Source organism: Podarcis tiliguerta (assembly GCF_965153285.1).
Source record: "Podarcis tiliguerta genome assembly, chromosome: 2".
Lineage (NCBI taxonomy): Eukaryota > Metazoa > Chordata > Lepidosauria > Squamata > Lacertidae > Podarcis > Podarcis tiliguerta.
The window spans coordinates 85,490,180-85,633,393 of NC_139535.1; the positions used below are offsets into that span (position 1 = coordinate 85,490,180).

Sequence of the window (143,214 nt, forward strand, 5' to 3'; positions counted from 1 at the left end):
CTATCGTTCTTTGAACTTGTTTTTCACTGATTCATAAAGCCTTCACTATTACACAGGCAAGGAAAAGAAATGTTGGAGATGTGTTTAGATAAGGATCACTGCCCTGGTAATTGAATTTCTCTAAAATCATTCATTTTCTGCCATCTTTTCACCCTTGCAGCCCTTATTCCCAACATGATCTCCAGAAGAACTGGGCAAGTTGTGCTAGTCAATAACATCCAAGGGAAAGTAGGAGTGCCTTTTCGTGGAGCCTGTAAGTTTACAGATTGAGAAAATAACCATTTGTTGCAACGGTGCTGAAGCACTGCCCTGTGGGCCTGATCCAGCAAGCTGAGCCTTTCCAAATGGCCCATCAGTTCCCCTAATTTTCAGGGGAATTATCAGTTCCCCTAATAACCTAATTTTCAGGTGGCGGCAGCAGCACTGTCCGTGGGGGGGGGGAATAAGTTCAGAACACCATCAGAGACTGAACAGTTTTAATCCTCATCATAGTGCTGGGCTAGACAGAGATATTTCACGCTCTCTGTCCAGCCCAGTACCATGATGAAGAATCAAATTACCTACTCTTTGCTCATCAGATAATTGATCTGATAAACAGAAAGGGGCAATTTTAAAAGAAGTTTCAAGCTCTCCACTCAGCCCAGCACTGTGCAAATTCCTCACTGACCACACATCAGTTCAATTAACTGATGAACAAGGAGTTTAATTCTTGTTACATGGACTGTTAAATATGTTACTATCGGGCTTCCAGCTGACCACTAACCCTGAGAGTTTTTAACCCATTGAGAAAAGCAGGTGCCAAATCTGCCCGGTGCCATTCCATTTCTCCATATTTTTCAGAAGTAAGAAACTGACATGAGGATCCCACCCATAAGCCCAACGACAACTCTGAGTATTTTAGCAAAAACTGTCCTTTCAGTCAACACAATTTGCTTCTTCTTTGGGTTTCTGGAAGAGTTGAAAAGCCAATATTTAAAATAAAAGGCTCACTGTGAAACTGGATCTGTGCTATTGTTTGGTGCTGAAATGATCAGGAACTGGGTTTCTAGGAACTCAAGTTTCTGTATATTAGAACTGAGAGGATAATATACTGTGGGGAGCGGGGTTAGATAGTTTATTTGTTTATTATATGACGTCATCTCTTGTTTTCCTCCTAGATGCTGCTTCCAAGCATGCTGCTCTGGGCTTCTTTGATTGCCTGAGGGCAGAACTGCAGGAATTTGGTGTTTGCGTCAGTACTGTGACTCCAAGTTTCATACGTGCATCCCATGTTCAACCACAGGCTAGCAACTGGGAAGCCTCCGTGTGGAAATGTAAGATTAACTGAAGTTGGGGTGGGGATGGGGGAGCCGGAATGAAAGCTGGAAGAAGAGAAGAGTGGAGCAGGCCAGTGTGGTGGGAACCTGGCATGAGATGCAATATGAATTGCATACTAGTAGTGGGTGAAATGGGGCATGGAGGGAGTTTAGACAAATTTAGGGGAATACATACATATCCACATTTCAACAAAGGGGACTGAGGCATGCATCTTCTTGCTGTCAACTGAGGAGGAGGAGTATTATTCCAGTAGAAGTCTTGAACTGGTTTAAGCGTGCAAGTAGATACAGTGGTGCCCCGCAAGACAAATGCCTCGGAAGACGAAAAACTCGCAAGACGAAAGAGTTTTCCATTTTCTGAGTTGCTTCGCAAGACGGATTTCCCTATGGGCTTGCTTCGCAAGACGAAACGTCTTGCGCCTTTTTTTTTTTTTAACCGCCAATGCATTCCTATGGGAAACCATCAATACACATTGGTGCTTCGCAAGACGAAAAAACTCATAGAACAAAAAAACTCGCAGAACTAATTTCGTCTTGCGGGGCACCACTGTAAATAGGAACTGCTCCAGCGGGAAGGTAAATGGCTTTTCTGTGTGCTGCTCTGGTTCACCAGAAACGGTTTAGTCATGCTGGCCACATGACCCGGAAGCTGTACGCCGGCTCCCTTGGCCAATAAAGTGAGATGAGCACCGCAACCCCAGAATCGGTCATGACTGGATCTAATGGTCAGGAGTCCCTTTACCTTTATCATCTAACTCTGATGCAACAGTGGTATGAGATGGTTTGTGGTCTGCATCTAGGAAATCATTTCTGAGCCCACCTCAGGGATGTGCTTGCTGTGATCTGAAATAATAGGTAAATAATTTCAGAGCAGGGTCAGTGTGTCTTGTTTTACCACTTGAAGAGAAACATTGTTTCCCTCTTTCAGTCTTTTTCAGAAAACTGGCCAATGGTGTCCACCCTGTGGAGGTAGCGGATGAAATTCTCCGGACAGTGAGCAGGAAGAAGCAAGAAGTGTTCATGGCAAATCCCATTGCAAAGGCAGCTGTTTACATTCGCACGTTCTTCCCAGAGTTGTTTTTTGCTGTTGTGGCCGCTGGAGTGAAAGACAAACAGAAAATAGAAGATGAAAAATGATTTGTATCCTGCTCATCTAAGTTGGCCGTAGGGTTGCCAGAAGCCCTCTATTATATGGGCTGATCCATTGGGAAGCTAAAAGCAGGGATGTTAGCAGAAGATCATACAACTCAAAAATGAAACAATGAAATGTTTCTGGTTTGAGGATTTGGAGGCAGTGGAGTTGGGAATGGTAGTCTTTTCAACTACTATTAAAGGTGCACTCCTGGGCTCTGGAACTACAATCCCCAGGGTGCTTTGTGAGCCTTCGGAAACACCAGAAACACCTGGGAATTGCAGTTACACAAGAAAGTTAATAAAATGGAGGAAGAGGCTATGCTCTGCATGTTGGCTCTTGTAGTCAGAGAGGAGTCGTGGAAGTAGGGAAGCCTAAATAGACACAAACAGAGAAAATGAGGAGGTTCAGGCACCAGGGGTAACTGGAGAAATAGTTGGGGTGAGTTTATGTGTTTGTTAACAAAGTGTTGAGCTGGTAGGAAGCAAACTTGATTTAGTGAAGAGGAAATCCTCGGGAAGCAAAAGTGAAATGCCTTGCCAATATTTGCACAAGAATTATCCCTCTTCCAACTTCAAAACCCCAAGATTATTTCAATAGCTTCAAGTAGGGTTGATTCTGATAACTTGTAACTGTAAAGAATCATGGAAACACTGGGTTTGCAGGGAAGCATTCTGTGTTTTGAAATCGAGAAATCTGTACATCTCCAGGTTTTAGGGCAACCGGATGATTTTTGAAGCCCCAAATAGGGATGACGGAGAATTCAATTTTGTTTGCAATTTAATGAGAAACTACCTAATTTGTAGGGACGCGGGTGGCGCTGTGGGTTAAACCACAGAGCCTAGGACTTGCTGATCAGAAGGTCAGTGGTTCGAATCCCCGTGATGGGGTGAGCTCCCATTGCTCAGTCCCCGCTCCTGCCAACCTAGCAGTTTGAAAGCATGTCAAAGTGCAAGTAGAGAAATAGGTACCGCTCCGGCGGGAAGGTAAACGGTGTTTCCATGCACTGCTCTGGTTCATCAGAAGCGGCTTCGTCATGCTGGCCACATGACCCGCAAGCTGTACGCTGGCTCCCTCAGCCAATAAAGTGAGATGAGCGCCATAACCCCAGAGTCGGTCACGACTGGACCTAAGGGTCAGGGGTCCCTTTATCTTTACCTTTACCGAATTTGTAAGGATAAAATGGGAAGGGGGAGAACCATTTACACAACCTTGAGCTCCTTGGAGGAAAGGTGGGATACTAATGTAATAATCACTTAAATGGATAGTAAATATTTAAAAATGAGCATAGCAAGGTCAAAAACATGTTAGCTCATGTTTTGTGTTAGCCTGTGATGCATTTAAAAAGATGAGACTTTTCGTAAAGTTCAGCTGTAGCAGAGCTGGGGTAATTATTAGAGGACAATGTTGGAAGGAAAAACGAGAGGCGGTCAGTTACAAGCATGGTTGCACTTGCACTGATTATGGGCTTAGATCTGTATATGTAATATCTCCTGCAGTACACACTGTGCTACATCCTGGCCCTAGCCCTGCCTGCACTGCAGGAAAGCATGTTTCTAATGCCAGCAGAGCAAACACTATTTGTATAGTTGCAAGAGCAATGTCTGCACAGGGGGATAATATCATTGCATTTGTATTGGTTGTAGCGGTTGTAGTGTGTGGAGGTTTTTAGATTGTTTGAGCAACAGGCATGCCTCACGTACTGCTTGAAGGAAACTGAGGTGAATGCATCCATTCTGAAAACATAGTGTGTGCATGTGAATGAGGGGAGGGGGCCGAACTGAAAAATGGCTGCTGTTAGGCTTGCATTTGCTGTAGAACTTTCAGCTGTTGGGGCCCAAACAGTGCACATAATGGAGGTGTGCTTGTCTCCTCTTCCCTGTCCCAGTGTAGGGATGGGAGACAAGCCCTGCAAGGCCTTCCCTGACTCCACTGCCTCTTCCTTTATTTCTTCTTGGCCCACCAGCTTAAATTTATAGCACATGTGCTCCCTTCAAGAAGAGAATCCACTTCCTCAAAACACCTTCGTAGGTGTACACAACAGGAAAAACATATGACAAATACAATTAGGAATATTTGAAAAGGATGTGTATTTGCATTTCCCAGATTTCTAGGTTTCAGATCAAGCAACCCTACCCAGAAGTGATATAAATAAAGTCCTTCTTTCAACTTTGTTCATTGATTTCTTGTCTACCTTTCGCTAAAGGTTGGAAATAATGATTACTAAAAAAAAAAAAAGCTATAGCGGTGACAAAATATTAGGATTAAATTCCAAAATGGAGCCATCCTTTCATGAGATTTGCATTCCAGTGCTACACAATCAGAGGGAGAAGTTGCCAGCATGAGACCCAGATGAGACAAAGACAAAGAAAGAAAGAGGGAGGTTGCTGGGGTGTGGTGCTGCCCAGTGTGGGTCCATTGCTCAATCACTGTTTCTGCTTTCCTCCTAACTGCAGGGTGAAATATGTTTGGGTAACCACTTGTTTGGACCTTTCCAATAGGTCATTTGAATCCTTCCTCGTTTTTTGTGACCTAGCACTCTGACATCCTTTAGGAAATGAACCTCAGAGTGAATAAGAAAGGCCCTGGAGCAGTAAGAGGCACTATGGCTTCAGCAGACGAGGTGGCCGAGTGGTGAAGGCGATGGACTAGAAATCCATTGTGCTCTGCACGCGTGGGTTCAAATCCCACCCTCGTCGGCTCCCACCCTCGTCGGCCTTTTGCCCTCCCATAGCAGATTCCTGGAGAATATAGCTGGCACAGTACAGAGGCGTCAGATCCTACCCCATGCTCTACACTACAGTTCTGTGCCATGCAAATTCCATCCATCATCCTTTATTTCAACTTGCTATCTGATGCCATGCCGTGGGGGTGGGGAATTACTGGCATGGGGTCCAGATGAAATAGATGAAGAGAGCGGGGGCCTGGAAGAAACCTGGGGAAATGGGTCTTGGCTGCCCATTTTCCTCCTCATTGTGAGGTGAAATGTCCTTTAAACTCTCCCAAGAGGGCTGGTTGTTGTGTGGAGTTCAGTGACAAAAAGGATGAAAATGGAATGAAACAGAGAAGATCAGCATGGCCCCTGCCAAAGGATGATACTGAACTTTGTGAAGTGTTCCATTTCCACACATTTTATCTTTCCATGAAGCTGTTTTGCCACGTGAGACAAAGCTGTTGGGTGAAGGGGGGGCTGAGAAAGCTGCTTCATGGTTTCTGCCTAAGCTGCCCATTAGGTGCTCATGAGGTCTGGAGTTTGTCTCTCCTGGGGCTCCATGATGTTAGGGAAAGGTGACCCTTTAGAAATTCCATAAACTTTGGGGGGAGAAAATGTTCCACAGCTTGGCCTATCCTATCACAAGTTTTGTGATGGAAAACACAACCACTCTATCATCCTTCAGGTAATGAACAAGCAGGGGCTGACTGGAATACAAAAGCCCTATAAGAGTGACAGGTCCTGCCACTATTACAGGTGAGGTGGCCGAGTGGTGATGGCTATGGACTAGAAATACATTGTGTTCTGTATGTGTGGGTTCAAATCCCATCCTTATTGGCCTTTTGGCCTCACACAGCAGAGTCCTGGGGAAGAACATGGCTGGCCCCCAGCCTCATGCACTACAATTTTGTGCCATGCAAATCCACCACCCCCATGACAGGAGCGGGTGTAGGAACGGGTCAACAATAAATCACATAGAATAAGTGATGTTAACTCTTTATTAGAAGAAAAAAGGGGCCGTGGACTGGCTGGACACAGAAGAGTGCTGGGAGGCACCAGCTGGAGAATCCCCAAGAGAAGAAGGCAGAGAGAAGCAGATGTCGGAAGCTGAAGAGGTAACAAGGTTTAGTGAGCAGGAAGAGTCTGTGGCAGAGAGCAGTCCAGAATCAGAGGCTGGAGAGGAGGGGGGCAAGAGGCAGTGAGGCAGTTATGGGGACTGAAGTTCCCCAATTCCCACAGTTCCCTAAGTCTGTTCCTCCCCTGGACCCACAATACTGAAGGCACAACTCCCTGTTGACATTAGTTGTGCTTCAGGCACAAGGCAAACCACTATTAGTGTTCTCCCTGATTATCTCAGTGATTGCCTTGGGCACAAAATATTAGGTGGTTCCTGTGCAAGGATGACAAAGAATATCCATATTTCTTTGAAGTCTCATTACAACGCATGATGAGGTGGCCGAGAGGTGAAGGCGATGGACTTGAAATCCATTGTGCTCTGCACGCGTGGGTTCGAATCCCACCCTCATCGGTCTTTTGGCTCTATAGAATGGGGGGGGGGCTTAGCCATCGGAGCACTGACACCTCCACTGCTGCTCTGTGCAGTGCACCTCTCCCCCATCATCCTTTGCTGTAACTTGTATTCCAATGTTATACTATCAAAGGAAGGAATTACTGGCATGTGGTCCAAATGAAACAAAGACAATGGAAGAAGGGATCTAACAGGAGCCTAGAGATGGGCCCATAGTTGCTATCTACTTTCTTTTTGTTAGATGAAATACCCTTGAGTAACCTCTCATTTATGCCCTTCCTAGAGGGCTGCTTTTCGTGCTCACTTTGGTAATATACAGGAGTTGGAATGATACAGAGATTAACATGGCCTTGCACAAGGAAATCCATGAAACGTACCTTGTCGACCTTTTGGTTTCACATAAGAGCACATGTGCATGTATAACCATTCTTTGAAATCTCACTGCAGGGTTGGACAAACCTGCTGAGCCCTTTTTCATGACTGCTGTCATAAAGTGTTGTTCTGCTGCATTGGATTTGAGTCCCCTGGGGCTCCTTACTGTTAGAGGAGAGTGGGTTGACGAATCTTTAGAATTTTCCTCAATCTGAATTTTTTTTAAAAAAAAAAAAATTCCCCAAGATACTTCCCCTTACGACCCTTCTGTCTTGTGACGGAGGAAGCAAATGTCCCAACATCGTTTATGAAATGTACAAACAACTGCAGAGCATCCAGGAAAGACCAGAAAGGAGTAAGAGGACTTGCTGCTATGGTCACCTGTTGTCTAAGGCGGCCAAGTGGTGAAGGCAATCAGCTAGAAATCCTTTGCGCTCTCTCTGATTGCATAGGTTCAAATTCTACCCTCATGGTGTTTTGCTGCTGACGAGGGAGGGCTCATAGTCTTCATGTTTGGGACTCCTGGTCCAGCATGGCCTGTTTGGAAGTCATGAAAAGCATGGACGAGGTGGCCGAAAGGTGAAGGCGATGGACTTGAAATCCATTGTGCTGTGCACGTGTGGGTTCGAATCCCACCCTTGTCGGTCTTTTGGCGTCACATAGTAGATTTTTGTTGGTTATGTGTGGGGAAGGGGAGGGAGAGATTTGGGAGAGGTCAGGGTGTAGGTTGTCTATGGTTGTTGTTCCCTTTCCTCATAAAAAGGTGAAATTTCTTTTGGTGATTGCCCTACCCAAGAAGGCTTGTTCTTGGGCGGACTTCAGTGACACTAAAACTGAAAGAACACACAGAAAATGAGCATGGTCCCTGCACAAGTACAGAGAAAGTTGTGCACCACTCCGTCATCTGCTGCTCCCCATTTCTGCAAGTCCTAGCCCAAAACGTCCTATTTGAAACTCATGAAAAGCTGCTGGTGTGGATGAGATGGCCGAGAGGTAAAGGTGATGGACTAGAAATCCATTGTGCTCTGCACGCATGGGTTCGAATCCCTCCCTCGTCGGATTTTTGGTCTTATATAACAGATTCCTAAGGGACAGCTCCCGAACCCCTTCACAGCTGCAAAGAGGTCCTGCCATTGGACAGACAGAGGTGGCTGTGAGGTGAATGCCAAGGACTAGAAATCCATTATGCTCTGAGCAAGTTGGTTCAAATCCCAACCTTGTGTTTTTACTGGCAAGGAGGAAGGACTAATTGTCTGTTGCCCCTTCTTTCTGGAAGCCCCTGCCCAACATGGCCTATTAGGGAGTTGTGAAAAGCCACCAGTGTGGACAAGGTGGCCGAGAGGTGAAGGCGATGGACTCGAAATCCATTGTGCTGTGCACGCATGGGTTCGAATCCCATCCTTGTCGACCTTTTGGTTTCACATAAGAGATTCCCGGGTAAGAACTTGACTGGCACATCATGGAGGCCTTGTCCGTGGTCCTGCACTGTACTCCTCTGTGCTGTGCATGCCCCCCTCCATCATCCATCAGAGGAAGGAGTTACAAGGCCCAGATGAAATAAAGATGCAGTCAAGAGCCTGGTATGAGACCGGGGCAGTCCCCCTCCACAGTGCCTATTTCCCATTCCTTCTCACAGAAAGGGGAAAATATTTGGGTAGTTGCTTATTTAAACTCTTCCAAGGAGCCTTGTTTCTTATATTAAAGGTAAAGGGACCCCTGACCATTAGGTCCAGTTGTGGATGACTCTGGGGTTGCGGCGCTCATCTCGCTTTACTGGCCGAGGGAACCGGCGTACAACTTCTGGGTCATGTGGCCAGCATGAATTATATTAATTAATATTTATATTATTTATTATATTAATTATATTATATTATATTATATACAAATTTGTGAAGTGTTTCATATATTTAAAAACTTATTTTGCTGCTTTGCTGCTAACTGGGAAACATTAGCTGAGGGATAACGAGCTTATTCAGAGAGCTTATTTGTGCCTGGAACCTCTCTGGTGTGTCTCAGGTCTTGAATAGAGTCCTCTAGGGCTCTTTGCTGCCAGAAAGCAGGATGTTGTTCCTTAAAATCTGTCCCATTCTGGGAAAGTGTTTCACAAATTGATCTATCACAGATAGACCATACACTGTCCTGCTTTGTTATGTGCTCCAAAATCCTTTAGGAAACACAAATACCACCACAGGTAATGGGCTCAATTCGATCCCGATATCTTGGCTGGCTGTGGTTATGATGTAGATGAGCAATGAAGGCAAGGGATTGGAAATACACTGGACTCCGCACAGTGGGTTCCAGTTTCACCCGTTTGTGTTTTTACTACTGAGAAGGGACTACGAGTCATCTGCTGCTGCTCCACATGTCTGGAACTCCTGTCCAGCATGGACTGTTTGGGAAGCATGAAAAGATGCTCTTGGTGTGGCCAAGAGGAGAATGTGATGGAACTGAAATCCGTTGTGTTCTGCATGTGTGGGTTTTGAATCCCACCTGTTGCCTTTTTGGCTTCATGCGAGAGTTGTGGGGAGGAACTTGGCCTGCACAGCACAGAGGCTTCTTCTCATCAGAGTGGCCATCTTTTCTGTACCTTTGCTATGGATTTGTATTCTGATGCTATGTAATCATGAGGCCCACATGAAGCAAAGATGAAGGCAAGGGGCAACTGATGCCCTATCCATGGTTGCTATTTGCCTTTCTCCTCACCGTAATGGAAATATCTTTGGTCACCCACCCATATAAACCTTCCCAAGAGAGCTTCATTTTGTTTCTGTGTATGCAGAAACAGGAGCGTGCCAATTCGGGGGGGGGGGGGAGCAACACAATTCCCCTCCCCTTATAAATTAGATGGTTGAAATAAATTACAGGAAGGGTTGCTGTGTGGAAGGACTGTGACCTCAGGGACACTCAAAGCAAATTCCTGTCCTTAGCACCTGCTCAGAGGACACCCTGTTCTTTAGTTTTAGGTGTTTGCACCTAGAGCCAGATGGTGGCTCTTGGGGGTTCCAGGAAAATGCAACTCAGGTCCTGCGACCCTGAAGCCTGCCCTCCCCTCCCCCGTTCAGTTTTCCTGTTTTGGGGACGCCAGTTGCAAAGGAGGGTAGGATTTGTCTTCTGGAATTCTTTGAAACTCCCCTCTTTTGCGACATGGAGCAGTCTTCCTTGTAAGTAAGGTTAAAAAAAAAGAAGTAAAGGACCCCTGGACAGTTAAGTCCAGTCAAAGGCGACTATGGGGTTGCAGCGCTCATCTCGCTTTGCAGGCCGAGGGAGTCAGCGTTTGTCCAGACAGCTTTCCGGGTCAAGTGCCAGCATGACTAAACTGCTTCTGAAGCAACGTGACAGTAGCCAGAGCGCACAGAAACGCCGTTTACCTTCCCACCGCAGCAGTATGTACCTATTTACCATATTTTTCCGTGTATAATTCCCTACATTTTTGAAGTTTAAAATAAGGGGTCATCTTATATACAGATAGTGCATAGTGCATTTTCTTAATTTTGGGTTTTAAAAAATAGGGGTCGTCTTATACACAAAAAAATACATTATCTACTTAACTGCTAGGTTGGCAGGAGCTGGGACAGAGCAACAGGCGTTCACCCCATGGCGGGGATTCGAACCACAGACTTTCTGACCAGAGTCACAATGGGCTATGACCTTCGCTTCCGATGGGCGTTAAAGGAGGCTGGCATATAATTAAGAAGGCCTAGATGCACGAAGAGCTTTTGCAGTACTAAATATGTAATGTCGAGAGTCTCATGCAAGGAGGCTGCTCATTTTTTTCCTGCAGCACACAAAGGGGAGGGAGAGAAAGCCTCTCTCTCTCTGGATGTGTTCCCCCTCTTTTCTATACAGTCTTTTCCTTAATAATCTGCAGTTGCTCGATGTGGCCCATTTAGGAATTCAAGCCTGCCAGTCCCGTTTGGGCGGGAAGATTCCGCCGGCTCCTCCCTCAGCGCGAGGTCTCCTTCGCCTCAAAATGGCCGCTGCTCTAATAAGCCCGTTTCAAAGACGGCGGCGTCCGCTCCTGGTTCAGCTCCCTGACGGAGCTCCGGACTGGGAAGGTTGCCTGAAAGGTCGCCCCTTTCCGGCAAAACGCAAATTTCAAAGAAGTTTTTCTCCTCTCCCAGCGAAACGAGGCGCTCCTCTTATTTTACACCCCACCTCCCCTTATCCAAATAACGGCGCCTTTTTCTGCCCAACTGTAGGGCTTTCTTCGTAAGCGCGAAGGATCTGTCAGCCGAGCGCTCCCTCCAGCGCCCAACCTTCGTATTTATTATATATATATAACGATAAGGGGCTACGCAGAATCGATATATATTATCTCGATTCTGTGTAACCCCTTATCTGGGCAGGAAGCCCAGTGGAAACACCGTGAGGAGGCTGACTTCTGGGGAGACGGTGGGTTAAGTGGATAAGAGATAAATGGACGCTAAACTGCTAATGTGGTTTTTTCGGGGGGGGGGGCATAAATCAATACTATTCACCGCCGCTGCGGGTTTAAAATGATCCAAGTTATTCTGGTACTGGAGCTTTGTCCCCCCTTACAGTAAGTAAGATTTATTCCTTCAAATCTTTTCGAAAGAGCAAAACAACTCCTTTGGTTAAGAGAGGGTCTTGGTAGGCTAGTGTGAATAAGTATTGAACGAGCGCCAATTCGGGACGACTGGTTCCATGGTGTAATGGTTAGCACTCTGGACTCTGAATCCAGCGATCCGAGTTCAAATCTCGGTGGAACCTGCGGGTCTCCAAGTTTTTTTGCGTCGGCGGTGGGTGGAAGAGACTCAAAGGTTTCTTAAATAAATAAAAAATATGGAAAACATTGGGGGGGGGAGGGGGAACGAGGAAGGAAGGGGAATGCGCCATTATTTTCTCTTTATGTTGAGGTTTATGCTTTTACATAATAGTAACGTTTTGCTGGGGGTGAGAGGCTTAAAACGTCTATAATTTCAGAATGTATGATTATCCTTTATATATATGTGTATGATATATATGTATGATTTCCATTATATATATATATATATATATATATATATATATATATATATATAGAGTTTTTTGTCGTGCAACGTATGAAAAGGTGGTGTTGGCTAATCGGAAGCTTGTCGGTCTTACAAAAGGGCATTTAAGAGCTATCGGATGACATCTCCACAGTCGTCCCCCTCATACAATAATATATATAATAATTATGAAGCGGAAATCTATACGCATTAATGTGAACCTAAGAGAACTTTGGGAACGTGCTAGTAGAGAACTTTTCAGCCAGCAGGGCTGCCGTGTGGTTCTATGGTGTAATGGTTAGCACTCTGGACTTTGAATCCAGCGATCCGAGTTCAAATCTCGGTAGAACCTGTGTGTGTCCCAGGTGACATTTTAGAGACGATTAGCTTTTTTATATATTTTTTAAATCCCCCCTCCCCTTATTCCCCCCCTCTTTGCTTCTCTATTGAAAAAATAACATTTGGAGTGGTTGAAAGGTGCAGTTTGTTTTGAGGAATGGGGGTGGGGGGAACCACGTTGTTCTGGTAGGATTTAAAAGAGCTGATCGCTGATTAAATGCGCTTTCCCTTGCCTTGAGTAAAAATAAAATATACAAAAATCTACGCTGTCGGACAGAAAATGAGTGTCTCCAGGGAGCAAACTGCCCGCCCCGTATTTCGTCAGGAGTGCATGGATGGGTAGAAGCAGAAAGATGGACTCCTGAGGGAAAACAAAATTAATGCCTGTGCGAAACCATTCCTCTTTTTTGCTTCCTGCCCAATCAATCCGAAGAGGCGTAGTTTCCTTTCACAGGACGCTTCTCTGTAGTATATAAGGAGAAACATCCGTCTTGCTGATTCCTGATCCTTTTAGTTTCATATTTATTTCCTCACCTCAAAGGCCACGTGGTGAAATGGGACGAGCAAAAGCTATGCAGGAGTCTCTTTCTCTGTTTAATAATCCGAATTATCGGCCTAATAATCCTCAAATGGGTAAGACCATAGAGTTGTAAGGAACCTTAAGTGTCATCTAGTCCAATCCTGTGCAATGCAGGAACCACAGCTAACCACAGATGTGGGCAGGGAGTGGATTTGTGTGTCTCTGGATGGGGTTGCGCTCCCTCTGAGGTAGCAGGTACTTGATCTGGGAGTTTAAAACATGAAATCCTGCTCCACTACACAGTCGATTGGTGGGGATTTTAGTTTTTAGCTTTTTAAACAAAGGTCACATGCATTGTGCTGGGTCAAACCTATATCTTGACATGCTCTTGGCCGCTATTAGAGTCTTCAATGCCAGCAGGGCTCTTATAATGTTGATCCACATAAGGCAGTAGAGTGAGATGGAGGAAGAGTGCTGCATCCTCTGAGTGTCTCACTTGTATTCAAAAGTTATAAGAATTGTCTCCAAAGGAGGTGGCAACATTAGCACTAGCCTAATTGGCCGGACTGGTGTCTTTTAGTACAATTTAGCCCTTTCAAATGAGTTAGCTGTGGTGCCCTCCAGAAAATGTTGGACTACAGTTCCCATCATCCTTGATCATTGGCTATAGTGGCTGGGGCTGATGGGAGTTTGAGTCCAACATTTTCTGGTGGGCACTCTGCTACCCCTGTGCGAGGGGGAAAGTGGCTTACAATGGAATGCTAGACACATTTGCTGAATTAGATGGTACTTAGTACTCCCAGGTCCAGAGCTGGAGCCTTAGTACCTTTGTAAGTGAAAGCTCTTAAGCATGGGTAGGCAAACTAAGGCCCGGGGGCCGGATGCGGCTTAATTGCCTTCTAAATCCGGCCTGTGGATGGTCTGGGAATTGGCGTGTTTTTACATGAGTAGAATGTGCCCTCTTATTTAAAATGCATCTCTGGGTTATTTGTGGGGCATATGAATTCGTTCATAGTCCGGCTCAGACAAGGTCTGAGGGACAGTTTGCTGACCCCTGCTCTTAAGCGACGATGAGCTGAGGAATGAGGCAGCCTAGATGTAACAAGCGATGGGTTGGTCCCACCATTAGTAGCCTTGCACAGGCAGCAAATTTTGGGGCACCATGAAAGAGAGCAAACTCTGAACCATGGATGCTGAAAGAAGCCTGACTGAAAACACTAGAACTTACTTTTGAATAATCACTGCTAGGCTTGAAGGAAGGTGAGGACAGGTGACCTCACCTAGGCTCGAAGTCACCCCCCACCAAAGCAGGCTCAAAGCGTCTCAAAGCTTTTCAAAATCATTTTCTCAGCAGCTAAGCATCAGAAACATTCCCCTCTGCTGTAACAAAGGTAGAGAACAGTCCATTGTTTCTCAGGCCTTTCTCATGCCTTCTGGCCTTGCTAAAGAACCATATTGCAACTTGCTTTCTGTCTGGGAACCATGCCAGAACAAGAGATTGAAACATATCTGAACACTCTGAAACCCCTTTCCTGGGAAGGGTGCCAAGAGTCCACAATAGTCCCAAGACAGCTTTCTGTACATGCTCAGGAACCTCAACATGGGGCAGGACTCCTGAGGGAGGAGAAAGGAGGAGGGAACTAGAAAAATCATGTGCTTGTGCACATGATTGTGAACGCGTGCATGCTTTTTGTGACCTATCACACTTGCTCCTTCTACCAGTTCATGGATGGTAGAAATAAAACCTTTTTCTCCGAAACTATTCCTTGAGTGTCTGTTGACTCCCACTTCCCTTTCCCAGGGGCAATATTTTTCCCACCCGAGGGCAAAGCCTCATAAGGCTACAGGATCAGACTACTTGTTATAGAAGTACGTCTGTCTCTGGTATTCAACAATAAATATTGCCTCACCTACTACTGTGTTCTGCAGGAGAGAGCCTCCAGAAAGCACCTCATCGGGAGGGGTGTTATTTCATTCCATGTAGGAATCTAGCATTTAGTGTGCCAGCATTTACTTTTTGGGACTAACTTCTGTTACCCATCAGACACAGGCTGCCTCTTTGGCCTTTTAACATCTTATTGAACACCTTCCTCCTTCAACAAGCCTTTCAGGTGGAGGGTGTTTTTTATCACAGTTTGTATTTGCACAGGATTTGAAATTGTTTTTATATATGAAATAGCTTTGATTTTAAATATGATTCTACATAAGTTTTTATTGTTGAAGTTTTAGTGTTAAATTGTTTCAATATGTTTCACAGGAAGCAACTCACAAATGGAAATAAACAAACAAATGCAATAAGCATACTTAATATAAAATACTGTTGCATTTCATTTTATTTCAGCCATTCAAATTCATACTCTATTAGATTATTGAATATTGTCCAGGTACAATCATGTTGAAAAGGCAGAGATCAATGCAAATATATTATGTTAAAATTTTACAATATCCTTTGGTTCTGAGGTCCTATCAGAAAATTTCTGTAACATTTATTGTTCCCCTTTTAAAGATCCCAAGTGGATAAATACATAGTCTAGATAGTCTCCATACTAAACTTCTAGAATAGGATGCATGTACCATCATTCAGAGCATATTATTCACTTTATACCAGGCCTCATTCCTAACCTCGTAATAAATTCCTATAAATCCTATTGATTTTCATGGATGCATGTTTCCCAGGAAGTAAATCCCATTAAGTTCAGGGAGATTTACCTTGTGAGTAAAAGGCCTGCAGTCAACACCCACCATAATGGGCAGACACCTTACCTGCTCGCTTCAGTACCCATTGTTATTTGACCACCCTCTTCGTACACAGGAAGCTGCCTTATACGGAGTCAGATCATTGGGACATCTAGCTGACGTCTGTGTACAGTGACTGGTAACAGCTCTCCAGGATTTCAGACAGGGGTCTCTGCATGCAAAGTTCACCACTGAGCTATTGCTGTACCCACTGCTCTACCACCGAGCTACAGCTGTGGCACTGCTCTGGTGCTATGCTTGTGGCTTACCCAGTGATAATGGGGCAGCAGTAATGTAGCCCCATGCATGAAGGAGAAGAGGGCAGTTTCTCTACCCTCCTGGACTTACACAGCAGTGGTGTTACAATGGGCTGGGGAGCTGAGTAGCCCACTTGCCTAATGCACAAAGGCAATTCTGCAGTCCTGCTGTTATCAGGGGGTCAAAGTGGAGTGGGACCCTGGACAGACTGAGCAAAGTCCCTCTAAATCTGGAATGGGTTTGTCAAGTGAGCATGCCTAGGATTGGCGTTTACAATGACAGCATATTTTAGGGCATCATAGACACCAAAACATCTAGACTGAGTTTTAATCTCTTTGATATCTAAGAAAACCTCCTCTTTTTAAAAAAAGCTCATGTACACGAGCTCATCCACATACTCTTCACATTCTGTGTGTCCAGAAAGGAACTGTACCAAAACAACATTCAAATGAGAAGCAAATCACTATGGCTGGATTTCCACAGTGGCTGTAACAGGATGCGAAACAGCAAGCAGTAGCTACAAGATGGGAAGCATATTAAGTTACTACAATCACGGGACAACTACTTTCCAAAAAAACACCAGATTATACCTACTTGTGACTGTTGAGCGTTCAGCGCTTCCATAAACACCCTGTCACAATGAATTGCATCTGTAGCTGGCAAGTGCGAGCCTTCTGCAGTACATTGCAATCACGTAATCAAGTACCTGGTAGTACTATAAAAGCTCTTTGTCAGCTCCATGAGACTGTAGATAACTGAAACTAGTGGCATGGTCCTTCTACTTTTAGGTCATCCCCACAGTGTGTGGAGAGAAGGCCAACTAAAGCTTCTACTATCTGCCAAGGGGCTGTCAAATTAGAGCTTCGAGCCTGAAGTTCCTGAAGAATCCTTCTCATTGTTTGCTCTCCACACAGGGCCATGTTCTGTGTTATCAGCACAAAGGCCACACCAAATGGTTTAAATGGCGAGAAGTGACAAAGTATTTGTTGTTGTTTTTCAAAATACCTATCCAATTGTGTTCCACTATAAAAGTAGGAGAGTGCATTTTTGTAAATTAGAATCTTTTACCACCTTGTTCCTGTGACTATTGATCATCATGGGTACCACTGCCAGAGTGTAGAGTTTTAAGCAGTTACAACAGGTTGCTTGGGAACATAGGTGGAACTTTTCTCTAACCATTACATACACACTTGGAAGCTTCCATTTTGGCACAGAAAATTAGCTTCTTTCCTAAAGGGGAGGCAACACAGGGCTTGTAAAAGTAAATTCAAAACCTATACCAAGTAGCACGATATTTCTCAAGGTCTATCACATATACACAATGCTCACAAACAACTGAAAACCTATACAGTGGTACCTCTAGTTGCGGACTTAATCTGTTTTGGGGTGCCGTTTCGCACCTGAAAAAGTCCACAACTAGAGCGCCTCTTCTGTGCATGTGCGATCGAATGCTTCTGTGCATGTGCAGGCAGTGAACCTGGAAGTAAAGACTTCCGGGTTTGCCGTGTTCGTAAGCTGAAAGTCCGTAAGAAGAGTGGAAGGCAACACAAGGTATGACTGTGTACAAAACTGCAGGGAAAATATTTTTTTAAAAAAGATAAAGGATTTTAACACAAGATATCCTCCATGTGTATCTACAAATAAAAACTATACAGTGGACTTGTAAGGCTAGAACTGTGCTCAACACGTTTTGAGGGCATCCTAATGAATGAAGCAAAATTAATTTACATTGTCAGCATAATTTGAAGACACTGGAGGCTGTTCTTATGCCTCACTACAGGAATTTGGGCATTGTGCATACATCCACATGGAAGCTTCTCTTGCGTCTGTTCAGCCAGCATGGCAGACCACAACTGGGTATGTAGAAAATATCCCTAGAAAGGCCACTATCTATCCCCCTCCAGGATACCCTCATGATGAAACTGAAGAGCTAGTTGTGCATTCTGCATGCCCACCCTGATACCACAATAGGCAGAAATATTTGTGTGTGTGTGTGTGTGTGTGTGTGTGTGTGTGTAGAGATACTAAAGGGAACAAACTGCAATAAAGCATCTGATGCCCTGAGAATGTGCCATGTGGACGCACCTTTTCTATTTTAATGCAGTAGCACACCCAGGATCTCTCAGCCATTCTGAGCGCCTTTCCTAGCACAGAGGTAGGTTTCAAGAAGTGTTTTACTTCTGCACCAGTTTTAAGCTTCAATTTATTCTTTTTATACAGACACAACTGTAAGATGATTGAGATATATACAATCTTATTTTATGTATGTATTCAAATCCATGCACACGGAACACAGATTACTGCAAAAGGAGATGAGACCCAAATGTCCAAATCATAGGACTGCCCCATGTCAGATATTGAGTCCATTTATCATGACAACATATCTCACACCTCTCTACTAGTCAGCTTCTCCCAGGCTCAAGGATTTCATTGCCTTTCCTGGGAGGCAGGCTGAGAATTCAGACAGACACTTTGAGAGGAGTGAAGCACCAATGTCCTCTAATCAGAGGTTTATATTTTTATCATGCACAGATCAGAGCCTTAAGGTCTCATCTTGCTTGTGTGGGTTTTTTGCATGATGGTCATTAAAGATTTGCATTTCTCGGTAAAAATTACAACAAAGCATACCCGTATTTTTGTGTGTCAGGATTGTAAAACTAAACAAAGGAGGAGCTATGGAAGAAGCCAAAGCTATAGCAAAAACTTTTAAGAGACGGGTGGGGGGGACAATCATTGTTGAAATATTTGATAAAATAAAAGAAATAATGGAAGTACAGACAAAGACCTCATCTTTTGTTTTGTTTTTGAACAGTGCAACCAAGTGGGATAATCTTGCAGGAAGAAAGGAAATTGTATCCCAGAGCAGGATAAGGATAATGTTTAGAATTACAGTTTTGTGGCATGATCTGTCAAGTACTGCTGGTGTACAGCCTCCATATATTTCAGTGATCATGCATTGGTCTCCCCCATTTATTCAAACAAAGGCTGTACTTTGGCAGTGCTTGGTAGTTCTGTAGTTACTTACAGCACAGTTCTATGCATGTCTGCTAGGAAGTAAGTCACACTGAGTTCAATGAGAATCCCAAATAAGGGCAGCCTTAGTCACTCATCAAGAAATCTCATGGGTGTAATCCGATTAGTCTTGACAGATATCAGGGTCTGACCTAAGCAGAATCTGCCAATGAGTGGGTTTAATACCAGTGTAAGAAGTTGCTGAAACATCCTTGCCTTAGGTGTCACATAGGACTTTGCTATTAGGCAGGCTTGAGTGCCAAAAAGTATATTAACTTCCTGGACTGGACTTGGCTGCCTTTGTGTCTGAATAACTTAATCTCTAGTTCCACTGGATTAGACTTGCTCACCTCTGCAACTTTGGCCCAGTGATCCTATATGAACCTGCTGCCTTACCTTTTGACCACCTGGATTGATAATTTCCCCCATGACTGCTACCATCTTCTGCCACCCATGTGCCTTGCTCTTTCTAGATGACCAGGATCCCTATTTTATCTCCAAAGCAGACCAGAAATATCCACAGAAGCAAGGCAATTAAACGAGAGAACAGGAAGCGGTTTCTACTTTTTCAAAGGAATCACACAAGATGACATTAAAGCTGATAAAAAGGAAATTAATTACTGGAATGGGCAAAGTTTCTTTCTTTGTGTCACCCAGTCTGACTGGCATCAAAGTAGTAAATGTGAACAGAGGTGATGCGGTAGGAAATGGCATCACTGGTTAGTTTGTTTTGTCATATTTTGGTAGCATATGATGTTTGGTAATGATAAAAAGCCTTAGAGAAACTGTAAACCTAACACAACACCTTTCTGAGAGCAGTAAAATCCATGGCACTAGATTCTTGGCATAAAGATTTGCGTACTAAGAGTCAGGATCAAAGCACATTGCAACATGCCCTGATTCTGGTAAATTTATTCTATACCGATGTACCTCTGTTGGGAGTTTAGAGACTCGCTGTGCCTCTTAAAAGGTCCTCAGACGCACACACAGACAGTATCAGGCTCCGATTAAATAAAGACATTCCAAATATACACAGACTCAAGCAACAATTGAACTCTACACAATTCCGGTGGAGAACAAAGGCAGTTCCAGTTCTTTGTAATGTTCACATATTTAAGCAGTACCTCCGTCTCCAGTTGCATAGAATAGTTGCCGGCGCTCTATGTACAACAAACCTACTGCAAGTCTTGTCCTTTGATTGGTCACCATTTGATATCCAAATTGTTGGCAGGTGGCTTTTCCGTGCTGTATTTTGTATGTAATGATTCCTGGACCTTCATGGAGTCCATCCCATCCAGCCATTCCTGGTAGAGCTTCTGTACCTGCCTATTGGTTTCAGGAAGTCGGACAGGAACTGCGGCGTAGACATCTTCCATCTGCCTGAGCAGGGCTTTGTCTGGTTTTCCGTCTTCAGTCTGAGCCTGACCCTTTCCATTTAAGCACCCTGAGAGTGGAAGGCCAAAGCCAGGAGAGAGAATTGGCTTGCTTAGGTAGAGAAACACATCGGCCTGGATCAGACAACAGCTGTCTCTGGTCTGGAATGGTGGGGAGCAAGAGGGTGCCTTCCTTGGCCATGCATTAGGTGTACCTGCACTTCTGACATCCCTGAATGTCCACATGAGGGTGTCATGTTCAAAGGGGGTTTGCACACAAGATCCAATGTGCACAGTCTCAGGTTGTGCTGTCTAGCCCAAATAAAATTCAGGAATCGACCATATGATCCGAGCCCATGTATATTGGACTTTATGCACATAGGCCTTTATTTGAACATGACACTCTTGGATGGGTGTCTAATGATGTCGCAGACGAGGCAGCTGTAGTGGGTGGATGGAGAAGGAAGGCAGGGTCTCACTTCCCATCATGTCTACAAACCAGCAACAGACATTGTTCATTCCAGCCTTTTATACCTTTAGCACACTTCTTGGAGAAACTAGGCTTTACTGATTTAATAATGACAATGGATTCCCTAAAACAGTTTCCTCTCTCCTCTCCTCTTTTCCATCTCTTCCCATTTACCATATTTACTTGAACCTAATGCGCAACTCATCGTTTTCAGAACCTTGAAACCAAAAAAGTATTTGCTGGCGAATGTAAATGTGCCATCGAATCTAATGCGCACCTCAATTTTCGCAATGTAATTTGGCCAAAAAAGGTGAGCATTAGATTCAAGTAAATATGGTATTTATTATAAATTTATTTATTTATTCAATACATTTCTGTACCACCCTTCACAATAAATAACCCTCAGGACTGTTCACACACTTAAACTTATTGTTATAATGATAAAATCCTACAAAACACAATGTAAGAAGTCCAGTATTAAAATCATGCCAAACCAGCTGCAGCATGTCATTTCCCATTACAAATGGGGAACACTGATCAACCACCTTTCTACATTTTCCAACACCAAAACCCAGTGGAAATTTAGTACTGGAGTATATCAGACGCTGTTCTTTTATTGCTTTGCCGTATATGAGGCCACCACACAACGCTGTATCCACTTAGTGGCACTGCACACAGCAGCCCAAACGCTGAGTAAAATAGAATTCTAGGTATTTTAAAAAAATGAACAACTACAAAACATGTAGCAAAGGAATAATAATATACGTGAATAGCAAAATCTGGTGCTCAGTTAAGACTGCTCTGTAGCCAAACCAGGGCTACTGAGAAATGAGAGGGGGTGGGGAGTCCAAAGTTTGCCCAAAAATATTTAGGGGGGAGGAAACCCTAGGGGGGGGGGCAAAAGAAATCTGCAGAGTCCATCCAGGACTGAGCATGCTCAGTGACTATAGAATATTAAGAATTGGAGAGGGGGACATTGGAGTATCTTGAGAAAGGGTTCAGCTGGCTGACTGGACAGGAACACTCCACACTGCAACGCTTTGTTACAGGTCCCAGCTGAAGATATAATGCAGCGTTTTGACTTTGAGCAGGGTCTTTGAAAAACCTGCAATCCATCCAAAACCAACAAAGGACAGAAGCTAGAACCTTAACCTGTCTATTGTACACCTGCCGGGATGGGGGGGGGGTTAATCTCTTAAGATTTGTTGTTACCTCCAGGACAGGCCAAAACTTCTATGAAGTGGTAGGAGCACTTCCCCTTTTTCAGCTTCAGGACCATATTCTGAATGTTTCGAAAGCCATACGCAGCTGCAAAGCGTAGCACCGTCTCACCATCCTTTTCCAATGTGACCTCCTGGAAGTCTTTGTTTCTGAAAAGACACACAGAGAAGATGCTCAAAGCTACAGTCTGCAGCATTAGTTTGTGGGATGACTGGAAATTTTTGGCTGGCTCTTCCACACAGAGAGGGGGGTCGCCGCAGGTACGTGGATGAAAAGGGTAGACTTCGCAGAGCTGCGTCTGACCCTGATGGTCAGGAATACTTTTTATCTGGGGGAAAGGCCCCCTTTTTCCAGCCTGGAACATAGCCACGATTGGACTGCAGTGCCCTTGATAACAGGGTTGCCCACTGAATGCTGACACCATTGATTAATTCAGATGTGCAACTTACTTTAACGCTTTGTATACGACATCCTTCACTTCAGTATCGAAGAGCTCCTTGGCAGCATATTTAAATATGTGCTCCAGGTAACCATCAGACGTCCTTCCATCATGACGGATTAACTCGGCCTCCTTTACCCCATCAAACCTCATAAAATAAGGGAGGAAAGCAAGAAGGTGAGGAGCAGGCTCACCTTGAAGAAATGGAGATCCCGCAACAGAGCTTAATGGGTGTATATCTGTGCTATACCAGCCAAGAACTAAAACCATTTAAGTATATTACTAAACCACAGAGAGGGAATAGAATTGCTGCAGCACTGTAGGTGGGGAGCCCAAATGACAGGGGGTGGTTGGCAGTGGGAGACAGAGTCACCCAAGTCAACATGACCAGGGCCACAAAAAACCCTGGAGCTGGCTCTGTGGATACACAGCCTTTTTACAATAACAGGCTGTAGAAAACCACTTTGCCATGTGTCCTTCTTCCAAGATCACAAAATTATAGCCTGTCAAAAAAAGTGGTCATGATTTTATATATGCATATATATATTTAACCTAATGTAAAGATGTTTTCAGCAAAACAAAAGCATCTCACAAATGCTACTTACAGGGTATCAAAGGCCACCTCAGCTATTTCTCTCAAAGATACTTTGCTCTGCTCCATTATCTGGAAGACTTCACCTGTAGAGGGGAAATTAAGTTGATGCTTAAGACCACAAAGATGCAACCAGGAGTGTGGGGGAGAATGAGTTTTCTAGAGGCAGTAAATGTGACACTCCAGACATTCTAGATCTGCTCTGATATATTAGCTAAGGACATAAGAAGAATTCAACTGGATCTGACCAAAAGCCCATTTAGTCCAGCATCTCGTTTTCTACAAAGACCTACCACATTTTTTCCACAACAGGGGCATTCCTCCCCATACTTGCCCTGGTCCCTCTCAGCTCCTTCCCAAAACACCCTGCCCCAGCTGTGGAGGTGGCCCTGTTGCTATGTTTGGTTTTAATTTCATTGCCTCTGTAAAAAAAAAGAGGGGGGAAAATTGAATAAAATAGCAACAGGAGCATGTTGGATGGAAGATGCCTACCTGACGTCAAAACACAATCAACATCTTGAGAATTGTACAGAGGGGTTTGGAAATCCTCTCGCAAGGCTTCTAGCTTCTTGTCATAGCAAGGTGCCACAATTATGTGGAAAATTTTATCAGGGGACAGATTCTGATGGATGAAGAAAACAAACATATTGAAAGAAAAGGGAAAAGCATTTAGGGACACATTGGGTTAAAAATACCTTTCCAGGATGCTATTCACACAGTTTGGACATATTAGATTGGAACTTTGTGTGCCTTCACAGAGTACTGTTTCCTCATACAGCTGTTACTCAGCTGCTGTAGGAGTACCCCAACTGTCTTTTCTCTCAACCAGCATATCTGTAATGGAGAAATCACATGCTCCCATTAATAAAACAATTTATCAGTGGGAAAATGCAATTCTACCTCCTCGCTAACTTATCTGAGATTCTTGCCATAACCATGTTTCAACTGGTTAAGGAGGTATTCACAGGCACCTATAGCTGGGCTGTGTGAATGTACAGTGGTATGTCACAAGTTGATTGTTGACTTCTTAGTACAGAATTTGGGCCATCTTCGTATAGATATTTGGTTTTTGTATCTGTGGCCTCAATGATGTAACTGATGAGGATTATTAACACACTCTCCTTTTCCTTATTTTGTAGGTTAACCAAAGGTTATTCTATCTTTTTCTTTGAAGTGCAACGTTGCCTTTTAGAAAAAAGCAGAATCAAGCAAATATCCCATGCATTTCAGATTAACACTTCAGAGCACAACTTCCTCAAATTGGATTTTTTAAAATAAAAAAGCCTGCTTTTGCTAGTGGAAGTGAAACTGGCAAAACTATATCAAAGCACCTCTAGAAAAGTCAGCTGATCTGGAATGTGGTGGCACAGCTTTTGCTTAAGGTTGCTCATAAGACACTTATAACCCACTTTTATGTCAGTCCATTTGCTTTTCCAGTCCGTTTGCAGGCTAAATCCAAGGTGTTGGTTTTGACCTTGAAGGCCGCACATGGTCTGGGATGCTTGAGGGAACACCTTCTCCTATAAGGTTCTCAACTGCTCAACAACAGAGGTCTAGTTCAGAGAACATAGTGTGGGTGCCACAACCAGAGGAGCCTGGAGGCCCCCAAGACTGAGGGGGCCTGGAGTACGTTGCAGAGTTTGGAGGAGGCCAAGCACTCTGGAGGAGCCAGCTGCTGAAGCTGTGACACCCATCACACAACACATGCAATGCCACACCTATCAGTCCAAAGAATACCAGGAATAGTTCAGTTACCTGCTGCCTGGCAAAATAACCTTTGACAAGGGAGCCCATGATCTGCTGTGGTGACTTTGCAGTACAAATGTGTGGCGTCACTAGACTGGAGAGGACTCTCTCGGCATACTGGATCCAGCCTAGAATTAAGGGAGCAGAACCAAAAGAAGGAAAGGTTGAGAATTATAGCAGAAACTTCATCAGTCAAAGCAGGATAAATAATGAAAAATGGAGGGATGATAACATGAGCTCCCTTATTGACTAAACATTCAGCCAGTGCTTAAGAACATTCCTCACTTGACTCACTTTATTATGCTGACCTGATAATGAGGTTCGTGGAATGTAATCTTTTTTGCTTTCCATAACTTTTTATCTCCAATGTCCTTACATAGCCTTGTTCACTTTTAAGAAGGACTTCAAATCTTGCTCCCCACCCACCTCAGTATATAAAAACATGTACAAATGTCAACGTTTGAAGTACAGTGTTAAGTGCATCCGGTTTGCCCAATTTGAACCTTGGGGGCAAAAAAAGTGTGCAAGTGCCGAAGTGCTTTCCTACATAAGCAAGGTGTCCCTGGATCTGAGCCTTTGTCTGCTCATATTTTGTGAGGACTATTGTGGGGGGAAATGAGGTATGCATCCTACCCCCAAATCAATTGTGGATGCTTATTGAGGTACAGCGGTACCTCTGGTTATGACCTTAATTCATTCCGGAGGTCCGTTCTTAAGCTGAAACTGTTCTTATCTTGAGGCGCACTTTTGCTAACGGGGCCTCCGGTGCGCGATTTCTATTCTCCTCCTGGGTCAAAGTTCGCAACCAGGAGCAGCTACTTCTGGGTGAGCGGAGCTCGTAACCTGAAGTGTTCGTAACCAGAAGCGTCCGTAACCAGAGGTACCACTGTAAATTATTGGGTGAGGTGTGGACTGTACCAGCTATTCTTGGAGTACATCCCAAGCAAAAGAGCTATGTTTCGCTCTACCAATGGAAAAAGTGAGCCAAAAGCGTCAGGCAGCAGATACTGGGGGGCGGTGGCAGCAGTCCTCTGGTTCCTCCTCTTAAGTGCCCCAGCCATTGCCCCTGTACCCCACCTGCTTCTGGAGGATGTGTAAACTACATGGTCTTTCCTGGCCCCTAATGGCCTTTTGTCCTCAGAGGCCGCAGACTGACAGGATTAGGGCTGTGCTGAATTTTATCTGCAAACACTTTGGAGTGAAAAATTTGTTTACAAGAGGAGTGGCAAGTCCTCCAGAAATGTGATCTTTCACATTTTCCCCCATGCCTGTTTATAGATTTGATCCACTGCTCCTTTGGTACCAATTCTTAGGGCCTCTTCTTCCTTCACTGCAAGATCCCACATAATCAGGGACCACATAGTGAACGTGATGCAACAGCGTGACATAGCCAATCAGATCTGTCAACTGCATTGCTCTCCATCTGAATAGTGGGTGGAAAGCATTTGTCCCTACTGCACAAGAGCCAGGCTAACATTTTCCTATCTTGTCTCTCTGCAGTCTGGTGCTGCCATTGCCGCAGGACACCACGATGGAACAGAGAGTGCAGGTTTGGTTGTCTCATTAATGGTGGCATCTCCTATTCCCAGAACACAGGAAAGTAGGGTCAGGCAGATGATGGGGCTCCAGTGTCCTAGAAGGACCCACCATGATAACTGCCCAGGGTCTACTTAAAAAACAAACAATTTTGTACCTTTAAAAAGTGGCACAGCTGAGTGGTTTCACCTCCCACCCAGCTCCAGAATGGCTTAACTTCTGGGGAACTCATGGCAAGGCTAACATGGCAGCTTGAACCTGTTCACTGCTGGATTATTGAACATTAACATTTTGTGGAAGGGAGAATCTATCCACCAATGGAGCCATCCCCCTCATGTGACACCACTGGCTGGATCTGATGGGAGCTGAAATCCAGAACATCAGGAGGAGACCAGGTCAGAGATGGCTGCTGTGAAAGCTATGATTAACAGTCAGCAGCAGCTTATCTGAGCACCACACTCTGCTTTCCTTATCCCTCATCCTAGTCCTTTTCGGCTGCAGCCTCCCATATCTACAGGCAAATGAATTCCTTGACCTCTGATATGTCCGGATATATAGCTGTATGTTAAGACGCACAGAAACCACTGAACAAGGGTGAGATGAATTCAGACAATCGTTTTCTGGCTGGTGTCATTTTAAACCACAGGTCTCCATCAATGCCATTTGCAGCACGACTCATCTTGGAACTATGCCAATGAAGCTGGGTTCTTTCTTTAAAAAACCCTCTGTGCCTTATTATAATGTGTGTTATAATCTAACAAACCTTGGTGGAGTTTAATGAGCCAAAGCTAAGCTTTCCTGTTTATAGCGTGAGTCATTTCATAGGTTGGTTGACCTCCACATATCTATTTTTCAGGAAGAAAAACAGACAGAGTTCAGTCAATTAACTCCAGCCTCGCAGTCTGCCTTAGTCATTGTTTAGATATGCAAATAGACTTGGAGCATGAGCCACAGGGCCCCAGGAGACTTTTATCTGCTCCCCACACAAACGCCTAGCCTAGGCCCTTTCTGCAGAGTCATTGACTAAAGAGCTGAACTTGAAAAATCCAGTTGCAGGGAAGCTGGAGTGCAGAGGACTTGCTAGAACCAGAGCCCTCCTGCTTTTGCCCATAGCCCCACACTGCTACTCTAGGCACAGTCACACACAGACAAACTGGGAGTGAAAGAGGAGAGGGGAGATTCAGCATGGAGGTCGCAATCTAAGACCACAGTCCATTTATTCAAAGCACTGTTATACCTCTTTAGCAGTCATGGCTTTGCCCAAAGATTCCTGGGACCTGCAGTTTCTTAAGGGTGCTGGGAAATACAGCTCTGTAGAGGTCTCTGAACATCTATCAGCATCCTCAACAAACTACAGTGGTACCTCGGGTTACATACGCTTCAGGTTACATACGCTTCAGGTTACAGACCCCGCTAACCCAGAAATAGTGCTTCAGGTTAAGAACTTTGCTTCAGGATGAGAACAGAAATCGTGCCCCGGTGGCACGGCAGAAGCAGGAGGCCCCATTAGCTAAAGTGGTCTTCAGGTTAAGAACAGTTTCAGGTTAAGAACAGACCTCCAGAACGAATTAAGTACTTAACCTGGGGTACCACTGTACAGTTCCCAGGATTCTTTGGGGGAAGCCATGACTGCTGGAATGGCATAGAAGCGCTCTGCATGGTGTGGATGTGACCTCAGTTTTTATGTAACAAGGAAATATTAACTAACTCAGAGAGATTCTTAACAATAATGACAGCAATACTATGTATGCAGGGGTGGAATCTTCCCCCCAAAGACACTCAGATTTTTAGGAACCACCCACTTCTTTTTCTGATGTGGATGATAAAGCTTTGACTATTCCAGGCAATCACTCACTTGCTGTTTCTGCATAGGTCCTGTTCAAATGACCGGGATTTCTTAGCAGTGCTTGAAACACTGCCTTTTATCTGCCCCAAAGTAGGCAAGTGGTCTTTCACTCACCAGCTGCAACTTAATGCAGAACCATAAAATAAAAAATATATGCACAGACAGATCTGCAAATTAGGATGTAATTTACAGCCTTTGCCTTTCATTCCTTTATCTGCTCCCCCTTATTTCAAAATATACCTGGAACGGAGTAGATCCACTTACTCTAGAGTCAATGTATTTCCGTCTGTGTGGTGCTTCCTGTGGCATGATAGGCAAATATATGTTGCTGAAAATTAGTACATTTCATCAGCATCTGGAGAGTGAGACCCAGACGGAATTAAGGAACATTTTAACATGCAAACCTCCTTCCAGATGAACTAGATTTCTGGCGTGTTTACAAAATGATGTCTTTATTACAGTGTTGTATAATGGCACATTTGTTTGTTGAGCTGCCATGGCAATCAAGGAGCCAATGTCAACATCGCGGATATGCTATATATGTGTTGATTGGGGGGTTGACAAGATCGTGCTAGTCTTTCTAATTTAGATTTTTATTTTTTAAAAAAGAAGGCCCTAGGAAGATGACAGGAAACCAGAACACATAGTCATGCTCCCTGATGGTTTTGTAGTAAAACCAACACATGCAAGTAATAGATATGCTTTTGGGTGGGGGTGATGGTGAGATATATATTGCACCGTAAGCAAAGTGGAGCAGCAGCACAAGACTTTCTATCAGTCATGAGTTTGGGGCAGCACACCACCTGGCTGCAGAAGTGAAACTGGCCCCATGCTTCGTAATGGAAAGACAGGGGATTTTCCTGGCCACAGTATAATCCAGGGACCCAGAACACAGAAGGCAGTAGATTCAAAAAAGCAGAAACGAAGCTTCAAGACCTGTGTCTTCAGCATGCCTAAATGAGCCAAACAACATCCATCTGAACTGTGACCCCTTGAAAAGAGCTCAGCCCTACCCTCTAACCCCATGTTGATGACTGGAGGTGGGCACAAGTTAACATGGAGATTTAGCCAGTGGGCTCTACCATAGTGGAGCCCCCAGGAACATTCTGGCTGGCAGAATGCTAACAATGGCTGGCTGAGCACCTGGCTGGTTAGAGTATCAGACTAGGATCTGGGAGAGCAGGGTTCAAATGCCCACTCAGCCATGAAACTCACTGGGTGACCTTGGGCCAGTCACTTACACTCAGCCTAACCTTCCTCGCAAGTTTGTTGTGAAGATGAAATGGGAACGTGAACTAGGCTGGGACACAAATGTCAATAATAGTAATAGTGGTGGTGTTTTTCAGGTCAGCAGCAGCAAGCAAAAAGGCCTCAAATGAGTTATTCTGGAGGTGGAGCAGCTGCATAGTGAAAAAGAAGGAAGAACTCCCACCCTGTCCAACAAACAAGCCCATCTTCTGCTCTGGCCAGTTCAGCCTGACAGGGTTAGGGACAGATGGTGGATTCACTGCTCTGTAACACTTAACAATGTGCCTAAGACTGCCTTTCTCACCTGGGCAAGCTGAAGCAAACATGGGTATGGCGTGCTCTTCTTGGTTCTGATGGCGGTACCGTTGCACAAACTCCTTCTGGCTCTCCAGAATACTAAAATCAGCAGCTATTGTAGTGTCAAAGACATAATGCACTCCTAGAGGAAAACGGGTAAGAAAGGCAAACAATAAAACATCACCAGATTAATTTTCAGAACATGTTACTATTTAAAAAACCAATTAATTCTGAAATAGATATGTTGTTGCCTTGCATAAATTCTATATGTTCTCCAGCCTTTTTATCATATTTAAAAATATAGAGTTACAGTCATACCTCATGTTACGTTTGCTTCATGTTCTTTCAGGTTACGTCCCGCGGCAACCTGGAAGTACCGGAAAGGGTTACTTCCAGGTTTCGCCACTCATGCATGCGCAAAAGCGCTAAATCATGCTTTGTGCATGCACACAAGCACCAAATCGCGCCGCGCACCTGCGCAGATACAGCGCTTCAGGTTGCGCTCTTTTCATGTTGCGAACGGGCCTCCAGAATGGATCCCGTTCTCAACCAGAGGTACCACTGTATAGCTCTTTCCCATAATTTGTGGCCTGAGAACCTATTCAACCAGAGATGCAAGGCACTGAGCCTGGGACCTTCTGCACACAGAGCACTTGCTCTACAACTGAGATCTGCTCCTTAGGTGCTGAAGGGACATGGGAATCATGCACAAGAACACAAAGGTGCATGAGAGGCAGAAGCTCATTCCTGACCTCTGGAATCCCTGTCCTTCTGGTGTTTGAAGCACCAGTGCTGGAGAACTATAACACAGCAGCAGAGGAGGACTGCATCTCACAGAAATGCATACAAGGCCCCCTTGCAGATGTCTCCTTGAACTGAGGGAGGTTTGATGAGGTGAAGGGGTTGGGTGGAGGCAGCAGATAGCACCCCGATCTTTCTCCCTCTAGGAGAAGAGCCATAGCTTAATGGTAGATGATTTGCTTTGCACATAGAAGGTCCCAGATTCAGTTTTTGGCATCGCCAGGCATGGCTGGCAATGTCTCCTGTCTGGAACCCTTTATAGAACTGCAGCCAAATACTGAACTAGATGGACCAATAGTCTGTCCCACTATAAGGTGGCTTCCTGTGTTCTTGAATGTACATCCCTGCACTAGTTGATGATCTGCACAGGAATCTTGTGAGGATTCTAAATTCCACACTAGAGATAGCTTCCTTCCACATCCCTCACTCAGTTGCAGCATAGCAGACTTTTACATTCCCTGTTTATAAGCGATACCCACAAAAAACTTGTTATGAACTGTTCTCACCCTTTCTTCACTCTCCTAAGTGCCCTGTTATATCACAATGAGTTAATGACTGAGGTCACACACCCATCCATGAATCCCTTGCTCAATTGTTTCACAATCCTATATTTTACCAAGCTGACACATGCTGTAAAAGTTTGCCAAGGAAGCAAAATGCAAAAATAAATGAAAAACGCTGTGTTTGGCTTTTTTTTTGTGTTTTTTTCCTCACCATAACAAACCTACCAAGACTTTTGAGGAAACCACATAGCCTCTGGGCTGCTTCTGTAACAGTAAGACTGAATTTTGCAGCAAAATAAGGCAATGACTGAGGACATATAGACACTGCCAACACTTTGTGTTTTGAGGTATCACATTTCTGGAAAACAAGACACAACAAAACATACAGGTGCATTACAGCAACAGTTCAGGATATAGTTTTTGCATCAGATGACTTCCTTGCATTGTATTAGTTCCTCTCTGACACAGGTTAATCCAGCTTTTCAAAAAAAGCTTTCAAGGAAGTGGGCAATTTTCCATCTCACATCTCCCTTTCCCGCCCCCACCCTGCTTTATGGGAAATAGAGTACTGTGCTGAAGAAGCACTGCTTTCGCCCACCTCTGATATTAAGGTAAGGGGAGAAAAGAGGAAGAACACCTTAACTGGCAATTACTAAAATATAGCAAATTGTTTCTTCACACAGAGAAGCAGTGCAAATGTTACAGTAGCAACTGGTCTCCTTTCTATCTCTCTCCCAAACTGCTGGTGGTAGCAGTGAGTGGCCATTTTCATTTCCCATAATGCCCCTAACAGAATGTTGTTTGGGACACTGTGTGAGATTCAAATGGCAGATCCCCACCGTGGGCTGATATTTTGATTTCCCATGGTGCCTCTGGAGCACTGCTATAATGGAGGCACTGTAGGTAAGTTCAAATGGCCAGCTACCACCAGGTAAGCCTCACCGTTGCATACCCTCCAACATTTCTCCGATGAAAATAGGGACGTCCCATTCCATAACAATAATTTTACTATTTATATCCTGTACATTTTATCAGGTTTCCCCAGCCACTCTGGGCAGCTTCCAACATATATAAAAACATTATAAAACATTAAACTTTATTAAAAAAAACTTCCCTATACGCAGAGGTTTTCAACCTTTTTGAATCCACAGCTCCCTTGACCAACTGCTTTCTTTCTATGGCACCCCTGTGGGGCTCAGGAGCCCAGTTATGTCACCCCTTGCCTGCAGAGCTGGCAGCCTCTCACGCTTTTTTGAACACCCTCCCTTGTGGAGTATTCCTTCACCCTCTTCTCCTCTCTCCTCTCCCCTCTCCTTGGGAGTCCTCTGGGCAGCCACTGCTGCCACCCCTGATCTCTGAGCTCCCCACCCCACCTCAACAACAGGTACCTCCTCACGCTGCCCCACAGGGATCTGGGCAAAGGATGCCCCCAGCCTTACCAAAGGTGAATGTGAGGCCATCACCTTACCTTGGGAGGCAGCAGTGATGGCAGCAGGGCTGCTACAACAAACAGCTGCACAAGCTTTATGGAGGCAGAGACGTGAGAGGGCATTAGAGGAGGGAGGGAAAGAAAGAGGGACAGAGGCTAGTGGCACCCCGGCCATCATTCAATGCACCCCAGGGTGCCACTGCATACTGGTTGAAAACCACTGCTATACAGGATTCCCTTCAGACAGCTCGGGGGTTGGATAACTCCATACCCTCCAACATTTATCCAATGAAAATAGGGAAATCCTAAGGAAAAGCGGGACATTCCGGGATCAAATCAGAAACAGCGGTGGCTTTTCTAAATCAGAGACATCCCTGGGGAAAAGGGACACTTGGAAGGTCTGCTGTTGCTACTGCTCCTACCACCACCACCAGTTAAGCCTGCAGCCAGAGGCCCACCAAAGTAGAAGGGGGCCTAGAAGATGCTACTTTGCTGAAGGACCCCTTCAGAACTGACTCTCTCCCTTTGCTTTAAAACCTGAAATGGGCACACAGGAGTCAAGTTCACACAGCTGAGGAGACACAGTGCAGTGCCCTGGTGATGGAACGGATGATGCCCTCTTTCTCTCTAGATATGTCACTCTCCAGAGTGAAGAATCTTGGCTAGCATTTTGATGCCAACATCATCATGCAGATGCTGCAAAAACCTTGCATGCATGAGCAGCACTAATCCCATAATAAACACCTGTCTGGAAGCACCCTCTATCTTCTGACCTTAAGAGAGCTAAAGGCAAACAGCTAGACAACTCGTTAGGTAATGAAATCACGCTAAAATAAAGAGGACTATTGCTGCAGCAGAAAAGAATACCAGCCAGAGAACAGAAGTCACAAGTGCTGTCTCAGGAATCTATTAAAAAATTGCTGCCCTCTTACATAGAACAGAGCTTTTAATAAGTGGAAGGATCTAATCTGTCACGTCTTAACTGAATAAGAAAATCTCTTGAAGTTTGCAGTCTGCTCAAAATATATAGGGCATTCAATTCTTCATTATTATTATCATTTTTAAAATGATAGCACTTTTTGGGTACATTTAATTGAAAGGCGCAGTCAATACTGCACCTGTATGACACCTGCGCCTGCAAAATGTGTTGGTTGTGTTTGCATAGTGCATATATTTTCAAGTACACACATTTGTTATTTTTAGGTATACACTTAGAGTATCTGAAGTGTACACCTACAAAGCCTAAGCTATGAAGCAATCCCTGCCACAGACTTTCATTTAAGGATAAGAAACAATAGGAGATCATGGAGAGAAAAGGAGAGAAAAGGAGAAAAAGAAGATCAAGCAGAGAAGATGAAGAAGGAGAAGAGGCCTTTTAAAAACGATAACCAAGGGAGAGCTGTCTGGATGTCAGAAAGGAACAAGTACCAAAGTCAAAGCAAAAATGCAAGGAGTGGAGGTGGTGGTGGTGGTGAATATCGGGCAATATCTAATACACTTGTTCTGTAATCAATTTCTACTTTCCCCTCCTCTTCCTGCATGCACCCTCACCAAATCTACTTCAAAGGGTTGAGGGAACATCTAGAACAGATGTAGGGGATGTAGCAGGGGGCGAGGGGGGGGGGGACAGGGTAAGGAGAGGGGGACAAGTTCCACTATGCAGCCCAAAGTCCTTGCACTAACACAAGAAGGGCACAGAATACTGTCCACTTGGTTTCAGAATAAGATTGCCAGAAGAATGAAGAGGATAATAAGGTGCAGAGAAAGAAAGAGGATAGGTAAGGCAGAGCCATGACATTTTTTTTCAGCTATAACGCACAGGAACTCAGTTCCAGCACCTCTCAGATGGGCGATATTGCCCTTCTAAGAGAATGAGGAAGGTGTTCATGGTGAGTTCCGGCACCACTTTTTCTATGAAAAAAGCACTGGGCGGGTCAATTAATGAAAATATCTGGATATGAAGTTATCTGCAACTGAATGCCAGAAGAGAGAAGGAATCAGTGTCAAGACCTGAAGAAAGGAGAAGGAAGTGAACAATAAAAACCAGAAAGGCATCAGAACTTATGATGGAAGCCAAAGATTTTAGATCAGAGACGGTTGAGATCAATAATCCCAATAACGTCCCAATAACCCAGATGAGAAATAGAGAATTCGCAAGAACTGTAGTAGTCAGATAGAAAGGTGGGTGTTGGGATGGTTAAAAATTGGAAGCCAATGAGACTGAGCAACAAACTGGATCTGTGGTAGCAAAACGGAGAGAATGAAAAATGCCACCCAGACCGTGTGCCTGGGGAAAGGAAGGGATTATACTATTTCTAAGGCTTAAAAAGGAAGTTGGTGATCTGGTTGGGAACAACACTTTTTTTTTTTTAAAGACTAAAACAGGAGAAGACAGGCAGGAGATGTTTCGTAAATAGGTAAGAGGAGAGGCTGTTAAGTAGAGAAGATGTGAGAAGAGCTTTAAAGTTGGGAATAAAGAACCCAGAGGATTAAAATGTCTGGAAATAAAGGCAGAAGACACGGAGCAAGAGAACTTGGGAACAGGAAGAGGGGATTCATGGGAACAAGCAATTGTTTCAATCTTCCATGTTAAGATAGCATGTTTTCTTTATACGCATGTACCTGCAAGCACCATTCCTTTTACCTTATTGAGGTTCAGTACATGGAAGAGCTCTTTCTGATTCTGCTGGAACACTCGGACTGCTTCATCGGATGTTATGCAGTTGTCACAAGCTAAGCAATCGCTAAGGAATATTTTAGCGTTAGCCAACTTATGAAATTCACTTTTCTAAAAAGGAAAAACAGCAGCAAGTCAAAGACAGAGCTAGCTTAATTATTCTCAAAATGGTAAGGAAGGCTTTGCCAACATATGTAGGAGCTTAGAGGGTGCTGCTTGAATTGTGGTAGAAAAGGTAAAGCAGCCCATAATAAAATCCATAAGCAGCCCCTCTTCTTGAAACTCCCGTCCTCACCGTCAGTCATGGAAAGGAAAGAGGGGGGACCCACAATGGCTCCAAGACAACAAAACTCATCATGGCTAAGTTTAAGAGGATTGGGAAAAACATGATATTGGATCCTATCCTCACACACCTGAGAGTGAGGCCCATTAAACACAAGGGTGCTCATTTCTGAATAGACATGTACATATAGATTATATTGCTAAAAATTAAACCAAAAGTGTTACCTCTTCATTTTCATCATTTGAGTTGAGAACATCAGCTGGTGTATTTTGCCGGTTTTCATTCCTCTGTTTATTACTACATTCCTGAAACAAATCATAGACTTTAGTTGGGAACGAACAAGCAAAATCACTGATCAAACCAGCTGCCCAGAACAAGATGGATGGAACATTGCTACGCCTACCCTCATTTTGTGGGAGCTACATTTTCCAGTACAGCAGAACCTAGGTTTTCAAGCGTCTCAGAAGTCAAATGTTTTGATTTTCGAACGCCAAAAACCCAGAAGGAATTGCTTCCGTTTTCGAACGTGCCTCGGAAGTTGAATGGCTTCCGCGGCATGTTTTTGAATTTTCACTATTGAAATTGACATTCTCCCTTTGCGCCTGGGTTGTCAAGCATTTCGGAAGTCGAACAGTCTTCTGGAACGGATTACATTCGAAAACTGAGGTTCCACTGTATGCTTAGACCAAATGACAAGTAGAAGTTGACATGTCTGATGATTGTTGTGATTATTTAGGGTGCTTTACATAAGTAAAAAAGAAAAGAAAAAAAGATAAGCTTGTGCCCCTAATCTTAACAGAGAGGGTGTCACGTGGGGGTGGGGAAGGGAAGGGAGAAAAGACAGAGGAAAAAGAGACCAGTCTAGTTAGAAGTCTAGGTGCAAGTCAAAGTGGAAATGAGTGAAAACAGAGAAGCAGAGAAATCAGACATTCATGGTTGACAGTCCTGAAGAATAATAGTAACAAATTCTGTGTTGAAAGAGAAAAGACTCTTGGCATACTTTAAGCCTGCAAAATTATTATTATTATGGCAATCTTCTCCAGTCCATAATAAATGCAAATCTTTAATGTGCCTTTTTGTTTGTTTTGCTGCAACAAACCAATATAGTTACCCCCTCTGCAAAGTATAAGTTATTATTCCTGGGTGATAAAAACACTCTAAACACTTAAGGCATAGCTTTCCAAAAAGGGGAATTTGTCCTCCTTAGGTGGCTTGACAAGATGGGGAAGGTGGTGCAAAGTAGGCTGCCCTATCGAGCTCCTGCGTGCACAGTACATATTTTCAAAGTTAAGCCATACATACACAGAGGTACTGTTTGTGAGCAAGTTTGGTTCTTGAGAGGCCCCGGGGCAAAATGCAAAGGCACAAAATGCAAAGCCAGCACATAAGTGTATATCTAGGAATCTGAGCACTCAGCCCTGTCAAAGCTAACTGATAATAAAGTAACTAAGAAGGTGATTTGGAAAGAATCAGCAAAATGGCCACAAAAGAAGTAACGAAATAGCCTAAAATACCGTTCAAAACTTGTTATAATACAGCATGGCTGGCTGCTAAGATAGTGTGGGACTGACACTGGAAACACCTTTTCTCCTGCAGATAAGAGGGTGATTGCTTAAAATTCTGAAATGGACAGACCAACTGACGTATTTCACTGAAATTGTGAGGCAAGCAACTTAATTGAAAAATGGACTCTATTTCTTACTAGAATATGTCAACTGTAACGATATATACCTGTTTCTGTATTTTCAATAGTACTGATACTTAAAAAAAAAAAATACTGTGACTTTCCCAACTCTGTGTATGTAGAAGGACTGCCTTAATTTAGAAGGGAATCTTAATCTATTTGAGTGTTGGGACAGGTGACGTGATAGTACTCCTCGTTGCAGCCTAGTAATAAGGTTTTGCTTTTTAGATAAAGCAAAAGGTGAGGAATCCAAAACAAAAGCCTTACATCCAAGTAGTCTGTGTAACTGCTGGAATCCTTTGACTGCACACTTGGAATTATGTCTCACTGGGTTCTGTGGGGCTTTCCCCAAGTTAAGGGTACACAGGATTACAACTGCAAAGCCCAGCACTAGGCATGTTTACTCAGGAATAAGTCACACACAGTTCAAGGGCACCTACTTCTCTGCACATGTGCAACCTTAGAATTATATAAGGAAATGACCGACTCACCTTTTTGGTGCAATTTTCACACTTCATTTGTAGGTCTCTTTGTGTCGATTTTCTTTGGTGTGTGGTTTATATGCTGCTAAGCCGAGCCTCACGCCAAACGTTGCTGGATCGCTTTCTTATATTCGCATCCAAGAGATGTAGAAGAGGAAGCAGATGCCTCTGCTTTTCACCTGCCTGAAACAGAAAAAAGCACGAGAAGAAGCGAGGTGGTGGTTGCCCTTTACTTTACATTGCCTTCCAGCCTTCTTATAAACAATACTTCTTTTTGAATAAGGCTTCCTGGAACCAATGAGAAACTGAGAAAGGGGGACGTCTTGACTGCTCAGCTGACAGCCCTACCTCTTTCGCTTTTGAAAGGGGGAAGTTTTTGATCTTTCAATACTGCAGAACTGACTAAAGGGCACTAAGTGCCTGCAGTCAACTTATCTGACATGGAAAGGCGATCACAATGCAATATGTTTCGTGTCCTATCAGTGATTAGCTCCAGCGTGGCATGTTTTTATTGTACGATATAGACAATGGCAACAACATGCTTCTCTTGCCATGAAACCAAGACAAATATTTAATTTGATAGCCATAATGTCTCTCTGGAGCTGAGAGAGAGAGAGAGAGAGAGAGAGAGAGAGAGAGAGGAGATGGTTTTCAGACATCGTGGCAGGAGCACTGCATGGATGAGACACAGGGTGACACAGGTGAGTCAGGAAGATGCACAAGTGTGTGTGTGTGTGTGTGCGCGCGTGCGTACCACCTCAGATATATACAACTTTGCCTTGCTCAGTGACTATAAAAAACTTGGCAAATCCTCTCCCATATGGATAGCACAGCTTCCTTTCGAAATGTAGGATGTGAAAAATGCAAATCAAGAAGCACATCTCTGGGAGTTCTCTAAATGCCCGCCACTCAGTCTGACATGTTTTTACAACAGCTGCTTTCTCTCCCAAGGGCTCAGAGCACCAGGCTAGCAATTGCCCTTCACTTCTGCCTTTAAAAGGGTTCTCTATTATGTGCGTTTCAAGCCGATGCTACCAATGGCTACAATTCCCAGGTATCCCTTCTGCCACAGAAAATGTCTGATGCCCTTAATTTCAGAATCTCACATCCTCTCCCCCCCCCCCCCCTTTACGAAGTGGGAAGATCTTGTACAGTTCAGCAGTCTCCATCATCTCGGAACGTTGGTTGGTGGTAAGTCATTTATGACAACTCATTGCTTGCCGGCATTTATTTAGCACATGGGAGGTACCTAAGTGAAGGTTGACACCCCCCCCCCACTGGAATATAAACGTTCCCAGGGTACCAGGGCTGCTGGTACCTGCCTGTTTGCTACAACCAATATCTGCTGTTCCCTGGCCAAGTCTCTTTTACCTCTGGCCAGCAATAGCCAAGGTTAAGAGATGCCTGGACCAAGTGAGCGGTAGATGCAATGGATGATTCCTCTGGGGGAAACCCATCCGTAATGCAAACATAATTTGGTGCACAAGCTCATCATACGTTCGGAAATATGGAGCAGAACGACCTGCCCTGGTTCCCTTAATAACGAGGACTATTTATGCCACATGTCCTCATGGGAACCAGCGGGGTTTACCCACATGCATGCATAAGACACGTCAGTCTGTCTGCACGACAAAGCAACCCTGCCTTCAGCCGCCCAACCCTAAACACGTTTACCTGCAAGTAAAGAGCCGTTAAACCATGATTTGGATCCCAGCTTAACTGGCCTCTGCCTCCCATGATCAAACCAGATCTCCTGCGTTCTGTGGGGTCTCCTTTTCGGTTTAAGCATTTAATAGCTGCCTCAGAAGAATACCCAAGCCTGGTTAACAGTTGATCTCAGGGATTACATAACGAGACTGGCTGCGTGTGTGGCAGTTTGTGGGAGTCCCGGGTTCTGATCCTCCTTAATGGAGACTGGCACAAATTCAGAGCAATCTACTCCTTATCATTATCGTCATCATGGCAAATTCCGCATAAAAACCAGCAATTATAACATCTTAAGCAACCGGCAGACAGACACTAATTCTCGCGGCTGCAGATGCAGAAGAACCGGCGTGAAAACCTCTTAAAACATGAGCAGGAGCCACGCTTCGCTGCAACAGCAGGACGACCACCATGCAAAGGAATGAGGGGAGGGGGGGGGGAGAGGGAGAAAAGCAGAGGCACCGTACCTTGTTGCAAAACTCACTTAAGTCACAAAGGGCATCCCTAGGAGAAAGGGAACCTCGCCAGGGCAAAAGGCTGGTGCATGAGGCTAGGACAAGAGAGGAAGCGGGGAAGCGGCCCAGGACACAAGCGCGGGGTCCTGAACGGTTCCTAAGTAAGGTGCAGAGAGCTCTTCTTTTTTCCTCCTGTTTTTGGGATAGTCCTGTTTGTCCTCTCTCCTCCTCCCCCGCCGTTTGCAAGCGTTCATTGTAGACTCGAGAGCTGTCACGTAGTCCCAAGCATTTGGGTGGAAACGCGCGAGGGGGGGCAACGCCCCCGTGCGGCAGAAAGGCGCAATTTCAATATGTCCTCATGCACCGTGCTATGGTTTTTTTTTACTCCCTAGCTGGCAACGCCAGGAGGGTGGTCGATCCGAGGATTACGGTATGATGCCAACAGCAGCAGCTGGGTCTCACGCCCGACTTTGATCTCTCTCTCTCTCTCTCTCTCTCTCCCCCCCCCCCATTAAATTCCGTTCTGGCATTCTGTTGTCGGCTTCTCCTGTGCATTTTTTTTTAATCAATCTAATCTATTTTAGACTGCCAGCCGCCAAGGATGCTTCAGGTGCAGAATATTCCTGTCTGCTGAGCTCAAGGAATTTGCCCAGATGGCTTTACCATCTCTCATATGCTTGCGATGCTCAATCTTTTTCTCTGCTTGCTTTTGCCAACCAATAGCAAATGCCCAGAGGTACCAACTTGAAAAAAAATATTGGGGGAGGGAGAAGACATGCCCCACCCTGCATGATCCATCACAAGACGTGGCACATGCACACCAGTTGAATAACAATGCCCATCAACTTGGGAGGGGGGCTATTTTATTGGGGAGGGCAAAGGGACCTTGCCCCTAGGAGTCGGTTCCTATGGCAATGCCAGAGGCTTGAAAGCTTGAGTTTCCTCATTTCTTCTGGAGACAATCCAGGATATGATTCTGACCACCCCCACTCCACCCCAAACGTCCTTAACTTTTAGCCTAACATTTGAGCTTCAAAGCTGTTGTGCTCTTTAGAAAGGCTCCTTTCTCTAAGGGTATTATTTCTTATAGGCACTTATCTGATGCAGGTCTAGGTGTACATGGTGGAAGAAATTACTTGGAAACATGCATACATTTTAGATGTTTTTATCACAAGTACACACAAAAGTCCTGCTGGATCAGGCCAAAGGCCCACATAGTCCAGTATCCTGTTTTCACAGTGGCTGACCAGATGCCTGTGGGAAGACCACATGAAGGATATGAGCATAATAGCACTCTCCCCACAAATGCGTTTCCAGCAACTGATATTCTGATGCTTCCTCTGACAGCAGTGATAGCCATCCTGCCTAGTAACCATCAAAAGCCTCATCCTCTGCAATAGGCTTATCCTGTCTCCTAAGAAGTTGCCAGGGCAGCCTCCAAAGAATCAAAATACAGTACAGTTGAAACATGCAAACAACATACTTAGAAGTGGTAAAACAGCAGCCTAAACCAAGTTCTGCTGATCCTCATCTTTACATGTGTAGCTGAAATTCAATGAATACAAAGCAGGAATGGCAACCAGGAAGATTGATGCCATTAGAAGAATCCACCTTTAGAAGATGCCATTGGAAGAATCCATTTAATTGTCATCTTGCCCTTGCTTAATGCTGTTTCCCAACACAGAACTGGGCAGAGGAACTTCTGTGTTCCTTGGAACTGGGTTCATGAGTACTGTTTTTGATAAAATAAAGTAAAATACAGTGGAACCTCGGGTTACATATGCTTCGGGTTACAGACTCCGCTAACCCTGAAATAGTGCTTCAGGTTAAGAACTTTGCTTCAGGATAAGAACAGAAATCGTGCTCCGGCGGCGTGGCAGCAGCGGGAGGCCCCATTAGCTAACGTGGTGCTTCAGGTTAAGAACAGTTTCAGGTTAAGAACGGACCTCCGGAACAAATTAAGTACTGTACTTAACCCGAGGTACCACTGTAAAACAAAACAAAACAAAATAAAATAAGACTGATAGGAAAGCAGACTGAAAATTTGACATTGGATTTTGTTCGCCAGTAATGATACAACTTTTGAAAACTGAATGTATTTTGTTTCACAAGCGGTAGATAAATTTTGTTAAATAAATAAATAAAATGTAAGTGTGCACATTTGTTCTTCATAGCATTGAGTCAAAACATTGTTTTCAGTAAACCTATTGAGAACTATTGTTTTGAGATTTCATGTTTTAAATTCATAAAGTGATCAGTAGGTGTTAATGGGCATTTGCCATCCCACATATACACAGAGATGTTTTGCATTTCTTTATTTGACTTCCAGGACTTCATTTTCTTTGTTTACATGACCAGTGACCCTGAGATAACCTTTTTTTCTAGAGCATGCTGTACTTTATTACATGGGTAGGAATTTAATCAGAGGCTCAAGTGAGTTAAAAGTAGAGAGTCCTAGAAGGTAGAATATCTCTTGAGATATCCTATAAAATGTTATATAGGGATTGAGGAATTATCTGCAAGAACACAACCATCCAAGGAGTGCAGAGGAGCTGGACAAGGGAGAGTAGCTAAAACATCCTGGATTTCCAAGTGTAAACAAGGGTTGTTGACTTAGGATAGCAACCCCAGATCAATAGCTTCTGAACAACCTTGAGCTGCTCTGACATGGAGAGGCTAAGTTGAGGCTGATATAAAACATCAAAAATAGAAATGCTTACTTTTTTTCTGTCTCATCAATAGGAACACTTAGGGAAATTAAAATGGAATTGCTTGTTCATTGTGCATAATTGTAGAGCTATTGGATGAGCTAGTGAAACTCTGTATGACATTATAACAATCCTGTTATGTTCTAATCGGCTGTATGTGAAGAAGCCCTTCTGAGATGCTATATAAAGTTCATATTTGCATCAAGCTCGCCATTAGAGTAGTTGTGATCTAATTTAAGAAATGCTGGGGGGAAATCACTTTCTCCAAGTTAGATTTGTCGGTGATCTTTCTTTCTTTCTTTCTTTCTTTCCTGATGTCTCCTGGTTCACTTGCTTAAACAGGCTGGGAGTGTTGTTAAATGTAACCTTTGCTCAATAGGCACCTCTAGGCAGGTGCACTTTGGACTCACATGTTCTCTGGCTGCCTTATAGCATGCTGCACAACAGTCGGGTTGATCACATGCCAATGTTTCCATTGTACAGATACATCTGTAAGCAATGCGTGGCTGTGGCCTGTAAGATGTTGGGCCCAGGCAGCACCAGCCAGCCCTGCCATTCCTAGATTGCATGCAGATTGCAGAAAGAAGCATCCGCTTTAAAGGCAATGAATGTTTACTTTAAAGGAACAATTTTGGTCTCAAGACAGCCTTAATGGGTAGGAGGGTGTAAGTGGAAAAGCAATGCCAGCCCTAAGCACTTTACTACCTGAAACGGATTCCAGTGCCCTCACTTGCTACACGGCAACACTTTAAAAACTGTTGCTGCACCATTTAGAAGCCAATTAGTGCCTTCATCTATTCCCCCATCAAGTGTTATCGGAAGCAGCCCACTTCACCCTCTGCTATGGAGGAAAGATGCTCCTTGAGATAATCTGGACCAAGCTGTTGAAGTTTACTGCCAAGAGTATAACTAGTGAGTGGTATGATAAGTCCCTGGTTCAAATCTCACCTCAGACATTAACCTTGTTGGGTGCAAGGCACTCTCTGTTCAGCCTTAGTGCATGCTGAGGGAACAGATGATGGGTTAACTGGTTTCCTAATTGTACAGCAAGTGTTAAATGAGGGGAGGCTAGTGGAATACAAGGGTGATAATGCTGGCTTATCTCAGGCATGCAAATGAAATCAAAACACTTCCATTGCATTCCTGCAGTAATTAGCAAAGCATCCCTGTAAGGGGCTAGACCTGTCTGTTGACCTGTGGCAAGTAAGATCAATGGCAACCTGAACAACTTTACTAGCTTGCCTGCTTAGCTATAATTTGCTTTATTAAAGTTTTGAAATGTAGCTTAGATTCACACACACACCCCCCTTACTGTTACCTATGTTTGACTTCATTATTCTCTCTCTGGAAAGGGCTAGAATACTACATGATTGCAATGGAGTGAACCATCACGCATTTCTGGTTTCCAGTACTTGATGTTAGAAATCCCCTAAATAAAAGGGTAAAAGCATTATGCCTTGGCTAATTATATAAATTGATGCCTCTTATTCAGTGCCGGATTTATGTATAGGTGAATTGTAGAATTTTAAATACCCGTCATCATCCTTGGCTTCACTCAGTTTTGTTTATAAAACTCTTCCATTTTCTTCTAGTTGTGAGGGTGGGGGATGTGGAGGGGCCTCACAAGTGGAGTAGCCTAGGGTCTCTTCATCTAAATCAGGCCCTGCTCTTATTCCATGCAATGGGTTGAACTCAAGTGTGCTACTTGAGTATTTGTCTTCATATTGTCTCCTGGAAATGCATTCTAAAAGGTAATTATGTACTTTGTTCTGTCATTCTGAGAATTCAAATTTAATTTGTTAAATGTTCAGAAAAAGTAAGAAACCCAAGGCAGTATAAGTTCCTCAACTACGTTTATTCAACATTTGGGAGTGACAACAGCTCACTCATAGGAAAACAAGAACCGAACTGACTGGACAACACAATAATAATGCCAAGCATGAACTGACCGTTGACAGTTGAAAGTGCATGCGCTTACAGTGGTACCTCGGGTTAGGTACTTAATTTTTTTGTTCCTGATTGATGGGGGGGAGAGAGTTTTCTGCCATTGCCGTTTTAATGTACAGTGGTACCTTGGGTTAAGTACTTAATTCATTCCGGAGGTCCATTCTTAACCTGAAACTGTTCTTAACCTGAAGCACCACTTTAGCTAATGGGGCCTCCTGCTGCTGCCGCACCACCGGAGCACAATTTCTGCTCTCATCCTGAAGCAAAGTTCTTAACCCCAGGTACTATTTCTGGGTTAGCGGAGTCTGTAACCTGAAGCGTATGTAACCCGAGGTACCACTGTACTTGCCATTAGAATGTTCATTATACGATTGGTTAGAACGCGCCTTGTAACATAAAATGTGTTAAACCCAATACATAACACTCCCCCACCCCAACTTCCTAACAAAAGGAACAAACATAGTCATCAAGGTGTGTTGGCCTTTTCCACTCCTGCTGGGACCATCGCAGTTCCTGTGCCCGAGTGGGTCACCCAGGAGGTTCTTCTGGTACCCACAGTCTGAGTGGGGCGGTCAGCGAGGCCGGCTCAAAAGGCGTCACTGCCGATGGAGCCACTGAGGATTGCAGCCTGAAAACGCCTTCTGCTGGGGTAACTCAGTCACCGGCAACCCATCTGGTTCCCACCCTGGCTTGGGCACAGAATCTCCCGAAGTACCCATTTCTCTGTCCTCTGGTTCCGCTTGAAGTTCCGTGTTCGAAGGTGCCCTGGCTATGATCTGGTCAAGGTGTCTCTTCCAAACCAGTCCCCCCTCCAACCCTACCTCGTAGGAAACCGGACCTGTACAGCGGACAATGATACCAGGGACCCAACCCTGTCTTGGGCCCATAGTTTCAGACATACACAGTGTCCCCTGAGGAGAACCCTCTTTGAGCCCCCCGCACCACAGTGGATGGCCATTGCTCAAGAGCCCTGTTGGGGTGCATAAAATCAAGGAGGGTAGTGAGCCTCCTCCCCATAAGCAACGCCACTGGGCTCTGGCCGGTCACTGCTCTTGGAGTGATGTGTTTGGGCCAATAAGAACTCCGATAAATGGAGAGTCCAGTCTCCATGCACTATGCGCCTAAGCACATCTTTGGTAGTACGGACCATGTGTTCAGCTTGGCCGTTAGTGGCCAGGTGAAAAGGAAGAGAACGAATGTGGCGGATTCCATTCTTGGTTACAAATTTTTTGAATTCTGCCGAAGTAAAAGCGGTTCCATTATCACTCAGCAGTGTGTATGGCAAGCTGTGTGTCGCAAATAGCTTCCTGAGCGCATTTATAGTCGCTCTAGCGGACACAGTTTGTCTTCCTATTGTCTCCTGGAAATGCATGCTAAAATGTACTTTGTTCTGTCATTCTGAGAATTCAAATTTAATCAAAACTCCTCAGTACGGAAACTACCTGATGATTTTTTAATGCTGTATTTATGCCCAACTTCAATTGGACTAACCAACGAGGATTCAAGGGGGGAACGCCTCCTCGAGACGAGCAAGGAGCTACGCCGCCTCCGTAGTTTTGTGCGTCTTCTCGTGTGGGACAAGGAGACATAGGAGTCCATGCAAAAACTTCGTATGCAACAACAGTGAGGTGGGGGGGGGGAGGCACAGGCTGCTTTTCATTGCGGTGCTGCGAAACAATCGCACATCTACCCTAAAAAGAGGAAGAAGATTCTCCTCCGTGAGAGCTTTCCGCAGGATATAGATCTATGGTGTTCAAGGGATACGCTCTATCTCGCTCTCTTTCCCTGTCCTCTCTATGGTTGACTGTGTAGGACTCTCTGGTTTACGTCTATGGTACTGGAGCGTTTCCCGCCGGAAAAGAAATTGGGAAGCGACGTCTTAGGTGAGCCAGAGAGAAGGAGGGTGGAGGCGGCTGCGCGGTGGGAGCATCGGGAGTGGGGCGGAAAAGGAGAGGGCCGAAGATTGAAAGGGGGTGGCAGTTAGTGGGAGCGAGAGGGCGAGATGGGGGGCGGGGAGCGGGACCAGAGACCGCTAACGGGCTTGTTAACGGGGAAAGAAAGTGGGGGACGTCTCCTCTTGCAGAGAAGGAGGCTGGGCAGGGGGGACCTGGTGTGGTCCAGATCCCAGAACTTTTCTGACTGCATAGCACACACACAGAAATGGTCAATGGAGGGGGGGAAATGCCTGTGCACACTTCCCTTTTTGTCCCTTCCACTTTTAAAATCGTGTGCGCGCTGCTCAGTAGTGATACTCGCAGCGATGCAATTATGCACAAGGCAGAAAGCGAATTTTAGATTTCTTAAGTGCTTTGGTGGGGTGGGTTTTTGTGAGAGAAAAAAAGTCACAAAGTGATTTTGCATTTAATGAAGTTGACGAAACTGGAAAGCTCTCTTTCTTGTCTCCTGCTTGTGTTAAAAGTAGAAGGTACGGCTGCCAAGTCGCAATTTGCCTCTGTTTTATAATATTGCCGTACACTTCCTGTTTTTGCCACAGTGTGATCTTACATTGGTTCTGGTGGATGTGTTTTTGTTTTGGGGTTTTATAGATGAGATAGATGACTAGTTGCTTCCTTTACCCACCCACCCACTTCATTTGTGATATTACATGCCATAAAAAGGTAAAGGTACCCCTGCCCGTACGGGCCAGTCGTGTCCGACTCTAGGGTTGCGCGCTCATCTCGCTCAAGAGGCCGGGAGCCAGCGCTGTCCGGAGACACTTCCGGGTCACGTGGCCAGCGTGACGAAGCGGCATCTGGCGAGCCAGCACCAGCGCCGCACACGGAAACGCTGTTTACCTTCTCACTATAAAGCGGTACCTATTTATCTACTTGCACTTAGGGGTGCTTTCAAACTGCTAGGTGGGCAGGAGCTGGGACCGAACGACAGGAGCTCACCCCGCTGCGGGGATTCGAACCACTGACCTTGCGATCAGCAAGTCCTAGGCACTGAGGTTTTACCCACAGTGTCACCCACGTCCCCTATTACATGCCATAGTGTTCTCTGAATGTAGACCTGACAAACTAGTGTGTGGTGGACCTCCTCCTAACTCCACATGTAAGAATAACTATCCACTTGTTCGACTTTCTTAGGGCTTGGATATTGAGAAAGGTATAAAACAAAAGTTTAAACTTTGGTTTTAAATGTTGGAAAATTGAATGTAGGTTCTGTTTGTTAAAGTTAAACTAAGCATATGACTGAAAAAGCTACCACTGACTTCACCCATTCAGATGTTGAGAGTGCACATTCTGCTGTAAAGTACACAAATTTGATTGGCTTATTACTAGGTGTATGCATTTGTAATTTTCACAGAATTTCTGCGCTTGATAACAAAACACATAAATTTAACATGGGACTGAGGTACGCCTCAAAGTATGAAGGGCGAGGGTCTGTAAACAGTGTCTCAGTTGGTTTTATTCCCTGTCATTCTGTAGGCAGCTTCTGTGAGTATTCAGGAGCTCTGTAGATTTGCCTCCACTTCCCAAGATGTATATGTTGGTTGAAGACCACTCAGACTCTGTTCTTCATTTGACAAGATCACCTGGTATCAGATCTTGGTCTCTCCTTGTAGGTAAGTCTTCAGTTTTGTATAGGCTGATGCTCCCTTTTTAAAAAATGAGTTAAAACAAACCTCTACTAAAACAAATCCAAATTAAAAGCTTGTTGGACAGCAATAGTGTCTGGTGTGGTGACATAGGTGGGACATTGCTGCCCTCCTGGCTTCCAAACACAAGTCTGTTCCCAGCACTTGCTGAAGGGGGAGGTGTCAGGAACCAGGTTCAGTGTGCCGGAGCATAGTGGAGCCAATCTGCCACCAACCATTACTAGTTAGGCCAGTAAGCACTAGTGATGTGCTGTGTTTGGAAGCCAGGAGAATAGCAATGCCCCTCCTTTGCCGCTGCACTGGCCACTACTGCTGGAGAGGACATTTTCCTTTTGCCTTTATGGCCCCTTAGGTCAGGGAAATCTGTGGTGAATATAGAGAGTGAGGCTTGGATTTCATGTGATGGGCAGGAACTTTTAACAGATGGGACTATATTTTACATATTGATTGGAATATTTCTTTGGTTGCAAGCCAATATTCCATAATGTAAAGGGGGTCTAAAGCTCAGTAACCTAAGGCTGTATCCACCCATCCTTTATTCAGAGTAGAACCAACGAGAATTAATGATCACGGCTATCTCAGGCCCTTGGATTCCAGTGGTTCTACCCTGAAGAAACGTTACTTGAATACAACCCTATTTTTCCGCCCACAGTATTTTTCTGCTCCACTCCCAACAACAGTAATTGCAATTGATTCTGGAAATCCTCAGTAGCCAGTAAGATAATGCAGTTGTTGCAGATGAATGCATTTGGTTTGCTATTGGCATCACACTATATTTCCAGCTGTCTTTCCATGTTACACATTATAATCTTTGAGAAAGTCCTCTAAGCCTAATCAAGACAGATTGCAATGGTCTTCCAAAAGACCACAGGGTGATCAGGCATATAACAAGTTGCAATACACAACTGGAAAAACTCTGAAGGCATTCTGTAAGTTTCATATAACAGACTTAGAGTCATTAGTGATGTCACACAACTGGCCTAATATGATATCTGGCTCCTTATTTGGATTTCAAGTAAGATTTTATTCTCACTTGGCTAAATGGATCATTGTTATAGCGTTCAGTGGAATAGTTAACTCAAATGTATTACTATTATTTTTTACGAAAAATAACATTGAAATTTAAAAGGCCTGTCAGCACATGCATGAAACTTGTTTTTCTAAGAACAAAGTGTTATATTTAAGTAGCTGAAAGTAAATTCTAAATTCATATATCTCCTTTCTCTTTCTAGGGATCTCCTCTGTAGGTCTGGCTGCTGCTTACTATAGTGAAGGTAAAGCTTAATAATTTTGCTAGAAGCTTATAGTTGGATCTTACTTAATTAACCGAGGAAAACAATGAAAACAGCTGAACAGTAAAAACCCAAGCAACATGATTAAACCCAGCAGTAGCTAATAAAAATAATCGTAGTTAAAAGAACAGTTTATATGTCATATTGGAAAATAAAGTTGGTTAAATAAAATATTTGCCTGGGGCTGAAAGGACATCTACTTCAGTCCTGGGTGAACCTCATGGGGAGGGCCTTCTGTCGGGAGACAAGAGGGGGCAGGATCACAGCTGAAAAAGGCTCTGTCTCTTTGCACTTAGCTTCAGAGCACTCCAACATTAAGGTTTTGAAAGCCTGTAAAAAACAGGATCTTCCTTAAAAGGGGGATATCTGCATTTGCTGCAAAGCTGTAACTGATAGAAAGTTGAATGCCTCTGCCTGGCACAGTGTGTGTAACATACTGAAATAATTGCTTCGTTACCAAACAGGTGACCTCTTTAGTTTACAAAATGTGTTTGCTTTTACTGTTCTTGAGTTTATTTATCAATCTGTTCCTATGGAGGTGTCACAAAGCAATTTACAAAATAGTAAAAATATATGTACAAATATACATATACAGCAACACTTAGAACAAATGCATATATACAACAATTAAAAACATGCTATACAGCCGTACCTTAGTTGTTGAACACATTGGCACTCATACGTCTTGGCTCCTGAACGATAGAAACCCGGAAGCGAATGATCTGGTTTTCGAACATTTTTTTGGAATCCAAATGTCTGATGGGGCTTCTGTGGCTTCTGATTGGCTGCAGGAGCTTCCTGCAGCCAATCAGAAGCCACGCTCTGGTTTCCGAACGTTTTGGAAGTTGAACGGACTTCCAGAACGGATTCCATTCGACTTCCAAGGTTCAACTGTGGCTGCCACTACAGTCTACCAAACAGCAGAGCCACCCATGTGGAGAGGTGAAATTTTACAGGCCTAACAACTGCACACGCATATTCAATACAGATACTAGCTGAGATAAAGAGCTCAATTTAGAAGGATTGTTGAAATAAGATACTAGTTCTAAGGGTGGGTGTGGTTTAGATGTTTGCAACTAATTTGAAATATTTTCTGTTCAGACAGCTTGGGATGGAAACTCTTTTATCTTGCCGGCTGTCTCTTCGTAGCTGTGCAAAATCTGGAGGATTGGGAGGTAAGCAGTGTGCTAGGAATAGGAGCCTTGGTTGCCTTAGCCAAATGCTTGCTCGGATTGCTTCGTCCATAATGCTTTGTTAATGTTGCTTGTCAGTATCCCAGAAAAGGGCCAAAGCAAGTTCTCAGTTAATCTACCAGAGTATATGCCGTGAGAGAAAGCAAAAGCATCTTAAGCCCTCCTGTGAAAAATGTGAGATTTGGTAGGTTTCACTTTGGGAGAAGGACCTGGGAACGAGCTTATTTGGTGTAATCCAATAATGGGACAGCAGTGAACATCTGTTATTATGTATTTACTTAACTGCTACAATAATTGACGTTAATGGTGGGATACTTATCCTTGCCCTTGCCCTTATCTTTGCCTTTCAAAAAAGCAATTATTTTCCCACACTCCCACAGTTGATTCTATGCTGTGATATGGTGGATGTTGTTTTTTTCCCTGCATAGGAAGCTATATTTCAAAAGGATTCAGGGAAAGTTTTCCTAAAGACATTCAACCTTTACAAGAAGCTGCTGACACTGTCAAGGGCAGGTCACGAACAAGGTAAAACCACAAATGTAGCAGTATGACACATGTGTTGTGCAGCAACCAAATATATACCGTTTCGAGTCCAGGACTGTGTGTACACTGTACTAATGAAAATCTGTTAGTTATGGGGAAGGGTGAAGAGTTTATCCTGGACAATGAAGAAACTAGCACCAGGATGTTGGGAATATAAGCTCAGTGTCTCATTCAGCTTCTGAAGCACAACCCTTTCAAGACATTGTTGTGGAGTCAATTTTTCAGTGTCACAGCATATACATAATACTTTAGAACTACCTTTTAACGTTCGGCAGGTACCCTGAATAGACCATTTTAGACTCGTGATAAAAATGATTTTATTTCAGCAAGTCTGTCCAGATTCATAATTGAGTTTTACACACTTTTTAATATTTGCTGCTTTTAACTTTGTATCACTGATGAGTGTTTTATATTTTATGTACATTGTTTAGAGGGTTTTTTAATTAATGGTTTATATATATATTATTCTGAACAAACAATTTTTACTGCCATAAGGGTTAAACGTTGGGTTTATTGTTTTTAATGGATGTTGAGACTGAGGTTGTAAGAAAGAAACATTCTGTGCCACTAATTATTGGTGAAGGATTTGGAAAACCTAACTTTCCATTGCCTCAGTTTCATTTTCATTTAGTTCTGTTGGTCCTTAAAATAATGATAGGCAGTTGGCAGCAGCATGAAATGAAGGCTGGACTGTTTTTACTACTGTAAGTGTAGGATATGGGAGTGTAATGTTTCAGAGAACACTGCAAGTGTTGCTTGGAATCACAGTGCTAACAATAATCTGATCCTTTGTCAAATAGTGGTGGTTCCATTGGATGAAATTCGGGCTGTGAATGTGGAAGAGGAGAAAGTACGCTACTTTGGGAAGGGCTACCTAGTTGTCCTGAGATTTGTCACTGGGTTTTCACACCCTTTGACGCAGAGTGCAGTGATGGGCTGCAGAAGGTACCGTATGAATTTTCTCTTCTGTGATGGTTCAGGATTTGTGAGAAAGCATCACTGAACCTTAGGCAGACAATATGACTTTCAATAATCTAGTTGACCTTGTGCCACTTACAGTTCTTGAGTTGTGGGATGCGTGTGGTGCTGTGGTCTAAACCACCGAGCCTTTTGGGCTTGGTGATCAGAAGGTTGGCGGTTCGAATACCCATGATGGGGTGAGCTCCCATTGCTCTGTCCCAGCTGCTTCCAACCTAGCAGTTCAAAAGCACACCAGTGCAAGTAGATAAAAAGGTACCGCTGTAGTGGGAAGGTAAACGGCATTTCTGTGCACCCTGGCTTCTGTCATGGTGTTCTGTTGCGCCAGAAGTGGTTTAGTCATGCTGGCCATATGACCTGGAAAGCTGTCTTTGGCCTGAAAGTGAGATGAGCACCGCACCCCATAGTCACCTCAGCTGAACTTAACTGTCCAGGGGTCCTTTACTTTTACCTTTTCTTGAGTTGTATATGATGGCCTCAGTTGCAGCTGGGGCATGCAACTTCTTCTCCACCAATTCCTCACTGTTGAAATATGCCATGAAGCTACTAACTTGTATATTCTGGTTGGTATTTAACAAGCTGGGGTATATTTTCATGATTGTAGTACATTCTAATCTAAACTGCAGTTGATGAATATGTTGCATGCATACTGTTCTGGCACCCTAGGTGTGGATAACATTGAAGTTGACATGTATAAAATGAATTGAGACAGTTCTTCAAAATCAGAGTTTAAAAAAGAAAACTCAGGCCCAGTGCTTATCTAGTCCAGCGTCCCGTTCCCACAGTGGCCAACCAGATGCTGATGGGAAGCCTGCAATAGCTCTTGATAGCTTTATCCTTCTTGAATTTGTCCGAATCCATTTTAAACCCATCCAGGTAGTGAATTCCATAGTTCAACTGTGTGCTGTTTGAACAAATATTTCCTTTTGTCCTAAATCTTCTAACATCAAAAATAATTTGGATGTTTTATTATGTTGTCTTGTTACTGAACTTTGTATACAACTACAAGGACAAGATTCTCTCTGAACAGAAGTTATTCTAAGAGCTACCATTGAAAGCACCATACATATTAAATGCCTTTTAAGCCTTGTGCATCCACAGAGAGCTCCTTCGCTGCTCCCTTAGCATGAGCTAAGAAACAAGGGAGGGTGTCTGTTAACTAAAACATCCAAACTAGGGAAGCATGCTTATGGCTTCCAAACAAGGCAGGATAAGAAGCCATGCTTTAATGTTGGCCTAATTATCCTGGCTTGTTTGAAAGCCATTAATCATAATTTGCTGGTTCAGACATAACAGGGAAACTAACTGAGACTTTCCAGCTTGTTTGGTTGCTTGTGTGAAGGGAGGAGTGAAGCAGCTGCGTGTGGGGGAACAAGGCATGCTCATGTCTTCGCTTACTAAGGGAGATATGCTTGTCTGCATGCAGCCACTATGTGATTAGAACACAAAAGCCTTGCACATTTTGAGTACGCACCCCAGTCTGAGAGCTTAATAAACACCATCAGGACCATCACCAGCTAATGGGGAACACAGTGTGAATTGCCCTGGGCCCAGCATCTCTCCTGCTCTGTGGTCGGGCCCGAGTGGAAGGGATACATAAGGAGTACTTTTAATTTTGCTGCCTCCACCAGCCAGTGATATTTTGTATATTTTGTGCACTTTTGTGACCACCTCAAGTGGGCACCTGAATTGCTAACTCTTGCTTGTGCCTTCTCAACAGTGATGTAGAAGCTGTGGCCAAGCTCATTACTGGCTTTCTGGAGCTGAACAAAGTTCCAGCAGACAAGTATATTGAGAACAGCAGTGAAACAGATGTCAGTGATGAAGAGGAACCCTTCTCAGAAATCCATGGTAGCAGCTGTTTAGAGGGACCAGAAGAACCTGATTTTTAAAGCTTTCCTTTCATCCCAAGTGAAATGAATCTTTTATTAGAATTTCCTTATATGTGGTTTTAGAGAAACAAAACAAAAAAAAAGCAAAACTATTGGCCTGGTTTAGATGATAATGATCACCTAGGACAGCCTTGAATTTGAGCACTTCCACTTTACCTCGGTGTGCGAGAGAGGAGTGAAAGCTTTTGTTTTCATGTTAGAACAAACCAAAGTTTTGAACTGCATTGGGAATTGTGACCTGTTCTGAAACTATGGTTTGAGCTGGATTGTTGGTGTGTGTTTTTTTAAAGAACAAAGCACTGTTCATAAATAATGTGGTTTTAAGTGTAAGCTTTCACTCTCCTCTTGTGTGTGAAGGAGAAGAGGGACAAGGGGAGCCCAAGGTACACCGGTTTGTTCCTGATAATTTAAACCATGGTTTAGATGATATCTCGAACCCAGACCTTTATGTTGCCTTACACATATGTCTTCAGAAGACTTGTTAGCTCATTGTTGAGAGACTAGTATCTTCATTTTTATATTTTGCCACGAGTTGGTGACAGCAGATGAACTTTCTATTACTGCTGTAGAAGTATGGTTTTTATGTGTGAACATTTTTTAATTTTTTTTTTACTGTTCTTTAAAGGAAATTTCCAGTGTAGTAATAAGATATACAAACTATGGATTTTTTTAATTTAAAAAACCCACACAACAGTGGAAGAGCTTTTTGCATTTCGGGGCTGTAGGTACGAGTCCAGCCTTTCAAGATGTTACTTTTTTAAAAACATGGAAGATGGGAAATTTCAAAGTGATTTAGACAGTAAGTTTTATTTTTTATTATTATAAAAAAAGTATTAAGATCTATGTCAGGGTGGGGATTCTGTGCCCCTCTGGATCTTCCAGGACTCCAGGTCCAACGAACCTTTGCCAGCAAGGCCATGCTGGCTAGGGCTGTTAGGAGCTGGGAGTCCAGGAACATTCAGAGGGCTGCGGATTCCCTGATCTGCCATTGTTTTTGAGTTTTCCCCCAAAAATATATACCTCATTTTATAAGAGCTTTTAAATGTATTGATTTACATGTATCCTTTTGTTTTCCTGTTCATGGTAGATACTTTATGAGCAGCTAAGGGTAGAAGATTGTAAACGCTCGCCATGCAGAAATTTTACTTCTGATCACTCCCACTACTCTTATGTGTTCTTCAGGTGTCAATTGCAACAGTAAAACTGTTTTATAAAGTGGTGTTTAAGCCTTTATACAATTTTTTGTAAAGCTCCCTGTACTGTTTGGATATCCAGTGTTAATATTTCTTATTGGATCCTTGATTCTTATGGAACTTTCTTCTTTTATGTTTCCTTTTAACTATGACATGTATATGTATATTTGGCTTTTAAATTAACAAAGTTTGTAAGAAGCTAAAAAAAAAAAGCTTCCTGCAGGTACTTGTACATTTCACATAGGGCACAATGAATGGTGAAAAAGAATGCATCATTTAAGTACACAAAGCTTGTAACTCTTAAGATAATACATGTAATTGTAAGTATTCTATAAAATTTGAGAGGCTATATTCAGTTGTATTGCAATTTTCTCATTACAGTGGATAGAAGGAATTTTAATTTAAATCAGATTATAATGAGGTCATGTTTCACTATTAAGTGGCGTCTCCTCAAACACTTGAGATTCATGGTCTTTGGATGATCATGGAGCTCAGTTGCATCTGGAAATTAAGGTTGTAATGGTAGTATCTGGAGCAAGCAATTCCACCACTTCTGGTCCTCATCTGTCTGATGGAGATTCCATTCCACCTTTTGGTTCAGACATGGAACTGTTACGTGTCACATGTCTGTTTACATTCCAGCAGAGTTCGCTGGTGTAAGCGGAACTTCCGCTGTATTTTTTTCGCTTTTGACTCTCTCCGAGAAGACGGCAAAGAGAGACGACATGTTTCTTTGTCCTGATTTATGTTTAATAAACCCGTAGTTATAGTATGTATCCACAGCCTCAAGCTTCTTCTGTTTGTGCAGTTTGCTTTGCTAAGTAAAGTGTGCCTATGTTAGCAAACCTGGGTCACTGATATATGTCAAAACCAGAGGTCGAGGGATCTTCGCAGCATGACAGCTGGAAGGAGACAGTCCAGTTGGGAGCTAGCCAGCTGGCCGTTCGACCCCCGAATGCCGACACTCTCACCTGAAGGCTTTCCTACTACTAGGTACTCTGTGTAGGTATGCGCTGGAGACAACCCAAAGTCTGAGACTTTGAGTTCTGACATTCCAGCTCTAGAAGTGCAGTTTTAAATAAATAGGCAATCCAATTTGAACTCCCAAGGACCACTGTCTCATAGGAAGCCTTTTACTCTTCACCATATGCCTGTGTAGAAATAGAGAAATACATATGACATTCCAGAGGGAACTGATGTATTTTACCATGCCACCGACCAAAGCAGAAGCAAGCTTACATGCATTACCTTGGAGTAAATCCCACTGAACTGAGTGGGGTTTCATTCTGATGAGAGGTGCATAGGATTGCAGTGCAAATACCTCTGCTGAACTGTGTTTAATGTTCTGGTTTGCAATGTGCACTGTTTATGATCTGATCCATTCCTCTTGATTCTGTCGGCAAGCTTTAAACCATTAATTAGACCAATGAATGTTTTGGTAGCATGTAAAATATTAAATGTGAGGGATTAGGTGTTTCATTTGATGAAATCTGAGATTGTTTCTTAGCAGCAAAAAGATGCTTTTATCTAGCTCCTGGCTACTTTTAGACAAGAGCTTAGATGTCCTCTTGTGGTTTCACTCATGTTCCCACCTTCTTACACTGGGTACCTGCGGAATCATTAGTTTAAGTGTGCAAAACAACCATCCAGCAGCAGGGGCTGTGCAGAGCCAAGACCATCTGCAGCCCAGCTCTCATGGCAGCAGCAGGTGTTGGGGCCAGAATGAAGAAACTAAGAACATTTGCTTCTGATCTGCTTTGGGCAACTTATTCCTGCTTCCTTCTTGAGAAATCAGTTTGGGGGCATAATGAGGCTTCCCCAACATACCAGTGGAGATGTTCAAAGCATACTAATAAATGGATTGTGCAACTTTTTATTTATTTATTTAAAGTGTCCGTGCACAGGTTTTTAAATTGTAAAAGTCTGCAATCAATCTTAACAAATCCACGAGAAATCTTGGAGCCTGCTCTCACTTCTACCCAGTGTGACTCTATGCACACAGTGTGATTGCTGGTACATTTTCAGAAGAAAGGGAAAGACCCGAGGCAGTCTGTATCTCTTCAAAATTTCTTTTTAAGATTAATTCCAAGCCTGCTAGCGCAACAGACTCATCTCTGCACCTGAAGAGCATTTCCCCGGCTTACACATGCTAATCTAGCTGCATGATGCTAGCTGTACCATGCTGGGCCTCAAATCTGCAAAGCTGTCTGTAAGAGTACTAGGATAATTCCTGTATTGCTCTGTCCAGATCATCGACTGTTCCCTGAAGTCTTTGCAGGCTGGGTTGGACGTTCTCCTCCATCCATTCTTCTGCAGCAGATATAAAGAATGTCTTTTCCATTGCTGTTTGGAGCTCTTGGGTCACAGTAGTCCACTTGGTCAAGAGCCTAAGAAGAAATTGGCAGCAGAATTTAATATATTGCCATGTGATGTAGACCTAACTAAACCAAAGATCAGGTTGATTCTTAAGAGATGTTAAAAGTTACTGAAGGCTACATTTAAAGTTTCTACATCCTGTGGGAAGAGGGAGCCTTTCACAATACTGCAGAGAGCTAGTGGGTAAAATTCAGTAAGGAAAACTTGAATACATATATATATATATTTGAGACACGTATAATAAGATCCTACTATTGTATTTTTCTTTTCTTTCTTTTTTTTGCAAATACAAAAATCTCTACAGCCAAATTAGCCAAAGTCACCAGCAGCTAAAACCATAGCACCTTTTGTGATCATAAAATTAAGTTAATTTTATGGTCTAGATGCAACATACCAGCAGTAGATAGATTAGCCGTAGATTAGTTTATGCTAATATAGCTCGTTTCACTACAGTGGTACCTCGGATTACAGACGCTTCAGGTTACAGACTCCGCTAGCCCAGAAATAGTACCTCGGGTTAAGAACTTTGCTTCAGGATGAGAACAAAAAATGTGTGGCGGTGGCAGCGGGAGGCCCCATTAGCTAAAGTGGTACCTCAGTTTCAGGTTAAGAACGGACCTCCAGAACGAATTAAGTTCTTAACCCGAGGTACCGCTGTATTGTATTTTGTAAAGTGGGGAAAGGGATTGGATGAGAAAGTCACTGCTTGTAGAATGCGGGGTAAAAAGTGAAGTAGCCTATTCACCATGACTGCTGAAAGGTTTCTCTAGTCTCAGGAATTCTTGCTATGCCCCTGTAGCTCTTAAATATTTTTTTTTTGGGGGGGGGGGAAGCTGCACTAGAACTAGAATTAACACAATTCATGACAATACAGTACAAGAGACTAATCTTTACCTATAGCAAGGCTTCATTGCTGGTTACATAATGTTTATAATAGCTGTCTGAGGCTAGGGGTGATGTTTGTTAACCAGTCAGAAATGCTACTTTCCCCCTTCCACCATGTATTCTTAAATATATTTAACAAAGAAACATTTTCACTAGTTTCTAGGGGAGTGGTAGCTTTTTTAGTACTGCTACGAGCCTTTGGCCTTAGTAACTCGAATATTTGTGAATAGTCCATTACTTCACAGCAGTTCAGCCAATGGCTGGAGTGGCAGGAAAACAATAAAGTTTTAGATCTGTTTCCTTGCTTTGGTGCTGTTGGTGTTTTAATAAAGTAACGATTGAATATTTGACCATTTGTGAATTTGAGTGAGCGAGGTACTTAAATGCACTGTCCAAAATGGCATCCTCAACATGGAAGTTTCTGACGCCAATGGTTAAGAATTAGATCATGAACTTTTAATATCCCTGTCCCAAGATAATCTTCAAAAAACAAACTTTGCAAGGAATCAGAGATTTTTAGTTACCTTAGTGCATCTGGCTGAAAGTGATGAATCATTATAGGATGGATCTTCTTCCTCTTTCTGTGGTAGGGGCTGAACCAGCCTGTGACATACCTAAAAGTGATAAGCCATAAATATATGTGGGAGGGGGAGTATTGGTTTGTTTTCATTTTTATTCCGAATCTTGTGTTCTCGTTTTTTATTTTTTTATGTAGTGAACTGCCCTGTGATATTCAGATGAAGGGCAGTATACAAATTTAATAATAATACAAAAATAATTAAAGAACAAATAGGCGTGAATGGAACTGAAAAGCTACAGGGCAGACTGAGAGATATCACATACTGTAGGTCCAACTTTAAGATTTAACATTGATAAGAGTAGCAACTCTTTAACATCATGTAAGCATCTAATAACAAGTGCAGTTAGGGTGGTTAAAATGATATGGTGGAATCCCCCCCCCCCCCCCCCGTTCTTGCTTATGCAAGGAAAAATAACTTTAAGCCCTTAAGTCAATACACAGTAAAAAGATAACACATTTTATGTGGCAATAAGATCAATTATAGCTCTACGTGACGGAGTGTCAGCTCCTCCTCTTTGTTCCTCACCTGTTGTTTTCCAGAAGTTCATCCACTGAGGACTTGAGGTAGAATGTAATTTGGGTCACCAGCGAGAGAATTTCACTTCCCGGGAAAGTCCCTGAGATGTCACTGTTCAAGAAGAGAATTGGGCAAGAGTAAACTTTGTCCCTAACCCACTGGGCCTGATGCCCATGGGGCCTGAAAGCGAAAGGGGCTTGCACATTCCCCACTCCCCATAATATCGCTTCCAGAAATGCTGTTGCAATCTAGAAGTTGGGGCTATTACCTCATATAAGTGTCTATTTCCAAACTGGAGATCCCCAGGGATTTTTCTACATCTTCTTTCACCTTTTCTGAATAGCCACCTTGGGAGGACCAAAGAGAGAGGAATTGCTGCTTTTGTTTCAAGTGTAAAACCTTAAACGGGACACAAAACTGGCCTAATGATGTGTGTGTGTTCCTGCATGTATAAAACCCACCGCTATTAAAGGATGAAATTATGACCCTAGGTCACCCAAGTTTAAAAAACATTGTGATTCCTAGTGGTCTTAGAAGGATTTGTATCATGAAGGGTAGGCTAGAAATCATTGTAATAGGTTCCATAAGTTAAAGATGGCTCAGAACCCAGCCAGCTATTTAGAACGGAGAAAAGGCAGCCTAGTTTTATATAGATAGGTGGGTTTTGATTTTAGGGTGTGATCCTGAGCATACTTTTTTTGAATTCAAGTTGCAATAAAGCTGATGGAACTGGGGAACACAAAGCTTCCGCCCAGCATCGCACCTTCTGAAGCTTTTCCTTTGGCCTGTACTATCCGATGTTGCCACCTTGTGGTAACTCACTCATAGCCTGGTGCTTGTGACTCAAAAAGTTTTCTCAGAGGAAAGTCCTGACAAGTTAGTCTGCAAGCCTGACATTTCCCACCTCTGCCTTAGGTGAACCAGCCGTGTTTTATGGAATTTCTAATAGACAGAGAGATTATAGCTTGCAGAGGCGGGGAGGTGGGTGAGGAACGGACACAAATATAAGGAACTGTTTCAACTATTTAATACTGTTATGTATGGGCATTAGTCATGAAGTATGCTTGACTGGTCTTAGCAACTATTATTATCTAGAAACCAGTATTGATATCAGATGTGAAAGGCTGAAGGTCATGAAGAGTCCTGGACTCCTTCAGGGCAAATCACTTTTGCCACTGAAAAAAGAATACCTCACAGGTTCTTGTTAATCACAACATGAGACAATGTATGAAGTAAAGGAACTTGGCTACCCTTTCTATAGTATAGCTCTAATATATTCCTGGGCAATTAGGGGAAAAAATGAATTTAAGTTAAGCAGCTATTCCAAAGGAATGTACAAGTTCTGATGCTAATAATCTTGCAGTGTTTTCAGGATCCTGTGCACATGGTTTAGATCTGACTGAGGAAAGAGTAATTCTATACCGTTCTTTAGTGCCTGGAGACATACGGCTAATGATGGGATTCCTACAGGCAGAAGCTCGCACAGAACAGAGAAGTGGTCATACCTAGAGAAGAAAATGCAGAGCGATTCAGTGAGAGGCAATATAAACAAGGGACTGAAGCGGTGCAGGCATCTGCAGTCACCCCAGAGACTTTAGGAACTTTATTAAGACCAATTTATGGAGCCCACAGAGTGTAAGGAATATAACTGCATTGAAAACATCAGCAGTTTGAGTAAATGCTGCACCTGTATATAAACTGAATTTGAGTCATATGATCTGTTCCTCTTGCAGAACAGTTTATTCTTTCAGGATGAAACGATGAAATGAAAAAGGAAGTCTGGGACTTTAGTTAATTTGAAGAAGGTGGGGAAGGAGTTGGGGTAAAAAACAGAAAAGAAAATGTAAGGCAGGATCCACAATGGGGTGGGAAGCAGAAACCACAGAGGCCAATGGTGAGAGGAAAAGTTCATCCACAAGCTGATGACTCTCCTTCTGTTTCTGAAATTTCTGCATTTTAAAGGTTTCGCCTCAGAATTTATATGGTCTCAAAAAAAGTGTGTGCTGTCCAAGTTCAACTCTTGACTTCAGAATCCTGCTTAAGAGGAGAGATTCTGTGGTGTTCAATGTACTCATAATGCTATCGCTCTCTTAATCCCCTTGTGTAAAGTTTCACTACCTTTGCCAACCGGTCAGGATGATTCCTTGGATGATACCGGCAGGACTGCTTTCAGCCACTTTCAACCACTGCTGATGGTTTTTCAGGTGGTGTCCAATGAGGGTCAGACACTGGTTGACTCCTGTGGCCCCTTTAAAAGCACTAGCAAACCACAGCTTTGAGAAGTCACACTTCTGGTACTTTTTAATGAGAGTTGCTGGAAGTAAAGGGAGAGACAGGAAAGTCCACAGTTCAGTGGCAGTGTATGAACAATCTTCTGCTGATACAGGACTGGGTCCAACTTGTACCAAGTGGAAAGAAGAAACTGGTAGACTCGTGATAAAAAAAGACAATGTTCCTAAATGCAGCTACATTTGCTAGTAAGACTCACAGATCTACAGTGGTACCTTGGGTTACAGACGCTCCAGGTTACATACGCTTCAGGTTACAGACTCCGCTAACCCAGAAATATTACCTCGGGTTAAGAACTTTGCTTCAGGATGAGAACAGAAATCATGCAGCGGCGGCACAGCGGCAGAAGGCCCCATTAGCTAAAGTGGTGCTTCAGGTTAAGAACAGTGTCAGGTTAAGAACAGACCTCCAGAACAAATTAAGTTCTTAACCTGAGGTACCACTGTATAAGGATTATGTATGTTCCGTAGGGTCAGCCTCTTCATTAGCTAAAAAAGTTAAAACTACTCACAACCCACTTATTGTGAGGCAATGCTGAACCAGTCTCAGATTTCAATTACATTGAAGAAAGCAATACATGGATTATCGTCCACACATTACTTTATCTGGTGTGCTCATGTTTAAAACAGATAAATCAAATGACCTAAATTAAAAATGATAAAAAGGTCCTATGCTATTGTCTCAATGGGACAATTCCGCTTTGTTATTACTCCCCCTTCCTTCTTTGGGCACTGAAGAATATCTACTAGCACTGTCTAAGCTCCTCTGTCTTCGGGATAAGAAATAAGCCAGTGAGGAGGAATGTCAAACATCACTTGGCTGGATGTCAAAATTGTGTCTTCAGAATATGAATAAAAATAGCTTGTGATAAGTACATTCCACATGAACAAACTGGAGTGACTTCATGCCACATCGCTTTCATTTTTTCAAAGTACCCATAAGAATGTCCAGTCAACATTCCTTACTCCTCCCCCCCCCCCAAGTACCCCAACTTTGGTATGGTCTTGGCATTTAAATCAAGATGGCTGCTCCTCAAATAAGAAGACAGGTTCACTCTCATTCCTTGACAATTTACTAAAAGACTTAACATTGCTTATTTCCTGTTTCCAGTGTCTGCTGTTACGTTTTCCTAAACTTTGCCACTAGCCACATTAGCATAGCTGTTAACCTTCCCTTTTTTTGCGGGAAATTTCCTTATTCCAGCGCCGTTTCCCACTGCTTCCAGCTGCTATCCCGGATTGTTAGATATCCCATAGACTGTCCCCGGGATAGGTGAGGCTGCTGATCCCTTATTTTCGAGGCTCCCCGGGTCAGGTGAGGCTGCTGATCCCTTATTTTCAAATCTGAAAGTTGACAGCTATGCACATTAGTTATATTCTACCTCCACTGTCAAAGGCCATATGCTTCTGTGTACCAGTTGCTGCGACTCACAAGTGGGGAGACCGCTTGATTCTGCTCTGGTTCTGCTTGCAGACTTGCCATAGGCATCTGGCTGGCCACTGTGAGAAGGAGTTATTCTATACTTCAGACAGTGACTGAATGCATTTCCCTTTTTAAGCAAAGTCACAAAGCAATGCAAACCTTTACTATCCACATCAAGGTCCGGGGAGTAGTCCCAGATCATCAGCTCTGCAAGCTGTGCTATCCCAGACTCTGGAAAGAAACAGAAATATGACTGATTGTATTTCTCAGTTGTATTTGTGTAGAGATTTGTACAAAGGAAATTGGTCGGTGATAATTTTAAACAAAACCCAAAGACTTAAGAAAAATATGTATCGAATTCTCAGTCCCTCCTAATATAGTGGGCCAATGATAGAGAAAGCCCGGAACAAGCAGTACACCAATTAGACCGTGAGGTCCAATCCCACAGTTCATTATTAAACTTTCCCTGTGATTCAACACAAAAACTGGAAATATTGGTACATTTATATCTTATTCAGATATATTTAATTAGGCTACGCTAAGTTTCTATTGTAAATTTTCCTGTTCTTCCTTGCCATTTTAAACAGGAGTATTTTAATATGTATATATTTGGAAAATAATTAATTAACATCAACATCAAACAATCTTTCCATTGATGATTATAATCATTAACAGGTTTACATCCTATAATTTTAATGCAAATAAGTTCTATATCTTTTTGAATTTTTCATTTCCCAAACCACAGAAATTTGACCTGGCACGGCTTTTTAAAATTAGTATTTGCACTTAGTGTTTTTAACCTATTAATTTTCTCTGAGGATCTGGATCCCCCCAAATACAGCACAGTTCTATGTGGACGTCCTGGATGAGGATATTGCAGCAAGTATATCCTTGCTGAGCACCCACCCAAAGTTGTTGAGCTTTGAAATTTTAGGGGAGCACCCTCCTTCTCTTCTTCACTCCCAGCACACAGCCCCAACCTTAAGGGCTGCCGGTATGCACCAAAGTGGTGATGTAACTCAGTTCTGGTGAGTTCCAGCTGGTTATAGGATGTTTTATTTCAAATGCTCAGAGTGCTTCTTTGTGGCATTTGAAAGTATCCACTCCCTCCAATAAAGGTGTCTACCTTTCAATACATCTGAAGCTAACTCTGAAACCACAATGAATTCTGACCTGCCAGAAATGAATTATGTTGCTCAATTTTTTTGTGAGACTCCCTTTCTGGTGACAACATACCTCTCAGTGTTTCCTCGCTCATTCCCCTCAGCATGTCATCCCACACAATAGGTTTCACTGTAGGGTAGGCTGAGACTACATGGCTGGCCACGGCTTTCATGTGGGACAGGCACAGTTTTTCTATCGTATTTTCTTCTTCCTGCAGCCACTGTTTGGACTCTTCTCCTTCACCCAGATAATACACCTGGAGACACCAACCAATACATTCTTCGTTTAGCAATTCATTTAGCCATTTAGCAATTCATTTATTTTTCAGCACCACCAACATACTAGTTACTGGCCTGATTCATGTGTCGCATTAAGCTACAGTTTAAAACAAACTATGGTTTGATGTCAACAAGCAGCACGATGGTGTAAGCTGTTGTCAAGTTCCCTCTTGGACCTCTCCCATTTCCAGTTCCTAGTGTGCCATGGAGGAAGCAAGCGGGAGTCTGGCTTGTCATGTTGTCCAAACCTGAGCTTGTGGTTTGTTTCCCTCAAAGCACACCCATACAGCCATGGTTACTATGGCGATCACACAGGGTCTCCCGACGTTTGACGGTCTATTGATCCCTGTGCCACTACTGTGATTGCTTCCCCGCTGTCACCAACCCGTTTCTCTCGGGTACACACAGATTCCAGACAGTTGTTAACATTAAATCAAATAAGCAAGTTTATTTTATAATCATTAACAAGTTTATGGTTTCAGATAAATTTTCTTGTCAGTTTCTTAATCTTAGTTTCTTTACCGGCCTATACCTTCCTAATAACTTCTAACTGATTATCCCAACTGTCTATCTGACTCCTCCTAACAGTTTCTCTCACTCTCTCACATCAAACTAGCCCAACCCACAGACTTATCCTCCCTCTTCCTTCTCCAACTCCCAACTGACTTCCCAACAACTCCAACTCTAACTCTAACTCCTCCCCTTGTGTTCCCACTGGCCAGTCACTTCACACTCCTTTAACCCTTTCCTTATGACCCACCTAGGAGGGCAAACGCCAGTTACCACTTGTGGTTTGTTTGGAGAGAAACAAACCATGAGCCTCAGTGTAGACGGCACGACAAGCCAGACTCTGGCTTGTTTCCTGGTGGCACAGTAAAATACAGAGCAGGGTACTGTATATTGAGTACTGCACAACAATATGAACCACCACACTGCTCGTTTGCACTTTGTTTTGATCTATGGCTTAATATGATGTAGAAATACAGGCAGTTCTCTCACAAGGATAGTCCTGCTCCACTGACGGCTATCACAGACTTTGGGCTGGAGCACACAATGCAGTTACTAAAGTTATGCCAATGAAAACAGTTTTCCCTTGACAGCGGATCACTGCCCACTCGACTATTTAGAAGCACTTACTGTGCATTCAGCCATCCCTGCTGAAAGTCTTCATGCCTGCTAGGCAAGTGGAATGAGGGCTATGTGCTTCAAAGCACTGGGTGGGGATCAATCACCCCAGGAAAGCCATTTTGAGTTGTATTCCCATAGCGAGTGCATGCTTTTTCTCCATACAACAGAAAGGAAAGGGGGGATACAGCTGCGAGAAAGTAATAGGTGGTGTTTGAGAGTCAAGAGGCAGAAGAGGAAAGAGCACAGTAAACTCCCCCTCTGCCTACATTTTTCCAGCTAGCCTTTTTATAAACATTTCTTTGGACCTAAAACAGGCATACAGGAGCAATAGCGCTCCTGTTGACTTTTACAAGCTGGTTTGTGCACAGCAGTAACTTAAAGAATTCTTTGGGATGCTGGCCTTGCAACCTGTGGCAAGATTATAATGCACTGCTATGCCCAAGATACAGCTTTTGGCATGCCACTGCAAACACCACCTTTTCAGCATCTACAGTGATGTAACAAAAATGGCACATACATATGATTGGGTGGCTATCTCCTATGTGATAAGCACAAACACAAACCCAAGATAATTCACGGGTGGACATTCATTTCAGCAAGTCCACCACATCTACCACATATTTCAATAGGCCCTAATAAAACGCAATATAAAAGGACCAGCTTCTGAAGCCAAATTCTTCCAACCTGATTTATTCCACTGCATGATTTATTCCAAATTATAATGTGTTGCTTCTAACAAAACACCTGACAATATAAAATAACTGCCCAAAGCTAGGAAGTACAAATGAACTAAAATCAGATCATGAATCCAAAGATTCACTCATTGCTCTGTACTCTAGGCAGCCAAATTCTCTTTTCCTTTCAGCAGCCCAGTGATGGCTGAGGAAGGCATAGGGGAGCCCTTGTAAGACATCTGTGTTTATTTCCCTATCATTAAAACATCAGGAAGCAGTCACACAAGTAGAAAGCTTATCTTTTAACTATAGTAGTTACTAAAAAAATGTTCAGTATGCAAAGCTATAAAGGCCTGATACATTAAAAACTAATAGTAAGGATTTAAACACACACACACACAAACAAAAACACTTAAGAACCAAAGAATTTCAACCTCTGTGCATCTGAGGTTGTGGATCATGCTATGATGATGTTTATCTCGTGATTAAGACAATCTGACAGCCCAGCATGTCCAGGATCAAGGAAGACATCATTAAATGTATTGGAAATGATTCCAAGTCCCACACTATACCTCATCACAGCCGATGTGAAACCATCGAAGATCATCATGCAGCGCTACCACTTGTTCTATCATTGTGCTGACCAGCTTCAGGGATTCCTCTTTATGGGGATTCACAGTGTTGGGGAACATTGCCACTTCCCGTAGGTGACAGAATTCTTTGTGCTTTAGGACAAACTGCAGGAGAAGCAAGAAGTAATGGGTGTGGTCACCAAACTGAAGCAAAAAGGGTGACCAAAGACATAAGCAAAGGACTTCTGCAAGTGATTACAGATGCCCCGGTTGAAAAACCTAGGACCAAGGGCATTATAAAAGCCCTTTACTGTACCATCACACGACCTAAAGTTGGATTGCATCCCACAAGTCTGCTCCACCGCATTGGTTGCTACTGCACTACAGATAGCAAAACAAACCGCTCCCCCCCTTACCCAAAGCAACCCCCCCTCAAATTCAAGTGTGTGTGACTTGAATCCTGGCATTTACCTCCATATGTCCAAAGGTCTGGACCAGAGGGACAACCTCTAGCTCATTTAGCTTTGCCAGCTTTAAAATCTCTTTAATCTCAGTGGAACTAGAAAGCAATGGAAAACAACTTTGTTAGCAATGGTATATTTCAACATGTTAAAAATTTCACTATTTATATACACATGCAACTCCCTGTTTGCGCGAGGGTTGCGTTCTGGGTCATTGTGCACATAAGCCCATTCCGCCCTGTTCCATGGCAAAAAATGACAAAAAAGAGGCTGCACATCAATCTGCTGTGTGCAAAATGGTCGCCACCTACACAAACACACACATATAGGATGTTCACTAACCAGTTAAGATCCAGTTAAGATCCCAGTTTGGAACACAGCCCAACTTGGTCCAACTGGCTGGTGAGGTTTAGCATATTGAAATCTGCTTTGTTATCCCCACCCCAAAATTGGGAAATGTAAAAAATGGCTATGGATCCTCTCCTCCCCCTTGAGGGAGGTATGGATGAAATTTACAGGCACAGTAGCAGTCTCAGCGCAGGTTAAACATGCCAAATTACAGGCAAATTCGTCCAGGGGTTTATGTGCAGGGCAGCCAACTGCAATTAGAAAACCTTACTATCTACCTTACCTGTATGCGTCATTTGCTTGAAGTGGTTTCAGTTCCCCATCATAGGGGAACATGTCCTCATATTCAAGGAGAATGCCATTTGCACCCAGGGCATGGAACAATGGGAAGATCTGTTGGTTGCACAAAACATGTGAAATATCCAGCTAGTGTGGAATTTAGTTTTGTAAAACATTAACAAAACTAGGGAATGGTTATATTGTTATTTCCTGCTCTCGTGCGTGAGAGATAGCCCTGCTCCAAGTGTGCTCCTCTGCTCCAAACCCTTTTTCTTTCCTGTCATGTCTTTTAGATTACAGGCCTGAAGGCAGGGACTGCTTTAGCACTGACACTTGTAAGCCATTCTTGGAAACTTTTTTTTGGCTGGGGTAAAAATGCTTCAATAAACGCAATCCTTTTGCCGTATCTGAAACACTAGAATCTGTATGACATAGAATAGATCCTTTTTTCCCCTATGTCTCCTTAGGTTAGTCCACTAAAGCCTGTTACTGCTCATCTTTAAATATTTCTTTTTAATTTTTTTTTTTAATTATGCAGTAAGACACCTTAGTTTTCACAGCAGGCATTATCAGGAAGTGGCAGTTTTAAATACCCCTGCTTTAGGGGGTGAAGCAATTGAATCTTTTCATGTTGGAGAACAAGACGGAAATGCAATTAAACCTACAACTCAGACTACATGGCACAAGGCAGTGGAAAAACTAAACTCACTGGATGCAACTAAATTCAACCAAATCAACATCAGCAGAGGTTCAACTCTCTGATTTACATAGACCAACATTGTGTTACCTCTGCCAGGTATGAGACCTTTGGTGGGGCTCCCTTGAGATCTAAGTGCACCAGGTGCAGTTCAAATGGAGAAGAAACCATCACTCTGTTTTCTTCCATGTTCCAGATGTGAGTAGCAAATTCAAGTGCTTATACCTGGAAAAGAAGGAAAATTGTGAAGAGACTCATTTACTCACAATATAAAAAAACCGGAAGCCTCCCATGGAATAATTGGAATCAAGATGAAAATCTGGTTCCTTATAAATTGCATATTCTTTATTTTCATATAGGCAATAATCACTACTGTGTGTGATATACACACAGTTATTCATTACATGTATACTGCACCTTTCTTCCAATGAGTTCAAGGCAGTGCACATGGCTTCTGCACCATTTTATCCTTCCCTATTCACTCTAATGGGTGTTGTTCATTCCCATGAAAGAGAGGTGCATATGCACTTTCTCTTACTTCAGCCTTTCTGGGTGATCCCTACATGTCAACATAATCTGAGCTGCAAACTGACATTTAAGGAAGGAAGGAAGGAAGGAAGGTCGGAAGGAAGGTCCCATAGCTTATCACTGTACCACACACATCATCATCATCATCATCATCATCAACATCATAAATTATTTATACCCTGTCCATCTGTCTGGGTTTACCCAGCCACTCTGGGCGGCTTCCAACAAAAGATTAAAAACACATTAAAACAGTCATTTAAAACATCCCTAAACAGGGCTGCCTTCAGATGTCTTCTAAACGTTATATAGTTGTTTATTTCTTTGACATCTGATGGGAGGGCGTTACACAGGGTGGGCGCCACCACCAAGAAGGCCCTTTCCCTTGTTCCCTGTAACCTTACTTCTCGCAGTGAGGGAACCGCCAGAAGGCCCTTGGCGCTAGATCTCAGTGTCTGGGTAGAACGATGGGGGTGAAGACGCTCCACACACACACACACACACACTTCAGCATTGTCTCTACTGACTATCAGTGATCCTTTGAAATTTCAGAGAGGGTTTGTCCCTACCTGGAGATGCCAGAAATTGAACCTGGGGCTTTCTGCAGGCAAAGCATCTACATTAGCACTAAGCTATGGGTCATCCTCAAAAGAGGAAATATTTAAAACAATCCACAGGCAACAACAAGGTCACCAATAAATCCAAGTCCACGTATGATGATGCAGGTAGATACTGTGTTTAAATGTACCCTTAACTTAAGTATCCATCAATGAAACTGCTAATTTTGACTGCAGTATGACAAGCGAGCAATCATTCAAGATGCAGGGGCCAAGACAGTGTGGCATCTGCTCGTTCTATTTGGGGATCAATTTCAGCACATGGGACAGAAAAGACCCCTTGCCCCACCACCCATCAATTGACTGGCTAAACACCCTGGCAGCAAAACAAGTTTCCACCTAAAGCCAAACCCTCCCAACTGCCACACACGTGACCCTCCCCCCTCTCCTTCCCAGACGTGGCCCAGCAGCCACGAGACACGTCATGGGAAACGGCAACCACAGCAATAGCCGCTGCCTCTGGGGCAGGTGACGGATTTAGGTTTGATGAGGCCCTAAGCTACTGAAGGTAATGAGGCCCTTTATATGTCCAGCTGTCCTTTGTCAACAACAAATTGTCACTGGTTTTTGTGTTGAATATATGCTATATGGTAATTTATGGACCTAACAGGTATCTAAAGCCATTTGCACATGCAGAATGTAGGCACCTTATATATAGAAATGATCAAAGCAGTGATATTTTAGGGAGCAGGTGAGGCCCATTATTTATATCGCAGGAGCCTACACAACACAAAACACTGCTGCTGTATGTAGGTTTTATTTTATTTTTTATCTTATATTTTGGATATGTACATCCAGTTCTTTTTTTTTAATTATTATTTTGGGGGGGAGGGGCCCAAGAGAGTGGAGCCCTAAGCTATAGCTTGTTTAGCTTATACGTAAATCCTGCCGCAGGTCGCTCAGGCCCCAACATCCTTCGGCTCGGGCTCCTTCTCCTCCCCCAGGGAGCTGCTCCTCTATGCCGCGCGCGCCAGCCCATCTTCTTCCTCCACAACAATAACAACAACACCTTCTCACCTCCGCTCCTTCGCGCTCCATTCCGCCTGCAGCCTCGATTAAGCTTCCCTGCCCTTCCGCGCTGCTCTCTCTTTCCGCCATCGGCTGCTCCTGCCTGCACATTCTTCCCTCTGTAGCTTCCGTTCCGGGAAAGGAGAATGCCGATTGGTCGCCACCTTTCCCCCTCTCCTCGGGGTCTCGCTCTCGCGCTCTCTCTCCCGCCTTCTGCTCCCGGCTGCTTGGAGTGGAAGCTCGGAGGCTGACACATCCTCCCGCCCCGTGCGCAGCTGCTCAGCTCCCGCGCGATGGCTCCGCAGCGGCGAGCGGGTTCCCGCACTCCGGAGAGCGGCGGGGCTGGCGCAGGGGCTCGGGCGGAGGAGCGCCGTCGTCTCAGCAGGTACCTCCTTTTGTCCGGCGAGCGCCGCGTGGCCACGGCCGGAGGGGACCAGGGGTTGCGAGTTGCAAGCGGAGTCAGGAGGGTGCGCGCGTCTTTTGTCCTCTTCTCCCTCCAGGGGCTGCATTCCCGGGAGAGTGCCCTCAAAACCTTGCCCCGCCCCTCTAATACTAAACGCTTGGTCCTCATCAATGCCAGCATTCTGCCCGTATATCAAAATCTGATGAGATGGTAGGGAGACACTTTTTCCAGTTGGTTTGGCTTCGGAGTGTGTGACTGCGATCCTAGCGTGCTAATCTAGGAGCAATCTTCAGATGAATTCAATGGGGCCGCTTTTCAAGTAACCCTGTGTGCATGGGGTTGGGGGATGTTGCGTGTAGGCGCAGGGAAATCCATCCTAAGTGTGGTCCCAGGCTGGGGACAGTAAGCAGGAAATACGGCTTCTACTACTCCGTTGTAATTCTGTATGAGCGCCGCAACCCCATAGTCGCCTTTGACTGGACTTAACTGTCCAGGGGTCCTTTACCTTTTTTTTACCTATGAAACTCGCTGGAGGAAGATCCGTTGAGTTCGGTGGAGCTTGCTTATTCCTTGCTGCGTGGGGTCAGGAATGTTGGCTCCCCCCCCCCAGTTGATGCCTGAATCTTAGAAGGCGTGGTCTTCAGTTGCCTGCCACATGTGGAAAACACTACAGGGCCATACATATGTTCATATGTAAAGTTCAATGAGTGTAGGGTCTGTGTATAATAATAGAGCAGGAAAAACCAACAAATGTACACACTCACACAAGCACTTGTAGTGAAATGATACCTTGTACTTCTGTTCAGTGTGATGGGTGAAGATACAGATGGATACATTGGGGGAAAGTGTGTAACTAGTAGTACACTGAATGTGAATTTTCTATAGAACTAACCCCCCCCCCCTTTGCTGAGTCTTAATTATTTTCTTGAGTATTCTTCACATAGTACTGTCCTGGGCTTGACACCCCTGTAGCAAGCTTGCTAGCATTGACTCATGCATTACTTTAGGGTCATTATGTTCCTTTTCTTTAACACACTCTCAATGATTGCCTAGTAGCAGCAGTTGCAGTGTTGGCTTTAGACCAAGGGAGAAGCCTGAAGCTCACTGGGTAATTGTGGACCAGTCACAGATGCTCATCCTAATCTGTTTTGCAAGTTGTTGTGAGGAAAGAAGAGAAGACCATGGGTTGCATCCAACATAGGCATGTCCATCTATTTCAGTGGATCTGCTTTGAGTATAACTAACATTGGATTCAACCCCATATTCAAGGTGAAGGATGGCACAATAAAGCATTGAGGGTATGCAGCATTTCTTATAAAAACACCCTTTCCGTCTCCACTACTGATTATGTTGATTCAGAGAGAACAGTTGGAGCACAGGTGTTCAGAGTCTCTATGGAATTCAGAGGAGCAGATATTTATAGTAAAGCATGTCTTATTAATGAAGAGTGAATTGTTCAGGATGAATTTTTCAGCAGCTTCAGGCTGTTTTTCTCACAGCTGAGATTGGATGATGGATTTGGAGCTCCATCTGAACCAGGCTTTTGAGTCAAAGGTATACAGTGGTACCTCGGGTTACACATGCTTCAGGTTACAGACTCTGCTAACCCAGAAATATTACCTCGGGTTAAGAACTTTGCTTCAGGATGAGAACAGAAATCGTGTTCTGGCGGTGCAGCGGCAGCAGGAGGCCCCATTAGCTAAAGTGGTGCTTCAGGTTAAAAACAGTTTCAGGTTAAGAACGGACCTCCGGAACGAATTAAGTACTTAACCCGAGGTACCACTGTACTTTGATAGGCTTGTGCTGGAGTTCACATGTACTTGGCCCATGGTATCTGGTTCTTTCTGTGCCCATGTGTGTTTAGAACAAGGGTGGGGAGGTGGCAGTGATCAGGCAGAGCGGGGGCAGATCCTAACAGGTCACCCTTCTGTCAATCACCTGATGTCAGGTGACCAACTTTGGCACATGCAATTTGAAATCAAAATCTGACTGTCAGTGCTTGCAAAGCCAGGTGCACAGCACACCACAAAACTTGCCAATCAGCTAATGGACGGAGAGCCGGGTATACAGTGGCTTGTACAGATCTTTGCACTTGTAGGTACCATTCATCAGCTCTTTTGGCCCAGCTGCATCTTTACTTGCCCCACACCTGACATCATATATGGCATGAGGTGTAGGTTAGGTGAGTGTAGCTTGGCTGAAATGACTGCATGGGCCAAGTGGTGAGGCATGGCAGGCCTAATAAGGGCTATCAGGGGTTCCCCACTGCTGGTTTCAAGGGTGAAGATCTGTAAATGGCTGAAATCATGACAAGCCAGTACTCTCCTAGGTAATCTTGTAGTAAGGACCAACTTCTAAATACTATGAATTCTGAACTCCTTTTGCCTGGCTCTTGATTAATGTGCACAGTCTGTTTAATAGACTGTCTGCAGAGGTGACCCACAAAGTAAGATTTTCAGTATATGTCCTTCATTTATAGAGTACATGTTGCAAATCACATTTATAGATGCTTGGAATGGAATTTGTCATACTAAATTGACCATTTTGTCAGTGCAAGAATTTTTGCTTGCAAGATGGAAAGGTGCCCCTCCTTCCCCATCATGCACTGTTCTGGGGTTTCTTCTGACCCTCCATACTGGATTTGTGGGAGGCCATGTCTGTGTGGGGAGAAGCCCCATTACACTAGCAAGAGTCTTGTGGTGGCGTCTTCTAGACCCTGGGTTAGTCGAAGCTAGCCCTCTGTCTACACTCTTATGTCAGATCACTGGCATGTTCCTCTTACTAGTGCCCATATCACTTGCTCCAATAGCCCCCATTTCTGCAGGTGAGGATTAAGCATGGACTTGCTCCCCAAAGAATACCTCTTTATTAAAATGCAACACCGTGGTTGGAGTTGCTGTTCTCTTACAAGGGGATTTTGTTTTGTTTTTCTATTTTCAGTGGTGTGAAAGGCAGTGTCCAGAAAGACTCACGCCGGAAGTGGCTGAAAGTGGCATTCCTCCTGTCATCTGCCATGCTCGGCTACCTCCTGAGTGGCAGCTACTTGCTTGGTGAAGATGGAGTTACCGAAGTACTGGCCCATCAAGGTGAAAGCCTACAATACAAATTCATCGAAGTACCCTGCTCAGAGGACTATGACAGCCACAAACGTTTTGAAGGTATTTGTGCATCATGACTTGTGCTAGTGCAGTGCTGAAGAAGGCTTGCCAAAAATCAGCGAAGTGTAACTCTAAACTGTCACAGGTCTCCTGTCACCTCAGAAGCAATAGCTGTCACAGGCTCTTTGCTGTAATATCACTGTACATCTGCCCCCTTCTACTTGAGCAATGAAGGAAAGACACAATTCGGGATAAATCTAATGCTTTCTTCTCCTGCCTGCATTGATGTCCCCTCAATTGGACTAGATTTTGCCTCTTTTTCTGAGGTTTCTATTGCACATGAGGAGATGGTCAGAGAGATCATAATTAAGAATGTCAAAATAGAACCAACCAGAGGGGAGGCAAACCCTGGACATAATCCCAAGTGACACATAAGATCTGGCAGTGTTGTTGCATCAATGAGAAATGGGTGGTCATTGTAGTAACATATTTCTAAGTGGACAGTTGCCATGGAAATCCAAACTGATCACATTTGGTTTCAAAGGAGGAAACATCCTAAAAATGAAGGGCTGGTAAAAAGGCAACTGAAAGGGAAAGTAAATAGGGTGAAAAAACTGTACAATGCTTGGGTGTTGCTCAAAACCATAGAAATGGATTCTCAGCTAAAATGTATACCAAGAGTCAGGAAAGCTACTACCAAATCAAAGAGGATGTCTGCATGGTTCATGAGTAGAGTCAAGGAAGCCAGAAAATGAAAACTTCCTACAAAAAATGAAAGCTTTGCACAAATAAATGAGGAAAACAAAAAGTAAAAGAGAATAGCAATTTTAGGAACATATTCCTAAAAATATATCCCCCCCCCATCTTTTTCATACTTCAGAAACAGGAAATCATTTTGTGGGTAGGTAGGATTTTTAGACAACAAGGAGGTTGAAACTGCTAAAGGAAATAAGAAGTTTACAAAGAAGCTTAAATGAACTATTTGCATCTATTTTCACTTTTAAGATGTAAGGTGGGTGGATACTTTTGCCAGTAGATAACTTGTGCTTGAACAGAGATTTCCAAGAAGGGCTTAGGAGTGTTGAGGCAAATAGTGAGATGAGATTAAATTCCAGTTTACCGGCAAATTAAAAAATTAACAAATTCAGGTGGTTCAAACAGTTCAGGTGGTTCATGAAGGACTGAAATGGGAGATTGCTAGTGTTATAACATAAACCCAACCTTCACAGTTGGCCTCCGTACTTGAGGACTGGAAATTGACCAGTCTTTTTTAAAGGGACCAGTGGAAATCCATGAAATTATGGGCTGGTCAAATTTACATCTCTGGGTAAACTGGTGGAAAGCATTGTTAAAGGTAAGATTATCAGGCATATAGAATGGTGGGAGATTTAGGACATGCAAACGGAAGCGCTACTTCACACAGCACATAGAGAGAATTCCATAGTTTAACTGTCACAAGATGTAGTTCTGGTCACCAACTTGAATGGCTTTAAAAGGCGATGAGACAGATTCATGGAGGATAAGACTTACCATTGACTACTAAGTTATATGGCATGCATCTTGGAGGTACAGTGGTACCTCAGGTTACATACACTTCAAGTTACATACGCTTCAGGTTACAGACTCCGCTAACCCAGAAATAGTACCTCGGGTTAAGAACTTTGCTTCAGGATGAGAACAGAAATCGTTCTCTGGTGGTGCGGTGGCAGCAGGAGGCCCCATTAGCTAAAGTGGTGCTTCCGATTAAGAACGGTTTCAGGTTAAGAACGGACCTCCAGAATGAATTAAGTACTTAACCCGAGGTACCACTGTAGTATGTAGATCAATTGCACCTTTGAATGACAGCAAGAGAGTGCCCTCATCTTCTGCATACGGGATTCCCAGAGTCATCTGGTTCACCACTGTAGGAAACCTTGCTTTTCATTTCTGCTGTCTTTCTCTGTCCTATGTTACCAAGTTCCCACTTGAGGGCACTCTTGAGATGCTTATGATGTTCTATTCTGTATGTATCCTGCTCTTGGAAGTGAGAGCTTTCTGCACTTTTAGGAAGCTTCTGATTATCTCTCTAGATAAATGTTTTGTGTCCAACTTGGTGATTGCCCAGATCTAATCCAGTTCGGTGATCTCAAGGAGAGGGTTGGCAGTTGTAGTTTATATCCTGCCTGTTTCAGAGTTGATCCTGTAATTGTTGGATCAGTGCTGCTTCCTATCTCTTGCCTGGTGTCACAGTGTAGTCGTGTCTAGTGCAGCTGTTTGATGAGATTACCACACTGGTGCAAGCTGGTTAGCACAGAATTTTGAGATTATTCATTGATTTGGATATGGTTAAAATCCAAATCAAGGTGGCTTAGAAATTAAAAACACAAGTCATCAGATTTTAAATGAACCTCTCAATAAAATAAAAGATACACAGAGAAGTAAAAACAGCACCATATGGACCATACCATAATTTCATTTGGCTAGAAAATGCCTGCTGGAATCATAGAGTCTTATATTCCTGCTTAAAAGTGGCCAAAGGCGAAGGGACAGACAAACAGCTATTGGGAGGCTATTTCACATTTTATGGCAAGAAATATACATCTCCCTGTCACCTTACTGGTATCATGGTTCCAATTTAAGAAGCAGAAAAGTATTCCTTCTTTCTCCCCCAATATTTTAGCAGTTGGCATCTTTCTTTACCCCATTTCTCTCCCCCCCCCCATTCCCCCCAATTCACATCAGAATGTACCTTTTGCCCAGTCATAAACATAACTTTATTTCATTTCTCCATCCCAGCCTGCACTCTTGCAGGGTTTTATGTTCCTGAATGATGCGGGGTAGAGAGTTTTCTGCCACTGCCTTTTTAATGTACAGTGGTACTTCGGGTTAAGTACTTAATTCGTACCGGAGGTCCGTTCTTAACCTGAAACTGTTCTTAACCTGAAGCACCACTTTAGCTATTGAGGCCTCCCGCTGCCGCCGCGTTGCCGGAGCACGATTTCTGTTCTCATTTTGAAGCAAAGTTCTTAACCCGAGGTACTATTTCTGGGTTAGCGGAGTCTGTAACCTGAAGCGTATATAACTTGAGGTACCACTGTACTGGCTCCCTAGTGGCAATTGGCAAACAGATAAGAGGGCGCAGAGGGTCAACCGCTTCACATGCACCCCGAAAAAGCCCACTCCCTCAATGTGAAGGAGAGAAGTCACTTCTAACTCTTGCCTAATGTACTGGTTTGAATGCTAATAAATGGTCCTACAAAGTTAAGAGTCACTTTTTACTTAAACAAAATAGAACTCTTATGGTTTTCTCTATTAATAGTATATTCCTTTTTATTTTTTTCCTTCTGTCATTCTTACACTCAGCTTTTTCCTCAGCCTGAAGGTTCTTTAATCCTCAGAGGTCTTATTTATTCCCAAATATCAGCCTCATAACTCAGTATTTGTTGCTTACTTCATTTGAAGTTTAATCAATGTTTATTCCCCTGCTGCCGTCTGAAATGTTGAGATGGTGTTGTAGATGTCAAAGATGTAAAAATGAGTAGGCAGAACAGATTACTAATATGAGCTGTTTGCAGTACTTGCACAGAATAGAACTTGTTATGTTAAAGATAATTGTATTGATTGTTCAGTTGATTGGAATATTTCAGACAGGGTATTTATGTACATATCTGGTAATGTTGAGATCTACTGTGGATTTCTGGGTATTTTGTACATTTTATTTTCCCCAGGACTGAGAGAATGATTAAAGATGAGTAAATTGGTTTCAAACCGACTTTATCATTTTCAAAGTCAGTTTAAACTCTGTTATGGGTAAGAACCTCCAATCTGCTAGAGGTCTTAAGTAACCCAAAATTCTTCCAGAGATTCTGTATGCCGTCAGAACCTGAGCCAAGCTACAGAAGAGGCAAACATCTGTAGCAAGCTGCACATTCCCCCAAGTGTATCAAGTCTGTTTCTTTTGATGGATTAGATAATAGATTTGTTTCGGGGAAAGCAAGGGATATATATACAGATCTGGCTGGCACAGGCCACAAAACCACAGCTCGCCCCTATACACGAAGCCAAGCCAGAGCACAACCAAGTGCAGTACAGCCATCTTCTCAGAAAAACTCTTCACAAAGTTCAAGAGTTCAAGACACGAAGGCTTTAGCAACTAATCCACACCTAATGACCCACCTAAGTGGGATTCAGGAAATCACTCAAGAAATCACTCAAGATATCCCTCAAGTAATTAAGGAACAAAAGAAGAAAAGGCACACTAGCCTGGGAACCTCCTCTCTGCCCAGAACATTGGAGGCTATACACCACACCTCCTCAACAGTATTTATAGGAACTCAAACACTGAGATCCTGCTCTGTTCCAGTAACAAGAAGCCGAAAGCACCAGCCTGAAGATGACGAGTGAGACCTCGTCGAAACGTCGCCTAGACACCCCAACTTTTACACGGGAAGACACCCGAGGACACCAAAACCTGCATATATATATATATATATATATATATATATATCTGTAAGAATTCGCATGCTTGCTTTTGAAACTTAATCATTTCAAAGTGTACAGGCTTCCCTGTAGTATGTCTGATGATAACAGAGATGGGGAGCCTGTTGCCCCCCACAAGCTGTCGGGACACCAACTTCCACCTGCCCCAGGCAGGATAGCCAAGTATCAAAGATGATGGGAGTTGGAATCCAACACCATCTGCAAGGCCATTCTTTCTCCAACCGTGGACTTAGAATGCCACAGTCTCTTCCTTATGTATAACAGCCAGAAGACAATAAAGCAACTCAAAAAAGAAGTAATATTGCTTTCCATGACATGTAAGAACCACTGGGTGAATTAAGTGAATCTATTAACTGTAATGACATGGGTGGGTGTCATAAGTTTCATACTGTAACTTTTTCATCAACCAAAAATTCAGTATTTGCAATCAGGTAACGTTCACTTCCAGTTTTTTTTGGTAAAATTCTTTGTTGGAAGGAGAGGAAACAAAGGACATATTGTTAACAATGCATCGGTTATAGGGAAATGTGAATTCAAGGTTATGGCAATGTGGAGAATTATAGAATGCAAAAGTCCCATAATTGTGGCTCTGGTTTATGGGTCATTTCCAGTGGCTTGATTCAAGGTTTACTCTCCAGCCACGAGGATTAGAAACATGTTTATCATTGGTAGCTGAAATCCTTGATGTTCTGCAAACCACAGCAGATCCCATGCTTTGCACTACAATCTTAGTAAATTTCCCGAGAGAGTAGAAGTTGTTGTTGTTGTTGTTATGGCACATGTAAAAGCAGATGAAGTAGGTGATGGATGTTTGAACTTTCTTTTCTGTCTCTCTCCTTATATGTCTGTTCTAGGCTGCACTCCTCGGAAGTGTGGAAGAGGGATAACAGATGCCATAATCAGCAGGGAGGAAGCTGAGAGAATCCGTAGGTAAATTTTCTTTTCAAAAATCATCTTAAAGGCTTTAGGATAATGCTTTTGTTTTCCTTTTTGAAAGTTGACACCATTGTTGCTATTTTTGTGCCTTTTAGACGGGAACAGAGGATGGGTGTGTATATCCTGGCAGGGTCCTTTCTTTTCTCTGCCATATTATATTTCAGGGGTTCACAGCCAGTGTGGACACTGCTTCTGTGCAGGATAATGGTTAGTGGTGCCTGTATACAGTAGGTGCAGCTAACGCCTCTTGACCCAATATCAATTACAAGATCTTCAGGTGATCATGAAGATGGCTAAGAGGCACTTAAGAGATTGTCTCTTCAGGTCCGATGCAGAAAGAGATTTAACTATCTGACAAAGCTCCCACTTGCCGTACTAAGAATCGCTTTTACAGAATTACGATTCCAATCGATGCCGTCGGCGGTGGTGGGTGGGTGGTACAGCAAAGTACAGCACAAGGAGAGACTTTGTCTGTGTGGGCAACCTTGCGTAGAGGACCTGTACCACTATTTATTGCAATGCCTGCTATATATAGAACCAAGAGACCAATTTATAAAACCCCTGCTTATGAATGGAACACACTCGAACAGGGTGGAAAGGGTGAAATGGCTGCTGAGTGATACTGATGTCTTCATAACTTATAAAGTAGTACTATATGCATTGGCAGCTAAGAAGATCAGGAGAAAAGAACTAGATAAAATAGTGGTCAATTGCAAAAGTGATTCAGACATTTAAGCTGGTACATTCTGAGAACCCCCTTCTATTCTATCATATGCAGCAAATAATTTCTAGGAGACGTGACCGTGGTTTATTGTATTTGCAGTGCCTGATGTTTTTATGGTTTTTATGGTTATTGTTGTTTTTCTTTTTGTTTCCTTTGTGAATGATGTCATGGCCTTTGGCTAGTGCAATAAAGTTTATGATGATGGTATACAGTAGGTGAAAGTCACCTGAGTCAGGCTCAAACTAAATTTAGGGGCAAACTCCCATCCCACTTGGAACTTGATCCAAGCTGAAGGATAATGCCATCCACCTCTGCCATTTGGCTCTGTGGGGAAGGTCAGAAAGGGGATACAGAGCCACCCATGCCTTCTGAATCTGCTCTGGGAGCTTCCTTGCAGTCCCCATAGAAATTAGTGAAATAGCTTCCAGTGGAGGTGGGAAGGAGGCTGCAGCATCAAATTTAGGAGGTGGGGAATTGCAGAGTTGGAAGGGACCCAAAGAGATATCTGGTTCAACCCCCTGCAATTCAGGGATCCTAGGAGTCTAGTCCCCAACACAAAGGGACTTCAGCTCCCTTCCTGCCCTCCTGGTTTTTGACCTGCAGCCTTTTTCTACCTTTTACCCACATACAGTACTTTGCTTTGCTCCATTAGGTTGTGAGGTGACAAAGATGCTGCAAGGAGGGCAGGTGGGGAAAGGTAATCTTTTAAGGCCTTGCCTTGGATTAGAGCTACCTAGGTTTCCCCCATTTTTTTCGGGGGGGGGGGGGACTTCCGGTAATATCTCAGTTAATCTGAGGCAAGTTTCCTACAGCTCATGCATCTCTTAATTATTAGTGAACACTTCCTGTAGAGCTTTTTAACAGGAAAGATGTTTCATGCTTTTATTGTGCGCTTGCATTCAGTGTTATTGTGAGAGGGGTCATTGTTCCCATTTATAAATTGGGGGCTGAGGGTGAGAGAACAAGTTGATCAAGGAGTCCATGGAACATTTGCAAATCGGGACTCTTTCAGATGTAAGGCTCCCAGTTGCCTAATTAACGCTTGCTTTTGGGCTGTGAATTCTTACCAATTGCCTTAATTACAGTTAAGTAGTATGTTGGCAGCAGCATTACGAGTGGTTAAGTCTACTCAGAGTTTTAAACCAAGGCTCCAAATCTTGCATCCCACTCCCAAATGCTAAGGAATTGAGAGCCTGGAACCCAGGTCTCTAGAAGCCTGTTTTCCACCAAAATATGCATTTGCTTTACAAGTGTTTACTGCAAATACACAGGCTAGAAAGCTTCTGTATGGTGTTGTGCTTGCCTTAACTCTAGGCCAAGTATTTGCCATGACCAAGAATAGCCGTTTAGTATGTTCTCTCACCCCTTCTGCTCACATCCAACCTTGACATAGTGATTTGATTAGCTAAAGCTATTGTTACCTGCTATTCCTGAAATTCCTTAAGTGTTAGTTTACTTACCAAGATGTTAAGCTATGTGTAAACTGCAATTTTAAGATTCTGGTTAGTAAACTGACATTAAATCACAGCGCCTAATTTTAAACACAGTGGGGACCAGAAGTTTAAGCTAACTGGGACTGGCATGCTGTGGAGGCGCGTGGGGTGGGGTGGGGGGAACAGACTGTAAAAGTGCTTGTTCCTGGCTGCTAAACTATGGCTCAGAAAGCTGGGAAATGTGCATCTGAACCAGGGCATTGTGTAAATATTCTGCAGTTAGCAATAGGAAGAAGTGGGGTTACTTTAATTCACTGTGTTCCCACTTTGCAGCAGTTTCTGCAGTAAGGTGGGGAATCTTCTTTCACCTCAACTGAGTCATTAAACTCTTTCATTCTGCATGCAGAGTTTTGCATCCTGACAGAGCAGTATTTCATTGCAACTGGAGTAAATGGTCTTAACTTTGGTCCTTTGTCGTTAGCAAAAATTCCCAGACTTCTGGACTAAGAAAAATAGCATTTGCTTTCGCTTCTTCCCATTGCCTGGAAATGATTGGGATAAATCTGGGCTTTGTATTGTCTGGGCACGCCTTGGCACTGAGGCAGCTAGCCTGAGGGCTGCACTGAGGAATGGTCAACCCACCAGAAAGTGTCAAAGTGGCATTTTTTAAAATTACAAATCTGAGTGACCCAGATTTAGCTCACTGACTACAGGTCAGCCACCCCTGCTTTGCAATATGACTACTTTTTCTGCTAGGAAATGCTCTGCCTCTGTGTTTTCCCCCCTGGCTGGGTTCTATGTGTGAAGAATTCTGATTTGCCCACTGTTATGCCAGTGCAAGTTGACCTTTCTGTTCCTCCTGTGTCAACTGTGACAGGTCTGGTTTGACAAGTGGCATTAAACGGTAAAAGGCTGTGCTGCAGTTCTGATTTGAAATTGTTGTGTCGTCCACAGAATAGCAGAGAAGGGACTCGCCCTTGGAGGATCGGACGGAGGGGTGAGCAGTGTCCTGTTACCTTTTACATTCTTCTGGTATCCAGGCAAGATTCTTTAGATTTTTGTTTTTTTAAATGGGTTTTGGGGAGGAGTGTCAGGAATGGGGAAGAAATGTAGGACTCTGCCCTCATCCTCGTGTGGCAATATATATATTTTGCTTGTCCATAGTTATTCCAGACTTCCCTTCAGCTGCTCCAATGCTGATTGCTCCTAACTGCGAATTAAGATTGTTTTTGGCAAGGCTGAGCTTGAAGAGGAGGAACTAATACATGGTGCTTTGAGAGTGAGGGGCAGGCATTTGTACCATGGTGGGTGGTGAATGAGTTGGGCAGCAGCTTGGGTCAGGGAAAAGGAAGCACGCAGAGCAAAAAAGAACCTTTTCCACTTGCTCACAAGAGAAAGTATCCTCATGTAGTTTCTGATCCTGTGTTTTCCTTATCCCCCCCCCCCTTTACGCCAACAAGGCCTCCCATTTTGTGCTTCCAAATGGGATTGGGTGTTGGACTTCTAGGGAAACATGGGGAGGGATTCACCTAATCCCATACACAGAACCCTGCACATGGACTTCCACTTGCGCAAAGTGGTTCCCCCCTCATGCCCCCCTGAAATTGCCTGTAAGGGGAGGAAGAACCCCCCAAAACAGTGCAGTGGAGCACAGGTAGGAGAGGAGGGATTGTTCCATCTGACAAGCTGAAAATCTTGTGCTGGTGGAACATTCGCCTTAGAACAATGGTGAATTTCTCCGATGGGCCTGAATCCCAGCTTGGTCATAACCATCAACTGGTGGTCATTGGCAGGACACTGCCACTCAGTCTAATCTATCTCTCTTGACCTTTTGGAGAGGGATGGTGGAAGATGCCTGAGCAATCAGAGGAAAAATCTGCATCCTCCAGAGGAAAAAAAAAAGAGTTTGAGGAAAGATGCCTAATGTAGAAGGAGTATGGGATGGAAGATCAATGTGACCGTCCTTCAGTAGAATGTGAAGCATCACCAGACTTTGCATAGTTAATTGTCAAATAAGTGAAGGTGGTATACTTCAAAAAAAGAGAATATTTTTGTATCTAAGCTTTTAAAAGTTGTGTTACAGACTATATGCCATCTCGGTTGTGTCATCCCTTAATCCTAAATACATTTTTTCTTGGGAGAAAGCACTCTTGCTTTCTATGGCACTTTCAAGTAAAAGGGTTTGAGACCAAGGTCTCAATACCCTTAAAGGTAAATGCTCCAGCTTCAGTGTTTCTTCAGCTGCAGCATACCCAACCAGAAATCAGGGTGCCCTGTTGTACTTGCAGTGCCCCAGGGCCTCTCAGTGCTCTTTCAAACACTCTTTCAAACACTCTCGCAGCCTCCATAGGTGCCAACTCCCTGGGCCCTGGGTGCCCGAGCACCCACAAAATTCCCCATGAAGAGGCCGGGCACCCACAAAATTTGGTGCCAGGTCGATGCATGCTGCATGGCACCCACAGCCCCAGACACCCACGGCTGCAGGGCTAAGTTGGCACTCCTGCAGCCCACCAATACAAAGTGAGCTACCTTTCCATTCTGCCCACAGAGACAGGCAGCAGTCTTTCACAGTAAAAGACTGTTCAATAGAAGGACGTTCTTTTTACTATTCCTGTATTTCATTGCATTCTGTAGCCTACTGAGAGCTGAAGCGGCTCTGTTGTTCAATATGGAATGTAATTGCTTTGAGTGCAATCCAATCAGCTCGATTGACAGGTGTCTCTGCAATTGGCCATGGACTGTTCGTGACGTAAATCGTGTTGATGTCTTGGGGCCATTTGCCAGATGCAGAGAAATCAAAAGTAGATTTAAAATGCTAGTCTGTTGAAGAACTGAAGTTTTGATTTATGGTTTGCAAAGGTGCAATGAGAATGACTTTCCAAAATTTAGCCCCCAAATGCATCAGACCGGCTTTGAAATCATAAATGCTCATAATTGCATTTAGCCTTTGAATGCAAGTTTTACAATTTTCTGTTCAGTTTCTATCCTTTTATGTTGTTTTACTTTTTGTAATATAAGGAGCTAAAATTCCATTTACCTTCTGAGTAAGTACAGGCGGTAAAATAATTGCGCACCAAGGATCCATAGAAAAGTTTGTTTCTAAAGCTCCCCCTTCCATGATGGTAGAGCCAAAATGGGTAGATATGGAGTTTATGATTGGGGCTAACAGGAGGGGAGCTTATTTCAATTAATTGACTCTTGTGAGTGTTGGAAGTGCAACAGCAGAAATCGTTCTGCATGCTATTTAACGGTGGTGTTATTAGTGCTAGTCAATGGCCCAAGGGGCTTGTGGTGGTATTACTTAGCAACCAGTCAGAATGGCATGAACTTTCCTGAGGTAGCATGTGCTCTGATTGGCTGTGTAGTTCTATGGGAGTTGTTCTTCTGCATGTTTGGTTGAAGGTCTCCCTGCTTTGTACAAGGCCTGAACTAAGAGACAAAGCCTCTGCGTATATCTGTTCAAAATATACACTGTTTTGCTCAGTTTCCTCAGTAAAGTGTTATCAGAACTTTTCTCTCTGGACTCCGTCTACATTATCTTACTGACTTTGCTAACAGTGAGTATACTTTTGGAACATGAGAAGAAAGTGAATGGCATTGCTACAAACCTGCTACCAGTGAAGCTGTTTTAAAATGGGGGTTTAAAATGGAACTCCAGCCAGTAATCTGACTGTTATAGTTTGGACCACTTGAAGTTTCTGAGTCATCTTCAAGGGCAGTCCCATGTAAAGTGCATTGTAATACTTCAATCTGGGAGTTATCAGAGCATGGAGTACTGTGGCCAAGTCATCTCTACCCAAAAGAGGCCGCAGCTGGCAAACCTGGCAGAGCTGGAAACAGACAGTCGTAGCCACTGTCGCCACCTGTGCCTTCAGTGTTGGATCCAGGGTTGTCCCCAAGCTACAGAGCTGCTCATTCCATGGGAGTGCAACCCTGTCCAGAGCTGGCTGTCTTCCCACCTCCTGGACTTGAGAACTTGGGACACATGTGAAGCCATTCAATACAGGGCTTGTCTTCTATTACCTTTTCCAGTTCTTCCAATTGTGTTCTTTCCATCTTGATGCTATCCAGCATGATCCTACTTATGAGAGGTGTAAGGACTGAGTGAATATGGTTTCTGACATTTGTACTGTTTCCTGCTGCTCATGTTCCCTCTGCTATGAGTCACTTGTACTTTGTTTCTGCAGAGTCTAAGAGTTTCACCTTAATGGAATTAGTTTATTCGCAACTGGTTGTCTCGCCTGTGCCTTTCAAAATTAACCTTAACAACTACCTAAATGGCACCTGTATATTTTGATCAGGATGACTCCTCCTAATAGCACTTCAAGAAATCAAATGAATGAGGCTTTTGTTCTCTGTTTTCTTGTTATTGTACATCTCCATTCTGAATAATTCACTAAGGACTTCATTGCAGCGAGCAAAGGGTAGGAGTCAAAACAAGATAACGGTCCTTGATTCTCTGCACTTGATTCAGATGCAAATGTGCCTTGACTAAATCTGATGGCAAGCAATTTGTCAAGGCTATGCATTCTTCAGTCTGTTTCAAAATCTCCTCTTGCTGCAACATTGGGCTGCCATGGGGGATTATCATAGGCTTAAATTTGGGGGTTCATTCAACACAGGTAGGTTCCTTCCACCATAATAGAGAAGCAACTGATTTTCAGAGACAGTTTCACAATCTTCCTTTATGTAGATTTTCCGCCACAAAGAAATTAACAGTGGTCGCACTGTTTATGTGCTGGGGTGATTTCAAGAGACAATGGGATAAAAGTGGTCATGGTTGCAATTTTCCAAGCCCTAGTAGTGAGTCATGTGTTGCCTTTGGGAAACCAATGAGCTATAGAGAATAGGTGTAGGGTTTGTGGCTTGTAATGTGCAGTGAACAGAGCCAAGGAAATAATCTCAACAATCTCAATTTTAAAGAAAAAAGTTAGGATTAAGCCCTTAGGTTTCAGAGGAAAAAAGTTGACAGTAACTGTAACCGACAGGCTCAAGAGTCAGAAGGCAAACATTTATTTATTACAATGGCTTAGATCCCACCTTTCAGGATACTGATACTGACAATTAACTTCAATGTGCATTTAAATATGAACACAATAAGCAATATCAACATGTAGCAAGTCAACAGGAACCTTCCTGCAGGGCAGCTCACAATAGATGGCTGGAACAGATCCTGATGTCTTCAGCTGCCTGTACCACTTTCTTGGGAGTCCTTCCAATGGACAGTTAGTGGTAGTTGGTGCTGGAAAGGGGAAAGTTCACCTGCAGCAGTCTAGGGTGACTTTCCCCCCGCTCCTCATTCTCGAAAGTACAGCACAGTCATAGCATTACCTTCTCATGCTATCACTCCCCCTGCAGACCTTTGCCTAAAGTGCAGGGCTGGGTGGGCTTGTGACAGTGGCGTCAAGAGGTATCCTTGCTTTCTGAATGAAGAGCGATGCCATTGCATCTCAGTTTCAGAAACTGGTTTGCAAACCATAGTTTGTCCTAAAACTGGAATTCAACTATGCACATAATGCTAAACCATAGCTTACTGTTGCATCTGAATAATAATCCTGTGATGATGAAATCCAGGGGTGGAGGGTTTCTCTCTCTGCATCCAAGGGCTTTCTTCCCAAGTGAATAGCTGTGGCTTGCCCAATATTATGTCCTGTTGCCAAGGCCATCTCGGAGCATCTTTACCCAAATCTAGGTCTAAAGCTATCTCCAGTTAAAGATACTTGAGGTCATTAAAGTAGAAGTTGCAGGGTAAATCATAACAAGCAGAAGGTACTAAGTACTGCTCCCTTGACCAGGCAGAGCAGAAGACCAATGCCCTAGTGTTTGACCAGAATAATCCAAAACAGAAATGCCCCCTACCCCCAGTTGTTGCTAGATTCCAACTCTCATCCATCCCAGCCAGCATGGCCAGTTGTCAGGAATTATGGGTATTGTGGTCCCCATCCCTGATCTAGAGCCTATCAATTACAAGGGTCAAGGATGCACATTCCTGTTTTGTGATGCTGAATTTCATTCACTCTACGAAGGTCCAGTTTGGGTAGCTGGTAGCCTCACTGGACATATTTTTTATTAAAAAACTTTAGCGTCAAGAACTCTAAGCAGTTGTGACAGTTCACAAATCCTGATTCGAAAATTGAGGCTTTTGTGAATTTGTCATCCTTTGGTCCACATTACCAAGGAATAGAACATGGACCCAAAAATATCTGCTGTGAGATTTTTTTATTTTTTGTTGCAAAAGCAACTGCTGTTTATTTCTTTTCAGCACAGCCATTTAGCAAATACAGTGGTACCTCGGGTTACATACGCTTCAGATTACAGACTCTTCAGGTTACAGACTCTGCTAACCCAGAAATAGTACCTCAGGTTAAGAACTTTGCTTCAGGATGAGAACAGAAATAGTGTGGCAGCGGTGCAGCAGCAGCGGGAGGCCCCATTAGCTAAAGTGGTGCTTCAGGTTAAGAACAGTTTCAGGTTAAGAACGGACCTCTACAACAAATTAAGTTTTTAACCCGAGGTACCACTGTACAGTCTCTTGTTACTGTGGTCCACTCAGCACCTGACATTTAATTAGTTCCCCTATTCTGAAGTTGAACCTCTCATTTCCCAGCACATTTAAATCTTAAGCATTTACCCTTTAGGCCTACATTATTGCAGAGTTTTCTTCCTGTCTGTGTAGTTTTGCTGCTGTTTGTTTTTTTAAAAAAACAAGCTCCTGAAAGTCCCATTAACTACCCTTCCAGTATAATTGCCTTAATAATTTTCTTTCCCCTGCAGTGCTCCAAACTTGTGCTGCTTCAGAAAGCAGAAAGGTCACTTCTTTAGCTGCTAAAACAGTGGAAATGTGGGACTGGCCAAGTCACAGGATAGTGTGAAGTGTATAGCCTTTTGTAATGACTGCGGTTTAAAAAGGCCAGCAGTTTTTCTGCAGGTCGAAAGAAGAACCTTGAAAATGAGTTCTTGGTCATGCATGAGCATAAGAGATTCATCTTTTGAATTGAATTGCTTTAGAACTATATAGGAATCAATGCAGGAAAAACATGTTATGGATAATATTCGAATATTTGCATGCCAGGTGAATATACACCACTGAATTCTAGGGGAAGATATATCTGAAGAGGGAAAGTTAACACTAGATAAGTCTATTGTCCCTTGATTTCTGACTCTTATATATAAACTAGCACGACTTTAAACCAAGAGTGCTGTATCTCCTGTCCCCTGGAGCAGATTTTGGGAGTACACGGTTGGGGGAGGAAACAGAAGTCCTGTTGTATCAGCCAAGCAGTTTGTGTGGAGCGTTGGATACAACCCACCATCTGAGATTGCACAGAACAGAGACTTAGTCTCCTTTTAATAGTCTTCCTTTTGCTGATTTGTTTCTTCTTGTTTGGATTTCCCCCCCTCCCAGGCTTCAATTCTGGACTTGCACTCTGGAGCTCTTTCTTTGGGGAAGCATTTTGTTAACATGTACAGGTAATGTAGAGTTGCACCTTGGCATTCAGTGCCTTGGATACAGGTGATTTTGGTGCTCTTAGGTTCTTCAGGATGGAATAGACATTTGGGTGGGGGAAGAGAAAAAGCTCCGATGCTGCAGGTTAATTAATGGATTCTTCAGCAGTTTGCTGGCCTTTGCAAACAGCTGTGATACTAAGTGTTGTTAGCAAGTGGTGTTAAGCTGGGCCTGTAGGAGAGATATAAATATTTGTTGTCTCAGTAGAGGCTGGATGTAAGAGTTTCTCCCACCACAGTTTAGATTTGTAATGTAATGCAGAAAGCAAAATAATTTGTGCCCTCAAGTGGTGATCAGTTTTCCTGCAGAATTAATAGTTTTCCTATCACCATAGCATCCTTTAAGTCATCAGAGTGCTTCTTGTTTACTAATCTTTAATAACTGCTTGGGATAAAGTTGGTTTGAGTAAATTAATTTGCAAAGAAAAGTTAAGCACCAGCTGCTGCAGGGATTTAACTTGCACTTTGTATTATTTATTTCCATCTTTGAATTGTCTTCCCGCACAGATACTTCAGTGATAAAGTCCATGATACCTTTACGGAAGAAGATTTTCATTTATATCGGTAAGAAAAGAAAACCCCATTAAGGGTATTTATTGTCTTCCAAACTGCTGTCAAATACAGTGGTTCCTCGGGTTACAAACACCTCAGGTTACAAACACTTCGGGTTACAGACTCTGCTAGCCCGGAAGTAGTACCTTGGATTAAGAACTTTACCTCAGGATGAGAACAGAAATTGTGTGCCGTTAGCACAGCAGCAGCAGAAGGCCCCATTAGCTAAAGTGGTACCTCAGGTAAAGAACGATTTCAGGTTAAGAACGGACCTTCAGAACGAATTAAGTTCGTAACCAGAGGTACCACTGTACAACTTTAATTGTGTGGATGAGGACAATTTGTAATGTGCCTCTTAGAAGAGGTGTGTCTAAATGCAGCATGATACTTGAACTGCTGATGAGATATATTGCTTGTTACATGGCTAAGAAGACTGCTTAACAGTCAGACATACCCTTCAATAGTGTAGGAAAAAGAGGCATGTGGCACTGGCTGCATTTCATAGAAATTGGTAGCTCAGCCTTTATTAAATCAAAGTTTAAGCTCCCATTAACCTATGCAATCCAGATCACACTGTGCCACAAGCAGGGAGCAGGTGCACTGCAAATGAATGAAAGAGCAAGCTGCAGAGGAAGGCAAAATACCACCGAAGTTGCTGTCTATACAACCTTGGGGCAGGGGTATATTTTTAAAACTCCCATCCCACCCTGTGACAACCACTCAGGTCTTGTGTGAGCACAACCCATTCATCAAGTTACCCCAAGGAAACTTTAATGGGTTGATCTTCGCATTGCCTAACATCCTGTCTCTGGTTGCCCTAGGCTAGAGGAAGGGGTGGCGAGGAGGAAACCCAAGACTTCACGCAGAGAAGAGGAAAGCTATTTTGGCCATAATTAAGTGTTCAGCAAAGCAGTTGTACAGTATTCTTCATATACTTGTTTGACCAGCCTAGCAAGGTTCTAGTAAGGAACCTAGTAAGGTTCTAGTAAGGTTCTTTACCACCTACTCTTGTTCCATTGGACATCTCTAAGATTTGGGCACTTTCTTCTATTTCCTAACCAAAATCATGTTAATATATTGTCATATTTTACTCATAGCTGCCTTTCTCTTGCCTCCCTCATTTGTGGTACCACTTCTAAAACAAGTGGAAAGGCCCCAACTTTCTTAAGAACTCTGCTTGCAAGAAAAATTGTTCTACTCCTTTCAACAGCCTAGTTCTTAGTTCTACATGCATGACCTTGAATTAACCCTTCTCAGGCATATGTGACCAAAATAGGATGCTTTATTCTAAATGTGAGCTCACTGGAATGCCTTTTGCATTGTATAACGGTATCTGTACTTCTCTACTCTATCATATTGGCTCTGTTCATTGACAAAGGACGGAGACCATTCAACCACTCTTGACATCTACAGGGTGCCATTAAAAAAAGAAGAAGCTAGCAATGTTAAATTTATTGTGGATTTGTCCAATGGATTTAAGAATTTAGAATAAAAAATCAGGAGTGAGGGTCAGCACTATTCATGGTCTTTCATACTGAGGTGGGAGAGTGGCAGTTTTACTCCGGGGGGGGGGGGTGAGGGCGGATGACAGAGCAGAGGTTTCCTAGACCAGTTCCCAGTTAAATTGCTGTGGTTAGCAGAAAGCCAGAAACCTATCTTCACCAGCCCTCCCTGTTTACTGTAGACAGCCACTGTCTCTGCTCATTCTAGTTATCCAGCTTGGACCTCTGCATTTGTGTTTCATGGGACTTGTGTATTTTGTGGTGGTGGTGTGATATTTAACAGAAACAAAACTACCATTATTGAATCTAGACCAGGCATAGGCAAACTCAGCCCTCCAGATGTTTTGGGACTACAACTCCCATCATCTCTGACCACTGGTTCTGTTAGCTAGGGATGATGGGAGTTGTAGTCCCAAAACATCTGGAGGGCCAAGTTTGCCTATGCCTGATCTAGACTCTGTAGCAGAGAAAAGGTTTGTCTGCCAGAGAAAACCTGCAGGCTTTCTCTGCTGAATCTTCTTTTCCCGATGGCAACACTTTTCTCCCAGTGTCTCGCATACCTTAAGGTTTATGCTAAACACACTCTTCATCATGACTTACTTGTGTTAAGCTATGAAGGACTTAAAAAAACAAACTCACAAAAATAACACCTTGTTGAGGGCTCATTAAGAAGCAGCACTGCTGAGCATTCCAGGCATTTTCTGGCAGCAAAGTAGTGCTGACATTCCGAACTAGTGAATGTGTATTTTAAACTCTGTTAAAACAGCAGCTGCTTGTGGTGATGAAATATAGTTTGACTTCTCTCTTGTGTTATGCTCAAGGTGGGTAATGCTTGGACTGGTTATAGTACTGTGCTGCTTCACGTAGTAAGGAGGAGGGATGCTTTTGGTTTAAAACCAACCACTTTAATGAATTCAGTGTAATTATTTAGGGCGTTACTCAGCTAAGTTTTATTCAGAGTAGATCCATTGAAATAAATGAATGCAATGCTATTAGATACCTTAATTTCAATGAGACTACTCGAAATGTTGTTGAATACCACCCTTTGCTTGCAGCGCATGGTTTGGTGTTTTTTTTACATTATCAGAAGCTACATTTTAGTATATCTGATGCAATAAAAGGTTTATACTTTGACTAGCTGGAAAAATCATAACATCAGAATCATGGGTTGATATTAAAATACATTTTCATCATATCAAATGAAAATGGTTTGCATTAAGGAGTGCCATTTCATTATAGATATAATGAGAAGTATTGCATAGAGCACAGGATAAATTCTAAAAAGGAGTTATCAATACAATACAGCCGGTGGATTGGTCTGCAGAATGATAGCTCAAGGGAACAGCAGCAAAAGAGGCTTATTGTCTACCTGAATGGCTGGATTGATTTTTCAGAGATAGACAGTGCGCACAGAAGCTGTCGTCACCGAGCAAGATTTCAAAATGAGCTGCAACACTTATTGAAATAAAATGCCCGAGACTTTAAAAAACTGATTTGCTTGGGTAAAAATAGCTTTCCTTCTGAATGAACTTCCATTTTCCTTGGCTGGTAGACCTAAGAAATAGGAAAGTGGCCTTTTGGTGACAGATGGAAACCGTATTACTATAATAACTCATGTGCAGCTTGGAAGCTGGACATATTTCCTGCTGGGTCCTGTTATTCCCACCAGGTATGCTGGCCGAAAATATCTTCAGGAAGTCTTTCTGTCTTGCTCCGAAAAAATATGCAAGCCGAGTAGTACCAGCATAAACCAGCTCAATAAGATGAGCCTTGCACTTTTCTGAAGGTCATCACGTCAGGGTACCTGTGCAGCAGGTAAAGCAAGCTGCGCATGTGCAAATATGTGGGTCTACTGCACTGGCTATTTGCTTCTAAATTTCTCACTGATGGAAACTTAGGACAGTCAGAAGCAGCATTTTTGCTTATCTTTTTTCCAGTAAAGAGACAGCTTGCCAGATAACCAGGTACAGAGCCTTGCTGGGCTTAAGTCTATTAAAAGGCAGTATATTCTTCTTTCCTTTGATCTGCTGAATCTAATGTTATCCCAGTAATAGGCATTAGGAAGAGGTATCCTTTCTGCATCCTGAGCTCTTTAATGTAGAGCAACTTCTCTACCTATTTTGAATGAAACTCTTCTACTAGCTTATCCAGTGCAGAGTGATTTAATGTAGGCACGCAGATGAACTGCCACACGTGCAATCAGGTCAGGAAGGCCAGAGAATATTTCCAAAGGTGGCTGAGCAAGTGACAGTGCAGCTAGAAAAGCAGTTTAGTCTATTTCTGAGTGATGAGTTGCTCAGTCAGAGGATCTCAGCCAGAGTCTGCTGCTTTGTTAGGGCCAGATGGGAGCCTCTTGGTTCCTTGGGTCACCTGATGCTGGGTGGGCTGGAATTTGTAGTATCACTGTTTGGTCATAGAGTGGTGGTTCTGTAGCATAGCTGAGAGCAGGTCAGCAGTCCCTGTGGAGTGTCCTCCCATCAGAAGTCAGGGAGATAAGTTAATATACAACCTTTAGAAGACATCTGAAGGCAGCCGTGTATAGGGGAGTTTTTAATGTTTAATGTTTTATTACGTTTTTGTATGTGCTGCAAGCTGCCCAGAGTGGCTGGGGCAACCTAGTCAGATGGTAGTGGGGATACACTTCAATATCTTGTTGCAGGACTCAGCTTCATTTTTCTCAGGAGTCCTCATAAGTCAGTATAGACAATGGTGTCGTTTGATGGCTGAGTACTGATCAGGAAGTCCGATGCTGATCTTGCCTCTGCTGAGGACTCACTAGGTGATTTTATGCAGGCCACACAACCTCAGCTCACCATTTGCAATACATAATATTAGTGGACTGCATCAGACAGGTTTTTTTTTAAAGGATTCATGAGAATATGTACGTGAAGCACTTTGAAAACGCTGTATAAATGCATAAGCATTATTATAGAGAGAAAATACTGTTGAGTCCTGTTCCATTGTACAGCGTCCCAGTCACTTAAGATGCTGTTTTCTCCTTTGCAGTGATGTGAGGCAGCGAATCCAACAAAAAATAGCTCTCACTTTTGGTATCAGCTCCTCTTCCATGTATTTGACAAAGCCAACCTTCTTCTCTAGAATAAACAACTCAGAAGCCAAGACAGCTCATGATGAATACTGGCACCCACATATTGATAAGGTAAGTGGGTTTTTTCCCTTCTACTCCAACAACCCTTCATATCTGTTCTTTAATTATAGTGTGCTATTGTCTTAGTAAATGTAGACACTAGAACAGTAATTACTGCATTACTACAGCAAGTTATTGTGATTAATACTTCAGTTCCAAGTATGTTTACATAGAAATAACTCTCACTGAGTTTAACTCCTGAGTAAATGTGTTCATTCCATTTTCTAGTTGATAAACTTAGCAAATTAATTCTTTAGCAGAGATTTGAACCCAAGTGTTCCTTGTCCAAATCAGATATTTTTCCTGCCCACATTGGTCTTGCTTGTCTGGTTTGTTTCATACATTCTGCAGGATTTTCATAATCCTTCCAGATGAGAATCTACTAGATAGACTCAAATTGCTGTATCACATCAATTTCAACATTTGCAACTCTTTGTCCTCCATTAGCAGTAAGATTGAAAACCCCCCCCCACACACTTTTTAGCTTTTTATGTTTCTGTATGGTGGACTGTAAATTTGTGTAATACACAAGCAGTTAAGGCTTACCATACTTGGTCGTCTGGGGCTGTAGTTGTAAAAACAAGCAAGCAAAAGGGCCAAAACAGAAACTGAAAGATAACAGGCAACAGTCGAAGTGTTTTGTACTTATGTAAGAACTTCCAGGAAAATAAATTACAGCTACAAGAAATCTTGAAACTTAGGCATGTTTGTGTACAGAACATGCACCCCGATTTAGTATTTGCAAAATGTCACTCCTTCTTTGAATAACACCAGTGTTTATAAACCTCCTTGTCTTTAAAGTGATTTTATTGGGTTTATATTTTACAACTGTGTGAAAGTAGCTTCTAAGCAGTGTTAAATCCTTAGAAAAGTTAACTGTTTCTACAGGTACTGGGTTTTCTCTCCTGAATTTTTTTTCCACTGATCATGTTGTGAAAAATTAATCAGGGTGCATCACTTTAACACAGTAATGGTGAACCTGTGGCTTTCCAGATGCTTTTTGGACAAAGCTGGGACTGATGTGTCTTGAAGCCAAACAACCTTTGGGGAGCCAAGAGTTACCCATTCCTGCTTTATTCAGCACAATAGTTGTGTTGGACAGTCTAGCAGCAGAAATTTAGTGACTGGTGTATCTCTGTTGTTTTTTCTTCTGAATGATGTAGTCACTGCATGTTGTTGAGTCACTTTTCCATCTGTTGGAGCCCTAGACAGACAGAAAATGTGTCTCCCACTTTTCCTGTTTTTCCTCCCCACACTGTCTGTCCCTTTGCTCCACCAAATAAATAACATAGTAGAGTAATCCCAAAAAGCATATGCTGGTTCATGGAATGCCCCCCCCCCAATGAATTTTCAAGGTAGCCTTTCAAATCTCCCTTGATTTTCACCTGAGGAACTTATTTCTTCTGTGTTTCGCTCCCAGAATTGTGTGGTGGTATCTTGGCAACGCTAAATATATTTCCTGGTATTTGTTTTTAAAGGTTAGGGTTGGGACTCGGGGAATTTGGGGTTTTGGTATAGAATTCTAAATCCTGACATGAATGAAAGTTCTTGTTTATTTCGTGGGCGAGGCTCTAGCACAGGCATAGGCAAACTCAGCCCTCCAGATGTTTTGAGACTACAATTCCCATCATCCCTGACCACTGGTCCTACTAGCTAGGGATGATGGGAGTTGTAGTCCCAAAACATCTGGGGGGCCGAGTTTGCCTATGCCTGCTCTAGCAAATTAACAAAACGTTATTTTACATTGCATCAGTCATGTTCAAAAGGTCCTCTCATATCTGAAATATGAAACTGTGACCTATGCTGAAGTAAAAATCAATTTCTAAGGGAAACATTCTGTTGTTTGCTCAGAAATCCATTTAAAGTGCTCCAATAACATTGAATAATACAGCATTTTATAAGAGGTTGCCAACCATGACCTATAAGGAAAATGTTGCAGTGGATTTGAAAGGCGTCGTTTCAGATGGCACAATGAATGGATTTTTTTCCTTAGGACGATTTCAACCTTGCTTTAACAGTAGTTGTAAATACAGTTCGCCCACTCTGTTGCAGTTAGTAAATGCTTGTCAAATGGGGAAAGTGTTTATCAGATCAAAAGAATAATCAGCAATGTTGCAAAGATGAAGTAATAAAAGGATAGGAATGCACAAATTCTTTGTGGGGAATCGAGTGTGCTGTTATCCCAATACTTGTAAAAGAAATGTCACAAAATGAAACTTTCTGATTTTAAATATTGGAAAAAGGAAGTGAATATAGGTACCTTTTGGATCTATATCTGCTATACGAAGGTACATTTCCTAGCTGCGTTTATTTTGTTTCTGTTTGGCTGAGGTATTGACATGGGGCCAGCATGATGCAGAAAATTCCACATAGCGTAAGTGATTTGGCTAGATAACAGTCTGAGACCCTGCTATATAGCTGCACAGTTCTAGGATTCTAGATATGTCTCCACAGGGATGTGAGAGCTCAAAGTCGTATCCATTTCTTCTGAGACATTCGATCCAACAGAGTTGGACAAGATTGGTTCTCAAGAAATAGATATTTACAAATATTTATTTATTTACAAATACAATTACAAACCAGTTTGAGATGTTCTTCGCCTTAAGTTGTTGTTTAAGTATAATATCCCTAGAAGAACTTTTGTCTGTTTTGCAAGTGTTTTAGTCTTGTTTTAAATTTATTTGTGTGGTCCCCCCCCCCCCCGCAATTTAAACACTTTTTAATAAGAGTAAATTGCCTGCTTGTTAAAAGGCAGTTAATAAATCAGTGGTGATGATGATAACTCCCAAGATCCTCAAACTTGCACGGAGAAACCCCTGTGGGACTGGATATTTTTATTTGATGGTTTTATTTCCTAGGTGACCTACGGCTCTTTTGACTACACGTCGTTGCTTTACCTCTCAGACTACACAGAAGACTTTGGAGGTGGACGGTTTGTCTTTATGGATGAAGGGGCAAATAGGACTGTAGAACCCCGAGCAGGTTAGAGTTATCTTCACTGTATAACTACCAGTAGTTCATACTTGAATCTTACATATGTTACACTCACATAACCTATATATCTTGTTGTTTCCGCTCTGAGCTGATTATCCAAGGATGTCACCAGCAATATCTGCTGAGGATCTGTTTTGCATTCACTGGTGCCTTTGATTATTTTTCACTCTTTAGAAATATGGTGCTAATTTGGTGATAGGAGGCTCAAGTCTTTATTTTTCATATTTGCAAGGGTAAATGTGATGTGGTTATCTCATCAATTGCTACTTTTTGTAAAATGCCATTGAGAGTGGTAGTGGAAGAGAAGCAGTCTAAGATGCTACAGAAAATTTATGAAGTTGGTATTCCAAGAAATATTGCACATCAAGGGTGATGGCTGAATGTGCAGCTGTGGAGGAGAAAGGTGACTCCTTCCCAGCTGTTAAACCCCTCAAAAAACTTTGTCTAATGCCAGTGAAGGGTGTTGTGTACAGGCAGGGTGTGTGTGTGTGTGTGTGTGGTGAGGTGGGAATGTTTGGAACTCTGCAGGCACATGCCAGCTTCCAGGGTTGTGTTGGCAATCCCATGAGCTGGCCAAACTATTTTGTGAAAGCTGTTGCCTAAGTACATGCAAGGTCTTTCCAAAGAATACTGCTGTTCCTTCTAGTCCCCTGGAAACAATACTCACAGCCTTCAAGAGCACCAGCTTTTGTGTCCTGTTCATCCCATTGATGACTCATGTTTATGTAGCACATTTTTCTGTTTCGGAGGTTATCTGTAGGTGTTCTTGTATAGACAGACATTAACACTAATCTTTTATCTGCACATTTCGCTATTCATTCCAACAGCAAAGCGTCTGTCCTTGGTGAGTTTAATCGCTTTTGTAAGCTGAATGGTTCTGCTCATTCACTTCATTTTGACTTTTTAGTCTAGAATGTTTAAATACTTATTTAAACTTACAGTAATAACAAGGGGAATGGGACGCGGGTGGCGCTGTGGGTAAAAGCCTCAGCGCCTAGGACTTGCCGATCGAAAGGTCAGCGGTTCGAATCCCCGCGGCTCCTGTTGTTTGGTCCCAGCGCCTGCCAACCTAGCAGTTCGAAAGCACTCCCGGGTGCAAGTAGATAAATAGGGACCGCTTACTAGCGGGAAGGTAAATGGCATTTCCGTGTGCGGCTCTGGCTCGCCAGAGCAGCGATGTCATGCTGGCCACGTGACCCGGAAGTGTCTCCGGACAGTGCTGGCCCCCGGCCTCTTGAGTGAGATGGGCGCACAACCCTAGAGTCTGTCAAGACTGGCCCGTACGGGCAGGGGTACCTTTACCTAATAACAAGTTATTCTCTGCTGTTGGAAGGAAAACATGGGAAAGGCTATGTCAACATGCTAAAACTGGTGCATTGACTGTTGGTTAAAGCTTGGTGCCGATACTGCCACGGTTGCAGGTTTGATCCTTGTAAGGGACAGCTGCCTATTCCTGCATTGCAGGGGGGTGGACTAGATGATCCTCAGGGTTCCTTCCATCTCTACAATTCTGTGATTCTGTATAGGTAAGACAATCCCAACATCACATATTTTGTGTAGTCTTTTGAAAGGTACTATAGAAATGGAAAATAGAAAAGTAATTTGAACCATCTTCTGTCTTGATTAAAATAGCAGTTGAACAAAATGAGATTTGTTTTTAAAGCACTTTCTATCATTTTAAAACAAATTCTTTTGTATGGTTTACAAAATAACATCTCAAGCAGCCCCATAAGTCTCTAGTGCTCACTAGTTCAAAGGAAACTGGATCCTGTAGTGCTGTTCTTCATGATCTACAGGGAATATTTAACGCTGAAGTCAGTGGGCTTTAACAGATGCCCTCAAATATCAACCTGGCTTGCTAGCTAAGCCTTTTTGTCCTCACTGCCAACCGCTGGGATTTTCTAAGTCCTCTGGCTTGTGTGGGGGCTTGAGGGAGCACCAGGGTAGAGATTTTTCTTTATTTGCACTCTGTTAAGGAGAAGGCAGGGAAGCAGGTGGCACTGTGGTCTAAACCACTGAGCCTAGGGCTTGCCGATCGGAAGGTCAGCAGTTCGAATCCCCGTGATGGGGTGAGCTCCCATTGCTCGGTCCCTCTCCTGCCAAACTAGCAGTTCGAAAGCACATCAAAGTGCAAGTAGATAAATAGGTACCGCTCCGGCAGGAAGGTAAATGGCGTTTCCATGTGCTGCTGTGGTTTCACCAGAAGCGGCTTAGTCATGCTGGCCACATGACCCAGAAAAACTGTCTCCGGAGAGTCGGCTACCTCGGCCAGTAAAGCAAGATGAGCACCGCAACCCCAGAGTCGTTCACGACTGGACTTAACTGTCAGGGGTCCTTTACCTTTAAGGAGAAGGCAAGAAACAGGAGGAGTCTAACCATGATGGCTATGCTTTACCTTCACAGTTGGAAGCAGCAATGCTTCTGAATACCAGTTGCTTGAAACCACAGGAGGGAATAATGCTCTTGTGCTTATATTTTGCTTGCTGGGTTTCCCACATTTGTATGGTTGGCTACTGTGAGAGCACAGTGCTGAATTAGATGGGTCCAGCAGCCTACCCTTTGGTTGTCCAAGCTACTATACAAATGAAAGGAAACTCTGCTCCTTTTTCCAAACACCACAGGATTTTCTAAACCTTCTGTGTCTTGCCTGGCCAAGATGTTCCAGGTAGGGCAATGACCTTATGGGTTGCAAATTTGAATCCTTTTCCTTGCAGGTAGTTCTTGGAACACCTAGATATGCAGCAAAAGGGCATTCTTGCAAAACCATTACAGATGGCTGTACTCTCAAATTAATTTTCTGCAAGGCATTTCAAGGGAGAGATACCTTCATGTATCGAAGAGCTCAACCATGCATACTTAGGTTAATAGCACTGCGGAGGCTGCCCATTGGTGGCAGTACAATGAGCCTGCAACTAGGATGAGGTTGTTATCTGAAGTGGGGGAAATGAAATGGGAAGGGGAGGCTGCAAGGAAGAAGATGAGGTGGAGGACTCTTAATTTTTTTTCTGCAGCATGGGAGTGAAGAGACTTTGGGTAATTAGTCTGATCTTTTGACACCCTGACCTTTGCTGGATACAACTACTTCTCAGTGATTATGGTTCCTATAGAAATAGAAACTTGTTTCTGATTATTTAGGTCTTTGGATTCAGAACAGTTTTTTAAACGATGTAAATAGTTCCTTCACTGCTTTTCCACCAGGATAACATGCCAGTGTGGGAGTTGAGTAAAATCACAATGGTGCTTCCCTAACGATCTTCAGGATTTGTTCCGTTTCTTCGGGAGGAATACTAAAATAGGATTACTGAAATGCCAATTAGTCAAAAGAGATTCTTGTGGCAAGGTAGTCTACTGAAATAATGGGCTTTTGCTGCCCAGGAGCAGTTTTGTCAGGTGCAGCCATTTAAACGGGCATAAACTGAGAAATTTTCTCTGGTTTGAATTTTAATCCAAGCTGGAACAGACTTCATCGGCTTTCAGTGCTCCTTTCAGCTGAGCACTTCTGAACCCACGGAGCTAATTTCTGGGTCTGAATCCAGGTTCAACATTCTAAAGTTCAGTGACTGTGACCTCTTATTGTTGTTGCGTTCTCTATAGACAGTTTAAAATTAGTTTAAGAACACAGAAGTAGAGTTTGATTCATTGTCTTATGTGGTGCAAGATTTATTGAATTATTTTTTTCAGGAACAGAAAGTACTTATGCAAATATAATTGGAATAATTAAACTCGTCCTGCATAGTACATATTGAATATGTTTCAATACTCTTTCTCCCAGTAGTGTGAATAATAGTTTTGAATTAGCTTGTGGCTTATGAAGAATTATCTGTAAATACACATGTCTTACATATGTTTATTTGCTTTGGATTTCTGGGATATGTACATATCCATTGTTTACATCTGCTGTATTACTGCTGATGAAGTCAGAAGGCTTCCTTCAGATAGGCATCAGTGTTACTTCTGACTGACATGTTTTTGAGAGAGAACTATATACATTTTATCAAATATAGAACTTTACCTGCTTGTTGTAATAATAGGCTGTATCCAATAAATCCATCCTGTTAGCAGAAGAACTTGCGTCTGCGCAATGAGACTTCCTCCCCCTGTGCCTCGCCAAACAGTTCTGGGGTTCCCCCAACCATCTGAAGCTGGTGGGTGGGATGCAGGGAGAGATGGGAAAGAAAGGTTTTTTGCACAGATGGAATTCCTTGTGCAGATGGGATTACCTTGGTGGATGACTTTACAAACGAAAAGGCAAAGGATTTCCTTAGTAGATACATTTGAGTGGTTGCAAAATAACTACCATCATATGTATTTGTGGCTTTAAATAAACCAAACCAACCATTGTGGAATGTAGTTCTTGGGAAGCTGGTAATTTTTTTTGAAACCTGCTTGACCCTAATATACAGGGCTCGGAGCTAGGTGCAAATTTGTGAAATTGTGGTTCATTGTCTTGATAATTTTTTTCAGATCAGTTGTGATTGATTCATTAGAAGGTTAAAAACATGTTTTAGAATAATTATAGACAATAATAGAACCATGCAAATTAAAAACTAATTATTTTGAATAATACGATTGATTTAGTTCTTTTATGGGCATTAGCAGTATTCATGTGGATGACACATTTCTTAAACTTTTAAGAGATCTCTAATTAAAATACAATGAAATTAGGACAATGTAATAGTTACTTAAAAGCCCAGCTCTAGGAATATTATAAGAGCACCTGGTGGAATGAAGATGTACTTCGCATATTGAGTATTCACATATTCCTATTAAAGGAAGCTCCCCTGGTACCCACTTTGTTGTTTTTAATTATTTTAAGTTGCTGTGAGTTAATTAGATACTCATACTATGCTATTTTGCGGTTTGTGTTAATAGGCTTTATAGTATTTGTACTTTTAACTACTTCATAATTGACTGGTGAAGGGCAGGAGTAAGCAAGCACATGCAAAATTTGGGAAGTGATGCATTGAAGAGACTTGGATTAATCAGTGATTTTAGATATCTGACATCAGCACCAATTCCACTTGCATGTGATGTGGGCAATTAGGAGTATTGCAAAAACCTGGATATTTGTATATTGTAGAGATTGTATACAGATTGTATATGTTTTTGTTTGTGAATTGCTTCATAAGCTTTCACTTATCCTTAATTTCTGATACTTTCCTTGGGTGTAGGATTTGAATGTTTTGTTACAAAGACAGGTGACTAGTTCAGAATAATACACAATGTATTCTTACTTCACTGTTCTCTCAAGCAATCTGCAGTTGCAACATTTTCTTCTCCAGACCCTTCTGCTGTTATTAAAAAAAGTAAGATCTTTGAGTAGTGGTTTGTATTCATGTTCTCCGGAATACCCTGTGGATTTAAAATTGAAAGAACTGGGGGCTGCTTGTTGACCTGAATGTGATATTTGGGGTTTGTCAGCTCAAACGCTTCTGGTGAATACTCCAAAATGGATATACGTGAACTAATATGAACCCTGAATGTGTCTATATTTTGTTATACACATTTTCCTGTATTCTCTTCCTCGAAAGCAAAAATACACTTTCTAAAATGAAAAGCAGGTACTCTTGTGTCAAAGTGGAATGGCCAGGAATTATTTGTAAAGATTTGGCAATATGGGAAAGAACACAATAATGGCCTCTCTCTCAGAAGGGTGTTTGGAAGGGTTTTGTAGCAGACACTGGACTCGGTCTGATTAAGGTAGTCATGCTTTATAGAACTAAAGTTTGTTGCTACTAATTTGACCCATTGATTTCAGTGGGATTTATGTGCAACTAACTTTTGTTAATTACCATGGATAGGCATTAGTGTTGCTTTTGGTCGGTTCTTTGGCACCATTGACAGTTAGTCTACAGCCCGCAAGCGCAGTCATGTGAGGAACTCGGAAGCCTTTGTATCAATCTGCTAAAAGCTATTCCAGACTTGTACAACACTGGCCTGTTGCTGGTACCAATGCAAGAAGCACTTTTACCACTTTGAAATTCAGTTAGCCAGAAAGATAGCTGCATGTTTTATTAACCAGCTACGGTGCCACAGATGCGTAGGAAACCAGTTTTGTTTCCATAGCAATGCCAGCATCTTTTAGAAAACTTTAGTCACTAGAAGGGAGTAGAAGATTACAAACCATACCAGCATGTTTAGAGAAGTCCAATGTGTATTTTACCACAGATACTGTAGCATGCTGTGAAGTGTCTACACACTGTAGTCCTAAACTAGTTTTACAATCATCCTTCTCAGTAGGGCATTGTAGTTTTGTAAGACGATAGACATTACTTATTATCAGCACTTGATCAAATAAGACATTTCCCATGGTTATGGAGAAGCTATGGCTGTTACGGTGTGTGTGTATGTGCTAAAGTTATCATTATAGTTGAATTAGATGTTGTTATCCTGGGAGGAATAACTGTGTACAGATCTGACGAAGTGGCCTTCCTCCAGCTGTTCAGTTTCCCTTCTTTAATGTTTGTGGTTTCAAAGCACCAACTGATAAATTCTCCTTAGGAGAATTTGATAATAAAGCAGCATTTTTGCCTTTCAAGCTCTTTGCAAAGCCACATCTTAGCACTGCTTCATGCAAAATCCATTAAGTTATATTATAGGTAAACTCATAATAATAAACAACAGTATATCTTACCCTTTTCAAGTTTGTAGCTTTGTTGTGCTTTGAAGCTACCACATATTATGATGAATTCTCCAGAGTGATAATGATCTAGTAGCTTTCTTGGTAAATATTTATCAGCCAGAAGTGACAAGAAGACCTTGTTTTGGTATTATTTCTTTTAGTACTGCCTGTATTATCCTTCACAGCTACAGGCAAAAACGAAACTGGTGGCTGCAGTATCTAGTTTTGCACTCTGTCATTTCTGTTTGCGACCACCCAATTATGACCAGATGCATGATTTCATTGCATATTTTATTAAATTTGATTAGCTTTGGAATTTTGGTCTTTTAAAAACCAAACCTTTGATTGCTTCATTACGAAGGATCTTTTTTTTAACTGCTAAGTATGCTGCACAGGCTTGCTATCAAAGTATCCGAAATTCAACTCCATGTATAAGGGAGGCCCTTGGGCCTTTTAATAGGGATGTAGTAGGGGCACAGGAGGGTGTGCTTCCTCCTGCCATTACTGTGGTGCAATAGGAAAGCTTACTTTTCTAATGAAAAATGGGTAAGGAGAAATCAGGAATAGGGAGCCTTCATCTTCCCTCCCATCAGCTGACTGGGGCTGATGGAAGCTGGAGCCCAAGAACATGGGTTATCTGAATATTGAAATGCACAATTTGATTATCTGCCTCATTCATCAAAGAATAACCAAGGCTTACAAGCTGAAACAAGACAATGTCCGAGATTCAAAATAAGCTGCATGCTTAGAGGTGGTGTGGGGGGTGGGGAGCTTACTAATTCCATTTGCGACAACAAATTGCACCCATTTGTGTTGTCCTGGTAATTTCAAAATATCTAGAGAGTATAGATGTGGAGTCCTCAGTGTGCCACCAGATGCCTACCCATAGTGCCCATCAGGGACCCCTGCTTTTCCCAATATTTAAAACACTTTTAAAAAATAATTGAGGATTTTATTGGGCTAGAGGCAGGACAGACTTTGGGGGGTTCTTTGGAGGTTGCCTGCTTCTTGTTTGTTTTGGTGTATGTGCATTCTTACCTGTCCAGAGGCAGGGTGATAGTGGTTCTGAGCATCACCAGCGTTTTTTGTTGTTAAAATGGGTTATTTGTGTTGTCTATGGCAGTTCTCCAAATGTGGCTCCGAGGCCCAAAAAAGGTTCGGAACCCTGCTAAAATAAATGGCATGGGGGAGTGATAGAGAGAAAGGGGATAAGGCACCTCACTGCTAATTGTGTTTGCAATTATGTTTTAAGGAGCTGCAGGAGTCCTGTGGGGTTTCTGTATCAAGTCTGAAGCCAAATTGCCTTTTCTTACACATTAGCAACACACTTCTGTCCTCAAGCAATCATTCAGTTTCTATAGTGATTGTAAATATTCATTTTGGACTGCTTGAGGTGTTAGGGGGTCCTTTCGTTTCTGACCCTGCAAAAATGGGATCCTAGCCATATGCTGAAAGTCTTCCAAACTTTAATGTATCTTAAAGTATGAATTAGCAGAAAGTAAAGCTGCTTGCTTGTCGCACCTTCCCCAAAGACAAGGAACATTCATAAACCATTTGTGGGTTTATATTCTGATTTTATTGTGTGAACCGCCCTGAGATCTATGGGTATAGGGCAGTATATAAATTTAAATAATAACAGTGATAATAATAACTCATGCTCCATATAAAAGCTGCTGTCCTTGAATAAACACTGTAGCTCCATACTGTATTTTCTTTTTTGGAAAAAAAATCGAAGTATTGCACTGAAATCTTGTTTAGTATAATATACGCATTATACTTTGTAAGCTTTGTAAGCTTAGTAAGCATTTTATAGTTAGGGAATTGTTATTTTGGAAGGTGAATAAGTCCTCAAGAGTGTAGTTAATAAAGCCTTGGCATAAACTGTTTTGAAGCAATGAAAGAATAGCTGGACATTTTACAGGTAGCATGGCAGAGAGCACTTCTTAAAACCAGATACTCATGCTGCAATCATGCAACTTCAGCCATATGAGAGTTCCCCCAGCCCTTTGTTGCCCAGGAAAGAGATTTTCCTTGCTTAAGCAGCTCCAGACACCTGCCCTTGTTCTAAGAGTCAGTAAAAAGCTGGCCACTACTAAGTACAACATTCATTTGGGCAAATTCTTATGCCACTCTTAAGTACCTGGAAAGTCCAATATGCCTTGTGCCACCTACCTCACCCATATAGTCCTCCTTCCCAGTTGGCAATGTTTGTATCCGCTGGTGAAGAAAGTAAACTAACAGATAATTTAGAAACCTGCAATTCTTCTGAAATAACAAATTCTGTCACCCTTCAGGCAATTGTTTCTTGTGGGTTGATTGTCTGAAACCAAAAACGGCAACAACATCCTGAGTTCAAACATGCCAGCTCTTTATTTTTTGTGGTTGCTGGGTTTTTCCAAATAGTAGATGGACCTAAAATCCTTGAATGTGCATTCAAAAATTCACTGTACTAGCAGCAACATATTGTACAGAAAGATTTGGCCCTACTGACTCCGAACAGTTAACTTTGCTTAAACATCCAGGTGTGAAATCCACTCTCAGATGTTGGCTGTGCACTTCCGCAATTTTTAAAAGAAACGCAAACATTGTGCGTTTTAATTGGCAAAATTGGGCACCTGAGAAGGTTCTGCTATGAAAGTGCATGTGCTCTGTGCTCGCTTGCCTACGTGCAGAAATGTTTTCAGCTCAGGGGGAATTTGGTGTATAAACCTAATTATGGCCTCAGCACTCACAACAGCTTTCCTGTTTATTTATACTTCAGTCTTTAAAAGTACTGGTGTGCTCAGCGGAGGAGCTAATGGGGGAACTCGTGCGGAGCAAGCTCCTCTGGGTTTTCTCACAATGTGTCGTCAGTTCAGTAGCTGGCTTGAGTTGTGGCGGGTGCACCAGTCCCAGCAGCAGCCTTTATCTTTCTGCGCTTCCCTTTTAGGATGATGTTTGTGCTCTCATGAGATGACACACGAGAGGGGTGGGGGTGCATCCCATAGCGGTGGGACCATTTGTCTGCCTCGCCATGACTGTGAGCTATGCAGTAGGCTAGGGCAGATTCTTTATTTTACTGGGCCCTTCGATGAAATAAACAAGCTCTTTAGACATCCCGTATAGTGCACACTTCTGGGTTTCCTCACTGCAAGCTTGGTCCCTCATTTGGTAGAGAGGGGTGATATTCCCTACTGAAACGGCTGTCAAACAGCTTTGGTCTGTAGAACTCAAGAACCAAGCCAAAAATCTTTTTTCCTGACAGCCAGGATTGAATGTTACTAGTAATCTGCATAGCAGCAGCATTCACTAGACCTTGTGCTCCATGGCAGCTGTGTTACTGCAATTCATGTCTCTGCCTTCCAGAACAAAGTATGGTTACATGGAAATAAATAAATCCATTAAATAAAGCAGTCTGTCTATGTGCATCTTAAGTAGCATGATCTTGTTCTTTGAGGACCAGGCACCATGCTTTCGGATAGCATTCAAATCTTGAATCTGTAGATGTCCCAGGGTAGGCATGGGATAGCAGTATCCTAAGTACTGGCCACTGGGCAAACAGCATGCATCCTTTCGCTCTCCTGACTGTACGTTATTCTCTTTGCAGGCCGGGTTTCCTTCTTCACTTCTGGCTCCGAGAACCTCCATCATGTGGAAAAGGTCCACTGGGGCACCCGTTACGCCATCACCATTTCCTTCACCTGCAATCCTGACCACGGTATCGGGGATCCTGTTTTAACATAATGGAACAGGTGGCTAGATGGATTGACAACAAAAGCCCTGTGCAGAAGGGTGCGGGGGGGGGGTTAACTTCACATGTAAATTCCCCTCCACAGATCCTTCTAAACTTTATTTAATGTGAGCCGTTTTCTCACACTCATCTCCCTCTTAAGTGTTGCAAACAGTGCCTTAGGGATCACCTTTCTAAGCCTCCTGTAACCATTTTGCTTTTTGCAAGGTAATAGTCATAAACTGCCCCCCCTCACCCCACACATTTAAGGGCACGTCAGAATTCAGAGACTGCAGAACATGCCACATGCACTGTCATTCCTCTAACACCGGAGATCAAAGTGTAGTCACTTCAAATATTCCCTTCAGTTGTTGCTCTCGAAAGCACTATTTGGGGAGCCCCATGGAATAGTTTGTGGGGAGATAAACACTCAGGAACATGTTGTGAAGGAAGACTTTTCTAATAAACTTGTTGCGCTTTGTTGCCCTTCCCACCCATCCCCCACTCCTCCTTTCTTCTGTTATATGTAAATTCTGGAAAATAAGTGGGGCATTCAATTTACAGTCTTGAGCATTCACACATTTATACACACTAGAGTACCATGCTTCAAATTCTATGTACATATAACCCAGAACTACAGAATTTTATGGACATTATCCATGTGTCAAGTGTTGTTTTTCTTTAATGTTACTGCAATGTTTCTCCTTGGAAACAAAACATGTGCTTTGACTACTGGAATGGACTGTTCTGTGCAAAACTGTATGATGGCTTCAAATGGTCAGATAGAAGGAGAATTCTCAAGTGATATCAGGATCCATTAAAGTTTGCTTTGTTATGAACTCTTTGCCTTTGTCGTACTAGTTATTCACCTACCAAAGTGAGTCCGAAATCATTTCATAGCTACTCTAGGGCTGTCATCCCTAGCTAGCAGGACCCATGGTCAGGGATGATAGGAGTTGTGTGTCTAATAACAGCTGGAGATCCAAGTTTAAGAAATTCTGCAGCGCTTCAAGAATAATGAGCCAAGTTTTCTTTAGGCAAAAGTGAAATTGGCTGAACTTAAGGAAAACATAAAAGCTATCTAGGATAGGCAAAAAAAAATTGATTCAAGAATTTTGTACAATTGTGAAAATGTACTTTAATCAAATTGTGTAAGAAAATGTTAAGTTGGAAACATCACTGGGTAACCTGTCACTTTGCATGCCATTTTAGCACAGAGGACACAAACTTCTTACATCACACAGATTTCCAAGTAATGAAGTAGCAAGCCCTAGCAGGCTACATTCCATTCATCTTCTACAAGATGGATAAAAAAGGGAGCAGTATAAACCAGCTCTGTGCCCAGCCAGAAATAACAGCACATAAAGCACCTGTCCTAAGTGTTGAAGAGTAGATGTTCTAACAGACCTGAAATCATAACCGCCTCCTTGGATAAGCACAAGGCTTTCATCTAAAAGAACAACTACTGGGGTAAATAAAAGAGATGGGGAAGCGGTTTTTAGGTCCACTGGCTTGGAGTGACCCATCTCCTGTCAAGCCTGGGGGAGGGCATAGAATGATGACAGATAGGCATCCTCCTGTTGCTGAACCCCCCTTTGACCAGCAAACTATGGTGATCTTACAATGATACACAATATTTTCCACCAGCCAGCCATTCTCCCACCCAGAATTTCCTTGAACTCCAAGCTCAAGATAGGCATTAATAAAGGGAGTGCTATTGCCAGAAAGGCCTAGAATGTGGGGTATGTTTTGCCAGGCATGTCACATAAAATAATCCACAGTACAACCCATGTGGTAGTCTTTGTCATGGTTCTGTGTAAAACTGCATTTTAAGTATTCACAGAGGTACAGTGTACACCAAGATTTGTTATTTGTCATCTGAATAACTTGCTTTTGGAAAACGAAAACGAGATTCACCAGTACACAGGGTGTGGAAGTAGGAAAACCTCTCAATGTGCTTGTAGGAGACTTGTAGCAAGTTACTCAGTGTGTTCTGTTTGCAGCAGAGAAGAAAAAGAGAAGGAGAACCTCTTTTCAGTGAAAAGCATCAGAAAAGAAACTTAACTGGGGAAGAAGGGGAGAAGAGTGTAATAATCCTGAAACATGTTGGATAGACTTCTAAATTTAAAATCAAGTCTTCATTGGCACTTTTTGGGTATTTTCCTCCTGCTCTAAGTTGCCTTTCAGTAAGACACCCAAGTACCAGGGAAATATTTACTATTTTGAGCTGAATGCTTCTCATTTTCTACTTGGTTCAGGACTTAGCTTTTCACATACCCACGTGCCCTATATTATAAAATTGTTTTCTAAATAGATTTTAATTTGCTTCAACAACAACAGCAAACACTGGTGTCGTGTCATTACCATTATCTATTCCAGATGGTACAAATTCCATGGGCACACATAAAAATCATAATCAACTTGCTCAAAATTTGTGTGCCGTTTAGATGTTCCTCTTAACACTTAACTGATGCTTCACAGCACACAGACCCAGTGCAGGAAACAAACGTGTTTCTTCCTCACCAACCAATTTGTTCCTTGACATTAAGTGGAGGGTTATTTTTAGCATTAGAGAGGTTCTGTTTTAATGTAGATTAAAAATGGCTTAACTTGAGTGGGTCACAAAAAACAACAACAGTGAAATGAAACACTGATGATTAGAACTGCTTTTAATAGCATGATCTAACTAATGCTTTGTAACCCTTAAGACTGATATTGAAGTTAGGGGGGAGGACCCAAGCCTGCTGCTGGGCCATTTATGATGACATCTTAACATATACAGAGTGCAACAGTAAGAGGATAACTTAATTTATGCCACAACCCCTGCAGGCTAGTGGTGGCTGGATCGCAGCGGAACGTAAGTTCAGCTTTGGAATGAAAGTGCAAGAAATGCTGATGTCTCAAGCTATTTATTTTAAGAACTGGCTAAACATGGCAGCTAGCTGGCAGTAATGATTTCGTGGGTGACACTTGAACTCGCTCTAATTCTGCTTGTGAAAGCAGCCGCCTTGATTGCTTATTTTGGTTGAAGGAAGCTGAAATCCATTTTTTTTTGATGTTGCTATGCCAGGCCAGCATCTTCAGCTGTAGCCCAAGAGGCTTTTCTTGCTGCAAGCAGCCAAACCTCCCAGCTACAAAATAGCAGCAAGTTAGCAAAGCCAAACTTTTCATGCCAAGCTAATTCGTTACAGGAAACCCATTGAAGGAAATACCCACCCACCAGGGAAGCCCAGCTATGGAAGCTTAACATGTCCAAACTGAGCATTTCCCCCACTTTACCTGCAAGTACAATAGGGAATAGGGACGCGGGTAGCTTCACTTTCTCTCTCTCTCTTTCTCCTGGTACAGAACAGCAGTGAGCCAGGCTTGGAAGAAAAGTCTGAAGCAATGGGAGACATCTTTCACTCTGGCATACCTTTTAGTGCAAAAATTACACATGAATATACCAAGGTAGCTGCTCCATTCACATACGCATTTGTAAAGTAGGGCAGTCAAGTAAACTACCTCCTTTATGCAGGCAGAGGAGAAGCTCCCGTTCCTCCAAATTTAACATAGTGAGAACAATTGATCATGGGAAACCAACTCAGCAAATGTGCTGCAGCAAAATATGGAAGAGAAACTTCTACTGAGTGAAACAACAGTGAAGCTTTTGGCTTATAGATCTCAAGAGGTCTACATTCTATTCCATTAATTCATTTGGTAGCCTCTGGTAATTTGCTATGTACATGTCTGAAGCAGATTGGCATCAGCATGGGAGTGTTGTTAAAAACAGCAAAGTGTCAGCATCCAGCCATTCCACCTTCTTACCTTTCTCTACAGCTGGAGGGTATACCTTGGGTTTCCAGACTTCTGATACTCTTCAGAAGAGAAAAGGAAAAGGTCCTGCTACTGCCTGATAATTCTGGAGATAGGGGAGTGATCAGTTTCGGAGATGGGTGGTGTTTTTCAATATATATGTAGTTGTGTTTTTTTTTGGGGGGGTTGTCTTACCTGCATTTTTTTGGTTTATTGGCATGGGGGTGGATTTGCCTGCTTTTTTTGTTGAGCTGTGTTGGGGGGTCACCTACTTTTTTCGTTTGGGGTGTTTTGTCTTTTCTCTTTGCTAGTGTTGCCTAATGGATTTTTTGTGCTGTCTGGCTGGGGTGGTGCTTTGCCTATTTTGGGGGGGGGGGCTAGCCACGTGTTTGGGCTGGGGTTGTTGTGGTTCAGAGCATTAGCAGTTTTCTTCTGTGAAATAACTGGGGTTTTGTGCCCATTAAAGTTTCTCACATTTCCGAATGTGCCCCAAAGCCAAATAGATTGGGGACTCCACCCTAGATTTCTAATGGGCCATCAAAATAAAACAGGCATTTATGTAAAGTAGTTCATGACACTATGCATGTTTGGTTTGTCCATTCCCTTACACCCATGATGTAGCAAAAAATTAGACTTCAAATCCTCTTCTGCATACTACCCACACTCCTACGCGCCTTCACTTATAAGATAAAAATCCCATGGTTTCACTAACAGAAGAAAATATATCTAATCCCCCGCTTCCTTGTACATGTCCTGACAGGAGTAATGAAGTGCTTTTAAGATGCTCCCCCCCCCTTAAAAGCATCCTGTCTCATTTACTAATGGATGAACTCCCTCCCCAGGAGACAATCTTCGCTTTACAAACTTCATTACTCAGGCCTGTAGCTCTGAAAGCAAGGCGCTTCCTACAGCATTCCGTGTAGACTTGAAGAGGATGTGTAGATGACAACTGCTGTGTGCTAAGGAACTTAAGGCTGCTATGTATATACACCGGTGGCTGCAAACATGATGCCCACTCAGAAGCCTTTGCTGGTGCCCACAGGGTCCCTTCTCCCCACTGAAATCAGCCTCCAAAGAAGCACTATATTGTGGCCAGTAGGTTACAATGTGAGCATGGTTGCGGTGTGCTGCCCACAAGTTTCTCCGGTTTCTAAATATGCACACACACTAGTCTGAGAGCACAGTTCAGCTTGCTTCTCCCCAGATGCACAGGATTGCAGTGTATGGCATTCTCTTCCTCCCTTCATAAAACTGCATGGACACAAACACTTGCACATCATGACAAAGTTTGAAGGCCCTGGAGCCTTTCTTAAGAAAAATCCCAACTGATAAAGCTCAATGTGGTCATGTTTCTGTTAAAAGTTGGCACTTCTCCCTTGTACTGTATTTGTAAAACTAGTTTTGCTTCCACCACCATTTCGTCTCGCAGCCAAAAAGGAAACTGTTTCCAGTCTGCAACACGAAATGCTTGAAAATGTGCATTGGGGACTATCATTAAGGTTGCCAACCTATCAGAACAAAACTGGCATAACCTATTCTTGTCCCTTTAAGAACCGCTTGCTGTTCAGAAGTTAGCAGACGAAGCTTTTCACACCTCAGCAGTAATCATGGTCATGTACAGCTACAGTGGCCACTGAAAAAGTTGGCAAACCTGGTAGGCATCTTTTCTGGTTACAAAATTCAACAATTGGGAATTGACAGAGTTGTAGGATCCTTCTCAAAGATTTGCCTCTGGTTAATTTGCAGTAATAGCCAGCCTGATTCTGATGTATGATCCCCATAAGTGCCAATGCTTTACTGAAATAAACTATGTATACCAGCTGTGCTTTCCAATCCCACTAGGCAATGCATTTATTCCCAAGCCTGAAAAGCAACACTCTGTAGCATACTTTCTTGGGAAACTGCACAGCTGTAGTCTTGATGTACTTCAATTATGAAATTAACACCTTGTAATTACAGAAGAATCAAAGAGAGAGAGAATGAATTCCAATCATCGTGCAGCAAAACAAGGCTTCCTGGAAACACAGAAATTCTCTCCACTGTCTCTAGCACAGCAGGCTCAAAAGCAGTCACCTGAAATTCAGTTCACTATCTCCTTTGCAGTCCATTGCCTTAGTGTGGTTTCTCTACCAAGCCATACATGGAGAAAATGAATTCTGCCATTGTGCCTTTGTTGCTGAAAAGTGTTCAGCTGCATTAACACAGATTTGTAGATATCCCTTCAACTTGTCTCCTGAAATAGCAGCGTGTGAGGCTTCCATTGGTGCACTTATGAAGCCCTGACCTTGCCGCTGCCACCTGATCCCATCTAGAAAAGTAGAAGCAAGACTGGTGTCGGGAGGGTGGCTCCACCCCACCCCCTGCTACTGGTCACCTGAAAGAAGTTAGAATTGTCCTCTACTCTATTTGGGCTCCCAGGACTCTCCCTAGGACAGGCATCCTCAACCTCGGCCCTCCAGATGTTTTGAGACTACAATTCCCATCATCCCTGACCACTGGTCCTGCTAGCTAGGGATCATGGGAGTTGTAGGCCAAAAACACCTGGAGGGCTGAGGTTGAGGAAGCCCCCCTAGGACAACTGCCTTTCTGCTTTTGATCTGCAGCCTCCTCACTTGCTTTTGCATAGCTGCAATGTGTCCTTGAGCCAAGTCACTCTGCTTGCTTGGATGCATAAAGGTTGGAGAGGTGTGCATGCAGAAGCCTCTGATTTTGTGTTGCTGGAATGTGTTCTACCACCCAGCAGTAAGAATCACACCCATTGCTTCGCACACTCTTGTCTCTGGCCTGCCCACCTCTGGAATGCGGCCTCCAGAAGGTTGCTCGTGACAGCATGTGGCCCTTGATCCTATAAAGGCTTCCCAGCCTTGCTCTATTGCAGGATTTCCCAAACTTGGGTCTCGAGCTGTTTTTGGACTACAATTCCCATCACCCCTGACCACTGGTCCTGCTAGCTAGGGATGTAGTCCAAAAGCAGCCGGAGACCCAAGTTTGGGAAACCCTGCTCTAGGGCAACCAGGCTGGAAAAAATTGGTAGATGGGAAAAGAGGAGTTTTTGTTTCCCAGAGGATCTATGTAACATAAAATCAACAATGGTATACGTTTCCTCAGGAGTCGGCCAGTTGAAAAGAAACAAGCAAAAACAACAAGGCAGCACTCTGGTGCATTTAACAGTTCTGCGAAAGAGGGAATTTGGACAGCCACTGCTTATTATGAAGGGCTGAAGATAAACAACATCCATTGAAATTCCCTCTTCTGAACAATCATTGTGCAGGAAGAGCTCTGTCTTCATTTCAACTGGTTACCGTCGAGAATCATAAAGGGAGTTCTCAAAGGGTTCCTTCCTCCTGCTGCTATCTCATATTTGGTTTGGATGATTTGCCTCTTTTCTGCCCTGATTAACTCAACAGGTCTAATCCACCCCTCATCCTAATTCCAGTGTTAATATCAGCCTGTTCAATAGACCGGCTAAATAGACTGAAGTTATAAGAAATGGCGTGCAGCACAATTTTATGCTTGTTTACGCGCAAGCGAGTCCCACTGAGTTCAGTGGGGACTACTGCCAAGGAAGTGTGCACAGAACCTTCTCTTGAGAAGTCTCTGAGCAATTTGATTCAGCAAGTATTCAGTACACCCAAGAACCCGGCAATCCCCACATGTCGTGTGCTACTAGCTTTGAAGCATCATGCAAGTCATTAAAAATGTACAGTTTTTATGTTCAATTATGTATAGGAACATTTATTTTAAAACACTGGGGGGGCGCAATGAACAACAAAAAAGTGTGCTTTCCTTTCCTTTAAAAAGCAAAGCATCAGCAGAAACCCATCAGATTCAAAGGTGTTCCTCTTTGCATGTAAGGATAAAAACTCTCTAAATATAGAATCATAGAATCATAGAATCATAGAGTTGGAAGAGACCACAAGGGCCATCGAGTCCAACCCCCTGCCAAGCAGGAAACACCATCAGAGCACTCCTGACATATGGTTGTCAAGCCTCTGCTTAAAGACCTCCAAAGAAGGAGACTCCACCACACTCCTTGGCAGCAAATTCCACTGTCGAACAGCTCTTACTGTCAGGAAGTTCTTCCTAATGTTTAGGTGGAATCTTCTTTCTTGTAGTTTGCATCCATTGCTCCGTGTCCGCTTCTCTGGAGCAGCAGAAAACAACCTTTCTCCCTCCTCTATGTGACATCCTTTTATATATTTGAACATGGCTATCATATCCCCCCTTAACCTCCTCTTCTCCAGGCTAAACATGCCCAGCTCCCTTAGCCGTTCCTCATGCTTCAATATGCTTGAAGGGGCCAGATCTATTTTTTAAGAGAGGGAGGGCTAAAAATCCAGACCCCCCCAAAAAAGGTATTTTGAAAGATGGTATAGATGTCAGGCACCAAATTGGCGTCTGGCCATCTTCACTTGGTCGCAAGTGGCCAATAGCCAAGTGCAAAAGGCGCCTAGCACCTGACGAATTTTGAATGCTGACCCAAAGGCTGATTTACGTATCATGCCAGCCGCATCAAGGACACCATACAATGGCGGCTTTGTACCATGGCTATAACCTCTGTAATCAGAACACCATCTGCACCTGTCCTTTCATAAAGGGGTGACACCATTCCACCGCTGCTCAGTCTTAGTGGTGGCGAGCCACTTTGAAAGTAAATAGGCCAGCGTGCAGAAGGGTTTCTTTGCCATCTCATAGGGTGCCATCATGTATGCAGAAGTCCTAAATGGCTTAAGATGAAAAAGACCACAACTAGCTTTGACACTTTACTAACTCCAATGCTGTGCCTTTCAGTATAGGAAGGGCAGCAGACATTTGACTGCTGTAGTCTTCCATCTGGGAAGGAAAACTCTTAATCACTTAGCCCTAGTTCCCTATAAGAGAAAGAGAGAGCAGAATGGGTCCATTTGTGCATGGAAATATTCCCTTGATCTTTACAGCAACAGTCAGCAGCAGAATCTCAATGAATTAGGTTGGGGGTAGAGGATGGAATGCAATCCACCGCCCTCTTCAAATTAAGCCACGCAGTGGTACGTATAAATGCAGTAATACATACCAAATGAAATATGGATGTTTTTGAAATGCCAGGGCACTGCTATTTAGAACACTTGCTACCTCACAAGAACAAGCCATAAATGTGCCTGCCCCTTTCATTTTCTTATTACAGACGTAATTCTCCAGAACATATTTATGAAGTATCTGTAATGGAAATTTGCCATTACCTAGGCTGTGCAGGGAAATGGGATCATTATGACTTCAGGAGCGCTACACCAAGAACAATTTTGCCTCATTAAGTCTAATTCAGATGCCCCAGACCATTAAGCAGTATCAACCAAAAGCATTGGCGTTTCTTGTTAAGGGATTTTGTAGTGCTGGAGAAAACTCCCAAGAGTGACAAGGTGAGCTGTTGTGATGTCACAGGATGCTCACAGAGAAGCAGAGGTTCACATGGGTCACATGACCCATAATAGCACTTGCTCTCACAGCTGGGAAGCCTACTTGCACATACTGCTGTGCGCTTACCAGATCCGTTCTCACAATCCACCCAAGAGAGAGATTGGGTGTGGGGTCAGCAGGTGAGTGGGACCAGTGGCCACAAACTATCCTGCCACTCGTACAGTGAAGGTGTAGACCAGAAGCCTAAGAACAGGCCTACTGTGCTAAGCTAAAGAAGCTCTGGACAACAGAAAGGTGATAAACAGGTCAGTTTTTATAGGGAAGTAGAAGTCCATCTGACCACCACCAATGCAAAAGCTGAGTGGGAAGAGATCCCAGGCAATAGGGAAATGAAGGAACAGGCAGCCCAGAGACATGGGTCACTGAGCGAAAGGTGCAAAGAGGCAGAAGCCTGAGAATAATGCAGGTGAAGGAGAAAGAGGTCAAGCACCAATAAGAAAGGAGGCTGAGGAGTGTGGACCCAGCATTACTCAGAGCACAAAGGCAGAAATGGCTGTTGACTGAAAGGGAAAACAGGAGCATTCTCCCTTTATCTGACAAGGCAGCTTTCTGAGAGTGCGTGTGGACAGTGTTAGAAACTCAGATATGTAAGCTAGGTGCCAAATGGCTCCTTAAACCAAGGTTACAGTTGCCAAAATGGAATGTCTAGTTGCCATTTTGGCGCAAGCCGGCTCTAATGCCTTATTTTTCAAATGATGGACTGACTGTGATTGATTCTCAGTTAAACATCTGGCTAGTTCAGATGACAACCTTGATCGAGGTTAAGAGCTTGACTTAAAGAAGAAAAGTCACTTGATAGCAGGACAATCTACATATATACTGGCCTATTCCAACCTCTTTTTCTTAACAGTGACTGCTCCTGCTCAGGCTGCACAGAAAAAGCATTTTGGTTCCCAAAATTCATTCTGACTGTGCAGATAAGATATAACTGATGGAATTCTACAGGATGGGGTATTAGTGTGTGAAAACAGTCCAGATCCAATGATCCCCAGATAGTGAAGAAGTCAATCGCCATCCTGGTGACCACTTGGTTGCAAACGGTTGAAAGCTAGGTGCAAAATGCCTGGCTAATTGTGAACACTCTGTGTGGCACAAGGAATTGGCCGGCGTAAGGAGGAAAAGCCTGTTGGAAGGTGTAGGCTTAAGATCAGGGGCCTAAGGAAATGGGTGGTGGAAGAAAGGTGGGACTAAGGAGAAGGGTGTGCAGGGGAAATTCTCCTAGCCTAGGTGTGGGGAATTGTATACAATCATCAGGAAAGGAGGCAAGAATGCTGTGGATGAGGCTTGGGCACCTTGGGCTACAATACCAAGAGGCCACAGGGTTGTCAGACTCCTGTGTCATTACAAGTTAGAGTGGAGTGGAGAATTTTTCCACATGGCTTCTCTCATCACAGCTCAGCCATAAGGAGGCAGGAAGAGCCAAGGGACAGGAAGAGAAGGCTCATGGCGCTGAAATGAATTTCACATAATGATTCGACAAACCAATTCTTTTATCGACAGCCTTTTAAAGTGTGGGTAAGCAGGTGTTTAAGTGTTTGTGGAAAGTAATTGTCAGGATACTTACAAAGGATGGTATTCAACTAGATAACCAAGTGAGTGCACGGATTACTGCTATCACAAAATGACTTATTCTACCCCCAAATATGCTCCAGAGGGTTGGGGGAACTCCCAGAACAGATTTAGGGGTGTGTGGTATGAGAGGATTTCTCATTCTGTGGCACAATGAGAAATCCTGGTGCTGGTAGAACAGGAGCCTGAGGGTTGTGTTGCATACAACCCACAGAATTTATTTCTGTGGGACTGCTGTGGATCAAAGAGTTTGAGATTTCTCAGCTCCTGGATATCATTTATAGTGGGAGCAGTTTCACTTCTCGCCAGCATTCATTCCAGGCTAACAGTTATCTAAAATGTAGCTTTCACACACTCTGGACTACCCTGAGTTTTCCTTACCATTCATTATTGTTCCTCCAAGGTGCATTATGTTGGGGGGGGGGGGACAAAAGCACACTTTATTCCCAGAAAAAGTACATATATATTTAAAACTTCTATCCTATTGCTTGGTTTATGTAGCAACACCCCCTCCCACACTGGACTTTTCCACATAGATGAATGTAAAAGCAGCAATTTTATCAAACTATTCCATCATTATTTTCCAAACAAATATAAAGACTTTCCACTTATCATTTAGTACCAAAAAGGCAGATTTCGTGCATATAGGCTACTTTTGGAGGGGCATTGGCCATTTAGAAAGACTACAGAGACTGCATGTTTTTCAGGGACTATCAGCCTCAAAATCAAAACTAGTGTAAGATGTTCTGGAGCTTCAGACATACCAGTAAAAAAACCCTGTGATTGCACATTGTTTGTCCAACCCTAATTAAATAAATCACTGTCTGAGTGGACTTTTATTCTGGCTATATTAATTGTAGAAATTAATTAAGAGGGATGTATATTCTGTATGGATAGAAAAACTCTTAAATTATTCCAAGCCAGCAGGTTTCAACCTGTTCAGGTATATGGAACATCTTCTCCCTTCTCAATATTCTCCTCCTCCTCCTCTCAAATTTCTGCCTTCGCCACATTCACCAAAAACAAAATGGTAGTGGTGGCCTAGTTCGGTTGCATTTCTATTTGGGTCCAGACTCCAGTTCCAGTAGCAAAACTCATATTCAGCCCAATTCTAACCCTATCCAGAAGCAAGAGTCTTTCATAATGACACTCTTTTAAAAGATTACCTTAGTCTAAAGAAAGATTATGTATGAAGGCCACTGCCACTGTATAACTAAAGCTGTCACAGCCATTGGCTTCGACAATGAGCTAATGCAAAGCAGAATGGTGCAGTGTTCTCGGACAGGTGTAAGTATTGTAAGTCAAATCTAACAATCAAGTGGAAAATGACAATTTGTGTAGTGCAATACTAAACATGCCTATTCAGAAGTCCCACAGAGTTCAATGAGACCTAAGCAAAGCTAGGACTGCAGCCTGAATCATGGCTCCTTAGGTCTGAAATAAGCTTAAGAATGATCTAGTGAAGGCACAAAAGCATTTCTCACTGATCAGTCTATGTAAGAAAACAATGAACCTGACAAACATTCAGAAAAGAAGTGTGCAATAAACTTCCAAGGATGCAGGACTGAGTGTGTGACACCTATTTCAATGGTTTCCCCACCTAAAAAATCCCTGCCCATAGAAAGCCAGCTAAATCCTCTTCCCAAATGTGCTAGCTTTTCTCAAGCATAAGACTTTCTATATAGGATTAAATCATGTAACTCCTCCCACCCCCCACCCCCAAATTCTGAAATTCTGTAGTTCTGTGAGAACTGTACCAAGTGCTCTGTTTCATTCTGAATGTTTGAAGGGACTCCAGTGTCACTCCAGGCCTTTTTAAATTTTTTGTTAAGGGTTGGGGGAGAGAGATTGATCAGAAGTTGGGATTGTCTGGACTAGAATATTTGGGTTGGTGCCACTTTTTCTCTGTGGCCCAAGTCAGCAAATAGTTTTGCCAGAGCAGAGATGCTCTGAGAAGCAAGTGTGAGGGAGCAGCCTTAGCAACCTGCTAGCAGGTCCCTTCTACATCTGTTCTAGCTCCCAAATTTATTTCCCCCCTTTTGACAACTGCACAGCCTGTGGCCTCAACTTTGAGGGGCACAATCAGAGGTTCTGCCAGCTGCTGATCCTAGGAACCACTCAGAGATAGGTTTAGATATGCCAGATTGAAAGCATCTTTACACAAGTGATACTTGAATAGGCTTTGGACAGAAGCAAATAAAAAATATAAAAAATCCTGGGTTTTCACTGCAAATCACACATGGACCAGGATGCCCAACTACTTTAAAAAGGGCCTATCTTTTATTTCTGGTCCACTTTAACAACATTCACAACTGACATGATCTAATTTAAGGCTGCACGATTAGGCACACCTATCTAGGAGTAAAACCCACCAAATTCAAAAGGGAGTTTCCATTTTATATGAACAGCATCAGGCTGTAGTGCCACCAAGGAAGACTTACTTCTGAATTAACAAGCTTATTGTACAATGATGCGCATATTTACTCTGAAGTTTCACCAGTGCTTAATGGAACTGTTGGTAGTTGGCACAGTTAGGCTGGCAGTACTTGCTTGGAAACAAGTCTGGCTGAAATCAAAGGGATTTACTTCTGAGTAAGCAAAGCTAGGCTCATTCTACACAAGCCTTTCTTTACTTAAGTGTCCCTCCTTGGAAGTGGGCCCAACTCCTCCCAAACTTTAGTCAGACACACAGGAGGCCTTACCTTGCGCAGGCCCACCTGGATCTCCGAGGTGTATGCAAGCTGCTCCTAAGAAACCGGGGGGAAAGAGTTCATTTGCAGTCCCTTAACGTGGCCATGCTCAGGGCCTCGGACCCGGACTCGCCGTGGGTGCCGGAGGAGGTGGATCGCCTCCAGGAGCAGTGCAGGCTGGAGCCCCTCTTGCGGAAGGACGACGTGAAGCGGTAGAAGTTGCTGTGCCTGTTGCGCAGGTACTCGCGGTAGTTCCTGGTGAGCAACGTGTAGAGGAAAGGGTTGATGCAGCTGTTGCTGTAGGTCAAGCAGGTCACCAGGTAGTTGATGCACTTCTGGGTGTGGGGCGCGAGCCCGAGGGGCCCGTGGTAGAGGGGCACCAGCTGCCAGATCCAGAAGGGCAGGAAGCAAGCCCAGAAGACCAGCACGATGGTGAAGACGAGGATGAGCACCTTCTGGCGCGGGGAGCGCTTGGGCTCCTTCTTGCGCGGAGGGTTCCTCTGCGACTCCAGGTAGGTGGTGGCCAGGCGGGCGTACAGGCAGCCGATGATCAGCCCCGGGGCCAGGATGCTGGTGCTGAAGAGCACCGTCAGGTAGAGCCGGTAGGCGTCGGGGCTCCAGGTGGGCGCGCAGATGTGCTTGCCGTCCTTGCTGCGGCTCAGCGTGACCATCAGCATCATGGGCAGCGTGAGCAGCAGCGACACCCCCCAGACGGCGCCGGCCGTGGCTTTGCTGAAGCGCCGCGACCGCTGCCGCGTGGCCAGCGGCCTGGTGACGGCCAGGTAGCGCTCGGTGCACATGACGGTCAGCGTGAAGATGCTGGCGTGCATGGTGAGCAGGTCCAGGCTGAGCAGCACGCGGCAGCCCAGCTCGCCGAAGTACCAGTCCTGCGCCACCGACGTGCCCACGATGAAGGGGATGGAGCACAGGTAGAGCAGGTCAGCCAGCGCCAGGCTGGCGATGGAGCCCGACAAGGGCGCGCCGCGGGCGCACCGCCCCGAGCGCCACAGCAGACCCAGCGTGTAGACGTTGCCCGCCACGCCGGCCACATACATCACCGACAGCACCGCGCCGAAAGCCCACGCGGCCGCCGCCTCCCCGGGCCCGCTCGACGAGGAGGCATTGCCCTGCCCGCCGACGGCGCTCCAGTTGCGCTCCATGGCGGCCGGGCGCACGCGGAGAGAGTGGGGCAGCCCGGCCGTCTCCCGCCCAACTTGCAGCGCGCCGCGGTCCGGGCAGCCAATCGCAGAGTCCGCTTCCAAGCTCGCTCTCTCTCTCTCTCTCTCTCTCTCTCTCTCGGGCCCGCCCCTCCCGGCTTCGCCTCTCCCCTCTCCGAGCGCCGCAGTTTCTCTCCGAGGAGTCCCACCCCGGGAAAGGCAGAGCTGCGCAACGACGGGGAAGGCATGCTAATGAATGGACTCGGAGGAGGGCAGGCGCTGTGCAGGTGGTCCGGGCGCTTCCCGCTAAGCGAAAGCAAGCGAAAGTCTCCTGGAGCCATTAAAGACTAACACATTCCATATGGCGTAAACTTTCCCGGGACTGCAGTCTGAGTCTGCTCCATCAGCTGCATGAAGTGTCAGCCCGGGTTGCGTCTGTGCGCGAGGGGAGGGAGCGCAGGCAGGAAGGTCAGGAAACGCACAGACGGGGATAACGTTGCCACCCGTCCTATATAATACAGGACTGTCCCGTATTTCGATGTAAAATGCTACATCCTGTATTGATAGAATTTTGTCCTCTCTTTCTCTCTCTGCCAAGTTAGGGGTCTTCTCCAAATGCATGCGTTTGAAAGGCTGTGTGAAAGTTCATTCATTTAAGCTCTGGGGAGCCAAGCACAGACAGATTTACAAATTTCTGTGACAAATTCCAGAGGGGCCATCCTGTTAGGCTGCAACAGATTGTAATGGATCACTTTGAAGTCACTTCAGCACCAGATAATTAAAAAAATTGCAACACCCCATCCTGTATTTTGCCAAAAGAAAGGTGGCAACCCTGGGGCTGATTCACAAAACAGTTGGTTGCTAGCAGGCATTTTGGCATCGGTGAGCCAATTGCTGCATGTTGTGGTTTGATAATAATCCATCATGCCAATGGTGGCATTTAACCTCTTGGATGGATTTTGCTCTTTAGCTCCAGGATGGCCACCTTAAGCTCAGTTACAGAGAAATGTGCCCCTAGTGTCTTGGTATACTGCCATTTCTGATGTCAGATTTGTGTCTGTTTCTTCTCTTGCGTAGAGACTGGCCTGTCTATCCTACATAGAATGCAGAAGGGCATTATTGGCAATCCTCAGAAAAAGTTTCTTGTCAGTGAGGAGGCAAAATTACAACCTCTTGTTTGAAAGTGGAAGAGGAGAGTTGGTGGACCTTCCTTAAAGGTTTTAAATCAGGTTGCATGGTCATCTGTCATGTATGATCAAGCTGAGAGTCCGGCACAGCAGGGGGTTGGACTAGGTAATGCTTGGGACGCCTTCCAGTTCTACAGTTCTATGAATCAATAAGGTACAGGAACTCCAGAGTCCTCATTATGCCAGGAACTTGGAATGATGCACCCCATTCCCTACAGAGTTTACACATGGCTGGGAGACAGGAGCAGGGTGGAGTTCCATCCCAACCAACAGTGAGTTTTGGTAGCATAAGCTGGGAAAGGTAAGGTTTGCTGCTAAATGCATATCAACCAAAGCAGGATTCACCAGTGGAGAAGGTTGTCAGAAGGAGGACTCTAGAATGGGAGGCTTCTCATTCTTATGTTTACTACCACACACAATCCAACCTGCACCCATGCTAGAAAGTTCTGAAAATGTGAGCCATGAGCAAGCGTCAGGGGGGGAAATGCAGCCTGGTGTTGTCATGGGAGAGGACCAAACACCTTAAAGAACACCTTTTCCATCTATATTCTCATTTACATTCTCAATCTCTATACAGTGGTACCTCGGGTTACAGACCCTTCAGGCTACAGACGCTTCAGGTTACAGACTCTGCTAACCCAGAAATAGTACCTCAGGTTAAGAATTTTGCTTCAGGATGAGAACAGAAATCGTGCTCCGGCGGTGCAGCGGCAGCAGGAGGCCCCATTAGCTAAAGTGGTGCTTCAGGTTAAGAACAGTTTCAGGTTAAGAACGGACCTCCGGAATGAATTAAGTACTTAACCCGAGGTACCACTGTATACTTAAAATAAAGTCTGAGGCTTGCTAGAGAGGAAAGCATACAGAATACTTCTGGTGCACACTGGGTGTCTTTGACCTCCTAGATCAACTGCAGGTCAGAGAAGCCCAGACCTCTTGATCTTCAGAGCTCCTTTTGGAGAGACTCTTTGACCTGGTGCAGTTTGCATGGAACACTTGAATTTACATGTTCCGATCTGCTAATGGCTGTATATGTTTTGAGGCTTGGTTGATATAATTCTGGGGCATACAAATTGCAACCTATTGTTTGTGCTGGATTGTTCTGTTATTAATAAAAATGCAACAACAAAAAAGTATTGAGGGAAAGATCTGCATTTCAGGCAAATGTCTGCAATAAAGGCATTCATTTTTAAAAAATATGTGGAAAGAGCATCAGGAGGAGGAAAGTGGTCCTTAACCCTTTCCCCACAGGCTGTTTTTTCTGTTAAATGGATGTGGAACCAATCACATGGGTGAAGGAAATAAACTGGAGCTGATTTTGAGCTAAAAATTATTTGTCTGGGAAAGACCAAGCACCTTGCTGATCCTCTGCTCAAGACTTCAATTATTTTGGGCTGCTTTTCTTTATAAACTGTCAAGACTTTGCTGTGTATATTTGTACGTAGTTTTCCTGCAAAATAACTGACACGTTAAGAGATTCAATCTACTTTCTGAAATAAAGCTGTTCCTGGGCTTCGTGACAATTCAGCCCACACAAATGACACCCAGAAACCTCTAAGTCACTCTACTTCTTCATGCCTTTTGGATTTTGGAACAAAAACTCTCAGTACACATGCACAAGTTGGTCTCTAAGGTGCTACAGGAAGGAGAATAAAGGGTTTATGACACGAACAGATTTGCTTCTAGATAAACTGTTAAACATAGAATTTAGTTTTTTCTTCGCTATTTCACTTGGACCTTTTCCTTTTCTTCAGACATCTCCTTGGCAAATCCTTACTACTTGAATGAATTGGAGCAGAATACATAATGTGCATCAATACAGAAAAAACAGATGTCATTCATTGTTTTCCTCAGCTAGCCAGTACATAATGTTCTGAGGATATTCAGAACTGGATCTATACTGTGGCAGGCAGCATTCAATATTCTGTACAGATATACCGCAGACTTCTCTTCCTGAATGGCTGATTATTGGGTGTGTGTGTTTTCCTCATGATATCTATCATCAGATTTCTACCCCCTTTCTTTTCCCTTGCAGTTTACTATTTTTTATTTCTCATCTTTACAGCATCATCCACATATATTTGAAATTGCATTTTTAAGGGTCAGACAACCAGGGCCAGCCCAAAACATTTTGCTGCTTGAATCAAAGGACAAAATGGCGCCCTGCCTTGTTTCCATATGCAGAAGGCATCTGGACTGAAAGCTCAATCCTACTTCAACACTTGTGAAGGGCTAGAACCCTGTTATATACAGCACCTGAGGGTAGCAGATGAGTGGAATGGGTGGGAGCAGGACACATGGGTAGCACACACAGCTCTGTCCAACAAGAGGAATAGCTGAGAGGCCTAGGTGGAACTGCCATGAGACTGTTCCCTAACATCTACTGCATGAAGTAGTCGCCTCACTTTGCCTAATGGTAGGACAGGCCCTGCAGGCTCCTCCCTTGTACATACAAGGATTTTTTTGAGAACAGCTCAGAAACAATGTCTAGTGTTGTTCATGCAGACTTCTGCCTTATTTGCTCACCCTTAGCACCACCAGGGTCACTATCAAGTTCATTACACACAACGTCTTCCTGTTTTGGTCCAATAAGTAGAACACTGTTTGATAAAATGGTTTGCGGTATCCACCCATGGGAAAAATAGTTTTCATCCTTCAAGCCTCCTTCTGTCTTTCTGGTCCAATCTGTATTCCCTGTATTCCGAGTATCTGAAAATTATTTCACTGTCATAAAACTGGATACAGATTAGGAGCAATTTATAGTCTTTTCCCTTTGTGCACCAAGGATGATCTGCAAGTCAGAAGTAGTCCTTCTGACATTTCATCTAGTCCTTGAATCTGCTAAATCTTCATTAAGTTATGATAATTACTTGCCTACAATTCACCCTAATATTTTTTCGTGTTGTGAGAAATAGAGACCTTCCACATGGTGACATTATAGCTGTTATCTGGGTTTGCTCATGTAATATAATTGTCTGAATTGTTGTACCTAAGTGCTTGTGCTCCATAATTTTTAAGCCTAGATTCCGAAATGACTCCAAGTTGTTCATTCAGCGCAATCACTTGTGTAGACAGGGTCATTGTGTGCAGAACAATGTTCTTCCAGGCCCTGGAACATTGAATGGAGAACAGGGCAGCCTTCCAGATACTGAAATTGGCCATTTCCAAGGGTACCCCTTCACCTCTCACAACTTCAGTCACTCTGTTGAAGTAGAGCAGAACGCCCTATCAACCCTTCATCTGTTTAGCAATATCAATTCACATCATTATGTAAGCTTATGTAAACAGTACTAATATTTATACTAGGATCTCATCTTGTAATTGCCACGCATGTTCCCATTAGACTATTTGGATAAATCAAATTGCACTGCATTTCCAGGCTTTTCCTTGGTTGCTAATTATGCACTTATTCAAAAATCATTATGTTGACTTAAAAAGGACTAGACGCCAAATTTTGAATCCACCCCCCCAGCCGGCCTGTTGGGTTACGTTATTCAAAATGACCACTGCCTGAAGCCATGAGCAGGATTTTTCTAATGATCTTATCACATGTTGCTTAAGTTTTGGCCTTAGGTAACTGTGAATTTATGACAGTTGACAACCATGTGTTTTTCATAATATACTGGAACGCAACAGCTGCCATCACTTGAGAAATGAATGGGAAATGTGATAAGTACTGTGGCTTGCTCTTTTTTTCTTTTTTTTTTCTTTTTAAAATGCCATTTTCTGGGCTTGGTGAGTCAGACCTGTTTGTAACAAAATTTGTACATTATGCTTGCCTGTATAAGAAAATATAATTAAAAGTTAAGCCTGTAAAAATAAGATGTAAATACAGTCCTTAGAGTCAGATTTTATTGTCTATGTTGGTTTATTAGAATCTGGAAACCCCTGAAGAGTGTGTCAAAAACCACTCAGAGCTCTCTTAAGCAAACTGAAATATCTGCATTGAACAGATGGATTTAATTAAAGGTTCCTGAAAAATAACTTTGATCCCCATACGGTTTAGATGAATCCTTGGGGGAGATAAAACAATAATTGCTTCCATGCTGAATTGCATTAGGTTTTGAAAATGATTTTTAAAAACAAAAGCAAACTAATGGCTTCAATGAGAGATGGTCCAGCTCCATCTGTTTCAAGCATAGCGCTTTGTACTCATCAGTTTTAGCATCATAGAGATAGATTTTTAATTGGGTATAAATTGCTGTGGGTAAAAGTAGTTCCCTTTTCTATCTGGGGAAAACCAGGTTAAAAAATTCTGAACCCCAACTGCTTTCTCTTATCCAGAGCTGTAGCTATTGGGTGGGGGGGTAGCCAGGTTTTTTGCCCCAGGTGAGGTCTCCAGAGGGGCACCATTGAGGCTTCCAGCCTGTGTGTGGGATGTCACACTCTGTCTTTGACCCAGGTGAAATAAAGTCTGGTTTTTCACCTGTTTTATCCCGTGTTGCCAGTCCACGTGTCAAACCTTGCCTGTCCTTTTCACCACCATTGTCATCCGATGGCCCCTTCCTATTCTGTATCTGGTAGACATGGCCTTAGTCATTCTTTTTTGCCTCCAAATCCTACTCTAGAATCTCCTGTTTTCTTGTAGGAAAGATAATGCATGGTCCTCTGAAAAGTAAACCCATATCAGTCCAGAAGAAAAGATTCCAAAGTCCATGTTAAGGTAAAGGTAAAGGGACCCCTCACCATTAGGTCCAGTCGTGACTGACTCTGGAGTTGTGACGCTCATCTCGCTTTATTGGCCGAGGGAGCCAGCGTACAGCTTCCGGGTCATGTGGCCAGCATGACTAAGCCGCTACTGGCGAAGCAGAGCAGCGCACGGAAATGCCATTTACCTTCCCGCCGGAGCAGTACCTATTTATCTACTTGCACTTTGATGTGCTTTCGAACTGCCGACCTTCTGATCGGCAAGTCCTAGGCTCTGTGGTTTAACCCACAGCACCACCCTCGTCCCTCTAAAGTCCACATTAGCAGTGTCTTTACTAGGACTGTCACAAAATAGGATTAAGCATTTGAGTTCTTCAGAACTCTTCCTCAGATTGTATTGTGATGCAAAGCAAGGAGGAGGGGAAATGGATAGAATTTTGTGGGAAGGGGATGCCACTCTGTTCTGGCTTATTCATTTGCGCTTCAGCACAGGACACACAGAGAATGAGGACTTTTGAGCATATGAAAATGCTGTTGATTACATCTTATTTTGAATTTATCTTGTCTCACTGTGTGCCCTCAGAAAGCAGCTTACGAATAGCAGCTTGATTAACAGCACATGTCTACTCAGAAGTAAAGGATATTGAGTGCAGTGGGGCTTCCCCTCAGGTGAGCAGATAAAGGATTGCAGCCTCAATTCTCCAACGTTTTCTAGGGCTCTGTTTTTAAGAGGCACAGCAGACCAAGGCTGGGAAAACTATACCCCCCCCCCCGATGTTGCTGAACTATCCTGACCATTACCTATGTTGGCTGATGGGAGTTGGAGTCTAACAATATTATCTGCAAACCACAGAGACTCCCCACCCCTGCACTAGAGAGTGACAGGATGGGACAGCAAAAGATTGGCTTGTGATTTACTTCTTGGCTTGCGAAATATGATGACATATGTTACAGAACTGGTGGTCTTTGTGACATGACCCCAGCCCTGCTGTTCCCACTGTGTTCTGACCACTGGAAACAGACTTAGGAAAGGTTGGGTAGGTGCTGGCAGAAAAGGGGGAGCTGGGTCTCAAATAAAACATTGAACCTCTTTTGGATTTCTGCATTAGATTGTTGCTGTGTCAAATGCTTGATGTTTTTATTCGTACAAATAGCTCTTTATTGAGGGAGTGGGAGAAGTAAGTCTTTTTACCATCTCACGGTTTTCTCATTTTCTGACAGTTACTGCATTGTCTTCAGTGATACACATCACAGAGGACTTCTAAATATACTCGTGTTACAACAATTTGCTATACGGATCTGCCTAGCATGAATTCCGCCTTCCCCTCATCTTGATGAAAGTGTCCCTGCTTTGTTGCTTAATCTTTTGTAAGCCACAGTGCAAAATGAGCAGCAACAGCATCCGCATCACCTCCACAGCCACTAGGGCCTGTCCTACCATTAGATAAAATGAGGCAGGTGCCTCAGGTGGCACATACTCTCCCCCATGCTTTCTGAGCCCTACAGTTGTCTGCACCATGGAGTCTGCATGGCTGCAACCCCTTGCTGCCTTCAGGTGCCATGGAAGAAAGTTGAAGTAAGCTTCAACTGCTAGTCCAGTCAGTTTCTGTGTATCAAATGGGGTGCAGAAGGGAGGCATACTGTCCTTTGCCTCCGGCAGCAGAGTGTATTGGGCCAGCCTTGGAAGCAACTGAAGTGGGCAAATCCACCCATTTACTACTGCCACTTGGGACAGTATCACTTTTTTTGGGGGGGGGGGGACCAATATAAAAATGCTAAATGCTAAATGCTAAATAATAGCAACAAAATAGATTTATTTACATTATCATTATGTATTGCTCTTATGTCCATTGCTAAGATTGCCTGTAATCTAAACTGTGTTAGGAGACAGAGATGGGCGAAGATAGCAAATGCAGGGTGATAACTCTGACACTCTGCCCAAATCTGAGATTTTTGTGATAGGCTGGCTTGTTTACATGGCTTCAGTTCATAAACATCTGCATGGATACACCCAGGTGTACAACACACACGCAAGATTATTATCTGAAAAGAACCTGTGATCTGAAGTGTAGAACCCGTGCAGTTGTGGAGTTCGTGCACATAAAAACATAAAGCTGAATTTGTGTGAAATCTTGATAACTGGAGACACAGGCAGGGACATTCTTATTTTTAATTCTCGGCACATAGAAAACGTTAGATAGTTTGGAAATAATTTTAAAACAACACCCATCCTTTGTATAAAGATCCATTGCCATCAACAAGGTTTGGATTCCTCACGGTCATGGTTGTGAACCAGAAGCCTTTTATCTCCAGCATATTTCTGCTTCCAGCTGTGAAAAGGTAATAATTATTTACCTTCAGGGACGTGAGGAAGCCCATGGATTATCCGTGGATGAAAGCGTGGAAGAAATCCTACAAAATTTATGCAGCTTCTCCAGCTGCATTGCCTGTGTTGAAGTAGTTTGGGTGATGACAACAGGAGCTGCTTTGTAACACACCCATTGGGAAGTTCATTGGCATTCATAGACCTATGTAATAACCAGGCATTTAATCAATTATAATCACCCCAAACAATCCTGTGCAGCTGGAGACAATGATATTGGGGCCTCTCGCCACAACTGCTGTGTTCTACCGGGTAAATGTCCTAATAGTTTTTAAGATTGCCACGGTAAGAATGGCTATGTGTTTAAATACTGCAGTATCTAGGAAACTCAGCCACAGATCTGGACTCTGACGAACCACCCAATTAGATTTTCCTCAAGAAAATTGACAGTGTAACTAAATAAACTATTACCAAACCCTATCTAAATATCATTAGGTTGGCAACAAGGCAGATCAACAGAGCTGGCTCCAGCACGTCTGGAGTTCTGCGACAGATGAGGCATTGCCCAGCTGCTACATTGCGCTATTGCCCCAGACTGGCATGAAAGCCATCCTAAGGAAAGAAGGCGCTTGTGGAATCACATGCTTAGCAGTTCTTCCCTCAGTTCCAACTAAGCTTAGAGGTAGAGTGGCCATGTGCCCTACTTTACACATGACAACCCTCTCTTTGAAAGCATCCTCTATTTGAACGACTGACCAGACAAAGCCTAGCTTAAAGATGAAGAAAAGAGGTATAGTGGTGAGATAAGGAGCAGCATGGTGTAGTGGCTAGAGGCCTAGGGATCAGAGTTCAAATCCTGACTTTCTTGCTTTTAGGATAATATGGAGTAGGGGGATATATAGGGGAAAGGGATATAATTGCAAGAATAAATTAACAAGGGAGAGCAGGGGCCTTGAAGTTGCCCATGAATGACCCAACACACTGGACTCTGGTCACGTGCATGGTATAAATATCCAACTATATAAATTAGCATATGTGATTTCATACAAATCTCTGTCATCTTTCATCCTCTACTTTGATTAATCATTTCCTAATTTTTGGTGATGAATAAGTGGCAGCCCTAAGAAGAAGGGGAAACATGTTGCTTGCGCAGTTTCCTCCTTTTTCTCCGTACTCCTCATTGTTCTCACGCCATGGTTGTGCATGGGGATGTTATGGGAGCAAAGTGTGAAATGCCTTAAAAGTAAACACGGACAGTTAGAGGACAACATTAAAGCAGTGGAAGTCTTTGGTTATGGCCTGTGCTTGTTCTAAGAATATTCACAGTAAACATTACATTCTTGACACCACAATCCAAGACATGTCCTTGGAAATAACTCCTATTGATTTCAGTGCCTTTTTCTTCCAAATGTCCCTGTTTAGGATTGAAGTTCTCAAGAAGGGTAAAGCATGGAAACTGGAGAAAGAACTCGTTTCTTGAACTTGCTTTCTACAGAATAGTATAGTATGCATTATACATAGTGATAGGCTCACCCTACTTCTCTGAATGGTGAGACATTCCAGAGGCATAGCAGTTCCCTTTGGAAGAATGCCAGTAGAGGCTTACTGTGGTTTATTTACAACTATACAAATTGATCATGGGTGGAGGAAGTCTTTAAACTCTTCAACAGGCAGGCAATGTCAACTGTTCCCACATCAGACCTTTTGGCAGATGGCCAACCCCCTAAGATGCTTGCACTGCCCAGCCCTCCATCCTTTGTTTCCTTCACAGATACCAAGACTACATCACCCTTAGTTGGAGAGGGTATGCAGGAAGGGAGAAAGGTGTGTTCTTCCTCCAAAATGATTCTTACCTTCAACTATTAATAGTTACAACTTCCTAATGCAGCTGCTCCTCTGGAAACCATTTACTATTCATTGTGTATTGTTTACTTGAAGATTCCCTATCAAAGGAAGTACTTGGCACTTTGCTAGGACTGTTATGGCAAATGCCACCAGCACTCCTGGGCTGACTAACCTTCTCCTTTCCAAATTTCTAATGTAATAACAGTTCCAGTGCAGGGCCTTCCAATTGTTTTTGGACTACAATTCCTATCAGCCCTAGCCAGTGTGGTCAGAGATGATGGGAGTTGTAGTCCAACAACATCTTCAAGTCTACAGGTTCATTCTAAGCCCCATTTTACTCCACTCATTTCCTTCATCCTGCTTTGCATCTTTGGAGGATGAGGAAGTGGCCTCATTCCTTTCCCAGAACTTCTGTGGCTCTCTCTCACCACAGCAGGCAAAACTAAAATTCCTGACAAAGCAAGGGAAAAGGTTAGTTATCTCCAAGTTCTTCCTGTGACTATAGCAGGGCCAGATTTAGGTTTGATGAGGCCCTAAGCTACTGAAGGTAATGGGGCCCTTTATATGCCCAACTGTCCTTTTGTCAACAACAAATTGTCGCTGTTTTTTGTGTTGAATATGTGCCATATGGTAATATATGGACCTAATAGGTATCTAAAGCCATTTGAACATAACAAAATATGTATTTTATCAAATACTGAAATTCAATTAAGAAGAATTATATTAATAGTGATAGTGATATTTTAGGGAGCAGGCTAGCAGGCGGGCTCCATTACTTACATCATAGAAGCCTACACAATACAAAACACTGCTGCTGTATGTAGGTTTTATTTTATTTGTTTTTTATCTTATATTTTGGAAATGTACATCCAGGTTGTTTCCCCCCCTTTACATTTTTTGGGGGCCCCCAATAGAGTGGGGCCCTAAGCTATAGCTTGTTTAGCTTAGACGTAAATCCAGCACTGGATTATAGAGCCACCATGTTCTTACTGGAACCATAGCCATCATGCATACTGAGCTCATTAGTCATCTTTGTACCCTGATTTGTGATGTAGACATTGAGAAGGCATTTTTGCTGGGGGGCAGGATTTGGGAAAGAGGCCTCTTTGTTACACAATGATATCCTAAGAATCACTTCATTGGGTAGAATTGAGTATTTTTTCTCTAGCAGCAGTGGCTATGTTTGCTCAGTTGGATGGAACTGTGGTCTAAAACTATCTTGATTTAACTCCAATTCCCCCCAACCGATCTTGTTGATCGTGACAAGAAAGTGAAAGAGTTGATCATAGAATAACCATCAGCAGCATGGCTGGGAATGTTTTTGCTGTTGTGTCTGAAGTATGCCCATGCAGTTACTGAAACATGTACTAATTAAATAGGACAATTCATCATTATTATTAAATTGAGGATTGCATTTTTACTGGTGCAGAAAATACTGATTGATTATTCCAAAGAGGAGATGATTTATGTTTTAATATTCAGTCAATTTTGCTAGGCAGCTGATTGGTATGTAAAGCGGAGAGTATCGAGGAAGGCTTTTAAAAGACAAGCTACTGGCATGAAACATGTGGCTGAGTCGCAGGCGTTTTAATCTTTGTGCTATGACTCATGGATGTTTCCTGTTGTTTGGCCTTTTTTTTTTTTTTTTTAAACTCTCCACAGTGGATGGTTTGCTTTGCTTCAGACATACTCCAGACATCACACCTCCCAGCCAGCCTCCTTTAAGCCATTCAAGGCTCTGTGTCCCTGGCAGAGTGTTTTATCAGCAATTCCCTAGAACACAGGGGAAAACAATCAAAATCCACATGAAATATCTGACACTTGAAATATCTGACTTCTCTTCTGATTCAAGAATGGTCCTGAAGGTTCTTTTACAAGACAGAAACATAAGCTGCAGTCCTATCTGCTGCTGCCACCATCACCAACTCTCAGTTCTCCAGAAGATCAACAAGGCCCATAGAGACAGTAGCATCCCAGGTGTCCAGTTAAACATTGTCATACATGAACCTGTATCTTTCCCCCTAACTGGGATAAAAACAACTGGGAGCAAGGACAGGGCCGGATTTAGGTTTGATGACCTACTGAAGTTAATGGGGCCCTTTATATGTCCAGCTGTCCTCTGTCAACAACAAATTGTCACTGTTTTTTGTGTTGAATATAGGCTTTATGGTAATTTATGGACTTAATAGGTATCCAAAGCCATTTGCACATAACATAATATGTATTTTATCAAAGTAATTGTTGAACTGAAATACAATTAAGAAGAAGTATATTAATAGTGAAATTTTTGGGGGGCCCCCAAGAGAGCGGAGCCCTAAGCTATAGCTTGTTTTGGTTACATGTAAATCCAGCACTGAGCAAGGATTATTTTGAACTGGAAAATGGGAGGAGAAGGAAAGGTTAAACAGCTCCTTGCCCTGTTCCTCTGATTACATTTGTAGGCTCTGGAAACTGTTTTCTTTTACTTCCTTTCTTTGCTTAATGCTTTGCTTGGCCCTTAGGGAAGGCTTAAGCAATGACTCTTGAAGTGGGGAAAGAGATGGCCAGAAAACATGGGTGAAGGCTGTTCCAAACGTATTTTGAATTATGTATTTTTGCTGAAGTGCTTTAATTGTTTATTAAATTGTTCTTGTTTTACTGATGTTACTGCGTTTTTGATACGCTGTTATACTATTGGAAACATTACTTCATGTTTTCCTATTTTTGTCTTTGTTTTGAGCCTCTATGAAAAAGTGGCATGCAAATCCAACATACGGAATGGTATGACATCAAGAACAGAAAAGGTAAATACATAATACAAAATAGGGGGGGGGGGAGGGAAAGCTGACTGTATTTTTGCAGGATGTAATGAGGTATGAAGAAAGATGAGAAAGGAGGAAACGTCAGAAAAACAGACAGCTTTAACAGTAAGGACTAGAAGCCTGTTGTTGTAGAGCATGACAGTGAGCCAATGCATGAGTGGAATTGTGGTTTTTTTTTGCTAAATAGAGGCCTTGCTCACAATCCTTATCTCTCAGCTGATCCACTTTTGTTGTTGTTTTGCACTTGTGAATCAGAGTCTTTGAAGCGACAAAAGATATTAGCAGGTTGCATTGATATCTGACTTTGCTGGATGTTTGAACACCAGCTCTGTGGTGCGAAATTCATTGGGAGAACAACATTTTAGAATTCAGAAGCAGGTTGTGTTAGAATAAGAACTCTAATAGTCCTGTTGTGTTAAACATGGGAACAAACTGCTGTTCCCAATAGCTATAGTCAACTGTTGCGACATTATATGAAAGATCATAATTTCGAAACAACTGAAATTTGTAAACCAGGCATTATTGTTTTTTTGCTTACTGCTTGTGGTTTCTTTGGGGAAGACAAACCACAACTGTGGGTCCGCATGTAATGGTAGTGTGGCAGCAGCAGGATCAGGAGGAGCAAAGCGGCTGAGATTTTCTAAATGTACAGCAACAGCAGCAGCACACTTCCTCATTTATTCTTAACATTGCATGCAAACTGAACCAATATTTTCAAGCAAGATCTCAGTGGAGACCATTAGAGTCCTCAGAAGTAAATCTCTATTGGCTACTCTCACTTGGTTTAGCCAGAATGACTTTGTCGGAATAAAATAATTTCACAAATTATTTTTAAAAACATTAGAAATACTTAATTAACAACTTTGTTGTTGGAAACTAATTCGCACCAGTGTTTAACAGCATTGCATTGCCTTTTTAATGCTGTGGTAAGGCCTATTGCATTTCTGTTCTATGGACTGAAGTACGCAATTGGAGATACAAAGTGGATTCATTTGTAATCCTCTTGAGATATAATGATCTTATACAGTCATTGGCTTTGTTTCATGCTTCAGAGCAGTAATCCGATCAACTATCATGTTAATTCAAATGTCCACAGACTCTGCTGGGGAAAAGCTGCTCCAGTAGTATCAGAAATGATAGTGAATTGCCAAGAGAGTTTCTCATCCAGCTGCACATACAGATGTTTAAAGGGTGGCTTTGAAATCAGATTGGAAAAGAATTGTTAGCATCCAACAAACGTTTTTGGAAGGGCAGCGGTGCAAGAGGAAGGGCTGAAACTCAGCGGTGGCACTTCTGTTTTACATGCAGATGTTTCTAGGTTCAATTCCTAGCATCTCCACTTAGGGCTGGGAAAAAGACATCCCTGAAACCATGAAAACACAAGAACTACCAACAATGGAAGATTGGCAGATGAAGATGATGGACTTTTCGGAGCTAGCTGACCTGACTGGAAGAATCCGCTACCAGAAAGAAGAGGAGTTTCAAGAGGACTGGAGGAAATTCAAGGACTATTTGAATAAATATTGTAATATAAAAAATTAGAAATTACTTGAAAGAAACAAATAGGCCTAGGATTAAATTAAGTCATAATTAAATAAATGGGATTTAGAATGTTAAGAAAAGTGAATAAGATGGACTATATTTGGAAATTGTTTTAGTTTAATAATGATATTGGAAAGCTGTTACTTTTAATTACAAAGAAACTCAGAAGGGAGGGATTTGAGGAAGTCAACCAAGATGGTTAAAAGGTTGGATTTGTGAAGAATTAAGTTTGTTGTTATTGTTTATCTGTTTATTGTTCCCCCCTTTCCCCCCTTTTTTCTTTTTCTGTTTTTGTGTATCATCTTGCTTTGCGGTTTGTGTTATCACGGTGGAAAATTTAATAAAAATTATTTTTAAAAAAAGGGGGGGGGGGAGAAAAGGCTATAAATGCTGAATTAGCTGTTCCTCTGTGAATCCTTTTGTGTGAATTCTTAGCTCTGAATTACTGCATCTGACCAGCATATGGCGCTGTTAAACTGAGTAGAGCAGCACAGTGTGTTAGGGGAAGATGACAAGACATGGCTTGGCCACCATACCAGCATGGATCAACAGGCACACTACACAACACTGTCTCTTGAACAGCATTACATAACACAGCAGTTTCCTTAAACGAGCATTTTAAAAATCCTACTGGGAATGAAACATACGTTGCATTCGTTTTTACAAAGTAGTAAAGCTGGTACAACTTGGGCAAAAGCCTTATGTCTAGAATCCAAGCAAGCAATGCTGGAAGTCAAAACCTAACCCTGTCACAAAGCCATCCTTGGATTTTCAAGAGAGGATGCACAGACAATTTCTTCAAAGCCCCGCAACTTCATGGAAATGTAGCGCTTGTACAGGATTTTGCATCAACTCCATTTTTTCATCAATGGCAAAAAAGCTCAGTTCTTGTTTTTTAAAATAAAAAATCACATGTATTAACCCCCTGCCAAGATACTTAGCAGTCCACCATAATCAATAAACTCTTGCTTGAAGAATTTTGTGCATTGAATGATATTTTTCAGATCATCACCATGATTTTTTTAAACATGCTTATTCAGCAGGATTTATACACAGCTTTGGGCTCATCCAGACTTCCACTTTCCCTCGGGGAAACCCGATCTCTACCTCTGAATCAGAACAAATGTCAACCAGGTTTTCCACAGGGTTGCATTTGAAGCCGGTAAGGTATACACAACCCCCTACAGTTGCCCCTTGAGAATAAAGTGACGGTTTGTTCGCAATCAACAGTTGGTGGCTTTACATGGGACTTGGTCATGATTAAGAAGTAATTAACAACAAAAAATATATTAATTACATTTGATTTATGACAACAATAAGTTTCAGCTTTCTGGTTGTCATGGGGACTTGCCAGTAGGAAGGAAATTAGTAATAATCACTATCATGGCTCAACAATAGGCCCACTGATGAGCAGTGCTCAGTTTTACTGGCGTTTGGGCTGTACAGCTCATTTACACAATTTATAGTAATTATACTATAGTATACTAATTATATTAATATAGCTATAATTATTATGTTTTATTTAAAAACCCCCACCAAGTGCCAATATTTCATTGCATAATACTGAATTTAAAATCCATATAAAATGTTTATTTCCATTTTCCTTTAACCCACACACTTCACAAATTTTGGAAGGATTAGATAACTATAATGACTTCTGTACAACCAGAAGCATTTCTTTCATTTTTTTGTTTTCAGTTGCAGTTTTCCTTCTGGCAGGAACGGTGAAGGGGAGAAATACTTTCTCTCCTTCATTCCTCCCCCCAGCGAGCGGCGGAAGTGATGAGGAGCCCTGGGATAGGGGAAGCATGTTTTGTTTTGTTTGTGTGTGTTTTTGGAGCGGAGAGTTGTGAGGGGAGGGGGTTGGGTGGTTGATCTGATGGGGCAGAGGGTTTGGGTGACCCATGGGTGGGGTTGGACAAGGCGTAAAGGGATGGGGGGTTGAGCAGAGTTACTAAACACTAACTTGTTCACAGTTTCAAATTAATAAGCATCTTCCGTGCAGGGTACAGACTCCTTCCCGTACCAAAAGTTGTTAATGTAACCATAGTCAAGAATATGCTGCAAGTGGGGGCCCTTGTTTTTAAACCTACCCCAATTATAGTTTATCACCTGCCTTGTGAGTTGGGCTGTGCTAATGATCCCATGCAATGTAATTCCACGAGTACACTGTCTTGTTCATTTCCAATTATTTGTACTGTCAAGGGTAAGATTTGGGTGTCTGCAATATGCCAAATTTACTGAGCCTTCTATGGTACAAACATGACATCTGCACTATTTTGTAAGGAATGCAGCATCAGTACAATCATGTCCTTGAATTAGGCTGGCTGGCTGAGGATAAGATGGCGGCTTAATATTGTATGCTGGTGCAAACTCTTTTATGGTACTGGCTATTTGAACAGGACCATAGGACAGGACTGCCTCATACTAACTAGAACAGGCATAAGGACCTCGTGACTCTCTGTATTCTTCATTCCTGGTCATTGGCCATTGCTGGCTGGCTGTGATTAATAGGAATTGGAATCCAACAGCATCTTGAGGGCTACAGATTCCCCATCCCCAAATGGAAGTATGGAATAAACAGCAGGGGATGGTGCCTCTTTATATTGCTCTCTGTGAGTATGACTGAAGAAGGCTGTATCAGATCTCTGAGGAGTTGGAGATTTCCCAAGTACCCAGAGATTTCTTTAGAAAAACCTTTTGAATAAGCAGACTGGAGCTTCTTGGAAATGTTTCAGTCATCATTGCCGGAGATGGCATTCTGTGACTGATAAAGATGTTTCAGGATTATCTAAATGCTTTTGAAAGGGAGCAGAATTCTACAAATACTTTGTCATTTAAAAATAGCACCTGGGGTGGGGACAACATGTTAATAACTCTCTAAAAGAACAAAAGGACATATAGGTCTACCAAACCGCTCAAAATATTATTACTGTAGTCAAATGTTTCTGGCAAGATTTTGTTTTAATCCAACCAGCAGATGGTCCATGGAAACAATTTTGTGCTTGATTTCTGATGGCAGTGGATGATATGGAATCTCAAAATGGCAATCTCAAGCTATGCCCTTTATTCTCATGAACTTTGCACAGATTGATCTGAGTGAAACAGTTACTGAAATGTTCATGTTACAACAAAAATATATTATAATTGTGTTTCATTTCTCCATTTAGACAACACCAAATGCCAAATAAGCTTCTAAACAGATTACAAGTCATAAAATCCAGTTACACAAATATTAAAATATGAACACCCATAACTGAAATACCCAAAGCAATCCTATTATAACAGCACATAAAAATAAAACAGGAGTCATGCTGAGAGATCAAGAGGATGTCTGTGCAAATGTGTGTTGTCAAACATTGCTGAAATGCTAGTGTAGATGGCGACTCACCTATGGATAACTAGTTGGGAGCGGGGATGGAATGGATTATGATGGAGGAAGACCTGGCTAGCTGGCTGGCTAGTCCACACTGCAACCTTTCACATTCCTTAGTCTTATACTTGCATGGCCCTTTAATTCTCTGTCCATTTGTTATTCCGAAGCCTTTGTTTCCTATGTTCTGTTCATCCCATTACTTTAATCATTCCAGCTGTAATTACTTTTGCAAGTTCCACCCACCACCACCATCTCAAATATTGCTAAATTAGGGGACTAAAGAGAGCAATTGCTGAAAGCGCCAAATATTGGAATGCTGATTTTTTGCCACAGAATGATGGCTGAAAGGCTTTTATAACATAAAGGCCAGCAAATTTTGTAATAAATGGCAGCTAAGCCCTCCTTACTGCTGCAATTTTGAGCAAGTACAAGACAACTGATTAGAAAGACTGATTCACAGTGAATGAAACACAGTGATTCAAATTCATGTGCACCCCATGGAGCACAGGCCCTGCTCCAGTAAAAGAATAAGTTTATTGATTTTCTTTGGATGAAACCCAATACAAAATTATACACTTCACATCCTGTTTGATACTCTTTACTGTGCAAAATGTAGGCGACTTCTCACAGAATTTATCCTCATTAACATATAAAAGAGATTGGTAAGCATTGTCATCTGAATCAAAAAAGGTTGAAGAGTATTTACTGGGTGAAACAGCAAACTCGAAGTGACAAGACATTTCTTTGCAATTTAACAGGTGATTAAGGTGAAGTTTATGATTATTTTGAATAAAATGCTGCCCTCCCCAATCCTCTAGAAGCAAACACAGAGAAATAGCTGCACAGGAGTTTGACTTTATTAAGTATTTCTAAACCACTTTTCCAACAACCAAGTTGAGTTCAGGACAACTCAGAACAATAGCAGTTCAAAAACAAATTAAAATAAAGTTTCCTAATGTGAAACAAATATATAATGAAAGTACAGTAAATGAGTCAAAATAATATAAAATAGCAAAAATACAAATCAATCACATTGGGTATGCGTTAGGAGTGTCAAGCAACTGAAGCAACAAACAGGAAAACCATAAATCAAGCCACCAGCTGGAATGTACACCCTTCCCTCCTGTCTCTTAACAAGTGGGATGGGTCCTACCAACAGGCTCTCACGCTGAGGGAGAAACCATTTCTCTCCCCCACTGAAGTCAACCATCTAATAGACAAAATACTCATCAACTCCATTTTAGTATAGCCACATCCTAAAGAAAAAGAAAAAGGTGGGGGCAGAGATACAACATACAGCACCCACTCCTATCTTGTCTCCCTCCCAGTGGGACAAGATTCATGACAGCAGACTCTTCCTCTGGAGTGTTTAACACCTTTCTGTGCTAGTGTCACCACCAGCATCTTGTAAAACTCCACATGATTTACACAAGATCCAAGCTTAAAACTTCAGCATGGTGATCCAAGCTTAAAACATGACTTCAGCATGGTGATCCAGAGCAGGTGTTGTAAAACAGTGTTTCTTGACCTGTGAGTTGCAAAGCCTGTTCAAGTGAGCTATGGGCTTTATAAGTAAAGTCAAAATAATAATTGCTTTTCATCCATATGGTACGATGAAAACCTCTTTACAATTTGTTGTTCTGTCGGCATATTATAATGTTTTGTTGACACTTGTAGCCAAGCCTCAGAAACACCCAAGACTTGCATTTTAACACTTGCAGATCTCTCTTTGCTGGCTGGCAGCATATCCAGCAACTGTTTGCCAGCAGGTACTTGTGCAGGAATTCATTTTTCAGAGGCTCTCACAGCTTGGTCACTGATGTGCAGGTGCTCCCTTTGGCGCCAGTGAATCAGGGGTGAGATGTAACAGATACACAAAATAGCACCTTCCAGCAAACCATCCCCAAATCTGCTGCCATGGTTGGTCAACAGTTGAGCCAAGGCTGATTTAAAGTTTATTTAGAAACAGAAAAGTCAATGAATGTAAAAAAACATGTGCAATTGAAGTCACAAAGCTGTCTTTGGGCAAAAAGAACAACTCACCGAACTGTCATGTCTTACCTTACCTCTCAGGCAACTCATAGATGGAGAACCTGTAGCCTTATACTACTCCCAACATCCCTGACCCTTGGCCATGCTGGCTGGGTCTGATGGGACTTGGGAGTCCAAAAACACCTGAAGGTCCCTGCTGTACTGCATGTTTTTGTTCAAAGTGGATTTTTCATGGTGTACATCCTAAGCTGCTGAATATGAAAAAGTTACTATATGGTGGCAGTTTAATGCAGTTGCCATGTGCCAGCTCTAACATAAATCAGACCTTCGCCACATTTAGTTACTTGCACTGGGAGAGGTTCCTAAAATACATTTTTTTCATTGGCTAGAACTCATGTGTGAAGTGTGTATAGTTTCCTCTAATTAAGTCTGAGAATCCTTGTCAAAACGTGAGGAACCCTTGCTTCCGGTTGCATGCAGTTTTCCTGCCTCCCCTCAAATAGTCCTTATTATCCAAAGTACTTTTTTCTCTAAATTAAAAGAACATAATATTCCAGCCAATAGACCAAAGAAATGTTTCATTTGACCCCAGGGCACACTGCAGCATATTTGAAATGCATGACTTAGTCATGAAAATGTGAAGTAAAAATCTCTGTTCATGTGCAGAGTTCATCACAGTGCAGTAATTATAATCAACCTACGTTAAGTCTGAGATTTGAGAGAATATCTTTCAGGCTTGGGGATGGATGTGGAGTCATATCCAGACAGACACGGAGCCCAAACTTCTCGTTTTAGAAATTCATTGACAAACTCACAAAAGAGCAAGATAGAAATAATAGTGACAGCCTTTTCCTCCATTCATGT

At 43.0% G+C, this 143,214-nt stretch overlaps 6 protein-coding genes across 12 annotated transcripts in view; 3 read left to right on the forward strand and 3 right to left on the reverse strand.

Moving 5' to 3' along the window:
* The window catches only part of DHRS7C (dehydrogenase/reductase 7C), a 10,051-nt gene extending 5,430 nt beyond the window's left edge, over positions 1-4,621 (forward strand). The window contains exons 5-7 of the mRNA XM_083429027.1: positions 161-253; positions 1,158-1,313; positions 2,245-4,621. Of these exons, the coding sequence (XP_083285153.1) occupies positions 161-253; positions 1,158-1,313; positions 2,245-2,453 (458 nt within the window). The 3' untranslated portion in view covers positions 2,454-4,621. The remainder of the gene's footprint in view (positions 1-160; positions 254-1,157; positions 1,314-2,244) is intronic.
* Positions 4,622-15,226: 10,605 nt separating this feature from the next.
* Positions 15,227-40,028, reverse strand: NARF (nuclear prelamin A recognition factor). 3 transcript variants are annotated; one of them, XM_083428492.1, is made up of 12 exons: positions 39,715-40,028; positions 37,553-37,726; positions 35,602-35,682; positions 35,062-35,205; positions 31,214-31,346; positions 29,692-29,826; positions 24,767-24,885; positions 23,504-23,633; positions 23,025-23,097; positions 22,430-22,567; positions 21,972-22,129; positions 15,227-20,361 (listed from the first exon to the last, which is right to left on the reverse strand). In XM_083428492.1, exons 2-12 carry the CDS (start codon positions 37,577-37,579, stop codon positions 20,120-20,122), a joined length of 1,380 nt encoding a protein of 459 aa, XP_083284618.1. In that variant the 5' UTR covers positions 37,580-37,726; positions 39,715-40,028; the 3' UTR covers positions 15,227-20,119. The 3 variants fall into 3 exon arrangements, with proteins under 3 accessions (XP_083284618.1, XP_083284620.1, XP_083284619.1); XM_083428494.1 differs by having other exon boundaries at positions 39,732-39,996; XM_083428493.1 differs by having other exon boundaries at positions 39,218-39,996.
* Positions 37,839-55,825, forward strand: CYBC1 (cytochrome b-245 chaperone 1). 4 transcript variants are annotated; one of them, XM_083428513.1, is made up of 8 exons: positions 46,938-46,956; positions 47,337-47,411; positions 47,789-47,925; positions 49,191-49,232; positions 50,352-50,425; positions 50,872-50,968; positions 51,787-51,931; positions 53,685-55,825. In XM_083428513.1, the coding sequence occupies exons 3-8, from the start codon at positions 47,841-47,843 to the stop codon at positions 53,854-53,856; spliced, it is 615 nt and encodes a 204-aa protein (XP_083284639.1). In that variant the 5' UTR covers positions 46,938-46,956; positions 47,337-47,411; positions 47,789-47,840; the 3' UTR covers positions 53,857-55,825. The 4 variants fall into 4 exon arrangements, with proteins under 4 accessions (XP_083284641.1, XP_083284638.1, XP_083284640.1 ...); XM_083428515.1 differs by lacking the exons at positions 46,938-46,956; positions 47,337-47,411 and adding an exon at positions 37,839-38,244; XM_083428512.1 differs by lacking the exons at positions 46,938-46,956; positions 47,337-47,411 and adding an exon at positions 46,151-46,240.
* HEXD (hexosaminidase D) lies at positions 54,864-70,992 on the reverse strand. Its single transcript, XM_083428491.1, has 13 exons — positions 70,879-70,992; positions 68,810-68,944; positions 68,027-68,136; positions 67,406-67,493; positions 66,935-67,099; positions 64,355-64,538; positions 63,278-63,349; positions 61,526-61,721; positions 60,830-60,912; positions 59,676-59,754; positions 59,417-59,518; positions 58,835-58,924; positions 54,864-57,436 (listed from the first exon to the last, which is right to left on the reverse strand). The coding sequence occupies exons 2-13, from the start codon at positions 68,906-68,908 to the stop codon at positions 57,268-57,270; spliced, it is 1,437 nt and encodes a 478-aa protein (XP_083284617.1). The 5' UTR covers positions 68,909-68,944; positions 70,879-70,992; the 3' UTR covers positions 54,864-57,267.
* Positions 70,250-108,814, forward strand: OGFOD3 (2-oxoglutarate and iron dependent oxygenase domain containing 3). Of its 2 annotated transcripts, none has more exons than XM_083428504.1 (9): positions 70,250-70,369; positions 74,213-74,430; positions 79,704-79,779; positions 82,897-82,939; positions 89,348-89,412; positions 89,956-90,012; positions 94,509-94,662; positions 97,509-97,632; positions 107,853-108,814. In XM_083428504.1, the coding sequence occupies exons 2-9, from the start codon at positions 74,286-74,288 to the stop codon at positions 107,987-107,989; spliced, it is 801 nt and encodes a 266-aa protein (XP_083284630.1). In that variant the 5' UTR covers positions 70,250-70,369; positions 74,213-74,285; the 3' UTR covers positions 107,990-108,814. The 2 variants fall into 2 exon arrangements, with proteins under 2 accessions (XP_083284630.1, XP_083284629.1); XM_083428503.1 differs by lacking the exon at positions 70,250-70,369 and adding an exon at positions 71,074-71,254.
* Positions 108,815-121,150: 12,336 nt separating this feature from the next.
* Positions 121,151-122,643, reverse strand: LOC310672007 (urotensin-2 receptor-like; the record flags this gene model as incomplete). Its single annotated transcript, XM_083428500.1, has 1 exon — positions 121,151-122,643. The coding sequence occupies one exon, from the start codon at positions 122,641-122,643 to the stop codon at positions 121,564-121,566; it is 1,080 nt and encodes a 359-aa protein (XP_083284626.1). The 3' UTR covers positions 121,151-121,563.
* Between the last annotated feature and the right edge of the window lie 20,571 nt (positions 122,644-143,214).

Bases quoted from the DNA above. Each gene is read 5' to 3' on its own strand.
- NARF (XM_083428492.1), bottom strand. From the start codon at position 37,579: ATGAAGTGTGAAAATTGCACCAAAAAG. The intron at 35,683-37,552 runs GTGAGTCGGTCA...GATTTGTTTCAG, and splicing joins GTGAAAATTGCACCAAAAAG to GAATGTAGTAATAAACAGAG. The intron at 31,347-35,061 runs GTAAAAGGAATG...CTTGTTTTCCAG, and splicing joins ATGTACTGAACCTCAATAAG to AAATGTGATACCTCAAAACA.
- CYBC1 (XM_083428515.1), top strand. From the start codon at position 47,841: ATGTATATGTTGGTTGAAGACCACTCAGACTCTGTTCTTCATTTGACA. The intron at 47,926-49,190 runs GTAAGTCTTCAG...TTCTCTTTCTAG, and splicing joins ATCTTGGTCTCTCCTTGTAG to GGATCTCCTCTGTAGGTCTG. The intron at 51,932-53,684 runs GTACCGTATGAA...CCTTCTCAACAG, and splicing joins GCAGTGATGGGCTGCAGAAG to TGATGTAGAAGCTGTGGCCA.
- HEXD (XM_083428491.1), bottom strand. From the start codon at position 68,908: ATGGAAGAAAACAGAGTGATGGTTTCTTCTCCATTTGAACTGCACCTG. The intron at 64,539-66,934 runs GTATAGTGTGGG...TGGTGTCTCCAG, and splicing joins TTCACATCGGCTGTGATGAG to GTGTATTATCTGGGTGAAGG. The intron at 58,925-59,416 runs GTGAGGAACAAA...TATCACTTTTAG, and splicing joins GAACTTCTGGAAAACAACAG to GTATGTCACAGGCTGGTTCA.
- OGFOD3 (XM_083428503.1), top strand. From the start codon at position 71,163: ATGGCTCCGCAGCGGCGAGCGGGTTCCCGCACTCCGGAGAGCGGCGGG. The intron at 71,255-74,212 runs GTACCTCCTTTT...TTCTATTTTCAG, and splicing joins GAGCGCCGTCGTCTCAGCAG to TGGTGTGAAAGGCAGTGTCC. The intron at 82,940-89,347 runs GTGAGCAGTGTC...CCCCCCTCCCAG, and splicing joins TTGGAGGATCGGACGGAGGG to GCTTCAATTCTGGACTTGCA.